This window comes from Anas acuta, chromosome 2 (genome assembly GCF_963932015.1).
Source record: "Anas acuta chromosome 2, bAnaAcu1.1, whole genome shotgun sequence".
NCBI classification, from domain to species: domain Eukaryota; kingdom Metazoa; phylum Chordata; class Aves; order Anseriformes; family Anatidae; genus Anas; species Anas acuta.
In genome coordinates, this window is record NC_088980.1 from 119,377,677 (window position 1) to 119,521,855 (window position 144,179).

At 39.5% G+C, this 144,179-nt stretch overlaps 4 protein-coding genes and 2 long non-coding RNA genes across 16 annotated transcripts in view; 2 read left to right on the forward strand and 4 right to left on the reverse strand.

Moving 5' to 3' along the window:
* Positions 1 to 7,113: 7,113 nt before the first annotated feature.
* On the reverse strand, positions 7,114 to 14,520 carry CYP7A1 (cytochrome P450 family 7 subfamily A member 1). Its single transcript, XM_068671923.1, has 6 exons — positions 14,340 to 14,520; positions 12,869 to 13,109; positions 11,598 to 12,208; positions 9,823 to 9,953; positions 8,741 to 8,916; positions 7,114 to 8,071 (listed from the first exon to the last, which is right to left on the reverse strand). Exons 1-6 carry the CDS (start codon positions 14,417 to 14,419, stop codon positions 7,772 to 7,774), a joined length of 1,539 nt encoding a protein of 512 aa, XP_068528024.1. The 5' UTR covers positions 14,420 to 14,520; the 3' UTR covers positions 7,114 to 7,771.
* Positions 14,521 to 28,123: 13,603 nt separating this feature from the next.
* SDCBP (syndecan binding protein) lies at positions 28,124 to 41,790 on the forward strand. The gene is made up of 9 exons (XM_068671928.1): positions 28,124 to 28,275; positions 32,081 to 32,146; positions 33,664 to 33,742; positions 36,232 to 36,341; positions 36,658 to 36,816; positions 38,161 to 38,336; positions 39,547 to 39,718; positions 40,114 to 40,205; positions 41,075 to 41,790. Exons 2-9 carry the CDS (start codon positions 32,096 to 32,098, stop codon positions 41,127 to 41,129), a joined length of 894 nt encoding a protein of 297 aa, XP_068528029.1. The 5' UTR covers positions 28,124 to 28,275; positions 32,081 to 32,095; the 3' UTR covers positions 41,130 to 41,790.
* Positions 41,791 to 44,453: 2,663 nt separating this feature from the next.
* NSMAF (neutral sphingomyelinase activation associated factor) lies at positions 44,454 to 81,776 on the reverse strand. 4 transcript variants are annotated; one of them, XM_068671924.1, is made up of 31 exons: positions 81,331 to 81,776; positions 71,873 to 71,962; positions 71,698 to 71,776; positions 71,538 to 71,605; positions 71,415 to 71,451; positions 68,557 to 68,607; positions 66,121 to 66,192; positions 65,685 to 65,732; positions 65,534 to 65,586; positions 64,913 to 65,042; positions 63,884 to 63,955; positions 62,905 to 63,013; positions 60,873 to 61,049; positions 59,953 to 60,032; positions 58,673 to 58,763; positions 58,516 to 58,579; positions 58,335 to 58,386; positions 57,272 to 57,392; positions 56,847 to 56,978; positions 55,322 to 55,364; positions 54,768 to 54,925; positions 53,170 to 53,278; positions 51,786 to 51,844; positions 51,065 to 51,132; positions 49,315 to 49,382; positions 48,960 to 49,083; positions 48,143 to 48,226; positions 47,178 to 47,328; positions 46,628 to 46,730; positions 45,904 to 46,013; positions 44,454 to 44,913 (listed from the first exon to the last, which is right to left on the reverse strand). In XM_068671924.1, the coding sequence occupies exons 1-31, from the start codon at positions 81,381 to 81,383 to the stop codon at positions 44,819 to 44,821; spliced, it is 2,751 nt and encodes a 916-aa protein (XP_068528025.1). In that variant the 5' UTR covers positions 81,384 to 81,776; the 3' UTR covers positions 44,454 to 44,818. The 4 variants fall into 4 exon arrangements, with proteins under 4 accessions (XP_068528025.1, XP_068528026.1, XP_068528027.1 ...); XM_068671925.1 differs by lacking the exon at positions 81,331 to 81,776 and adding an exon at positions 78,355 to 78,479; XM_068671926.1 differs by lacking the exons at positions 62,905 to 63,013; positions 65,534 to 65,586; positions 65,685 to 65,732; ... (5 more) ...; positions 71,873 to 71,962; positions 81,331 to 81,776 and having other exon boundaries at positions 64,913 to 64,961.
* Positions 81,777 to 96,386: 14,610 nt separating this feature from the next.
* On the forward strand, positions 96,387 to 110,684 carry LOC137851122 (uncharacterized). The gene is made up of 5 exons (XR_011093017.1): positions 96,387 to 97,904; positions 102,856 to 103,002; positions 103,541 to 103,678; positions 109,439 to 109,693; positions 110,557 to 110,684. It is a non-coding gene; the product is annotated as an uncharacterized lncRNA (long non-coding RNA).
* Positions 109,691 to 117,015, reverse strand: LOC137851121 (uncharacterized). Its single transcript, XR_011093016.1, has 3 exons — positions 116,066 to 117,015; positions 114,996 to 115,084; positions 109,691 to 112,105 (listed from the first exon to the last, which is right to left on the reverse strand). It is a non-coding gene; the product is annotated as an uncharacterized lncRNA (long non-coding RNA).
* A 17,990-nt stretch (positions 117,016 to 135,005) lies between these two features.
* The window catches only part of TOX (thymocyte selection associated high mobility group box), a 221,069-nt gene continuing 211,895 nt past the window's right edge, over positions 135,006 to 144,179 (reverse strand). For all 8 annotated transcript variants that reach the window (XM_068671932.1, XM_068671933.1, XM_068671934.1 and 5 more), the window contains 2 exons: positions 139,529 to 139,680; positions 135,006 to 137,350 (listed from right to left, as the gene is read on the reverse strand). In XM_068671932.1, coding sequence (XP_068528033.1) covers positions 137,314 to 137,350; positions 139,529 to 139,680 — 189 coding nt within the window. In that variant the 3' untranslated portion in view covers positions 135,006 to 137,313. The remainder of the gene's footprint in view (positions 137,351 to 139,528; positions 139,681 to 144,179) is intronic.

The following is a 144,179-nucleotide window of genomic DNA, read 5'->3' on the forward strand; positions in this document are numbered from 1 at the left end:
GAGGAAGTTCCACTGATGTTTGCCATAATCCCATATACTTCTGTTGGCATTGTGGGGTATTTAATCATGACAGAAATCTAAAATTGGCAGTCTTTTTGTCTGACCTTTGCCAGCCTATGATTTACTGATGTTCTTGTGGATGTCTGTAAGTCTTGAGTCTGCAGTTATTGCAGCCTGTGAGACATCTAATCCCCTTCCAATCAACTACTACATGAATGCTTCTGAAAAATAATTACTTGGTTCTTCACACTGAATTGTTCCCAAAACCAGAGTGATTCAATCAGCTAAAGTGCTTTAGTCTTTCAAAACCTCTGTGGGATCCATCTGTCTGAATTTCAGAAGTGGCTGTTATCTTTAAAAGATAAGTAGAGACTGATGAATTATGTAAAATGGACTTTTAATTTTAAAAATTGGTGGCTCTTCAATAATTGCTCTGAAGTGACCTCTCTCTCTTTTCATGACATGTGAACCACTGAAGATTATTTGATTTTGATCATTTGATTTTAAGTGTGTCTCATAGAGTTGTCTGTTTTGGCAGAAAACAAAGTAAAGTCAACAACAGTTAGCAAGACAGGTATTTACTTTGACAGTAGTCCATTTAATAATATGTAACCTCTTTATTGTTTAATTCTGAGGTTACTGTGAGGCAATGACTGCTTTTACCACCAAACCTCCTTGTACAGCTGGCTAAAGAGGGACAGGCCATAGCCATAATTATGCTCAAGCCCCCTCTGCGAGCTGTTTAAATGTGTTGACATAACTGTGGTTATTGTGGTGTGAATGAGGGCAGATCTTGGTGCAATTTTCAGGCTGCCGATTACCCTACTTCAGCACTCTGTGCAGATCATAAACAGTGGATGCCTATTTATCCTGCTTCAGCTATCTGATTACACCAAGACCATGGACAGTATCTTCTAAAGCATGCTACTGACAACTGAGCTGTAATTATCAGGAAAGCATATTTCATGCTTTCAGACAAAATTATCCCATGATTTCTCCTCTTTGTGCTTCCTCTTCTTTTTATCTTTGGAAAATTGCTTGAAAGGTCTTGCAACACAAAGACTAGCTTATCATGTTACTTCTACATTAAGATCAAAGAACAGTTTAAGAACTTCATCCATGATTTGTGAAATCTTAGCTCAAAACTGCAGTCATTGAAAACACTTTTTATGTTGAGGACTGGCTGGCTGAACCTAGAAGCAGCACTGTTAATAGGCACCTACCGTTCCTCTTTTATTTGAGCCTAGGAGTGATTTTTTTTATTATGTTTTTAATTGAAAAGAGCACCTTGCACACAGCTTTGACCCTCAGCCCATCAGGACCCATATACCATGAGGACCTCCTCCCCTTCTGTCACTGGGGAGTTCCTCAAAGCAGGTCTCAGAGATTGGGTCCACACACAGTACGGTAGCAGCTTTTTCCATTTAAAATTTGGCTAAGATGGCCTTAGATCCATCCTGTCAGGCAGTTCCAGGCTGAACCTGAACCTTGACAAAATCACCAGGGTGCTGCAGCTCCCAAGAGCCAGGTCCCAGCTACCAAGAGCCAAAACTACCAAGACCCCTCCATGCTGCATCTTCCACATCCCAGGCCTGCCCCTAATGCCTCTGAGTGTGGCTGCTGCTGCTTCATGCTCATGCTCCTGGAAAGGAGCTGGTTCAGCCTGCCAGAGATGGTTGACTGACCAAGCTAGTTTTACATGACCTTTAGCATCCAGCAAAGGGTTATCAGGTGTAGTTTCTCTGCAGACAACTCCCAGCTGGTGAATAGCAGTGATGGCCAGCATGGTTTCAGAAATGTGAAACTGTCTTTTTCTGATAAGGTGCCTTGTTACTTTAGTAAGGTCATTGTGTCACTTCCAGGAACTCCAGCATGAGGAAAGATTTCTTTCAGCAGAAAAACTGTAAAGCATTTTCTTTGTCTCACTTCTACCTCTTCAGCCAAAGTGCCTCTCTGCCGGGTTATACACCACCTGCTCCCACTCAGCTGCCCGTGTCCTGCTTCTTATCCCAGGACTGCCGTGCAAAGGCACCTACCAAGCCCTTTGCAAAGCTCATCTGGGTCCAACAAAGGCTTGTGCCCTTAAACCCCTTGGTGTGCCTAATCTACCGAGTGCTTGTGCCTCCCTCAGGAGGTACCCTCACTTTTACTCACCATGGTTAGAGTCTGCCCTCAACATGTGGATTTGATTCCCTCATCCACCTCCGGGACTTCAATCCCATGTCAAAACTGAATAGTTTCTCAGCTAAGAGAGGACTTTAATTAAAAGAGTACAGGTTGGGAGACATGCAAATCATTCTACTAAATTTGTTCAGTTTTTCAGAGAAAAGCTACCACTGGAAAAAGCAGTGAATACTTGAGCTAGCCTAATGGTTAGGATTCTCACCTGGGAGGTGGGGTCTCTGCCTCCTTTCTGCCCATATCTCCTTCTGCGTAGTAGATAGGTAATGTGAAAGACTCACACAACCCATGGCATAGGCTGCCTCCTTCATACCAACCTGAGTCTGCACAGTATTTTTCTAATTGCTTGTACGGCCTTTCATCTTACCTTGTTTTGGTCTCATATCTTGAGAAAAGTACAGTTATTTGGAGACTCAGCACAGAGAATTGCCCTGGTATAACTTTGTGGTGTCCGTGACCCTGGCAAGGCAGATGAGTATTGATTGTTAAGTATTTGATTACATTAGCTGAGGCATAGCAGCCACAGACTTTGTACCATTTTCTTCCCTCACTTGCATCTGGGTGACCCTGGTTACAGAGGTTTAACTGAGGTTACAAAAGTAGCGGTCATGGAATGAAACCAAAATACTTCCATATTAACCAATATTAAAATTAAAAAAAAAAAAAAAAAGGAGAACTGTTCAAACTTTTCATTTGCATTTCTTTTGTCACAAAGTGTGGAAAGTGCTCAAGAGTTTATTCTGGATCTTTTCAGCTTCGTAACTCTAGGTCAACATTAAAGATTGACATTGCTCTGCAGAGTCCTCTGAAGATATGCTGATATGCTCCTTCTGTTACAGGAGTTCAGAACTGGACAAGAAGAACTGATCACCTCTCTTGTTTTATATTTCTCACCCAATGAGTACCAGTTCACAGCTTGTGGGTCCAGGTGTCCATTGAGAATTCCTACCCCAGCAAAAGAGCAGTGATGGGAAGTTGAATGGCAATGACCATGCTCCTATGGGAATTTTGGTAGGAGCACTTGAGCCATCCCTGTAGGACCCTGTGTATAGTCTGATTTCTACCAGTTTGTAATGAGTCTGCAGTTAAGGCATTGCACTTGGGTGGGATGGGTATATGGATTCTCCTGCCTGCTGTGATTTGTTAAATGTTCTCATTGCCTCTCATGGTAAATCTTTGAATTAGCTCTGTGGGAGAGGTGTACAAAATCTGTCCTTTATTATCTGTGTTACTATTATTACAAGATAGTTGTGTTGCATGAACTAGTGCCAAGATTTGTCTTTCGGAAGTAGTCTCCCCACATTCCTAATGGAATGAACCTTCATCTGGCTCAGGTACCTCAAAGCAGTAGATGGTCGTGAGTCGGATTTATTGTAAATTCTTTGTAGAAAGGCTTTAGTGCAGGATAGATCATTAGCCTGCACTTGGAGCTATGTCTATGAATGGTCTTGCTCTTGATAGGTTTAAATCAAGTAAATAACATGACTGAAAGGATGTGATAGGAGAAAAAAGTGGAGTGTTGGAATTTTCTTCTAAAAAAAAAACTCTCTCCCTTTTTCTTTCCCTTTTTTCTTCCTTTTTTTTTTTTTTTAATTATTTATTTATAAAAGCATAGACCAGTAACAAAGGTAAAATACAAAACATTTGCATAATATGGCATATTTGCTTTAAATCCCATAATGAATGTGGATGGAAGTCTAAAATAAAATAAATATAAAATAAAATATATAAAATAAAATCCTAGTATATACATATGTAATTTGTGGTTACAGCCTGTAAAAATATTTCTGATAAAACTTAAAGTTATAATCCTCTGATTTAGATTAAAGAGGATATATTTATGCATCTTTATAAATAGTTTATAGAAAGGTGGGGTGGCTGGTTAAAAAGAATTTGGCTAGAACTTGGTGGTGTCTTTACAACATAGCCAGACCCTAAGCAGTGTGTGGACATTGCCAGCCCAACTCTAAACAACTCGTATGGTCATAGACCTTATTCACATGACCCTTATTCACATGTTTGCTTGTTTGTTTTTTAACATGGTACTACTTTGCTCAGTTACACTAGCATGACCAAGCCAGTTGGAGGACCCATGTCTCACTGTTCACTTTATTTGACGTTAATTGATTTCCAATTCTCGATGGGGATAAAAGTTACAATATAGATTGGTATTGGCTTTTGGCCCAGAATGACTATGCAGTCCTGGAAGGCCTAAAGAGCTAGTCTCAGCTTGTCTCAGCCTGGACCTTTATCCATATGCAAATGGAAGCTAGACATTCATTCACATCTACCTCACATTTCTGGCCAGTGTATCCAGACAGACAGATGCTGGAGAAGTTAAATCCAGATACATTACCCTCTTGTGAATCCTGAAGCACATTTGCAGGTAGCCCTTCCTACTAGAGACATCATTTCACGAGTTCTCCCATTCTTAAAGGTATTGCATTTTGATAAGGAATGCATTTTCCCTCTTTAACACAAGGCTTGGAATCATCCATCCACTGTTAGGTAAGTTTCCTGGACACAGTTATAAGATGGACCATAATACCTCAGACACAAAATGTCTTGGGAGTTCTCCTGGCCGTTCCTTAGTCATATCTGCCTTGGCAGGGGTATCTCTCTTTTGTATTAAGCTTGGGTTTATAAAAGTTTCTTTGAAAAAGAAAGCTTTTACTTTCCATATTGCAGTAAATAATTTTTAAAGGAAAGTTTTTCATCATGTGCATCAACACGTATTGCAAATAAAACAGTGTAGTTATTTTAATTGCAAATAGAGTTTTAAGAGTAGCAGTTTACATTATTTCCATTGGAAATTCATAGGGATTTATGCAGGTTGCAATGAAGCACTTTTTGTTCTAAAATGTCAGCAACAATTTAGCACTGGCTTCAAAAACAAACATAAATTTGTAAATAGCTGTCTAGTCACAGAACCTTACAACTTTTTTTTTTTTTTAATTTATTTGGTCTTCACCTTCTTGGTGCAAAAGTATCTGAAGGCTATAGACAAACCCTAACTTATTTGTAGCATTTATCTTGTACATTAAAGACTGATCTAATCCTCACTAAAACAAACAAAAAGAAATAAACATAAAAAACAAAGCTCAAACAGAAACTGAGTTTCTTCTTACATGTCTGCTGCAATAAAAAATGTGGATGGTTGCCTCTAACTGAACTTGTAGGCAAGATCCAATGGATCAGGGTTATCATACATCAGGGGATGGAAGAAAAAGTGCCAAGTGTCAATGCAACCATGGAGATGCTGGCTTTAATAACTCCTGTGCTGTCTTCCATTATCTACTGTTGCAATTCTGTTTTGAATTCATTTTCATCAAGGAAGTTTTTTTTGCTTAAAACATTGCACAGACTTGCTACTCTCAAAACCTGTAGTTTTAGGAAAGATTTGTTTAAGAAAGGAGGAGTAGATCCTCTAATAGTAATAATATGTGCCAGTGCATATGTAATTATGATAATGTCAGGCTTTCATGTGTTCTCTGAGTCAATACTAACTTACAATGAATGTGCTGTAATTTATATAAATCATACAAAAACATAATTGGCAGAACTATGAAAAGAGGCTGTACCTACGACTGGGCACTTCCCTTACCAAGAGAACCAAACTAATAATTCAAAGCCACTTTCATTATATCTAATTTTTTAAATATTATAGATATTATAAATGGCAACAATGTGGTGTTCTTTGTTCTCTTTTGAAAATGAAAAAGTTTAAATAAATTTACAAAGGTAACACACAGGTGATAATCACACACTACAGAATCTTTTTCTTTGCCTTTGAATATTTAGCACAGTGGATAGTGAGAATAGAAACAGATGCATAATTTAAAGCAGTTCAAGGCCTGTGTCCTGGTAAAATTCCATGTTTAGGAAGAGCTTTATCAGCTAGATTGGATGTCTTGCCAGAACGGGAAATCTGAAAATATCTAATAGCTCTGTATCTCATCTTCTGTGATGAGGCTAACATTTGATTCAAGGACAAAAGGTCAGATCATAAATCCTTAGAAGCATAAAAAAAAATAGGATAACAACAATATTTTAAGTCCATTTGTTGTTTTCACTGGCAGATGATAAGAAAACTCTTTCTTTCAGCCTAAAGATGCTTCATTAAAAACTGGACTTTTGTGACACCCATCCATCATTTGCAGCAGAAAGGAACAGGATGTTACAGAGAACCAAATGATATGCCTGAAATGATTTTTCTTACAGACATGACACCACTGAAAATGAAATGTGTGGGCATATCCATAGTAGCTTTAATGGAATTAGACTAGGAAGATCTATGGAGTATGACCAATGGAGGCCTATGGATATATGGAATTTAGAGAAGGGTGCAAAATCCAACTACAAGCACTGGTGGCTATTTACTTATCTCCGTATTGACAACACAGATGGTGAAGGGTCTAGAGGGGAAGATGTATGAGGAGCAGCTGAGGCCCCTTGGTTTGTTCAGCCCAGAGCAGAGCAGGCTGAGGGGAGGCCTCATGGCGGCCTGCAGCTCCCTCAGAGGGGAGCAGAGGGGCAGGCACTGAGCTCTGCTCTCTGGGGACAGTGACAGGACCCGAGGGAACAGCATGGAGCTGGGACAGGGGAGGGTCAGGCTGGGGGTTAGGGAAAGGTTCTGCACCCAGAGGGTGGTCGGGCACTGGGACAGGTTCCTCAGAGTAGTGGTGATGGCACTAAGCCTGCCAGAATTCAAGAAGCGTTTGGGCAGTGCTCTCAGACACATGGTCTGATTTTTTGGGTGGTCCTGTGTGGAGCCAGGAGTCGGACTTCATGATCCTTCTGTGGCTCTTCCAAGCCAGGATATTCTACGATGTTTGAGCTGGCTAGTTTAAAGGTGGCTCAGGTGGCTAGGGATGAGTGCATAAATCTTTGAGAATGTTAAGACATTGAAACAACCAACAGTCTAGAGAAGCATTTAGTGCAGATAATATCATTTATTGTAATACAGTTAAAAACTTTCTGAACAGAAATGTATATTACAATGAATATGATACAGATTCTGCAGTTTCACTAGAACGTGAAAGATTTTGTAGATTTTATTCAAGTCTTTTCTAGTTTTTAATAAAAACATAAAAGTACTTCCCCAGGAAATTCTCCCCTCCCCCAGTCTGCCTTTATACTATAAAAATCTTATTTCACCCATGGTGAGAACCCTCCACCTCCAACATTTCAGTTATAAAAAAAGAGTATGGTTTAACTCTTGTTGAATTTTTATAATTATTTTGAACTACCTGATGAAATTTTAACTATATTACTCTGGGAAGGTATTTGCTGGCAGAAAAAAAATGAACTATTGTACACACACAACTCAAAGTCACAACTTGCATTTTAGAATGGTTGGTAAAAGGAGTAACTTTTGTATCAACAACATGCATTAAACCCATTTTCTGCTGGTACCATAATAGTATTATGTATTCTCTATTAGGTTGATGAAGTAGCATCTTCCTATGGATTTTCCCCTGAGACTTACAATGTTTCACTTGCATACATACGTAATGTATATACAAAATATATGTTATATAGTGTATTTATACTGTACACAGTTTATAGATATAATAAAACATATATATATTCATAGACATTTCAGTCTATACCTGAAATCAATGTCATTGGATGGTTGCAAAATCCCCAGTCCTGCACGGGATTGATCTAATGAAGGACACTGCACGTTGTTGTCCACAAGCTCTATCTCAAAGTATGAAAATATCAAAACCAAAAATTGTTTAATTTCATGGACAGCAAATAATCTGCCAGGGCATTTTGCTATTCCTGTCCCAAATGGCATATAATAATACTTCAACTTGCGACCGTTGCGGTAGAAGTCAGTCTTTTCTTCTCCGTTCTCATTGAGATAGCGATCATATTTGAATGTCTGCAATAAAACCCACAAAAGAGTTAGTTGATATCTGAATAACTCCAAGGACTGGATAATGCTATTAAGACACAAAATGCAGGCTGGGAGGGAAAAGCCTCAGGCAGTAAACACTGTACAGGACAGTTTTTGTGCTTCATGGTGGTACCAGGCCCTAAGGTGCTTTCTGCAAAGGGTAGTCCTTGAAAAGGTCTGGCATGTGGGACAATATCATCTCAGGATCTTTGCTAGAGTCAAGCTAGGGAATCCTTTTGATAACTTCTTAAAAGTTTTGATAACTTATAACCTCTTAAAATAAGCAGTACAGCTTGCATCCGTGTTCATGCATCTGAACTGGAAGGTTTCTCATCCTGTGTTGTTGAGAAAATATTATCCTTATCCTTGCCCTCTCTCAATCTCCTCCTCTTCTTCCTCCCCAAGTGGTAATCTGTCATTATTGAGGAAGACAAAAGCTAAAAGGCTCTCCTGGGCTTCCACTACACTTTTTGTTTATACCCAAACATGTTTTGCAGGTAGTTCTTGCCTATCCTTGAGACTCCAGGCGTAAGAACAGACTGTCTGGAGCACAACAGAGTAACAGCTGTAGAGCGTTCTTGGTAAGTGCTCTATTAAAAAACATGCTGGCTTCTGCTAGAGCTCAGAATTTAATGCACTGTGATAAATACTTACCAAAGGATCAGCATAGATTTCTGGATCAAAATGCAAAAGTTGAGGATAAAGAGCTACAATATCATCCTTGCGAATGTTGTAAAAATCATTCTCTAAGTGCAAAGTGAAATCCTCTTTAGCAACTCGGAAAGTCATGGATGCACTCGATAGCCTCATTGCCTCCTTGATGATGCTATCTACAGAGAGAGGAAAAGGAATGATTACCACAGAAATAGTATGTATATGTCCTTGGGGGAGGACATATTTTGAGCTATTTCAAACCCACTATTAAAGCCTATTAAAAAAATAATTTAACAGTAACTTCATAAATGCCTAAGAAAGTATCTTTCTCATTTCTTGTTAGCATTATTATCCCTTCTGCAGATAACACTGAGAACATAATCCGCTTTCCCCTAGAAAATTACTCATAGCTGATGCAACAGAATATTTGAAAGTGAGACACACTTTTAAGCTGAAGTAAAGAAAACCATGAAAACATAACACGAAAAGGAAACAGTGCAGTGATCAGGCTTTTCTGAAACTTTTAGTGCTGGTGCACAGGAGCACCTTGTTTTTTGTTTGATTTCAATATAAACTGATTAAAGAAATCAGCAGTAGTCAAACAGTGACATTTTCAAAACTCTTCCCTGTAATTTGGACACTTGAAATATGTGCCTGTAATTTGAAAAACATTAAGAAGAAATTCCAGTAATGGTACTAGAAGATCTTGCTTGATATAATAACAGCTGCCATATACAATTTGGCAACACCCTTTATTTGATCTAAAGCCATTACCAAACAAAATATTGTTCTGAATTATCCACGGGTGTCCAACACTGAATAGTTGTGCTGACACACACTGTATTCCGGCATGCCATTACCCATGCTAAAAAAAAATGCTATTTATGTGAATTGGTACACTCAGGACCACCTCTGATACTGGGAAGACTGATTGTGTTGGCCATTGCCAGGGAACATACAGGTTTTTGTTCTGGTGTGTGCTGGTTAATAGTAATTCCGTAGAAAGTGCTTATATGGTGACAAATAGAAGATTGTGAAAATTGTGGGGTGATTTCTGGTACTCCTGCATAAAACAGTCATACCTAGTACTGGCATATTATCCAGCTGTTTTCGGTTCAAGGAAATATGTTTGCCATCTAAGCTGATCTTCTCTCCAGCACTTTCCAAAATGCTTTGCAATTCTTTGATAGCAGCTCTCATTGCTTCTGGATTCCTGAAATCAAAAGTGCAGAAGTATGACATAATGTTATGCTTAAGAATGGTTTAAAAAGAGTTTGTGCCATTCGTTTTATTCCCAAATAAAATTTAGTTTGTTAGCTGACAAGTACAACCTTCCAAAATGAAAATGTTGAAGCAAAATCTACTTATGCAATTAGACTTTTTCACCTTTTGGCAAAGATACAATAGGTTCTATAAAGGAAAAGAACCCCAAGTATTTGATCTGTCTCCAATGACAGGTGGGACAGAACTAATGTGCGTAACAGAGGTAGTAAATAGTGATGTCACTAAAAAGCAATGCCAAGGATAAGAAATGAAACAATCAGTTGCATATTAGGAAAGAGCTCCATTGCAGGTAGAAGATTTGGGAAGGGGATCATAAATCAGTTTTATAACATCACTTATCCTGGATGATGTCCTATTGTGTGATGTCCTATTCTGTTTATCTGAAAAGAATCTTCCAAATGCTAAAAGTCCACATAGTACCCTTTACTATTTAGACTTTCTTCAGACATGGAATATATGAACAATATATGGTGCAATATGCATGATAACAATGCAGGATTCAATAGTGTTGTCATTATGAAGGCATGATCAGCCAGGACACTTTAAGCCAATGCCTTCTTAGAATAAAAAGTACCAAATAACCCCAGTTATTGGCACTGGCTGGTAGGTATGAGATTACAAGCCACTAGCTAAATAAAAACATTAGAAATTTAGATACATACTTAAGAGCTGGGGTAGTTTATATTCCATGGAGTATACTCACTCTAAAATGGACAATTAATAGTTTTATCTGAACTGTGCTCTCCTCTCATAAGTAACAAACTCAGTAGCTCCAGTTTATACTGCAGATATCTAAAGTTAGGAAAATACTATATAGGAAAGTCTATTCTGGAAATTTAGGAAATTATGTACAGGAATCTTAACCCACTTAAGGCTTTGAATGCCCTTCCTTCTCTTGAGGAATTTGGACATACACCCCAAGTGAATCTCAAATCACTGTCCTAAAACATGTATGAATAGTTGAGGATTTTGTGTCTCACTCTTCATGCTGCCACGACAGCTTTATCCAAGTGGAAGAGCTCTGCTGCAGTCTGGGTGAAGAAAGCAGCAGGGAGCTGCTGTGTTGGTATTGCTGCATAACTACTACAACCTCAGTAGGATCTATTGACATATAAACTATTGTCTATTAAATATCTGTTAAATCAACCATGAAGTTAAAGCTTGTTTTGCCTGCTCTAGTGAGATGGTCTAAAAATGTCTGATTATACTGGGAACCTTCAATGTAATTAAAATTCTGACTGCAACCAGCGCTTTTAGTGTCATATATAAACTTACTCCAAATTTGCCTTTACGAAGTACATCACATGCTACTTTTTATGCTAGGATTCAAGGCATTGCCCTGGAGTATTTTTGAAAATCTTCTACAGCATTGCTCTGTGGTACCTCTACTTGGACTGAGACAAGAAAAGTGGGGGTTCTGCAGAAGTCCACAACATGCCACTTGTGTTGTAATCAGTAAGCTTCTTGATACTGAAGTATCAAGCAGTGGAATTTACCCATAGTAGTGAATGGGTTTCTGAAAGACAACAAACACTATTTTTCTCATTTGGAAGCAAGAAATGTAGGGACTTACTTCAGAAGATAGAACAAACTCCAAAATGTGGCAGGAATGGTGTTGGCTTGCGAGGCCCACAGTACTGCCACATGGGTCTTCGCTTTTTCCATGTCATCAAAGGTTGACAGAGTGTCATTCAGGAACATGCGGAGGGTGACAAGCTCAGAGAGGTTGTTCCTTTTCAGGAGGTTCTTGTGGAGCAGTGCTTCCCCCAGCTTCTCACGTGCACTGTGGGCACTCTTGAATAGATGGATAGGCAGCCCCGCCACAAGAGCCGGAAAGATCCTATCAAATTCCTTGAAATTTTCAAGGGCATTTAGAATATGTGCTCTCTCGGTCTCCTGCTTTGATAGATTTTTCTCATGATTTGAATTAAATTCTTTACCAAAAAGTGTTAAAAAGCCGGACTCAAACATCACCTGGCAACAGAACTTATAAAGTCCTTCTGTTGTCCAGGCATTAAACTGAGGTTTAGATGTTCTTGACTGCAGCATGACGTCTTGTAGATTTTCCATCATTGCTTTGATGAGGTCATCTAGGGCGTTACCTTGAAGGGTTCTAATGAAAGTCTGATGAAAATTTTCAGTGGTGTTTCCCTCTGCTGGGTCAATGCTACCATGCCCAAAAGCCTGTCACAAAATAAATTGCATGCATGATAAATAAGACCTGTCATAACCTTGATGATAAAGTCTAACAGAAATTAAAGCCAGAGCATTACTTTATATCTTACTAAAGGAAAGTATAATAAGGACTGTGAATTCTAGAACTGATACTTTCTCATAGAGGTTAAGAATGCAAATGAAAATAAAATCAAGCATGTGTACAATAGACGTGGTTACCTAGAGGTTCGTTCAACTCCCACTGACATCAGAAGGACCCTTTTTGCTCACTTCAATAAGAGTTTGATTGAGCTTCTACTGTGTTGCATCATCTTTTAAGGCATTGGGAGCTAATCTTCCACAGTGCTGAGAACCTCCTGAAGAAGTTTTCAGCTTCAGCAAGCCATGTATCATTTTGTAAAAAAGGTGCTAACTGTGTTTCTACTTTAGCAATTAGGAATACTACCTGACTAAATGTCCTTCTTTTACAATCCAAATTACTGTAAATTTCCTTTCTGTTAAGGAAAGGGGGGTGAAAAAGACTCCAATGTTTTAAACCGATAAAAGTGCAGAAATGTGAAGTCAATTATATTTCAAAGGCATGATTATGCTACAGGGTTTAACTAGGTACTTTCTGTCCTGCCAGAAGATTCTACACATTAGATATTGAAGCCACTTTTAACATGGTACCTTGGCAGAAGTAGCAAAATGGAACTTTTTCCAGTCCAAGTGTTTTCCATGGCGTATCAATGAATGGTATGAAAAAGGGTCAGTGAGGAAATGAATGTATTTCCCCGCTACTCGGCAAGTGAAAATGTGGCCATGCTTCTTTTGCTTTTCTTTGAGGAATTCGAGGGGGTTGGCACCGAACTGCAAGGCACAGCCCAAGTATGGAAGGAACCCGTTTTCAAGTGGTGGCTCTCCTTTTTGCCTACAAAACACAAACAAAAGCTGAGTTTAGAAGTACGTATCAAGATATCTCCTCCAGAAGAGTAAGCAAAGGTAAGTAAAGGTAAGTAAAACAATGATGCAAAGCTTTTTGTAATAGTTTTCTGCTGCTGTTGATTAGTAATTTCTTTGCCTTTAAAGAGTAATCCTATTGTGATGTCTATTGTATACAAAAAAGAATAACTTACTTATGTGTTATGATAAGCATAACAACACAGTTTGACTTTGTCACTTTTATTTTCCCTAGATCAAGAGTTTATTTTTAATCTATTTAAATGCAGTATTGTTGCCACTACCTAACATGCACAGATGCTTAATTGCCCCATAAATAAATAATCTTTCCTGCTAGCATTGTCTGAAACATTTTTGGCAGTGGTATTCGCAAATCAATTTGAACACCAAAGAGAATAGCCTTTTGAGTGTAGAAAGGTTGTTATTATTGGCATATCCCATTTGGACCAGGTCCTGCTGAAAACAGTGGGAATTTGGCCATGATCTGCAGTAAGCATAAGATTTAGTCTTTCAAGGAAAACGTCATTAAGAACATGCTTTATGTTAAGCATATACTTAAATGGTATTTTTTATTCCGACAATCAGAAAACTGCATACAGTCACCGTGGCTGCTAAAATAACTTTCAGGTAATAGTTTAGTTCTTCTACTATGTTGCAGGTGGTTATTATTATATGAACTTAAATACTTTTACCTTTTTATTAAACTTTTTTATAGTAAAACAAGAAAAGGACTGCTGAAAAATATAAAATTACAACAGATAAGCAAATATAAACTTGCTCTGTGTAACTAGTTAGGATAGATTGATAATATGAAAATGTTTCTAAATAGGTATTAAAGTATAATTAGATAGAAGTAAGTATTAGTTGCAATTAAAATGCATGTAAAAATATAACCTAGTACTTTAGGAAATCAGAACAAGTATATTAATGTTTTAATTTCCTCATTTATGCATAGATTAGTATTGGCACATGCCTAGGCATTAACTCACCATTATTAAAAGCATGTATGGACAAGTTCTGTTGTAACACAAATCTCTCAAAAGACCAAAGTACCTTGTTGCCCATGTTATCCTGCATTTATCTACCTGCATTTATTCACATGATAAACTTAAGATTATACTAGTTTTAGGCACATATACAGTATCTTTGTCAGAAGTAAAGACTTGGTATACTGAGATACATTTTCAAACAGATTCCTTACCTCCTCCTCCTCCCTAGAAGAAACCAAAAACTGCAACAGAGTATTATTACTATTCCCCAGATCCATGGTGATATGAACATTTCTGGCTGTACACAAAATCTTCCAGGTGGACAACCTGGTAACTACCAGTATGGCAGAAATGGTGACTGAGAATGATACAGACAACAGGTCACATCTTATATACAGTAGGTGCACCACTGTATTTAATGACACTCAGTCAACCTTGCAAGCTATTGATTAACCTTTTCTGGACATAGCCCCCTTTGCCTCTATTCTGACATCTTTTTGCAGAGCACTTCACTGGATTGATGCAGCCAGTTGCAGACATGGCCTTGAGCTGATATCGGGTATCAGTAGTGGTTCCAAAGTAATCAAACAGCTGTAATAGTTGATAATTTGAAGGTCTCTCAGGTGTGTTTTGATCTATCCTGCAGATTTACCAATTACAGTCTATAGTTCAAGTTTAGCAATAAATCAAATGGCTGCTGACAGGTGTCCAGTGGATTCAGACTGGGCTAAATGGTGGCTGAAGATCGTGTTGTCCTTTGGCTACCAGCCTGCCCATCCCTGCTCTTCTCCTTTGTGTGTGCTGACCTGACTCTACTGTGCAAGAGGGAATGGGAGAGGTCTGGCTATGGGTAAAAGGGTGGACTCGCTCCCTCTAACAAAGTTTCCCTAGCAGAAAGAGAGGTATGGGTTTTCTATAATGCAGAGAAAGAGAAAAGAAAACAGATTTGTATGATCATACAATGTCTTTTGTTTTGTCTTCCCTCAATGCCCTTGGATCTCCAATACACCCTTTACTTTTCAATTTAATTCTTCTGTTTTCTGTCTTTGACCCATGCTGTACAGCACAGCACCAATTCAGCTAATTTTATGGCCTACGGTCTCTGGTCCTGTTTCCCAGAAGCTCTGAAAAATGTATTGAATTTTCAACACCCAGAGGACAAATCCTCCACCCCACCCCACCCTCCCTTTTTTTTTTTTTGTTTTGTTTTCTTTCTGATTGATTCCTTTCTGCTTAAATACATTCCTATGCACTCGTTTTCTTGAGTTCTGCCATAGATCAAGACACTCAAGCACCTCTCCTATGAGGAGAGGCTGAGAGAGCCAGGACTGCTCAGCCAAAGGAGGCTCAGGGGTAATCTGAGTAATGATGTCTATACACACCTGAAGGGAGGGTGCAAAGAGGATGGAGCCAGGCTCTGTTCAGTGGTGTCCAGTGCCAGGACAAGAGGCCATGGGCACAAACTGGCACTCAGGAGTCTCCCTCTGAACATCAAGAAGCAATTCCGTGTTGTGCTGTGACTAAGCACAGGTTGCCCAGAGAAGTTGTGGAGTCTCCTCCTTGGAGATATTCAGAAGCTGCCAGGGCATGGTTCTGGGCAGCCTGCTCTGGGTGGCCCTGCAGGAGCTGGAGCAGATGGCCTCCAGAGGTCCCTTTAAGCCTCAACCACTCTGTGATTCTGTGATACCCTGTCCACACATTGCTAAGTCCTTTCTAATTCTCCATCCAACCAGCCACTTTCACTCTGACATTTGCTTTAATCAGATATCACAAATCCTGGCATTGTCTCGCTACTGTATGAATAGAAATCACCCACAAATTTCCTCTACTTATCTCATGCACTGCTCTGAATTCTAATTGCACTTTCCTCACTCTCTGATTCCACACCTCTCTGTTCTAAAACACCTCTCTGTTCAAAATCCTTTCAATTTCTTAACTCCCAAGCCTTTTCCTTACCTTCCTCTACCACTATGAACTCAAGAGATTACAAACCAAGATGCTTCTCTATGTCTGAGCAGTAACCATCCCAGTTTCTGACACCTTGCCAACAGGCCCTTCCCAAGTGACAGGAATTTCCATGGAAGAACTGACTAAATTCTCCATGAGGTATGACAGACTTTTTAGTGGGGGAAGTGGAGTCAAAGGCTTGGAACAGAGAGATCTGGGAGAAGATCCTGACAAACTGATTTGCTTGGAGAACTGGGTTAAATCAGGGACCTACTGCAAAGGGCCAAGTGTGAGATTGGAGCAAAAAGTCTGCTAGCTCTGGGCTGGAGATAATCCAGGTGTGAAGTAACTGCTGGAGACACACCAGCTGCCCAAAGGTCAGCGCTTGGAGTGATCCTGGACATGTTCATATTTGGTAGCGAATATGTGGCTTCTCCCTGCTTTTCCCTCATGGCTAAGCTGCAGGGAGTAGGACAGCACTTTTGTGCTCAAAAGGGGTAAAAGGATCGTATGAGATGAATTTAGTAATCACTAAACAGACATGTTCTCCTGTATTTTGACTAAAATCTTCAAGAAAACGTAAGGAAAAAGTCATGAGAGCTATGCTGCTTCTTATTTGAAATCAACAAGTACAATAACTAATGTGCATACCAGGGGTTGTTGGGTCACCCAACACTGGAAAGGACAGAGTGGTTATTTCTATCATGATGCTATTTTAATCATTTAAGATTAAACTTTCTTTCTTTTCTGTTGATAGTCAGTGGGAGTTCAAACTTTGGCTTGCCCCTAGCACCTGGCATCAAGCCATCTAGGAGGTGACTCAGGAAGCATATAGCAATGTCTCATTAATCACTCAGGGCCTCATGTATTTCTAAGAGAGAAACTGCTGGGGGTTAGTCATTTTGGGGGCTCACTTTTGTACCAGTTTTGCTGAGGTCACTACAGCTGTGTGATAAAACAGAAAGGATTTGGACCTTTTGCCAAGGCACTGAGCTGCAGGTCTGGTAGGTGCAAGTATTGCCCTGGCTTCAAACTGAGGCAGGCAGTGAAGCATGGGGTAATTCTATGCAAATGCAATTACATTGGAGGCAATTTTGAATTTTCTAAACAAAAGAGAAAAAGCAACATTTTTATATCATTGAGGTTTGCCCTCATTTAATCTAAAAGCCACTCTCTTTGCATGTCACCTAAGGATTTGGTATCCCACCCCATTTCCATTTAAGCACGGATGTTCTTATATTTTGCTACAAAAACTGCTTTTTCCATCAGCTGAAAATAGCCTGTTATAACAGTACTACTTTATAAAATTCATGTTTTCCCACTTGCTGCTTGTTTCCATTATGGAAAAATCTTTGACTACATACTGTCATTTCCTCATCCTAAACAAGTATTAACCATTTTATGTTTGTATCTAAGTTTTATTGCATGCATAGGCCTCAGCCTTTTTACATCCAAACAGCACAAGAAAGTTGGAAGTTTCTGTCCGTTTTGTGTCTAACACCCACAATACTGTTTGTCCAGCAACTGATACTTGTGGCTCCTCTTACCTTATATGTAGCACCAGGTAGAGCTGCCAGTCACCCTTGTCTTTTCCCTACATGATTTGCATAGCTGTGCTGTAGTGTGATGGTAAAGTCATTTACAAATAGCATCAGGCTACCACATGAGTAATTTCTCTAAAACTGCCCACATTTCTCATTTTCATTTGCACACATATAACAGTATCAAAATGTTTTTCTGATAAATCTAAGCAGGAGCATTGCCTGCCATAGATACTCCCCACAATTCAGCAGATGAGAAATTTGATTCTCCTTTCACTTATACCAGCGGACACGAGGCTTTCTTGATTTTTTTCACCAGCACCAGTAGGGTGCCCTGAAGTTCTGGATATGGTATTTTGGTGCTTTTCAGTTTCAGGCATAGACATGTCGTCTGGCTAGACACTGGGTCCCTCTTCCCACTGCCAAAGCCCAGTCAGTTGCCCTCCAATCTGCACAGCGGGGCTTGAAAACACTGTGGTGTCCCACTCTCATTAACAGATACTTTATTTTCTGCAGCACATTGTGTGTTCGGTACAAGGCTGGCTATCTCTTGTCCCAGCCTGAAAGGGAAACCCATGCCCATGCAGTCAGAAAAAGAGTTTGCCCACGACTGGTCCATCCTGACTGCTTTTGCCCTGGCTTCGTGAAACAGGCTCCTGGCATAAATGGTAAGAAGATTAGTAAAAAGGACTGATGTGACTTGGGCTCAACACTCCCCCCAGGCCAACGATACCAGCAGCAGTGAAGCAGCACTTATACCTGTTTTGGGCATTCTTCTCTTATGGATAGTGGAGAAACTCAGCGGTGCATTTGGTGGTGGTCAAAGATAAATGGGACACATTTTAACAACTGCCAAGTGCCTGTGCACAGAGGCCGCCAGGAGTACTCACCTCTGCTCCCGTCCATGAACTATTTTTGGTCGTGGCCTCCACGGAGCCAGTGTTGTTCCCATGAAGCAAACAGCCCCAGCTTCACTTCTGGAGAGGGACAGCTGTGACTCCTGAAGCCTGAGGGAGCCTCCTGGCTTACTACGTGCAGCTGCTTGGGAAAAACTTGCTGCCCACCTAAACCCCAGCTCCATCTCTTATGTTGCAGCTCCACATCTCTCTTAGTCATCACCCACCCATGGTGTTTAAGCAGCCAATAATTAATGGAACAAGCTGAGGTGAATTGTTTTTCTCCAGGGTTACTGATAGCCTCAGAACTTGAGAGCATTTTCCTGTAAATATCAATTTTGCATGCAGCTAACTAGAAAACCTGTTTATTCAGTAGACGTCAGTAAGAGAGACACCCTAGAAAAAAAAAAAAAATTGACTTTTTTTTTTTTTTCCCTTTATTGTGTTGTGAGAACTGGACTAATGTTTTTCATCAGCAGATAAAAAATACAAAACCTTTACAAAATACAACACTGCAGCATGAAGGAAACTGCAGTTTGCAGAGTGGTGCAGGCTGACACGCTACAGCCTGGAGATGCCATCATAGCTATGAAACATTTCTGCAGCTGTGAAACATATAAAGGGTATCTCAGAAAGCTGCAGAAATATGAAAGGAACATGTTAGAAGTTCTGCAGATAACTGGTTGTAGCTCAGAACTTTTTGCAGGCAGAAAAATACTAATAAATAATTGTATATCACCACCTACTGGTAATCATTTTCAACTAAAATTCTCCAGCAGTCACTGAACTTTGCTAGCAAGTATTCTTTCCTATTTCTACAAAACAAAAATGGTATTTGTTCCACGTGCCTATGTATTTGTCTTTACATTTACATATAATTACAGACTGTATGAAGGCTGTTTTGTGAGGAAGAGAGATTTTGATTTGTTCAGAGCATGGATGTTCAGTAGGCGGTGGACTGCTGCCTGTGCTGACATGACTAGTAATATCGTTGAGGTTCCCAAGGTGCTGAGGTGAAAACTTGTCTTTTCTGGGATCACTGGGAATTTTGTCATTGACTTCAGCAGAATCAGAATATTATTGTTCTCCAGCCATGAGAAGCAGCTATTTTAAGAGAGGAAAAACAGCTGTCATCACATGAATCCTATGTTGAGGGGTGAATCTAGGAATTGAAGGTCCAGCATCAGTGTTGACTTGACACAGCCACCATATATCTAGAAACTAATTCAACTTACCAGCACCTCCTCCGCAGAGCTCTGGCTCACACTTTGGAAAGCATCAGTGATGCTCCAGGCACAGAAGGGACAACTTTGGCTGCCATGTCCACAACCAACAGTTAGACCTGACCTCCCACTGCAGCACGCCATCACCCAGTCACTTCACTGCAGTTTCACAGAGGTCAGCACTTGTTCCTGTACATGCTTTGGCAAAGAACTGCCCCGTTGGGCAGCAGTTAATGGCAGACAAGCCATTAAGTCTTAAGCCTCACCTCCATTGCACTCCAGCTTTTCTGTGTTTCCCCTTGAGGAAAAATTATTACTGGGAAACGGAATTACGGTGCTTCTTGATCCCATCTTATTTTCTCCACCATTTTAGAGCTCTGTTGTAGGAGCATAAGCTAGCTGCTGTTATCAATAGGTCATACCAGAAATGTGGTTTCTTCTGCAAGAGACTGTAATCCCAGAAGTAAATCCAGCAGAGCCCAAGCTGAATTCACCTTTCCATGGTTTTCTTAGATCAGTGGAAATGGTGGAAGTCTTGCTTACCTAAACGAGAATACATTGTCTAAAAGAATTGGAGTAAAATGATATTAAATATGCTGCTGGGGAATAACGCCAAACTGTTTAAGTACTTAATGATCTGCATAATCTGTCATGATTTCATGCTACTACAGTATAACACTACAGCTCTATTTTAGCACATGTCACGGTTGTTCAAGGGGCAGATGTTGTCTTCATGGTAATCTGCCTGCTGCAAAATTTTTGAGTTATCTGGCTCCAGGACAGTACTGTGCTCAGATTTCCTTTAATCTCCCTCCCCCTCCCCCATGATTGTTTAAATGTACATACAACCCTTTAGTAATGATACCTTTATGATATCTTTGAACCTGTCATTTTTTCATCATGAAGCTCTCTGTGTATACAATGCATTGTATTTGCATTAAGTTAATCAACATTGGCAGATTATAAAGATGGACTGGCATGGAAACTGGGCTTATTTACATCCTGTTTAAGGACAATTGCCCCTGAATATTTGAATAGCGACATGGACAGGTGTTTCATTGAATGAACAAGTTAATGTTTACATATTTATCTCAGAGCATCCTCTGAATGTGCTCGTATATCAAATAATGACCTTTGCTTGCTTACACCATATCAGGTCATTTTTTCTCTGGAATTTTCTTTGTTCTTTGGGAATGTCAGTTCATAGTTTTGTAACCTTTCCATCAAAAACTGGATCTTGCTATGTCACTACCGCTCCATGAATATCAGCCATCTTAAACTAAATCTTATTAATAAATGTAATAATTTATTTAATTTGAATTATAGTATTTTAATAATATTCAGCAATTTGGCTCAGCAGTTTTCCTTAAAAATGCAGAAAAACTACTGCTAGTACTTTTAAGCATCTCTTGGTAAAAACTGAGAATATTAAGATTTAAGTAAATTACTTTTTTTTTTTTTCTATGTATCACAGAGAAGAAACTGAAAAGAAAGAGGGCAGTTATGAAAGTAGGGCAAGCAGGGAAAGGGCATGGATACTGGATGCAAAATAACCATGAGGATCTTACTACTAATTACTGCTACTACAGGGCATACTACTACTCATTCAGTGTAGCAAACTGCACCTTCCTAAAGCAATTTTTTTTCAAACTCTTCAGTTGATTGGTATTATTTGATAACAGAACAGCAGCTTCTATATTATCCAGTTGCACTTAAAAGCCTAATTGCATGCACTCGAACACTGAACGGGGAGAAATCAAAGCTCAGATGTAATTACAAAAATGATACAGCTTCCTAACATGAAAGAAATATTTGGAGAAAGGTAAACAGGTAACAAGCCAATAGAAAATGATGACAGTGCAAACTCTGGAAGAATATGCCAAGCTATTCTGGGCTGCCCCAGCAGATGGAGCAGGGAATGCAACAGCACCTCTTCTCCTGCTTCCCTTTTCCCTTGGTTACAGTAGCCTATTATTTTTTTTTTTTTCCCCTAAAACAAATACACAGAAATACACAGTCTTCCTGTATCTCAGGTTTTATCATGGCTCAGTAGTTGCTCTAGTTGCTCATCTCCCTAAATTAGCCACCTGCAAAGCATAGCTCTTAATTCGTGTTTCCTACTCCGTCATACTCACAACTCATTTTTATGTCCCCATTTAGAAGTCACAGAGATTGGGTTTCTGGAAGATCTCCAGCCATCCAGGATTATGTCAGTTAACGCAAGTGGATCTTCCACCTTACTGAAACACCATTTCAGAGCTGGGAGCCAGCCTGGGTCAAAGTGGGGTATCTTCCATAGGGCTGATCGGAGGGAAGATGGGCCAGCAGGGAATTGATAGTTGGAAGCCATCAGTGAGTTCCCCTTGATGTGGGCTCACATGGCCACTTTGGGACTGAAATTTTCCAACAGTACAGGGAATGGAGAAGCTGCATTTATAACACCAACTGGAAAGGCTTCACAGCCTGGAAAGGCTGAGGGCTGCCTGATGGGCAGAGACAAGTTATCACTTCTTTGGACAGCTGCTCTTTTGTTTCAGGAGCCTCTATCATTTTTCCTATAGATCTATATACAAGCACAGGGCTTATTTTCTGAGAGCATCCTTTGTGGGTTGCTGCTAGCCTGTTGCCTAGGTATGAGAAATTTTGCCTAGAGTAACTGTACATAAATCTGACCTTTAATGTGGATTCAGGCTTCACTGGACTGTGCAAAACGTGAGGAGCTAGATGAAGTGTGGGGCACACAGCTCTGTGATTGATCCACATTTTGCTCTTCCAATGGAAAATGCATGTTCTTCTCATACTAGAACTGCTTGAATATTATATTTTCCCCATCTCTATGTGCTACTCTTTATTTTACAGTATTTGTTGGAGGATATGAGAGAAGAACTGAACAGTGAGTTCCTTTGTATATTGCAGCAGAAATCTGCCAGCCATGGCAGATCCTTTTTTGTGATATATTTCTCTTTGTGATCATATTTATATGTGGGCAACGTTTTTTTTTTTCTTTTTTGTCCTCTATTTTTTTTTTTTTTTTTGGCTAAAGGAAGCTGTGGAAGTGAACAATGTCTTCACTGTGCAGCAGAAAGGAAAAGTACGGCATGTTGTAATAGACATAATATGAAAGCATCTTGAAAGTGTGAGGCTGCCCAACCATCCAGATCAGATTAAAAAGAGATGAACACAGGACTACATAAACAAGCTGTCTAAAGCACATCCCACTAGCTTTACATGTGAATCAGCCTTCTGGCCTGAGAAAATTGAATTGCAACTGAATACAGATGGCTAATTTGAAAAACTATTTATCTGTGCACAAGTTTAACAAGTAATTCTGATTTTCCACTACCAGAATTGCTGTAATACTGTATTTTACCCATCTCTGTTTATATGTTTTTTATATGTATTTTAACTTAAATAGTCAAAACCCAGAAATTGATCTATTATGGCTTCGCTTTGTTAATGAAAAAAATAAAGCATAAATAGAAAAGCAAAAATGAAAAAGAAAGACATAAATACATGAAATGACATGGTAATATAGGAAGAAAAAAGTGATGGATGAGGGATGACAGGTAGGTGTAACAGAGAACAGGAGGTCAGGACAATAAAGACAAAACACAAGGTAAAAAACAGAAGCACTGAGACATCTGTAAAGATTACAAGTTGGAACAGATTTTTGCTTTTCTTAACAAATTAACAAACATGGATGCTCCAGCAGCCATATGGCTCAAAACTCTGATCTTGTAAGTTAAGCAGGTTTTGTGTAGTGTGACATGTGGTGGCAAACTTCCAAAAAGCACTCGTGCTACAGAAAGCATTTGACTCACTGAGTCAGCGTGGAGACAGCTCCCCAGAAAAGCAAGGGCACTGTGCCACCAGCACAGCATCCCTTCGGATGAGACCCATGCAGCAAGTGTCTGGTTGCTTCGGGCAATTGCACTTCCCAGGGCAGTTTTCTCCAAATCTGTCAGGTTAGCTCAGGAGGGGCGAAGACTTCCCGTTGTGACGGGTGAACCTTGCTGAAGGAGTTGGTGTCGCTGATGGCTTCATCTCTTCTTCGCCTCTTCTGCCTGCGGTCACCGTTCCTGTAATGAAAGGAGAGCGCTCAACTCCATCTCAGCCACCCCAGCTCAGAAGCCAGTGTCTGGTCAAATTTATTCTCAGATGTGTGTTAAGACAAAACACCAGCCTCCCATCCAGGCACCAATACTCCTGTTTCTTCAGGCCCTTCTTGCTGCAAGCACTCGTGCCATGTTAGCAGAGTGTGAAGGAGAGCAGCCATGGTGTTGTCCCCATGGCGAGGTTTGCCTAACCATCATAGTGTTACTTCTTGGGTAGCTGCATTCAAACCCATCTAAATTCCTGCTGTGTTTTCCTTTTCAGCAGGCTCGAGTATTGCTGTGACCCAGTAAAGGCAGCACACAGAGGTATATGGTCGGCCAGGGCAGAGAGATGTGTTTGTAGACCTCTAGTCTGGTGTCACGCTTCATCGAGACCACAGAATTTCTCCAGTGGTGCCTAACTCAGAGACCAGGGCCTCTGCCTGAGCTAGACCGTATCTAATGCGAATGTATAAATGTTCACTTAGAGACATTGAGTGAAAGGAAAAACAACAAAAACCCCCACTGCATTCCTGAGGAAGCAGTGCTTACAGTTAAGTTGCTGTTACTGTGAACTACATGCCTGACTTCAGCTATGCCAGGCTTCTGTTCTGTCTTTAAAACACTAAAACAAAAGACATAGAAATGTAGATGCCTTTATTTCAGTTCCTTCCAGCAAAGTCCTGTCTGTGTCCTGGGCAGAGGAAAAGCACAGGCCCCCCTCCTGTGTGCTGCCTGCAGCTCGTGTCCACCCACTTCCTCAGGGCGCCCTCCGGCCTTCCCCTTCTGGCCTCCCCACTTCATGAAGGAGCCCAAAGCCTGCGGGACCATGGCCACAGGGGCCGAGAGGGGTCTGAGGAGTAGGGAGGAGGACCACGGAGAGAGAGAGTGATGTTTTGGGGGTGCCACCCCGGGGTGGGTGCTGCTCCCTGCTCACACAGAGGTGATAAACAAACGCTCTCGCCAGGCTCTCCACAAGCAGCTGCTGTGTTTCCCTCGCTCTCCGGTTGCCCCACAGGAGGCCCTGGGGGCTTGTTTGGAGAAGTGTTGGGCACACGCGGCCCAGAGCGAGCTCAGGAAGGTGGTCATTTAACAAACAATCCTCTGTATCCACACCAAAGCAAGGTAAAATGTCATAGAACAGAAAGCTCAAAATAATGCACTGTGAGCACACTCCAGTGAAGTGCCTCGACTCCCTGCCTGTACCTTGGGAGTTAGGACAGAAAATAAATTAGCAAGTGTTTGCACAGCACTCAGACACTAGAGTGTTACTTGGAAAAGACTGTGACAACATTAGCATTTCCATCTTCACAGTTTGAATAGCAGGCAGGAAATTGGGCATGAAACTGCAGCTGAACAGTGGAAAATCATAAATTCCCCAAGCACTATCCATTCTGCAGGCTGGCAGGGGACAATGGGAATAATATGTTAGATAGGCAGGATGAAATGTATGTGAACAGGGAGTCAGAAATAATGTTACCTAGGCTATTTTCATTCCTGTAATTTCTAACGTTACATACTTTAACTTGGTGAAGCTCCCATGATGTAATTTCTTCTACAAAGCAGGTTTTTACACTGAAATTCTTGTTTCTATATGCCAACTGCAACAATTCTTGTTTAAGAAGTCTAGAGGTGAGTGGGTACAACTCAGTGCAATGCAGCAGTTCCGCGTATTGGTTTGGGGCTGGTTTGTTCCAGAAACACAAACAACACGTCAGGATCTCCTTGCACCTGGCTTGGAGCAGGGCCAGGTTAACTCATTCACAACTGCCCCAGGTTCAGAACTGCTCCGCTGCAGTTACTCTGCTTCCCGTACTGACAGGGTGCTGTCTTGCACAATTTGTACATGCTTTCTGTGACTATTTGTAACGTCTCATTGTTGAATGGGTGGAGAGTTTCCTAGCAAACAAAAGCACAGTTTATTCCCAGGTTCAAAGGAGAAATGCAACTTTTAAAGTAACTACCATGTATTATTTTATTATGATTTTTGCAGCTGCTGTGACTGATACCAATCAGTAGGTGGCCTCTATTATTCTTTGAAAGTTGGCACAAGACCGGGGAGGTGGAGAGAGAGTATATTGACAATGGAAAATTACCATGAGATTGCCCATGGGTGTTCTAATTTTGGTAACTTTTGCCATTTGTTCCGCTGCTCTCAAGCAATAGATAATCTTGGAATCCTTTTTGCAAATAGCTCGGGAACTAATCAAGAGCCATTTATTTGGGTGTTTCACATCCGATTCCTTCAAGCTCTCCAGTCTCAGAGGTGTTCTTGGACAGGTAGAGGAGCCAGGCCCTTCTGCTGCCCACCTCTGAACTCTGGGATGCAGAAGTATCTCCCTAGTCCCAGATTCTCCCTTCACATTGCAGAGACTGAGGCACGTGCCATCCCCTTCCATGCTTTGGTTTCTCTGGGAAGGAAACTAAGAGATATGGCTTTGGCTACCAATGTAGTTGGAATTGCCTTTGGTCTACAGGTTCAAAGCATAAAGACCCTGAGACGTGTTAAACTGCACTGGTTGCACAGATTAGAAATAGATATTTTCAAATTGTTATCTTTCTATTTTACTACATTTTGTTCCTACATTTAAATGAGCAATAATTTTGAGGAGGTTAATCTTCCTCTGTCCAAACACCTGTTCTTAAGCAAGAACATCTAAAGCATCTTCATACAGTTCTTCAAAATCTTTAATGAAGTTGTGTTTCGTGATGCATTTGGAGATGAAGATGAGATTAATTTTTGTTAATAGGGCTTTTCATTCCCCCAGGTGGATGTGGTACTGAAGCTATTACCTGTAACTTGGATTTGGACATAACGTGCATCAAACAAATAATAGACTATACAGAGATGAGTGTTTTGGTTAGGACATCATCATAAAGAATGAATGTCCTTTGTAGCCTCTAGGGTAAATGTGCATTTTCACTGTAGGTCTGACATCCACAGACAAGAGCTGCTACCTTGATAGTAGAATGTCTCAAAAGGTAACAACAAGGGATAAAGTAATGCAGAAAACAGCAAGTAACAAGGTAAGAATGGTGTCTCTGCAATGAGAGAGACCAAAACCAAATATTGCCCTTCCATGGTCAGAACCAGTAACCAGAAGAATTGTATCACCTGGACGGTAACCCGTTGTATATCTGCCATCTCCGTGCTATAAGGGCACTACCATGGTATGGATTCTCCAGGGTAGGTACAGGGCTTCACTGCATGGGGCTCACTGCAGGATGAAGAGTTAAACCCCTTTTTGAGGTATAAATCTTGTAAACTTTTCACTTCACTCATGAGGACTGGAAAATGCACATTGCAACAAAAATCTCCGTTTAGCATTAATTAAGGTTTTAATTGCACAGGTAGGTCAAATGATGAAATAGCCTGTTAGTGCCAGAAGGAAGGGAATCCCTTCCCTCCCAATCCCATTTCCTCCTCCTCCTCCTTCCCCGTTTCCAGCCGCACCCTCCCTTCCTTTGCTCTGGCTGGCGCTGGTGCTCATGAAATCCTGTTGTTGCTAGTTTAGCACACCAGCCCAGCAGAAAAATATTCATATTTTTGGGTGGATTAGCGCGGTGCTGGAGCAGAGTTTAAGCTGTCCCACAGAAGAGCCTGACAGTTGCTGGGACTGGCTGAGGACCAGCCACCAGCTACAGGGCAGGAGAAAGGGACTGGAGATGGGAGCAGATCTCCCTTTGGGGCTGGTGAGCTGTTAAACACCATTGTTGAATGCTCAAGTTTATTTAGTTTATTTATTAAGTGAAGCTTTAGGGCACTCAGCATATTTCCATGTCTACATGATGAACAAGCTGTGCCATCAGGCAGTCTGGTGAAGATTTTGAAGACAGAGAATTGATGGTAGCCAAGAAGTGTGGTAAATGTGTTAAGAATTATGGTAATGAAGTATAAAATTCCTCTGTTTTGGGTGTTCTTTATGTGATGGTTTATGCGATAGGGGAGTTTCTGCAGATGAGCTGTGGGCAGGCCAGGTGATGTGGTCATGGCAGGGCCCTGCGACGTCAGGACTTACGAATGCATGACGAGGGAAGGGAAAGCGAGACGAGATTAAAAATAAATAAACCAGTCACCGAACCAACGCGGAAAGAAAAGAATTTATTTTCAATAAGAACAAAGGAAAGCGAGCCTTTCCTCAGGCAACCAGGCGGTGAGAAGGCAGTAAGCTGCGCGACACGCCGCGGGCACAGCCCCGCATCTAACCAGGGACACGGGCGAGGCACCGAGGGCCGGGACCCCCTTCCCCTTGGAGCAGAGCCGCCCCCAGCCCCGGGCTCCCCCTCTCCAGCCACCTCCGGGGCCCGGCCCCCTTCTCTCGGCCGCCGCCGCCGCCAGAGCATGCGCGGGGCCGGGCCAGCCCCGCCGCCGCCCCCGCTCCCCTCATAGCGGCGCCGCCGGGAGCTGCTGGAGCCGCTGGTGCCGTCGCTCGCCCCTGGGCTGGAGGTGAGGGGCTGGGGGGGGGGCGCTTCGTTCCCCTTTGTGCTTGGGCACGGGGCGGTGTGTGGGGAGGGTGAGGGGTGAGGAAGAGGAGGAGGGGGACTGGTGGTGTTGGAGGAAGGAAGAAGGCAGGCAGGGAGGGAGGGAAGGAGGAAGGGAAGGGTGCCCGGCGCGGAGGAGCCGCCGAGCAGCCATTTCGTGGGGCTGGGGGGCGGCCGGCGCCTTCCCTGCCGGGGCTGCCTCCCGCACCGGGCTCCGGTGGAAGGAAAAGAGCGATTAAATAAAGTCTGTCTGCGCTGGCGTCCTCTTCATGCGTTGGGGTTTTGGGGAGAGGGGCTTGGTCGGGGTCTGTACTGCTTTCTCTGTAGGGCTGGGTAACGCTGCGGGGCTGCTGTGGGTGTGTTGCGCCTTTTGGGGCGAGGGAGCCTTCCTTCGGGTCTGAAATGGAGGCGGCGGATTCCTGAGCAAAGTGCGCAGCGAGAGCAAAAGCTCAGAGGCCGATTAGATGGTATCAGAAGAAAAGCACTTCTCTTTTTTTTTTTTTTTTTTTTTTTTTCCTCTTTTATTGGAGGACGCCTCTTGCAAAACAGTTCCTGTCTTCCTGCTGTCTCAGCTCGACCTTCGGGAGGTTTTGTCCTTTAAAGATAAAACTTCGTCTCATGGCTTGTAGCTGCTCGGGAAGCCGAAACCAATACGTTGCTATAGGTGCTGGTTTTGTGGCCTGCTGTAATCTCTCCACAGGACAAAACACTGTTATTCCTTCCCTTTGCCCCCATCCAAATACCGTCTGCTGCCCCTTTCAGAGACGGCAGTCGCCACGGACAGGTCATACTTCAGCTGGCTCTCAGCCTGCATTCAGCTCTGGTGTTTCCGACCCAAGAAATGTCGGGAAGCCCGTCATCTTCCAGTTGAGCCACTGTGTGTAGTAAGAGCCAGCTCCTACATACAAAACTTCCTGCTAATAGCCCGAGAGTGTCACGAGTGCAGCCTGTCCGCAGTCTCTGCCCAGTGGTCAGGCACTTCCCTTGGTAAATAGGATCCTCTTGGTGAGACAGCCTGCCCACGGGGCTGGCGGCTGGGTTTCTGAGCTTGAGGGTACTTGGAAACTGGCATTTTCTCCTTTTGCTTTCATTTTTGCTTTCCTGAAAGCTTCAGGTTACTATAGGTGTTCTCCACAGGATGTAGGAGCCTGCAAACAATCAGGGCGAGTAGCTCCGTGTTGGTGTAGGCTTGGGAGTCGCCCACCTCCCTTCCTCTCCGCTCTGTGGTTACCACTCCCCTGCTCCTGCAGAAAGCCGTGGCTGTCCAAACTTCATGTTCAAATCTGTTTGTGTTGTGAGTCATGGACGGATTCTTCCTGAGATTACTGGCAGTCCCCGACAGTGACGATTGCTGCTGAACGGTCATGTTTTAAACTAAGCAGGGTATTTTGGGGCATTTCACGTTACCTAATGAGTGGTTAGATGTGTACCTCAGTGTTACAACTGCCTGCAAGGAAATCAAAAATGCTCCTTGCTGGTGTAAAAGCAACAAAGCTGGTATGCAGGGAGCCAGGCTCGCTGGATGCAGTGACGGGTGGCCGTTATTCTGGCTATTTATTGAAAAACCAGGAATAGCAACCAGTGAGATTGTAAGGAGGGAGCTGGCAGGGCAGCTCCCTGGTGGCCCTGACGGAGGGTTGGAGTTGGAAGCCTCCAGCTGGGGAAGGGAGGTGGCCTGGGCGGTGGCAGAGCGGTGGGGTAAGCTGCTGGAGTGCTTCCTAAAGTGTTTGGGGAGCTAATATATGTTGAGTTTTGCTAGTACTCTTTGACAGAAAGCTCCTTGTTCCTCGTATTAAAGTAGAAGAAGTTTCAGATGGCATCCTGGCAAGTGTGACCAGGGATTGCAGGGCAGGATGAGGGTGGTCTGTGGAGGAAAACCAAAGCTGGTCCAGGTGGAAGTTTGCTGGTGTTTAGCTTAGTGATATGGTTTAGCGGAGGACTTGTTAGTTTTAGGTTAGAGGTTGGACTCGGTGATCTTGAGGTCTCTTCTAACCTTGAAATTCTGTGTGGAAATGGTCACTGGGACCAGAGACACCGCAGACCCTGGGTGCTGTCTGTGCTACCCTGCAGATGTTGGAGCTCATGGTGGGCTTCTGCTCCCTTTGTTGCCCTATGATGGGACCACTCTGTCCCATGGCATGCTGACTGCTGACTTTGAACGTGTGCTGCAGCTGAAATCACCGTGACCGATGTAGCTTGGAAGGAGATACCCAGCCTGATGTGTGTGCCTCTTCACCGGTATTGGCAGCAGAATGCAGTGCCCAGGGACTGCATACCCGAGCTGGGCTTGGGTTTGCATTAGCCATTAACCCTTTGAGTTGAGCAAAAGCATTTAATTGCTTTCAGGTCAATGCTGCCTTAAAATGGAATTTTAATCTTGCTTTAAATGTGTTTAGTTTTTAAGGCTTCCCGGTCTTGTCTATACTTGGTTTAGCTGCATCAACTTCACAAAATTATCAGTTGCACATAATTGCAAACGTGTGGCCTGTTACGTTAGGACAGTTCAGATCCCTGCCACGTTTTGGGCTCTTTTAAAGTTTTTAATTGCAGTTTGACATGATACTTGAGCTCCTGGGCACTCTGCTGAACAAGTAGAAAAGCTGTTAGTGACCTTGATGTAATGCAAGGAGACATCTATTGTGTTCCTGCAGTGTCATGTTAGGCAGCGGATTTTTTTAATCAATTCGGTATCTGCATGTGAAGAAGCAGTAGCTCAAGGATTTATACAGTGGTTGCTTTTAGTGTGGACTTATAGTTAATTCGTTACGCAAATGAGGACCTCTGAAGTGTTTGGATGAGAAAACTAATCCCCAAACCAGAAGCTATTAGTAGTGCCGCCCCGTTAGCTGTGTTCTCCGTGCCATATGTAACTTGCAAGACTTTGTCATGTTTTGATGTCTTCTCCTTCTGTTCCTCTTCTAGCCTTCCTCCTCTGAGTTAACACATTCACGTAATTTGGGGTGAAATGTCTCATTACTCTTTTGCAAAGCTCTGTTGACCTTGGTGAGAACTTGAGTGAAGGATCTCTTGAAAATGGCATTTCCTAAAGCCTCTGGTGCCCAGCTGTAGCAGAGCTGAGGGTCGGTATGGTGCATTACAGGATCATGTGAAGTGTTTTTTTTTTTTTTTTATTATTACTTCCTGTTAATGTTGTCACAGGGCTTTCACAACATCACATGAGAGGCAGGCTGAAGTCCCTGTGGATTTTGAAACTCACCACTGACCGAATCTGGCTGGCTCATAATGTGGTACAAGTGGACATGGGAAGCCAGCTCTGTTGAGTGACTCCTTTTGTAGGAACATCAGAATTATCAGAGTGTTTAGATACTTGGGGTAATAGTGTGAAAGCTTACAGAGTTGTATATAAATTACTGTTGAGTTTGTGTGGAGGAATATGATTAGGTTTTGCTTTCAAACCTCCTCACTGTTGCATCACTGCTTCCTACGTTCTTTATGATACTTACTGTGAAACAATTTTCTCTGTGTGGGATTTCTCATAGCTGAGACCTAAACTTTGGCACCACTAAGTATAGTAAATAAAGCCTATTACACAAAGACTATTATTGATAATAGATTAAATAGATAGCCTTAATGGAATTTGTCTCTAGTGCTGCGTATCTGTCATGCTGAGACTTGCGGGTCACAGCTGAACTTATTTAATGCTTTGTCTGTTTTCTCTTTTCTTTTTTAAGTTGTAACATTAGGTAAATACCTGATGTCTAACCCTGTTTTGTTTGCTTTTCTCCTTTCCGTGTCTTCCTGTAATTCAGTGAGACTGCATCAAAATGTCTCTCTATCCTTCCCTGGAAGATCTGAAGGTGGACAAAGTTATTCAGGTATGGGAGGCTTTTGTAAAAATGGTGACAATAATAGATGTGTTGATATTTAGTAAGGGGAGGGGGGGATTTTTATTGAAGTTGTGATGTGGTGTTTTACCATTGCTCTTCTAAGGATCATTGGACCCTTGAAGTTGTAGGTAAGGATTGTAGTTGGGATTTCTTTGTTCTGTCTGCCATGTCCTGTGTGCTTCTTATGTGAAGATGCAGTTGGGTAACACGAAATTTACCCCCCTGAACAAACAAACAAACCCACCCTGCCTGGAGCTAAAGTTTAAACTCTAGCTAAACTGCTAGAGTTTGTGATCTAAATGCTAAATGTGATCTATTTACTACTTTTATCTTTTGTGACCACTGAATGAAGCAGTGAGGAAATGGAAGTAGGGTATCTCTGTGTTGAAAGACAAAATCTGTGTCTACAGCAAATCAGTGAGATTAAAATGGCTGCTGGTTTAAACATAAACTTCTTGCACTAAATATTCTAACCCGTTCTTTTTGCCCAGCATTTAAGTTGGAGACATTTCTTCTAAATATGTTTGGTAAATAATGAGTCACTCTTGCTCTGAAACTTCTCTCTAAACAAAACTTCCTGAAGAGGACTACAGAATCTTCTATTTTTAAACATTATTTCCGTGAGGGAGGGAAAAAAAATTAAAAATTAAGTAATTCAATTGTCTTGTTGAAGTAAGTGATTCATGTATCCTGTACAGCATAGTTTTCGTTGTGCTGAAACTTTTCCCCACCTTTAACCTGTGTCTTAGAGAGAGATACTGGGATAGCTGTTCCTGTCATACTTAGCAGGCCTCTGTATGCTAATTTATTTTGGCCTCATGTATTCATGATCAGTGAAAAACAGGTAGCTGAGATACCATGAGGAGGAAGGGAATTAGCTTACTTTAATGCTATCTCTTCTATTTGCAAGTCAGCAACAGACAGTGAAAACACTAAGTTTAGTTTCTAAACTCAGTTGTGCATTTGGGACCTCCTGTAGAAAACTCTTAGCAGGTCCATTTCTTTCAGAAGGTGTTAAATTAGTAGCATTAAATTGTGTGGAACGTGAATTGCAACCTGCAGGTGACTGTGGCAGAACTCATGGCTAATACCTGTAAGCAGTCAAAATGTAGAACTGCCATTCAACTGAAAACAAACCTACAAAACACTCTGCAAAGGCCATACTTCCATAGTTTAAAATTTTAAAGTTTGTCGGCCAAGTTGAATGTGTCTTTCAGGGAGATCTTAGGCTCTTTAACTTGCTTAATAACAAAACTGGAACTGAGGTTGATGGTCAAGCCTTTGTGTAATTTGCGTAGCTGTCTCTGAGGAAGGTATGAGTTTCTGTTGACATAATAACGCAGCATATTGTATTAAATCATTTGTTTCAAAGAAAACAGCTGACTTCAGAGCTTCAAGATAATGGCAACAATGCGTAAAATAATACATAGTCTCCTGGCTGCATAGTAAAGATTTTTGTAATTCCTCTTTTACAAGATAACACATATGAGTTTCCTTGCTCTTAGGCTCAGACCGCCTTTTCTTCAAATCCAGCTAATCCAGCAATCTTGTCTGAAGCTTCTGCTCCTATTCCTCAAGATGGAGGTAAGGTCATATACTGTGTGGTATCCTAATGTTTCATAACTGCTTTCCAAAACTCTATAGTTAAAGTGCAGTCAAATACCTATAAAGATGAAACTGTTTACTGAGGGTGAGGCTGTGCCTTTTTGGAAATGCTTCCCCAAGTGCAAACAAAAAAAAAGTGGCAAATAATGTTTTTGTAGCTTTAAGAAGCCTTTTTTTTTTTTTTTTAAGTGAGCCTAACATAACAAGATCTGTTGCTGGTACTGTTTGATCTCTCCTTAATGCTTACCTCAAATGCTTACGTACTTATCACGTGTTTGTAAACTTCAGAGAGCAGCCTGAGTCTTTCCCCTACCCCACCCCCAGCATATGAGCTTGCTGGGGAACAAACAAGCACAGATCTCTGTCAGTAGAGAAGAGGAACTTCACTACTGTCATGCAAGCAACATAAAGCTTCCTGCAGATTTTGGGCTCAAAGGTCTGTTGGGAAATCCACCAGACCTAAAGTTGTATTGACTGATATCTCCTCCTGTTTACTCCATGCTCACATACACCCACAAGTACACACGGGTATGTTTGATTTCTGGGCTATTAAGTTATGTTTGGTCTAAAGGACCTAAAGTCTCTAATGAGCTTGACCAGCTGCAGTGCTGGAATAGCCATCAGGAATGTTGGTGGATCTGGTATTAAAGCATGGGAGGTGTACCTTTGTCTCCAGTTCTGCTCTTGGAGTTGGTGCATCTAAGATCACTTTAAGGGTGGATTTTATACAGCTCACCTTAAATCCAGGAAGGATCTAAGCTCTTACCTGACCTAACCTCATTACAGTAAGTTTGCTTCAGCAGTTCTTCTCCCTAGCAGCATTTTTTTCGACTGTCTGGAGTCTGAATTCTCCTGCAACTTTTGTGTCTACTGTACTGCTGACCAAATGACATTTTGACATCAGCTTGTCTGCAATTTGCTCAGGAGTTGTGTGTGGCTGAAGACTGCTTATCACTTAAATCACCTTTCCTTTGGGATATGTTGTTAACAATCTCTAGGACTTGCCAAGCCCATGGGATCTCTGTCTTGGTAAAGGCAGGAGAAGATGCATCTGACAGCTCTTGATGTTTTCTGCTGTTTTGGAGACTCTTTGAGAATGTAATAGCAAGATTCATTCTATGTTGTCTTTTATGAAGAATGAAGGAGAAAAATCAATTCACTGCAGAAGTCTTGGGAAGCTTTAATTGCCTATAATCACAGGGGCTTGAAAGGCAAGCAGAAGACAGCCACAGAGCTACTCATTAGAGGTTTACTAATCTGTATCAGTGAAACCAGTTTGGAAATAAGATTGGGCAGTTCCCACATGAAACAGAATGCTCACGTGACAGCTGAAAGTATTAAGGGACAAAAAAAGTTTTTCTTGATGGGATTAGAATTCCTTGTAATGGCCTTTGAGTTCCTTCCTGGAAAAGTAGCTTTCAGTTTCTGGTCAAATGTGGATTCTTATAATAGCTGTTCTTAAACATATACCCATAAATGAACACTAAAAACATCATCTGTGTGGATCAGGGAGCCTATGTGCTTTCAAGACTGCCCCTTGTACCACTTGGCTCTCTGAGCAGCCTTTTCTGTCTCTGCTGATTTGGTCAAAAGGGCGTGTGTTCTTGTAACTGCTTCTTGTTAAATAGCATCACTTAGTTATCTCTGGAATGTCAAGAGCAGCATCAAGCTTCTTTCCAGAGTGGTTTGACTCAAGGTCTGACAAATCTGACTTTTCTCCCATTCTCAGCCACCTGCTCCTCTCAGAGTAGAGGAATGTCCTGCTGGATATTTTAAGGACTGCAGTTCTTTTTTTTTCTGTTGGTATGAGGACTGTATCTAAACAAGACTTCAATTTGAGGCTATGGGAAAATGACAGCCACTTCCTCATGAAGAATATTATAGTCAATTTTCCTCTGTGTGTCGCTTCTTTGTAGGGGCTTCTGGGGTGGTTTTTTTTTTTTTTTTTTTTTAGTTCTATCAGATCCTACACATTCAGTAGCTGCTGGTTCCATGAATTCCTCATGCACTGCACACTTATTTCTGTCAATGCCATTCCGTCACACACTTTTTTAATTTATCCTGTGTTTTCTAGCTATCCTGCTGTGGGGGTGGGAGGGAGAGTAAGTAGTTCCCCACCAATTGCCTGTAAACTTTGGTGGAAAGAAGGGCTTGTCATCATGGACTGAAGCAAAACATTGGTTTTGGAACTCATCACCACATATCTAATGTTGCTTGTGCCATAAAAGAAAGGAATGAATGGAATTACTTAACGTAGATAACTTTTAGTTTTCTCAAAAGCACTGCTCCTGTAGTTGCTTTTCTCAGCTGGGCTAGAATAACAGTCCTGATTCAGGTGGATCTCACACTGTAATTTTCAAGTTACGTACATTACAATACTGCAAGGTTTAAGTTGTTGTCTGTGTGATAGCAGCATACTGGTCTGTTAAACAAACACATTAACGGTTTTGTTTTTCTTGTTCATGTAGGCTTATACCCCAGACTATATCCAGAACTTTCTCAGTACATGGGCCTGAGCCTCAATGAAGAAGAGGTGCAGAGAAACCTACCAGTGGCAGCAGCTGGTCAGCCACAAGGGGTAGGTATCAGTCAAGCATACCTTAGAAACTGAAAGTATAAAGACTAAATGTGTACCTACCATTCTAGATGTTGGACTTATTTGTAGTATGCACCCCACCTGACTGGTAAATGATTTTTTTCAGTAGCAGAGGCTATTTTTCTACAGCTTTAAACTGAGCAGTATACTTCCAGTTTGGGAGGGAGGAGGGGAAGAACTGGTGTTGTGACTTGCATTTTATTTTTGCTTTTCTTTTTTTTAATCACTTGATATAAACTGACATACAAGTATTGTAAAAAGTTGAAATTAAGTTGTCTGGCTATTTTGTCTTAATCAGCAACTGGTAACACGACCTTCTACTAATTACATGGTAGCTCCAGTGACTGGAAATGATATTGGAATTCGCAGAGCAGAAATTAAGCAAGGCATCCGTGAAGCAATTTTGTGTAAAGATCAAGATGGAAAAATAGGACTTCGCCTGAAGTCTGTTGACAATGTAAGTACAGAAGCTTGCTTTTGCCTATACAGATCCTACTGCTGAATTAAGTTAGTAGTTGAATTAGTGTATGGTCAGAGAACTGTCTATTGTATAATACTTGCTTGTCTGTTACTAGAATTTGAAAACCCTCTGTTAGATCTGAAACTAGGGCATAGGCTAAGATCTAATTTTATAGCAGTAATTTATTTTCATATAACACCTGGAGAATACCTGTAGTATTTCTTCAGAGTATAAAATGTCCTTGCAGAGCTGCTGTGACTCTAGTTAGCAGTTTAAGTACTTCCCAGAGTTTCCACTAAGATAGAGATAGAAGTCTTGAAGTACAACAGTAGGCAGAGAAATGAATGTGATATAAAAGGAGAGGTATTTTTACAAACTTTTGCAATAAGCTACTCATGAGAAAATTTAGGATAGCGAGGGTGTCAGCTATATACAAGGAGTAATTTAAAATCTCTCTTCTAGTTTCCTTTAACATGACTGTAGCTGCCAAAAGGTCCAGGAGGTTGTCTGCTTCAGAGCTTCCCTGTTTAGTTATTTTCAGATTCTCAGTATGAGAAATGCTACTTCTTTGTCTCTTTTTTGGGTGTGTTTTGGCTGGGTCATTTATTTACTCAAGGTTTCACATAGAACTACAGAATCATTTTAATCCTAACCCAGGAAATACTGGAGTTTTCCTAGAAAGTAGTATAAATTCTGTGTTGCCTGCCCTCACCACATGGGAGGGTTTATTTATCTTCTGTGTTGACATCCTTTACTTAGTTTTGCGGTTACTTTGACTGGAAACAGTGTGGTTTTTTTAACACTTTTTTTTTTTTTTACTTGAGGTGCTAACAGTCAGTAAAAAAAAAAGTTGAAAACTTGAAAACTAATGGGTTGAGAAAGAAGGAAAAATCTGCTATAGAGTTCTTAGTATTGCTGATCTATTTCTCAAGCTATATGTAGACTGTCTTACACAGGAATTTGTAGTCAAATTCCCAGGCAGACTTGCAAATTTAGTACCAGTCTATATGACCTAGTTTTTCAGAATTCTTGTTAAAACAGTATTTACTCCTTCAAGGAAGGTGTTACTGTGAAGCATGTCTCTCAATTTCTAGAAATCTAAACAGAACAGACTTGCTTATTTCCTAACTTTATTCTAACATTAATATCTGTCAGTCTCTTAAAGACATCTATAAACTTACTGAAATTTCAAAAATGTGTCTTAAAGACTTGATGAATTCCTCTCCTTTTGTCCATTTGGTTGGTATTACACAAGAATAGAAAATTAAAGGGCTGCGTATTCAGTGATTGGCCTTCACATTTAAGAACATCCTGTTTCTACCATGCCCCCTTCTTTTGCAGGGTATATTTGTCCAGTTAGTCCAAGCAAACTCTCCAGCATCTCTAGCTGGTCTGCGGTTTGGGGACCAAGTTCTGCAGATCAATGGTGAAAACTGTGCTGGATGGAGTTCTGATAAAGCACACAAAGTTCTGAAACAGGCTTCTGGAGAGAGGATTTCAATGATCATTCGGGACAGGTAAGACTGACTGCAGATTGTTGTTATCCATCTTGGAATAACTGTGAAGTTCAGGTCTCCCTCACCTGAGAAGCATGGCAGGCATACAAAATATGTTTGTCTACTTTACTATTAAAGATCATTAGAAATGTTCCTTTTTATGGGGAACAGTCAAAATAATATTTCAAAATAGTCACTAACTCGTGAAGTGCCATTGCACACCTCTTGCTTGGGCGTGATGAGGCCTAACATCTTCAAGATTAAACTAATGAGTGATAGCGTAACTTAAATTCTGAGTTTGAGTTCTGTGCTTTTTCTGACACAACTTGACTTTTGCTTGTACTTACTGAAATACCGATGAAGACAGTATCAAAATAGTCACTGCATTAATGAGCTTAAATTTTTCACTTCCATCTTTATTTAGCATGGTAGTTTTCTTGTGGACTTTACTGCTCATATACCAGTTCATGCCAGGCTCACTAAAAGTATGCTCGATAAACTAGTATGTTTTTAATCAATATAAGGTATTTAATGTATGTAGTAATAATGGGACAGATGCAACATGGTCTCTAGGCTGAGATGACAGAGGATGCGTGACGTGACTAAGTACATGTCTTCAGAAACTCTCAATGTTCTTTTGTGTTTGAGTCAAGTTTGACCCCAATGGGGGGCATATGACTTCTACTGTATTAAATCATAAGTTTCCCTACTGTCTACCACTTCTGTGCCCAACTTCTGCTCTGTTGCTGGATTTCTTAACTTCTTAAGACAACTTAAAGGTTCATTGTTTATAACACAGTGGAAAGTTTGTTGGAGAAGCCTTTAATCTCCAGAATCATGCAGTCACCTACAGTTGTCAAAATGGCCTGCAGTATTTTAGCTACCTGCTAACATTTGTTAGGCAAAACTTCAGTTTGAATGGCCACTTGTGTGGTTGACTGTTGGGTGGTTTAGTAATCCAGAGAGTGGAATACCTTAGAAAAAAACACAAAAACTAAAAGCTAATTTCCATATGGAAAGTGACTTCAGCCTAGAAAGAAGAGATTACAATAGCAAGTAGTCCCAAAATGAAGTTAAACCCCTACCACTTTTGATTGTACTCTTTAGAGACTCATACATCAACTACATTAAATTTTTGCAAATCAAAGGCACTGAAATAGTGTGTGGTTTTCTCTGGTTTGGTAGACTGAAAGCATATTTTTGCATTTTAAGATTCTTCTGTTTCTTACAGGCCTTTTGAACGAATTATTACCATGCACAAAGACAGCACAGGGCATGTTGGCTTCATATTCAAGAATGGAAAAATAACCTCAATAGTGAAAGACAGTTCTGCTGCGAGAAATGGACTTCTTACGGAGCACAACATCTGTGAAATCAATGGCCAGAACGTCATTGGACTGAAAGTACGTTTTGAGGCTTCTGCGGTTCCTTTCTATAGGCAGGGCAACTCATTCTCTTCTTCTCTACATCTACATTTTATAGTTGGTTCTCGGTTTTTATCTTTAAGGCATGCTTTGCCAACAAAGGAATAAGTTTCCTCCTGCCAGCCAGTGTAAAATCATAGTAGGACGTCTGTATCCCTATTCCAATGAGTTCCTGTAAGGGAACTGTAAGGGGTGACTCCATAGGAAGTTCATTAGCACTGCAGCTTAGTGATTTGCCCTGAAGGTTAAATACTGTAAGCAAGGAGTTGTGTGGCTGTTAAGCTGCGTGAATGTGTCTCGATTGGGTTCCTGAACTGCTGCTTTATTAGTCATCTCAAGTGATGTTGCTGATATGATTTCTTGTTCAATAACAGGACCCCCAGATAGCAGACATCTTGGCAACAGCTGGAAATGTAGTGACAATTACCATCATGCCTTCCAGTATTTATGAGTATATAATAAAGAGGTAGGTAACAACCAACTAAAGCAGCCATGGTGTTAATTATATCAAAGCTGACAATTATTTTGCAGGTTAAATGAAATGTAATTGTCTTGCCATGAGAACAAACCTGATAGAAGGACTAGTTAAGGTGGTGAAGTCTGAAAGTGTACTTAATCCAGTGATTTTAATCAGACTAATGTGATGTGGTTCTGTTTTTAAACTGTTGATATGTTAGTGATGCTCCTTTGACTTTTATTCTTTTGAAAAACCCTCTTCTAAACATGACTCAACTAAATTTGAATCTCTGAGCGCTTTGAAGTACATGGATAATACCAGTCTTTGTTACCTTGCAACTAAACTGCTTCTAGTGCAGCTAGTTCTGGTGATGTAAACACGATTCTTGGCAGGATGTAGTTGGGTTTCTCTAATCCCTTGGCAGCACTAGCTTTCTACAGCTAAATCTCTCCTGGAAAAAAGAAGTTTTAAAGCTGCTAGAAATTAATTGTAACACTTTGAATGCTTAGAGCATAATTAAGTGTTCCTCCCCACCCCCATTCTATGTTCTTCCTACAAAGCTGTTTCCAGGACAGCCATCTTCCCCCCAGCCCTTTTCCTCCCTCCTACTTGTGATACTGCTCTGAACAAATGACTGCATCTTGAAAGATGTTTGTATCACAACCCAGCTGCTAGCAAAATGTTGGGTATTGGGGCATCTCTTATTTATGCAGTGTAGTGCAGCTTTTCTATAGCAATGTATTTGTTAAAACAGTGCAGCGAGACTAATTTTTAATTCAAATTAAAGGGCTAGCAAGGACAAAGATACAGTGAACAGAAGCTTTTAGCCGGCTTCCATGTCTGTCTTAAAAACCTGAATGACTTTTCCTTTTCTATAGGATGGCAACTAGCATTATGAAAAGCCTGATGGATCACTCTATTCCTGAAGTCTAAACATGCATCATGTACATGTGTCTGTACATACATCTGAGAATTCCACTAAACTCGGGCTATTATACTCAGTGATTTCTTTCTTCTGCACATGAGCCTTTCTGGAGGCCAAGAGAAGATATGCTGCATCAAGCATTTGCATCTATAATGGCTGGGAATGTTACAGTTCAACATATCTTGTTTATTCACAAACTGTAAAACTTGTAGCCTTATATGCTTGACGAATGTGAAATTCCAATTGTGTTATGACTTTTCGTAGATCTCTTCCTTAGTTCACTACTCCTATAAGCCATTGCAACTAAAGGAACCAGATATCACTTGCAAAATTATGTGTTGTTACCTAGGGCAATGCTGTGCTTTGTATGTTTAAGAGAAACAAGTATTTTTACTGCTTTCTGTCTGCAAGGGTAGATATGAAATAGCCTATTTAGAAGTATGGCTAGTACTAGTTTATTTCTTGTTCTAGTAAATTCTGTTTACACAAGTATGCCAGCTAAGCTGAATATAGCTGAAGGCATCATTCAGTAAGTATATTAAATAAGGTAGTGTACAGATAATCAAATCTTTTTATTACTTGTTATACAAATTGTAACTGATGCTTATCTCTCGCCTTAACCAAGTTCTTAAAGATTCAGAAGTAACCAAATAAATGACTGAAACTTTAGATGGTGTGTGCATGTTCTTGAGGTGAGCTGAGACAGGTTTCTTTCTTAAGGTCATTTTCAGCTGGCAAGAAAGACAAGGTAGGAAATAAAGTTTTAAATAGCTTCATAACAAAGGTCATAGGCATGTTCAACTTTAGGTTTTTAAGTGATCTGAAGCTAAATGCCAGGTGGTGAGCAGTTTCTTTTTTCATGTTCTATTCTAGCTTCTAGCTGTGCAGTTCTCCTCAGATGTTGCAGTAGCCCAACGCAAGCAATTTTAGTTTAGTATAGGTATGGGAAATCAATTCAGGTTTCCTTTCCTAAATGAACCAGGACCCAAAGTTGGTTGGAGAAGATGGTACCGGATTGACTTGCTAGTCCATCTAACTGGAGAAATATTTCAAAAGGTGAGTGCAAGTGCAATAAATAAAAGAGTTCAAAGCTCAACCCTGCAATAAGGATAGTCCCAGGCTGCCAATCCCTTAATAGCCTGTGTAGCTAGCTGTAGCTTTTCCAGCTTGTAGGAAATGCACTGTGGGGGTAAAGTTGGGAACTCACAGACATACTTTTCTTCCTGGGAACACTGCCAAATTTAGCACTTCGAGTTCAGCCATTTCTGGCTTCTCAAATGAAGTTCTGTTACTGCAAGAGAAAACCAGTATCTTACTTCAGATTGCAGTGGTGATCAAATTCTTCCTGAGAGCCAATTTAATTGGATTGTCTCTAAAACTAGTGGGGTAAGCACTTACTGGCAGGAACTGATGACTTCATGCAGCCTTGGTATGCTCAGAAGCGCATGGGTGTTGAGCCTGTGACCTGAAGCAATAACCTTAAGGAACTCTAGCACAGTAGCTTACTTAACTATGAAACCCCTGTAACCCACAGAATATGTGGTCTCTGTATCTAATTAACTTCTCCTTAGGAGCATACTATTTAGTAGGGGACAATTCTATACCCCTTCAAGCTTTAAAACCCCTTATTTAAGCAAGGCTTTTCAAATATGTAAACAGCAGCTTGACCAGCTTTTCACTAATTAAATCCCTTCAATTCCCTACCGGGTGTAAGTGGATAAGTTGTTGTGCTTATTTTATATATGTAATTTAAATAGTCTTAAAGTTAAAGAAACAAACAAAAAAACCAACAAATATGCTGCACAGAAGGCCCTCCAATGTGAAAGGAATGTGCCTGTCTGAAACTTGAATAAGACAACATGAGAAAGAGGTGTGTGAAAAGGGAAGGGTAGCTCTTTGTGGTTTTTCAAGCACATGATAGTTCAAACTGAGAAACTGCAGGTTAGTACCTTTTATGCAGGTCCTGCTAAAAGGGAAAATGAATTGCAGTGCAAATTTTAAACTCACAGTAGTATTGTATGCAGGAAGCCTAATGCTTGGGGCCAGTAGGGTAGAGGTAAATGAACAATGACCGTCACAATTAAAACTTTTAACATGCTGCAAAATGCAATTGAGACTTCTCCAGGCACTTGTAGAATTTGATTTCCATCTTTTTTGGCTATGCACAACTCTATGTGGGAAATAAGTAAAGTGAAAAGCAAAGAGTAAACACCAACCATGCTCCTGCAAGATCATGTCTGGTAACATAAAGTGCATGTGATGTGGCTTAATTTTTTTGTTACATATGCCTTTACTACACAATAATTAATTGAATTTTATGTAATCAATCTAAGTGAGCAATGTAGATGATATAAGTTTGCTTTAACTCTATACCATTACAACACTGAGAAGGTTTAAGTCCCATCATAAAAAAAGGTTAAATAATGCCACTGACCATAAAACAATTATTTTACAATGCTAACTAATGAAACAGCTACCTTGTGACATAGCTGTTATAATGCCTTGGTTTTGAAACATGTCCTGAACCTCAAAGGAGTGACAGTGTAATTTAGAGGAATGTTTGTCCTGGACACATTATGGCTAACGCTAAGAAGGTTTGCTAGAGAATACTGTCAGAGAAATAATAATCATGGGTCACAGTGATGAAATACCACACCTGTAGGTGACTATTTCTTAAATATGGCACTTAAAGTCTATTACTTGAAGTCTTTATCCTCAGAATAGTTCCTTGCAGAGAAACATATTCTTAAGTCCTACAGGGAAAATAAGCTTGATACAACACCACTTTGACCTTGGGTTAAGACTAAAAGGATCACATAAACCCAGAAGTTGTAGCTCTATTTGAAAGTTGTATCGAAATTCCATCCCAAAGCCTATTTGAGTTGAAAGAAGCATACAGAAAAGGTGAAGATGAATAAGAAAAGGATAGTAACAGAAGTGATGAAAGGCAGCAGTAATAAAACCCAATTATTAGGGAAGATTTCTATTAACATACATGTATGTATCACTTCTCTGTTAGGGGACCAGTTTTATACTTGGCTTCCTTTCAGGCTATAACAATAGGGTATGGTTTTAGGTTTATCCTTCCACCATCTTCTTTTTAATAATAGGAAAAAGAAGATAGGTGTTCTTATTGTTCTTTATGCCTTTGCAGATAATGACAGTTGGAAACCAGGTGGCACTAGACTGACCACTGCTCAGCCCAACAGCTGCCTTAGCAGTAAGTGTTGAAAGTAGTATTTACCTTTGTATGCATCTTCACTAGGAAGAGGTTTCCTACACAAGAGGTACATACGTTATGTAATGAGACACAACACAGAGGTGCAAGCATCTTAAAAGACTTGAGAATGCAAAAGATTCTTCTTTTAAACCAGTTCAGACAACGTGCCATGATGCAGTCTATGTAAATCAAACAATGACTGCCAGTTAAGAGATCTTTAATTACAGAAAAATAGGTCTTTAATGTCATCTCATATCACTTTAGACAAGCATTTTCAATGATAGTCCATGAAAAATAAATGCATACACTGTGGAAGTTAAGAGCTCTCAGTGAAGTCACCATAATCCAGAAAGCTGTAGTTGAACAGAGCTTCCTATCTGGTTGAACTTCAGCAGCCATCATTGCACACAGTTAAATTCCTTTAAAAAGTTTGGTTTAAAATAAAGAGTTCGTTTAAGTGTCTGGAGGGAAAGGCACTTAGTATTGCAGTTTCCAGAAAATGATTTGTTTGTCTTCCCCTCCTGTAATAACACTGTTGCATTGTTCATTCATCCACATGGACGTTACACCACCTGGGGGAAAAAAATAATTTAGAATACAAGTAGTACTCATGAGAACGGAACATAACTTTTAAATAGTTCAGGGTCATCAATATATTTTAGTACCTCATTATATACTTAACGTCTATATACTGTAAACCTATATAGTGTGAATGTAATGCAAAGAAGATGAGACTGCAAGGTGGCTGTTCTTATTCACAGGAGTAATCTTATGCTATACTGCCTCAGCTGAATTTTGGAATTGGAAGTGGAACATAAGTTCCAGCGTATGATGCAGACAACACAGTAGCAAAAGGATGTATTGGGATAAGGGGAGAAGCTTCTCCAGAAAGAATTTTTTTCCTACATCATCTAGACTTATATTAAAAGTATATAGCACCTTATAGAATATGCTTAGAGGCCCACTTCTAAAGATTCTCTAGCTGCAGCTTGATGTTAATACAGCTCAAGTTCCAGAGTACAAGTTTACAGAAGGGAAGTTTGAAATAACTTCATGAAAGCAGCCTGAAAAGCAAACTGAATAAAACTGAGATAGATAGTTATTCCTTCTTTGTACATTTTGGTTTCTCTTGTCTTGAAGACTATGCACATACATGTAAGATGTTTGTAAATCTCTAACCAAAATACATTCCTTTAGCAAACTTTACTTAATTGTTGTTAGATTTACAGTCTCGACAGACTTTGATATAAAGTAGTCTACACTACACTTTATTAAGACTGTGAAATACAAGAAAATACGGTATTTTTGATGCTACATGAATTAGAAAAGCCCAAGTCATCTGCCTCCGTTCAGTCTTGTAAAAAGCAGTACTGCTTCACTACTGTCACATTTCCTAGGAGGCTCATGTGTACCTCCTTGGGGTGTTCTGGTGTTCCAGGTAACACTTAACATCAAGAACAACTCACAAGCAGAGCAGATGATGCTAGAACTTGTCAATACCAACACAGACAGAAAATTGGAAACTTCCATTCAATTTGAGAACAAGAATAGTTCAGGCATACCTGTATGTCCCCTAATTCTTTCAGTAACTTTTCCACCAAGAAGGTCCCAGATCAATAATTCACCAGACTGACTTCCTGATAAGATGGTATTTCCATCCCACTTGAAACACCTGCAAAAGTAACTCTGTAATCAGTTCACTTTAACCTAAACAATTCCAAACAAAGCCAAAGATAACTGAAAACTGAAGTATGAAACTGAAGGAAATTTACCACTTAAGAGTCTTTCTGGAAAGGTTATTCCACATCCATTTTAAAGGGTCATGACCCAAACTTTCTTTTCTGACTGCCCTAAACCCCCCTGCCAGAGGGATAAAGTATATTCCCACAGCACAAGAGGACCCAGCCAGTTGTACATGTGTATGGTACGTACACCCAAGTGTTCTCATCTCATGAACTTTCACTTCCATCACGTCATGTTTCTGAAAGAATCACTTGAAGTGCAAAGACAACTTTCAGGGTAATGAAAGAAGTTGGTGCTGAAAAAGCAGGAGTTATTTGCTTAGATACCTGTTTGTTTTCATTCCGGTTTGGAAAGCTTGACCATAATGCACACAACTTACTAGGATGTCAGCCTTTGCACTTAGGTGCAAATTAAGTAATTAATTTAATTCAGTAAAACAATCTTCAGTATTACTACCCTTTCCATTCTATTGCCAACCATTAAGCATCTCCACAGTTAACTAAGCTGGCCATGCAGCTTCATAGTCTGTGTTCTCAGGATTACCTCTGTGGCTCATCAGCAGTTACAGAAGATATGAGCATTCCAGTCTGCACATCAATCACTTTAAAACAGCAGTCTTCTCCTGCACTGAGTAGATGTCTGCTGTCTGTGCAAAAGGGCAAACAAAACAAAACAAAAAACACAAAAAAGAGCATGTTTAAACATGCAGCTCTAGTTATCAAAGCAGTCTACAGTACAGCATGCTTGCTGTGACAGGCCTGACCTGCTTATTTATACAAAATTTACTGTAAATTGTCTTCAAGCATGCAATGATAAACATTGGTCTAGAGTCTAGACTGCTGGTCTACAGTCTAGTATGGCCTTACGTAGAATTAGTACATTTTTTTTTATTGTGGAGAATCAGAATCATAGAATGGTTTGGGTTGGAAAGGAAAGGTCATTTAGTTCCAACCCCACTTCCATGTGCAGGGACACATCCACCATTCCCAGTAGACCAGTAATTTCAATAACAAGACTGTATTACATGAAATCAGGAATAAGATTCCCTTTGAAACTCCCAACAGTGCATATTAAAAACCAAAATCCAACATACCGGGACTAAAAGCAGCATCAAACACAGTCCCAGAATGACATGACAACTGGTGCAACATTGTTGCTGTAGTAACATCCCAAATACTAATGGTACCCTCTTTGGTTCCAGATGCCAGTACAGTATTTGCAGCATTAAGGTCGATTGTATTTACCTAGGAAGTTAAACATCCCATGATTTTCCTGTTCTTTCATGTAAGCCATCTTGAGACAAGTTTTAAACACACCCAAAAAAGTCTCATCCATTAAGATACCATTTTATTTACAAAGGTTTTACGTTTAATTCTGCAACATCCTTAATTAAGTACAATTATTACCTAGAAAAAGCAAAAGATAGGTCCCTTTGATTATATTTTTAAATATTTTTTCTTCACAGAGTACGGAATGCAAATTGACATTTCAGACTATTTGTACCCCTACCCTCCACCTAAATGCAAGACATTACCCTTATGGGTAATATTCTCCTTTATTCCTAAAGAACTTCAGTTGTTTCCAATACTCTTGGGTACTATTCTTAAACGTTATCAACACTGTTTCAATACTTGCTTATTTTGTGCCCTGTTAAAAAACAAAACACTAAACTACCAATCAAGTAGGTTTACAATACTTAAATATCCTACAGTGATACCAGATGCTGTAAGTAAAAGTGCACATTACACAAAACCAAAAACTCTTCTCACTGTTGCTTCAGTCCACAAGAGTGCACCTTCCACCCAAGAAAGTAGGGGACATTGTAGAGCAGGACATTCATCTCAGATTAAAACAAAGAAACAAAAACAATAAACAAAAAACCCCAAAGCAGTAAACCAAACTAACAAAAACAACAACAACAAAAAGCTAAAACCACACAGCTAAATGAAACAATCCCCCAAGACAATCCTCGTACCTTAACACATTATCTTGACTTTTGTTTTACTTAGCAACTAGTCTTCAAATTCTCAGATACTGTATCTCTCTCTGCATACTTACACTAACATCATGTTCTAACTCTGCAAGGAGTTCAAAGTGGTGTTTTTTATTGCTCAAGGTCTCTCCAGGAACACAGTGCCACACCTGTAACACAGACATTTCAGTTTGCTCAAGATAGCATTAGTAAAACTCTGAATGAATTTCTCCATGACTGAATTCTCATATTAAAAGGGCTGGTTGTGTAACTGTGGGCCTTGTCTGTGTGGCACAATACAGCAAGAACAAATTGCACCATAAATCATTTACACCAAGCAGAGCAACATATTAAACATGATCATTACAACTCCAAGTAGGTTACAGAAGCCTACCAAAGTGATTGTAAATCACTGCACTGAATGTATACTTATCAAAAGCCATTTACAGAAGGCTTTGGGAATTTTTTTCATGTTTGTAACTTTTAATTTTAAATTATCTTTCAATCTAACTGTAAGCATGCTCTTTTGATTAGCAAGTTCCTGGTCCACTTGACTGAAGAAATAAACTACAGAATTATCAAACACTTTAGGAGCCTATTCCAGTCAGCAAACAATTTTCAGTCAAGGTCACAAAACATTCACATTCCTTCAACAAAAGCAGTTTACCCCCAAAAGAGCAAATTTGTAGTAAATTAGAATGAATTAGATTCCTTTAAAGTAGCACTTCAGCGTTGAAACACAGCTGAGGTAAAGCTAATGAGCTTGTACTACAGTAAGATTATTTCTAGAATAAGTATTTATTCTACTACAACAGGTGCATCCACTCCAATGCATTTGTCTGGCTAAATAATAAAGTGTCAGCAATAAACAGTTATTGAAATATTAGAAATTTGTATACAAACCTTCACAGTGGAATCCCAAGACGCAGAATATAAACGCCCATCACGCCAACAGATCTTACTGACAGCATCATCATGTCCCATTAAGATGTCTTGACGTCTTCCAAATGCAATTGAATAAAAATATCTAGTAGGAAGGGGTTATAAAAGCATTATCTCTTCAGAAAATGTAAACAGGTTTCTCTGTATTGATTAAAATAACTTTTCTTCTACAGTTTCTAACACAAATCAATTGAAAAAAAAACATAGAAATATAGATACTGCATATTAACAGTGAACTTCTGTATCTATAACCATAAATATAATTACCAAGGTACTCAATGTAATTCAATAGAGTCACTAGGAAGTAAATACACACATATGATTGTCCCATGAAGAACTTATGACAGTGGTATCTCCTGGTAAGATTAGACAAGATGACAAGGCCTGTAGGAAAAAGGAAAAAGAAAATATGTTTTTTACCGTGAGTCAAAGTGAAGTACATTAACATGCTTCTGGAGAACAAGAAGCATTGTAACTTCTTAAAAACAACATACAGGTGTTACATGAATATTACTTAAGAAAAACCTTTTAAGTTGGACGCTGGCCATCCTTTAAAGCAAAAACACTGAATGTCAGGTAAATAGAAAATTAACCCTAAAGTTCAGAAACACATGTAGAACTGATGGATCTCTTTTTTCAAAATGCTGTTTTTCCAAGTAAATTGGATGTGATTCCACTCAGGAGAAACTGGGTCAGCTTTTCATCTTGCAAGCTACTGTCAATTCTAGATGCAAGAACAAACCAAAAAACATAGGTTTCTTTTGATGTTTGTTCTCCATGTCAGCATCTTATCTGCTCAGCTCTTTTAAACAACAGATGTAAATACCTTATTTTCTATTATTCTCAACACAAAACATTCTTTACATACAGGTGCTCAGTTACATTGCCATTAATGGAAGCAGAAAAATAAATAAATAAATAAATCAGCCCACTGTTTCTACTAGTATCATCTAAAACACGAACAGTATACTGTTCTAAAAAACAGGTAGGCAGCTGGAGTGTTAAAAGACTATTGTTTCTGGCCTTTCTCCAGCAGATCTGCACTGAAACTACATAAGGGGTGGCAGAGAGGGAAGAGTACAAGAATGTACACGGCCTCCTCATGATAAATTAACTTCTGGACTAGGATTCAGCAAAGAGCTCCCTTTCTATAGTGTCAAGAGTGGAATTTCTAAGTTTGCCTTTGTTAAAGCATTAAGAATTCTTGTATATAAGTTCACCCGCTAGTGTGTGCCACAGAAGGCACCAACCAGGGTCTTGATGCTAAAATTTGTTTTGGGACCTGTTAGAGCATAACTACAGCTTGTATCTAGGCAACATATTTGGCTTTTCTCCCCCTCCATAGAGATGAGGGTACAGAGGAGGGCTAATGCACGCTAGTATCTTGTCTTGGTAAATTTCTCAGAACGTGACAGAGAGGGAATCTCAATGACCCAGCTCTGACCACAGTGCTCAAGCACAGAAAATCAAGTAGGGAATTCCTTTCCAACTTCTGATTTAGAAGCATGGGAAAAATGTTCAGAGGCTGCTGAGATCACTGCTCATGAAGAAAGGATACCTCGGGTTCACACAGCATGGATTCCACTTCCTGTCCTTGGCTTTCCTCTGCTGACTGACTCACAGACTCCAAACACTTTGCAGCAGTACGGCAATAGTGGGTATGAGAACACGGGTGGCATTTAAGCTTTGTGAATCTGTTCTTGTACTGAATGGCAGCTCAAGGTTGTACAGAAAGTCAACCTCTGTTCATGCAGAGGTATTTTTGTCTGCCACAATCCCTTCCCTGGACAGCAGAGCAACTCAGAACAGCACTAACACAGATGTAAAGTGCAAGCCTTTAAATGCACCCTTCCTGTGTTCACATAATGTGCCCTCTTCTCTCCCTGGAGGCCTGACAGGGAATCTCAATTCACTCTACTAAATTATTCACACACAGTAAAACTGAGGAGGCAGGCAGGGAGGAAAAAAAAAAAAGAAAAAAGCACTGAGGTATGCTAAGAGGTGTTTCTGTGAGTAGCTTTCAGAAGATTCTTAATGATGTCCTTTTTGTTTTGACAGTAACTTACCATGTTTGAAAAGGACACACTTCTTTGGAGCGTTTTTGATTCTTTGGAAAACATCTTCAAAGTTGAATCTAAGGATAATGGACAAAACAGACAAAAGACAAAAAGGACTGTTTTATATTACAGAAGCTAGTAATTTTTCTCCTGTTTGAATATTCAAATAGTTTATTATAAAAAGGAGGTATAAATTTCTCAGTCTTTGAACTGAGAATCTAAAGTGAGAAATTACCAACTTCTCAAGCCTAGGTATAGACAATACTGAAATCTTTGAATTAAAGATCTAAAACTTTAAAAATACATGTACTTAAGCTTTTTAATTACATGAAATATATATATATTTCACTTCATTAATTTCTGTAATAAGTTACTTGCAAATCTGACAGTCCAGAAGCAAACAGAAGAAGCCTTTACATATTGCTTGATATGGTTCAGTATTCATAAGAAGTAATTGAGCATGAATCGAAAAAACAACAATCTTGCATCTGGCAGATTAGGGCAAAGCTCCTTTAAAGATAGTACAAAAAATTGAACTCAATGATTCTGGAAAAATCCCATATAATGTTGCCTTCATTTTGCTCTCAGAGAAGATATTCAAAGGATTCAATCTTAACTACATTTGAAAGCTTCATGCTGTTTTGTTCACAAAACATTATTTGGTGTTACAACCTATTACTGAAGTATTTACACTGCAGGTTCTAGTAAATACCTCTGCAATAATACTCACCTTGGGATGTAGTGAAGACAGAAGACCCATTGCTTGTGACTGCTATTCCAGTAATTGCCCTGTTTAATACAAGTAAACTTATAGGTGATTTCATAGGTTTTAAAACTTAACCACCAATTGACTATAGTAAAAATTTGTTATTTCATCTCTGTAAGAGTTAAGACTTTTAAGGAGATTTAAAACACTACAGCGGTGTGTTACATGCCTATATACAAAAATATACCTTGATATATGTGAAATACCAGTACAGGTCCCCCATATTGTTCTGCAATAACTTCATCCTCACCAGAAAGGACGTGCCCATGTGAAAGGATTAATGATTTCACATTCCATCTTCCCAATTTGACATTAGCTACAAACTACAAGCAGATACTGAGTACCTCAAGTATTGGTATTTGGAATTCATACATTTTTTCCTCCTTGAATTTGCTAGTGGTAGAGTCATGATAGTCTACATATTTACCCATCAACCAACTTAAGTCAGTGAGTTAGCTGCTAGGAAGCACAGAGCATTCTGTACTGCCAAAAGTCTCTTATACAGTTCTGCTTCTATTTTTTAACTCAGTATTTTCAGAAAAAAAAATGTTTAGAAACTAAAATTAAAATTTGTTTTCAGGATTAGGATTTTCTTAACTCCTAACAACCTGGTAACTGGGAACCTTTCTCACTGCAAATACTGCCTTGTTTTCTGGACAAGGAAATATCCCTTTTCTAGATTAGGTTATAATCACAAAGGAGGTAGTTCCAGTCGGTAAGACATCCTTCTACTGGTCTAGCCACTAGGAAAAGGGATGGGACCAAAGGAAAACTTGTTCTTGAAAATACGTTTGCTCTTGTTCATTGTTAGGTGTTTTCAAAGTTCACCTGAAACTGTACTGTTGGCCTATGGTTCCCTATGAATCCATCAGAACAGCAGTATGGTAGCTGGATTACCTGATAACCTATGGCTGGAGACTTGTCAGACTGCTCGCACAGGAGCAGCTCCAGGTGTGCAGCAACTGAACTTATAATTGACTTACACTTTCAAATCAAATGCTATGAGAAGAAGCTGAGGTGCTCCTCAACTTACAAATAAACAGAAATATTTATCTACCTGCTGCTATGACAATTTTGGAGAAAAGTAATCAATACCTGCTTCAAATACTAAAACGATAATGAACTTGGCTGTAGATCTGTATAAGGAATAAAATTAAGCTGACAAATACCTTTTCTAGATTGATAGCCCATTATATACACAAACTCATCTTTTGTAGCCAAATCAATCAGCTGTCTCAAAAAAAAAAGTCATCATAAGCCCTAACCCATCATTCAGATTGATACACAAATACCCTTCATCCCCCAGTTAAATAGAACAATTGTGACTGAAAGGCAGAGTAGTACCTACTCTTTGTGAATTTTATATTGCTCATCTAATTTTAGTTTGGCAATATTATTCCAAGCAAGCGTTATACTTTCTTCTGTCAAATCTTCAAACGATTCTTCATGTAGAGAAACTGCAATAAAATGCCACAGTAAGTTTCATCACAAACAGAAGTCAAAAAGATGAATTTCAAAGAGCTAGGTAGTTCAAGTTGCAAATATAAATATGAAAGTACAGAAATCATGCAGAGTTTCAGGAATACAAATTTCTGGCTACTGTAGACAGAGACCAGATAACTTTTTTTCTCAAATATTTTCCTGAATGCATAGGGCTACAGTAAAAAAATACCTTGTTGTCTTCCTCCTCTCCCCCCCAAAAAAAAATTATGGCTTTTAAGCCAGAGACTTTATGTAACACATTTCCAAAACAGAGGAGGCAGGAGGGGAGGAAAACAAAACACACACACACACAAAAAAAAAAAAGAACCCTTAACACTTTCTGCAGAGATGTTGTGGTGTTCCTTTGAGATGCCAAGAGCTTTCCAAATGGAAAAGTACCAGGAAAGCCACCTACTGCTTTTTATCTTACTTCATTCTGTTAGGAATGTAGGAATTTTACAGCTTTATTTCACTGCAGTGTTCTCAAAGCTAAGGGATAAAAAATGCAAAGAAAACGAGACAAAGTAAAAATATCTATTACTGTAAAGAGGCCAAATCTAGCAATTTAACACACATGACCATTATTACAACCATACACAACTTCCAAAGCCAGTCATGCCATTTCAATGCTTCTGTTTGCCATGCTAAGTAGTAACCAACTTTACTTCTCTGCTTAAAAATGAAAGCCATCAAAAGGTAAGAGAATCAAGGACAACCACCTTGAGAGAAGTCTTTCCATGTTATAGCTGGGCTGAAGATCCAGTCCAGTTTATAGTAGACCACTATTCATATGATGAGGGCCATAACATCTTAATTTCAGAAATATGGGCAGAGTCTCACATGAACAGAAGCCTGTGTTGGCCTTTTCTCGAAGTTATTCAACCAACATTTTCTTCCATACTTACTGTAGGAACAAAGCTATTTCTTTACAAATTTTCATTCAAATCATGGTAGAGTGGGGAAAAAACAAACAAACAAACAAACAAACAAAAACACTACACATTCATATCCAGACGCTCAAATTAAGTTCTTAGGGTTCACTTAGACCAAGCCAACCAAACACTCCACAGACATCCCTGTTCAAAAACTGAACAAATCTTTATGTCAGTTAGAGTGCCTGCAGAGATAGTCAAAGAAGTTGCTGTCATGTCAGTTTGATTCTGAAGTGCCACGAAAGGCCAGGGAAGATAGCCCTCCCACAGCTTCAAAAGCAAAGATTGAACAGTCCCAGAGGAGACCACAGGAACATAAGGCAAACTGCAGGACCAGAGCTCCAGGACAATGCATGTATTTTCAAATTTGAAACTGATCTTGTCAGTTTTTCCTCTAACAGTTAGTTCATGTATTTATTTTGAGTTTGCTTAAAGGGCAAGTGGCCAGGAGAGTTATATAATGAGGTCCTGTGGGAAAAAGATACAGAACTCCAAATCAGTTACATCGTCAGTTTATCTGTTACACACTTACCTGGAGACTCAGTTATGGAAACACTGTGAAAAGATGTTCGAGAGGAGCTTTTCGATAATATCCGTTGGGGATGAGGAACTGTAAACAACTGTTTTGGCGTCTGTCCAAACTCCAAGATTTGTGTCAGCAGAGCTACTTTTTCATTAGGGTCCATAATACTTCAGAGGAACAAGATATTTAATTAGGGCAAGTTGTTTGTTTCCTCCCTGGAAGCATGGATCTGCACATACAGTTACTATGGCACTATCAGCAATCACAAATTCTTACAGAACAGATTTACTACAGATGCAACACACAGCCATACGACAGCTCCACTATTTTAATAATAATAAAATTTCACAGAAGTCAGACTGAAGAATCATTCAAGTTACAATCTTTCAGCATTTTTTAAAACTGACAACTCTGTATCAGTTCACTGTGTATTTGGGAGTCTAAAATGGAAGAGCTACACAGTTCACATACAGAGCTTTCTTGCAGACAGCAGAGAAGCTGAAGGGATACTGGCATATGTAGCTAACAACTTTAACAAATGTATTCAGATTTTTGTTAATTACCTGTTTAAATCCACTCCTCCTTCATAAGTTAATGGGTGAAACACTGGAAAAAAATAAATTCATATAATACAAGGTTCATTATCTTTAGGTATCTACTATGAACAACTTGTATTTTTACTCAACTAAGTTATATTTTAGTAACCAAGCTATTTCATCGAGCTAGAGAGTTTGAGATCATGTGTTTTAATCCTGGGTTTCTTACTTGAAATAAAATCCAGGATTTCTAAGACACTCAGAAAAAGTTTCAGAAGTCAGTCCTTTCATAATGGTAGCAGCTGCAAATACAGTGAATTAATTTGGGACCTCTGTATCAGAACACTTACTTTGTCTTTTGACGTAAGGTCATTCTTACACAAAACCCTTCTGTCTCTCGCCTACTCAAGACTGTCTTGCAAACTCATCCACATTGCAACGAGAGAAGCACACTGTGTTTTACAAGTTTATTTGTGAGATAACATACAGATGCCATAACTTAAATGCCAGTTTTCCTCATTCAAAGCCTCTGGTATATTTTACTTGGCACTTACGGCATCCAACCATATTGTAACCAGACCCTGCAAGCCTAACATACAGCCAATCATGATTTAAAAGCATGTGAAAAAGCATATTAATATATATTTTTAAAATCACATCATCTGACTCTTAAAGTAGCATTGACAACCAAAATTAAGAGGTATTTATTCCTTCCCTCCCAGTAGTTGAAAAGAACAAAATTTATCTATCTCACGTTGTCTCTTACTTGTAATCCTTCAAAAGGATCAGGGCTTCTGAAATAGACAGAGTATCTTCACCCTATAATACAAATCTGCTAATGTTCTTTTACCAAGAAGACATTTCCTTACCAAACAGTAACATACTTAAGCTACGTTATCAGACCACTGAATAGACTGATTGTTGGTATTCCTATTAGGTCTAGAGAAATTAAACATGCCAACATAGCTATCCCAGAATAACATCCTCTTTTATAAGCATTTACAATGGCTCTATACACGTTCAGCATATATACAGAACAATTAAACTTTCCACACACAAAGTACACACACTACACAAGGACAAACTCAGTCACCACGTACGTTTTCCTCCATTCTCATTCCTAAACAGCTGTAGCCCATTAGATGCTTCTTTCCCTTGACAATTCACAGAAGAGGAGGGGGGTAATTTTAGAACTGAAAATCTTATGCTGTAGGAATGTTAAATACACATTTGTGTGGTGGCTCCTACGAATTTCCATTCTTAACTGGGAAACACTACAACGTCAACACCACATTGCCACACTGCACTGTGTGAACAAATAACCGCAATGCTGCAGGATCTTCTTGCCCACCATTTAAAATACATCTTCAAAGATGCCAATAGATTTTACTGGATAAGGCACCATTTCCATTAAAGAACTGTATTTCCTTAAAGGATCAAGACTTCCAAGCATAATTATGAAAGTTCAAAGCAAATCAAGCATTACAGATGGCTGTTCATTTACCTTTTTTGTTTTGTTTTGTTTTGCTATTTCAATAAAATGTATACTTACCATTGTGAGCTGCAACTGCTTCAGTTCCCTTCTGCTTGTAGCCAAATACAATGTCAATCCATTCATGAAGATGTTCTGATACATATTGACTCTCTAAAGCCTCTCGGCTCTTCTGAAGAAAATCGTCAGGACCTGGCAAGAAAAAGGTTAATTAAAGACGACATCCCTCTCAGTATTGGTATCCATTTATGTTGTTCTTCACATAAAAACCTGAGCCCTAAACAAGTAAAACAACACCAACAAAAAAACACACCAAACTCAAATTTGCTATGAAAATTAAATGTAACTATTATACCAGTGTTTAAGAGCAAAAAATACTTCAGAAGGAAACAGAGTAAGAGCTTTTGAGAGAAGAATAATCCCAGGACCCTAATAACAATGATAATTTAATTCATTCACAAAACAAGAAGCTTGACTATTACTACCTGATGCCCAAGGCGGAAGCTCTACATCTTCAACTGTCTTTCCACCTTGTCTTTTTCCCAAGTCCAACTTCAAACTGTTTACTAGAAAACTAGAATCATTTTCATAAAATTCTGGAATCAACTGGTAGAAAAGGAAAAGAAAAAGGAAAGTTCTGAGATCAGCTTAGCTTTGATCATTTTAAGTAGAATACAGTTAATAAAAAATTAAGGTTATTGAAATTCATACATTAAGCTCTAAAGGTGGATAGACATTTCTCCAGGCTTTCCTCTCTGTCAGAGAACATTGGAAACTTCCTTCTGTTACCCTTCCAACTAGGCTTCCTGGCTACCAACATGGTAATTCTCAAAGTTAAATTCAGAGTAGCATAAATATTTTTAACATTATATGTATGGCATATGAATCCATAATATCTAAGAGTATCTTCAGAACTCTAATCACAGAGCTGCCTTCTTACTTTTAAGACATGATTCAAGACAAAAAAATTGAATAAAAATAGACTTACAAGAACAATTTGAGAGGTTAAGTCAGATATTTTAAAGACCACCACAGCTAACCATTCTTAATTCCACTATTAACTATTAAAATAAAAGTAGTATTTAAGTATCACTAACCCTGTCATCAAAGAAATGTTATTTAACAGTACCCACAATCTGGCAATCATTCAACATACTCCACAAGTTTTTGTCTCTAAAAAGCTCAAAAACCTAAGATAAAATTTCTGTAGTTTAATCTCTCCGGATGTACTGTTATAATGCAGCCAAATCCTAATGAGATTCCAGCAGGTGTATCCAGCACATAAAATTGCCTGTCTCACCCTAAATACACTTTGATTATTCCCCCTTATTCAAATATCATTCATACAGACATTTGTCTTAAAAAGAATGTAAAGACAAGCATGGAATAACACAATTATAGAGAAGAAAAGTTCAAAACTTTAAAGGATTCATAAAATGCATTAAATAGACTTAATAACATATAAATTCAAATCAACAGAAGATATCTGAGAAGAGGAAGCTCAGCGTAAGCACTAAGAAGGACTTGAAACATTTTCTGGCCACTTACCTCTTTGAAATCTGTCGCACCATCCAAACAATTTTTCCAGGTTTCTGCAAGACTAGACAACATGTATCAATCACACAATTGTTAAACAAAACGAAACAAAAGCCATGTTAAAAGCTCTGTGCTCCCTTGATACCTATTTTAAAATGAAAACAACTTTGCTATAAACAAAACATAAACAAACCTGTTAAATGTTCTGTCAGCATGATCAAACTTTCCGTTCTGCAGACAGAGCATATATTCTGGAGCTAGGGAGAAAAAAAAAGTCATCAGATGACTTCAAACTTTGTCCCCTTCTGAGGCAACAGTCTGCATAGAGAACACCTACAAAGCTATCTTACCAACTCTAACAAGATAAAATAAAACATAACCCGGAGATGAATAGTGGCTCCCATACATGAACTTAGGTTCTGGCATTTCCTGATAACGTGTCTGCAACACAAGAAGAAAAGAGTTCTGTTTAATATCAGCACTCGTGCCTTCTTTCAAAATTGTACACCCATATACTGTCCCTTTATCTATTTATTAAAAAAAGAGGGAGTTGAGGGTCACCTCCCAATTTTTTTTTCCTAAAGACAAAACATACTCTACGTACTAATAACTATGCTGCTTTAATCAGATCAGTAAATCAATAAGAAGGCACAAAGGTTTTTTGTAATTCATCTTCCAGAATTATCAGGACTTCTGCTTTTTTCTTCTTTCACTTTCCACACACCATGGCAGTGACTTAACTTCAAAGTACTTGATATTTTTGCTTTTCACCTGAAGTTTACTAAGATTACGGAAGGCACATATTGATTGAACTCAGCCTGGCAGATTCCCTCCTGTCTTAAGCTCCTATGTGTTACCCCCAAACCCAATTGTACTCTAAATAAAAAGCCCATTAAGTATTTGCTGTTATTGAAGAAGTGGAGAGTACAAGCATCATCAGTATTACAACCTTAAGAACCATTTATGATTTTAAAGTACTTAATATTTTTATCAACAAAATGCAGCAATTCTGGCAGTATTTTCTTCTCTAATACTTCATTAAGGACTAATGAAGACTCCAAAACATGAAACATTTTCCACAAACTATTTTGGAATAGTCAATCTACCACAGTAGAATATAATTTCATACAAAGAATTAAGAGCAAAAAAAACTCGGGACCTTCTAACTGTAATTCTGTATTTGACTGTTTATGAAAAGAAAGCATGCCTATTTTGAGAAATTGAAAAAATTTGTGCACTGCTATATGCATGTGGAAATTTCAACGAACTCTGATCTGCATGGATCTGTGTTTCCTCCCCTTAACAAATTCTCACTCAAATTCAGCATTTTTCTAACATGGAAATACTTAAGATTTCTGTTAGTTTGCCTTGTGTAAGGCACATATGCATTTTACATTATGTATTTTAATCCTTTGCTCTTGAAGTTTTATATTTCTGTGTATGTTAACAGTACCTGCCATACAAATGCAGTTACAATAATGACAACTTGGTGATCTTACTATAAAAAACAAAAACACCAAACACATAGAATATTTGAAAGTACAATACATACAGTATTGAATGTACTCTTTTTATTTCCAATATTTACAAGGCCTAAAAAGTTCAGTTTAAAAAGCCAAGATATACATACCAATAATCTATCCAGCCTTTCCTTATTCAGGGCACCAATTGGTTTACTAAGATCACGGAATGTTTCAGGCTTTGTTAGATCTAAAAAAAACATAGTTAGACTATGAATTGCTAGGAATTCTGATCAATATTCTGATCAATAGTAAAAACCACAACTACTACAACAATCACCACAGAAACACCCCAGTAATTTTTCCTTCTCCCCAGGTGTAAAAGAATAATATTCTTGCTCTAAATAGCTACTCAACTCCTTCCTTCCCAGTAGAATTGCTCTTAATCCACTTGCATAAGAGCTAGTGGTTATACATGCTTGACAGTTACTGCAACTAACATCGTCTTCTACATGAGACACAAAAGCAGCTGGTATTGCCTTATTTCTGCTCAGCTATTCTGCATGCTACAGTTAAAACCACCAAACAATCACATTGCACTACCTGAGCCGGTGCTCAACACCACAACATTCCTCTATTCTACTGGTTTTAGAGGGACAAGCTTCCAAAACAAATTATACAAATACCCTTAACCAATGAGCCTGTTTAGGCCTATTTCTTTCAACTTGAAATATTCAGAACTGTGAAAGAACACCTGGATCCTGTACGTTTCAATACATACAGATTGTTCCACGAAAGGCCATTTTATCCATTCTTACACACTGAATGTTCAATACCACTGATTTTCAAAGTGACTAAGCAGATGCTAAAGAGCCTTTATGTGAAAAGTGAAATATTTAACAGAGAAAGTGAAAGTTCAGTTGTCCGCTGAACTCTGGAGCAAGGGCAAATACAAATGAAAACATCCAAGGCCACTAACACCAAGTGCATTTTGATGTACTTGGAACTTTTGGCAGTGTAACACCCATCCCCCCACCTGCCCAGAGATGTTGGGCATGATGCACTAACATGCCTTCTTGTATACACATACCTAATACTGAACTAGAGTAGTCCGCTATGATCCAGGGAAATACAGGATACTGGGAGAGATCATTGCAGCTCCTATCAGCCAGATTGTTGAGATGAAGAAGATATTCGTAGTTTGATAAATGTCCTCGTTGCCATTGTAACATGTAACTTTCAGCTGTATGCTCTGTAATATGATTTTCTAAAATGAAACATAACATTAAGGGGTTTTGAGGTTTGGAGTTCCACCCACAAAATTATACTGTAATTAATATTAATCAATGTAAATTAATTAAGGGCACAGTTGTTTAAAAGAACCAATCAGAATTAAGTGGAAGTTTTGTGTTTCAGTTGCTACTATTCTTTATATATTTTGTAATACCTGTTCAGATGGGCCTGAAGTGCAATTCTACGTGTACATCCCTGCCCCCCTGCCTTTCCCCCCCCCCCCCCCAAAAAAAAAAAAAAATCACCCAGAAGGAGTTTTGAAGCTGAATATGGACACAATAGGTGGAAAAGATCCTGAAAGTTTATGAAGGTATAGAACAATATTTGCAGACCATGAACAGTAAAACAGATTTTAAGTTTCAAGAAACAGCTCTGCTGGGAAGCAAGGAAAAAAATGTTTCCTACTGGGCAACTAAAGATGCCCACTGACAATAATTTATTGCAAGGAGTCACACACAAATGTAAAAGGAGTTCAGTATCAAGACAACTGAAACAGAGAAACTAGTGGAAGATAAAACTTTACCACAACTAAAGTAGGAACTATGTAAGTGAAGCATCCAGCCACTGAGATGTTACAAGCACATTTAGAAATTATAAAAGGGTGAGCCCTATCCCTAGTGTCCAACATCAACAAAATCTTCAAGACAGAACAAAGAACTTCACTGGAAGTGGAATAAAAGAGAGAAGACTGATTTTTCCACTCCACCCCCTTGTACATCTTTTCACCTCTTTGGAAAGTAGAGTTGTACTCAAATAATTTATTTCCATGGAACTGGAAGCTTTGACTTCATCAGTCCCTGCACCTGGAAACTTTGTCTTTGGAAAAAAAAAAGTACAGGAGAAAGTTATCCAGCAAAGTCTGAAGTGGGGTAACAGCATGCAATTAATTTAATAATAGAGGAAATCATATCAAACTCTACTTCCTTTCCAAAAAGGAAATGTAAAAGACAAAAAGGATTCTCAAGTTAAGTGATTATTTCACTGTGGATTTTCCAGTTTCCTTTGTGAATATTCCAAGATTTGAGGAAGTGGGGAAAATGTTAATTGGTATTTAGGCAAATTCATTAAAACAGAACTACAGTTCAGGTACAATAACGAGTTAGTACAAAATTTACATGAACACTTCCAATATTGGCAGTAAACATGGAGTTCCAGTGTTTCAGTTGTAGTAGTATTCTAAAAAAAATAACTATTAGCTTTTTCTTTCATTTTCTCAGTGCACATACTAGCATTTTAGAAAGTTTGTGTTCATGATCTGCAAAAGATATGCACCACTTTCTAGGAATTAATGAATAAAAGACTTAACAGAAATGATAATTTAATTGTTTTTGAAAGGTGATTTTCATCAGCTGTTGCTGCTGAGTTTGAGGAAAGTTCACGTATTTGCCTGCACTAAAGATCCATTCACTACAGGAGCCTTCTCAACATGATTTATACCCAGACTTCACAGGGGGTAGGAGTGGAATCCACTCACCATCCTGTCTATATTCTTCCAGCAAAGCATAATTTAGCTGAGTGGATCTTTCTTACTCCTTGCTTTGATGAAACTCTATTTTATTATTTTGGGTTTTGGGTACTACATATCAAGTTGCAGATTAAAGGAATCAGTTTCACTTTAATAATGTGAATGTGTCTCAGCTTTCATACTCAGTTCTTCAAATACAAACAAAAATCATGCCACTTTGCAAGATTCACTTTCAACTTTGCTTGCTTCTACCAAAAATTTTTAGGGCCTATTCTTCCAATTCTCCCTACAAATCAAGAAAGCAAAACCCAAATTTCCCCTCACAAGAGACTACAAACTACATTAATAAATAAATACTGCAAACCTAGATATGTTGCAATAAGGAAATAGAGCTCATCTCGATCTTGACAGCTGTAGAATTTCAAGTAGATATCAGAACAAAGATCATTTTCTGTGCAAAATACTTCAAGTCCCTTAGAAGTTAAAGGGGAAGAAAAAAAACAAATTGAAAGCAGTTACTGACAAGGTATAACATTCATGTTTTTACAAAATATTCCAGTTACTAATATCTAAAGCTTTAGACTAATAAGCTGGGCAGTAGTTTTGCCTACATACAGTCTAAAATCTTGATCTTTTCTGTTTCCAACCCTAAAAGTATTCAATTTACACCCCACTAAGCAAACACATTTACAGCTGTCCATAGACTGGCTCCATCTAACTTGTTTGAGGACAGGTAATATATTTTTTGTCCTAAGTGAATGAAGTGAGGCAAAGAGTTAAAGGTCCATTTAGTTTAAAGGTGTTTTGACATGCGAATTTTGTTCAATACTGAAATTTCAGTGTTAACACTGAGAACACACAACTGAGGTTCTACCACAGCACGTCAGTATTCCTCAGTCACGTACAGCAGAGCTCATCACTCCACATTAGTCTCAAACTAAACTAGTGATCAGGCTCCCTCCATGAATCAATCCAGAGAGAAAATACACCATGAGAGGGCAATTCATTCTATCATAAGATAGGTGTTTGAGATAAACGGGATGAATTGCTCCCTGGAGGTACTCCCTTCTCCCTTCCCTTACACCAACTGCTTATGAAGGAAATTTTTCATCCTTGACAGAGTTCAATTTTCCTGTTTCCATCTTTCTGACAACATGGGGAACTAAAACACCTTCTAGTGTTTTAGGTTTAGTTTTTGAGTGCTGTTCACTAAATATTCCACCGTTTTTAAAAACATATATGTTTTACCTGATGATGCACAGAACTTCAGCTGGTCAGTTTAACAAAACAGATACACAGCATGCTGTTAAGATATATGTATATATATATATATTTGAGCTTACCAGTGGCATTAGACCATGTCTTCTTTTATAGATGCGACGTACATTTTGCAGTGTTATTTGTACTACTGGTTTCTGTAGGGGGAATGGGTAGGGTGGTAAGGAAGAAGACTGAGATATTCCAGAAGATGTATATTTTTTTACATTAACCTTTCCAATCAATGTGAAGTTTCTCTGAACTAGAGATACTAGCAATATCAAAGCAATATCCACCCATGTCACTTTAGAAATGAAACTGGGTTTAAGCAGTTACTTTAAAAAAAGGAAGTTTGTCTTTGCTGTTGGTTCTTGTCTGAGTAGCAAAGCAGCTTAAGAATAAAAGATGAACAATGCATGATCACCTAAATCTGTTGCCAGTAAGAATTATCAAGCAAAAGATGTGCAGAACACAAAGATCTGTATTAAAAAATAAGGAAGCCATTGGGTTGCTGGGCAAAATGTTTGCCAATGGTGCCATCTAATGGATGAAAATTGAATGGCATTTTGTCATAAAAATGTGAAACACTTTACTTGTCTGGACACATTTTCAGTATATTAGTAGCCTGCTAGGACTATTGCTGCTACTTCTGTGACAAAGTTCCAAAGCAGTGAGATGCTCTCAATTTTCCTCTAGAGAAAGCAATGCTCAGTTTAAAACCTAGATACATCTTCCAATATGAAGTAAATGTATATAAAGCTCTCACCAGGTAGGGACTGCATCAAAGAGTAAGATTAGAACTTTATCTTAAATGAAATTTTATGAGAAGTTATTGTTAAATATTAATGGAGAATGAGCAAAGGACATTTTGTGCTTAGGCAGTAAGAGGTAAGTTTTAAGCAAGTTAGCGCAGAGTCAGAGTACTGAGATATACCAAATGAAATCAGAGCAGCATAAATTAAAGGAATGCTATGGAACTTTTTATGAGAACTGAAAATACAGTTTTTTGGAGATGTGCTGCATGTGCATTTAAGGGAATAATATTAAAAAAAAACCTCTCCACTAGAGGAGCAGCGTGCTTACACCATATTCAAGACCATCTATGAGGCACTTACAGGATATCCATTAAGAGGCTGGAAGTACAAGTTAGCATCAGTAACACACACATGCCCTGGATTAGTCACCAGTGGTGTCACCATTTCTGCTTTACATTCCATATTCAGCGTTTCAGAAATGCTTTGAAATCTACAAGTGAAGAAAGGGAGTAAGTTTACCTCTGGTTCTTACATACGCAGAGCTACCCTTAAATTCTTCAGATTAGTTTATAACCATGGGATGTCACAATGGGGACTTCACTATTTTAGGAAAGAAGAGAGCTCTTTGTTGAGACCTCTACTTTACTATGTCGTGTTCTGCACCATCCTCAGAGCAGTATACTATTTCTATGTTCATTTTTCTATACAGAGCTTTATTCTGCATATACCAATGCCCAGTTTGCAAAAAATTAATAGGTAAACTGAACAGTTTGAAGAGGAAAGAAATGGGGGGAAATAACACATTCATCTTTACAACACAGAATTTGTCATTCTCCATTCCAGGTGGTTCAGAACGTAAAGAAGATAATTCTGAATTAGAGAACTTGTGCTTCCCCAAGGAAGCACTTAAGTACTAAAGCAGGAGACTAATTGACCAGAATTCAAATATATTTTCCCAGTAGGAAGTTATTAGAAAAATACCTGTTTTTATCAAATGAAGTTCTAGCCAAACGGGATTGCAGTATAGCAGTTATCTAATGTGAAGAAAAAAGAAAATACAGTCTATGATCCAAATACAATTAGAGTTTCATTAGTAACATTGATATTCTGATAGAAATAATGAGATACTTACCATGGCAGCTTGATCTCCCATCTTATCTAGACAAGAAGCCCTGTAGAGCTAAAGGATGTTGAACATTAAGTGAAATAGCACAGAACTCCCACACAAGTCACAAGTCAATAGCAACTGGGAGTGTTCTTAGTGCTGGAGTACTACAAGAGCTATTATTCTTTCTTTTTAAAGTAGAACATGTTTGTTAATTATTACTATTATTACTTTGTCTATACACTACCAGCCAGCATAGTAAAAAACTAACAAGAGTAGCTTGCAACAGTTTTCAGAACTAGATGCTATGTTTAACTGCTGCATTTAAAAAAAAAAAAAAAAAAAGATACTCCCATCATTTCACTTTGAGAATAAGTTACTCAAAATATTTAAAGAATGCTCCCCATCAAATACCAAAAAGACACTCTGACAAAGTGTGTAGCGATACCAAATAACCACATACCTGATGTAGAGTTTGCACAACATCTCCTACTTTCCCAGCCACATCCAGTTGGAATAAGTGTTCTGTAGTACCCTAAAACCAAAAGGATATTTACTACAAGTAAGTTTAAAATAAAGAGCAATAAAAAAAAAAAAGAAAAAAAAACACCTAAAATTAAAATACACTAAAACCTTGTCAAATTCTTTCCATAGGTTGCAGTATATATTTGAAAGACCTATGTTAAACCCAAACTTTTTTTTTTTCTTTACAAACCTATCTTCCTCGTGGTAAGCCCTTTGCATAATAATTGGTCAGTCATTTAATATAATGCAACATAATAACTTTGAAGTGATCCATTTAATATAGTGAAAACATCTGTAAGTGTAGAACTAGTACATGCTCTAACTAGTTTAGTATCAAAACATGTAAATATAGAATTAGTAAATGCTCTGACTAGTAAATGGCAATACATTTGGACAGCTACTATATATAGTTTTTTAGACAAAATATTCCAGGCCATTCAATCTTGAAAGGCCTGGCTTTAAAAGTCATCATTCTTCTCTACATAAATAGTTTTAAACTGGAATGATTCCAAATGTAATCACATGTTTGGACTACTCATTAATAAAAACTCTAGGAAACCTGCTTTGGCAGGGGGGCTGGACTCGATGATCTCGAGGTCCCTTCCAACCCCTACAATTCTGTGAAAACCTCATGAGTATACCACACAAGTTGGGTGATGTTCATTTCTTTCCTTTACAAAGTCTTCCCAGCTGTCAAGTGTCATTTCATTTCTCATTTTGACTTAACTATATTAAAAGTATGTGTGCAGATCAGCTGACAGCAACTCTTACACATAAGTCATCTTCAGCAAAGGTGGTTAGAATCCCTTGAAAGACCCAGAATGTAGTACAAAACTGTATTAACACATTTCTGTAGGGTTTTGTTTTATCTTTGGTTAGACTTTTAAAATAGTTATCAGTAAAACTACTTCAAGACATTGATCGGTGGATACAATTGGATTAATTTAAAACTTAAGGAAACAAAACAATCTAGAATTTCAGTAGCAATTTGGTTAAAAACTTTGTAACATTTTACAAGCACACAATTTTCCTTCAACAGGGAAAGCATAGCTCTCATATTCTAGCGGATGGTCTACAAGGGCTGCTTACAGCCTACAACGCAGAAGCTTTCATGAGCAGTTCTCTGTCTAGCTCTCCAGCTGCATGCAAAGACAGCAATGCAGTGTTTTGTAATTGATCTCAAACAATCAATGGAAGACATGGAAGCTAAAATGTACTACCAGATTCCAGCACTCAGTGAAGCATCCAGAACTGGCAATGATCTAAGTGTGAGATATCTAGCAGCAATTAAAAAATATATATTCTGAAGTGACTTAAGGCACACTGGACTTCTGTTTTAATTCACAGAAACATACCTGCACTTTTGTGAAGGAAATTATAATGGTTAACTCTCAGGAATGGTTCAGGTATGAATGACTCTTGATTTGGGACAAATTAAAATGAAAAACCTTACAAAAAAACACTAATTCTTTTATCTTTTCACTGTTTTGACAATGTGATAGTTATAAGATATTTAATAAATTGTGCACTTGGAGGCAAAATGGAAAATACAAGGACCAAAAAAGAAATCAGGTTTAACACAAAGAAGTAATGGCATAAGGCAAATGAAAAAAAGTAAATCAAGAAATAAAATAAAATAGTTTAAGAGATACCAACAAAATAACCCAAACCAGTTGTTGAGAGAACAATTCCTACAATTTCTTGTCTCTTATAGCAGCAATACGTATTTATGGACTCCTTGACTCCTGACTTGAACGAATATGGCAAGAAATATAATACAATAGACTGTTTCAATTCTTGCCTTTGGAAAGACTTTTTGGGCAGAAATAGTGTTTCAATGACTCTGCGTTTTCATTTTGTATTTGTATCTTAAACCATCTCCGATTCCATCTGAAAAATCCTTACTTGTGCACTTCAAAGCCCTCAGGCTCAAGAATCGGAGCAGACTCACCCCATCAGCAGAAAGGAACCAGAAGCAAGCTCTGGTTTCTGCTGTAAGCAGACTTATCTGCCATTCATTTGAACCGCAACGCATTCAGCTGGGAAATCTCAGTTAGGAATCTCTCATCTGGGTGTGCTTAGAACTGAGGAGAAGTGACCACTAAATACCAGTGGCCAGCTGACAGCTCTGTCTGATTGTTCAGCCCACAGAGCTGCACAGCAAGGGCAGCAAGGTCTGCAGTATGTCCTCCAACAAATAATACAAATGCATTGTAGAAGAATTCAAGCACTGTTTTTTTATTCAATGTGTACAATTTTTTAAGCTTTCTTGTCATATTCCTCAACTTATTATCACCTTACTCTTTCCGAAATGAGAGCATAGGTCTTTGCAGAACATGAGTTCACTAAAAACAGTGAAAAAATGCATACTTACTCTGACTGTTTTATAGGGTGCAATGATGTTTCTTTCTTTAATGAGAAAAGCCTGAAAAAAGCAAGAATGTTAGTTTTAGCCTGAAAAAAAACACACCACCGCAAACAAAAAAAGAACACATCCGAAAAAAGCAAAATAAACCCAAACCCACATCAATAATAAACATACATCCTGATAAAGGCAGAACTAAAAACACTGTTTAAGCAGTCAAAATACTGGGTTGCAATATCCTGCTTTAACAACCCTACATGAACTGCAGAAAAACAATGACCTTTTGTAGCTGCTAACCACAAAAGGGACAAGTGTCCAACGCATTTCAGAGGCTTACTCACTTATACAATCAATTAGCGAGCTTTTATTCCCATCATATGACCTTCAAGGAGTTGCGAGATTAAAGGCAGTAAACATAGCCACCAGTCTGGCCCCATTCAACAGAATACTCCTCCCCACCTTTTGTCTGGCAGCTCATGTCCCTCCAGTTCTGCCCTGAAGGGAATGCCCCTTCCCACAGAGGCAACTCATGAAATACCGCGAGCCCTCTCAAATGAGCTCTTTCCACTGCCGAACATTTTGCTTCCTGTTCCAACAGCCACAAATGTCAGATTTCCTCTCTCATTCAATAGCTTGCTTTTGAACAGTTTTGTATTTCTGATGCTACTCAGATCTGGAGAGGACCTTCCCCTCCTCCCCCCTCCAAAAAAAAAAAAACAAAACAAAAAACCACACGTGAAACCTTTAGATTTTTCTCTTCACAGCTCCTACACAAAGGTTTAACTGTTGGCACACTGGTTCATCACCTTATCATCTGCTGTCTGAAAGGTGTCAAAAGCCAGAAAAGTCTTGTTTTGCCCTGTTCATGGGAAAGGCTCAAACTTGTTAAAATCTCATGCCTGATTAAGACTAACTCAGTCCTAAACTCCACGAAAGGCACCAGACTGCACTACCAACTGCATTATTCTACACCACAGCCGGAGAGCCTTTCAACACACCAGGCATCCACATGGCTCCACCAGACCCAGTGCCTTGGTTTGCTTCCTACAGAGAGCATCACGCCTGTGGGTCTGCATTCAAAGGCAAATAAAGAAAACCAAAACCAAGAGAAATACTGTTATCAGCCTGGCAGATGAGGGTATAGCAGTGGACACTGTCTACCTGGACTTCAGTAGGGCTCAGAAGCTAACATCACAGCTGACCTTTGCCACGTAACAACTCACAGTACGGGCAAGCCAGCAGAAATTGAGCAGCATTCTTAGAAGCTTGAAGGCTCAGCATGCCTCTTGAAGTGCTACATCAAATAATAATGGCAATTAGTTCCTTTCATCTGACATCAGCTTTTACAGACCTGGACCAGGCTACAGGAGAATAAAAATCAGAGTAAGAGGCACCTACTTTATACTCAGCACTTACTTCTGTACGATAACTAAATATTATTCTACACTGGAAGTCCCAAATTCCAAACTATGAGGGAAAAGCCAACAGCACACATCAAAAAACATATGGAAGCAGAACAAAAAAATGTAGCATACTACATTAATTTTATATTTTGGAGGACCTTTCTCCAATTATTATTTATATTTGAAATTTTAGTCATTATTTTTTAGTTTTCTTGTTACGTAAAGCAAAGCTTCTTATCCAGCTATGCATTAACAGCTTTGAGCCCAAAGAAAAGGTGAACATGTTGAAGATGATCCAATTATTCACTATGTACAGTTTCCTACAAGACAGAAATTCTACTAAAAAAATATTCAGAACTAGATCATGATTTATCATCAATACAACCACTGAGCAAGTACTTTACACTTGAAAGTCCCTATGCCTTTTATATAAAATACCAGCATGTATCATCACAGCAAAATGTTTCAGAGCACTTCCCCAGTGACAGAAGGATGACTGGCATGCTACACGTAGTGGGACAAACAACATTTGCCACTTAAAAAGTTAATTCTCTTTTCTTCATGAATGTTTTTATACTCATCTGTTCTTCAGAACATCAGTGTACGGTAGATGGGATGAATAAAAGGTGTAATGAAATAAAAGACAACACTTTTTTTTGACCACCTGCAAGTTTGCATGGAACAATTAGAAATACCTATAAACAACAACTGTAAAACACTCAATATAAAAAATAGCATAGACAAAATTAAATGCTTGGGTACCTCATTGACTGCCAGAGTACATTATGCAAGGCCTTCAATCTTTGGTAACGACATTTTACCTTCTCAAACATTCTAGCATATTTGTATTTCCCATCTCATTTCTGCTCTTTCCAGAAATGACAACATGAGGGGTTTCTTTGTTTGTTTTAAGCTCTGGAACACTTATCAGCCCCAATTTTGCAAAGCTTGAAGTATATTCTGTTAGTTAACATTAAGTACAAACATGTTCAAGTTAATCACACCTCATGACTGAAACTTGAGCCCACATTTCAGGATAGCTACTGAAAATGACTTGGTGGACATACAGTAGAGTCCAATGTTTTTATAAAGCTGAATTGAAAGGACAAAGATGGCTTTGCCATTGCAGATATATGCTGCAGAAAGAAAAAAAAAAAAATCTATATATATCTGTATCAAGATGAAAACAAGGATGATTTATAACCACTTTGAGATCAGTCTATTTGCCTTTTTCATTCAATTCTAACATTGCCCTAAGCTCCATTATAAAATGTAGTGTAAAAAAATCTTCTATAGTTTGAGATTTCCAACAACAGTCTCACATTAATGCTAAGGTTTTTCACACCAATTAGTTGTGTTTCCAATCAACTTCTCACCCTAAAATTCCAGCTCTGAGAAAGACAACATTAAAGAATGTAACCTTTCATGTTTATACATCAAGAATCTGTTATATGCAGCTCTTACCTGATTACATACAACAGAAATCCCTCCAGATGTTTCCCTAAAATGTAAATAAGATATTTAAAGTGATGGGCATTTCAGCTTTTAGAGTTAAACACATATATACAGTAACTCAAATTCACATACCGAGTGAAAGGATTATTTGCTTCATTGTCTTCTGGGGCTTTTATACTAATGCAGTCTCTCAGTGGTATCTGCAACAAGTAAGAAAAACACATACCTCTTCTTAAAAGGTTTTTAAAAGGAACCTTAATTTATCAAGAATTTGCAAGGTTGCACCGCTTACCTTGATAATGGGTTGGATATTTTCATCAGGTTCAAAAATTATTGATTTTGAGCAGATTTTTAAAGAACCTCTGATTTTTCTAAAGGAACAAAAAACAAGTAGTAGTTGTGTGTGTTTTACAGATACGTGAGACTACAACGACTAGAGCAAACAAATGTATGTAAACTTTTCGTACCTTTCATCCCTGCAACCTTTATTTATGATATGATTAGCTGTGTGCTGTTCAAAGTAATATTCTTCCAGATTAAGAAGCAGCAGTGAAAACCTGCAAATAAATAAACAAAAAATATTTAATTAGAAAGAAAACACCATAAAACAGTTAATGTTCTTAATAAAAATATATCAAGTGTTTGGGAAATCTTCGCTAATATGTATAGAAACATAGAATCATTCAGGTTGGAAGAGATCTTCAAGATCATCTGGTCCAACCATCCCCCTACCACCAATGCCACCCGCAAACCACGTCCCTAAGCAGCACGTCCAACCTTTTCTTGAACACCCCCAGGGATGGTGATGCCACCACCTCCCTGGGCAACCTGTCCCGATGCCTGACTGCTCTTTCTGAGAAGAAATGTCTCCTCATTTCTAACATAAACCTCCCCTGATGTAACCATTCTCTCTAGTCCTATCCCTAGTTACCTGCAACCTGAACCTATCCCGGCACAACTTGAGGCCATTCCCTCTGGTCCCATCACTAGTTACCTGTGAGAAGAGGCCAACTCCCAGCTCCCCACACCTTCCTTTCAGGTAGCTGCAGAGAGCAATGAAGTCTCCCCTGAGCCTGCTCTTCTCCAGACTAAACAACCCCAGTTCCCTCAACTGCTCCCCACAGGACTTGTGCTCCAGGCCCTTCGCCAGCTTCGTAGCCCTTCTCTGGACACGCTCCAGGGCCTCGATGTCCTTCTTGTAGTGAGGGGCCCAAAGCTGAACACAATACTCAAGGTGTGGCTCCACCAGAGCAGAGTACAGGGGGATGATCACTTCCCTGGTCCTGCTGGCTACACAATTCCTGATACAAACCAGGATGCCATTGGCCTTCTTGGCCACCTGGGCACACTGCCGGCTCATGTTCAGGTGAACATCAGTCAGTACCCCCAAATCCTTTTCCTCTACACAGCTTTCCAGCCACTCTCCCCAAGCCTGTAGTGCTGCATCGGGTTGTTGTGGCCAAAGTGCAGGACCCGGCACTTAGCCATGGTGAACCTCATCCCACCGGCCTCTGCCCATCCTGTCGAGGTCCCTCTGCAGGGCCTTCCTACCCTGTATGTGCCCTGTCACCCTCCCAACACCTGAGAATTAATTAATTTAAAATAACTTTTTAAAAGAACAAGGCTGTATGGAAACTTTGTACACACATAAAGATGATTGACTGATGCTCTTCCAAAACAGTGAAGGTTAGATATTTCAGTCTGTTCATATGTCTGAGGTGAGAACCATCCTAGCATAGACAGTCTTTAAGTAATAATGATAATAACAACACAATAACAACACTACATTTAACTCGGATCAGTGTAAGCCAGTCAAAATATGCAATGACACAAAAGGTGGAGCAGGAACTAACACGGTGGAATGGAGAAGATAAGATCTTACCAGGGCAAAGCCAAGTGACACTGGTTTCAAGTGTTAAGTGCAAACCACAGGCATGGTTTTTACAACATGGCTGAGCCACGCTATGGATACCCTCTAAAATAGCATTCTCCAACAACTTTTTGGCATTTTGTACCAGTGCCAGTGTTTGTTCAAGCCCACAGGAAACCTGTTTATGGGCTAATCCAATAGAAAACAAACCACAACAACAACAAAAATTGAAGAAGTCTTCTAAAGCATTTCATCACAGGATCACGGTAATGCCAACACTCACACGAGGCAAATGCAAATAGGTTAGGTTTGATATAACATGAAACTACATCCTCTAACAAATTAACTGCTGCAAGTAATGAAAGCTCATCAGCTCTACTAACAGGGTGAGCACGGGGTCACCTATGCATTTCAGCAGCAGGGAATGACAGCAAGTATCAGTACAGCAGGCAGAGCAGCAATATCTTATTTCCCTTCCACATACAACAGCTTGTTTGTCTGTGGAGCCGGCCTGATCTGCAGAAGTACTTAACATTTATGCACATCCACGCTTTGAGCTAAGTTCTGCATTGTGTTCATGAGGTGCTTTACGAGGAATGCTTGTGACAATGCTAATAAGCACCAAGAGTCCCCAGAGCAGTATGGCACATTTAAAAAGCAAGCAGTAAACATGTCGAGAGTTCAAGAAATGAACTACATATTAAACAGTCTGCTTGTTAGGGCAGCATATTTCATACTAGAAAAAAAACACAGCATTACTGGAAAATATATCCTGTTTATGTAAATTTTGTGTTGTGTCTGTGTTGCACTAAATGCACCAAGGCAAAGGTTTGCTGTACTTACAAGTGGGTCCACATGCTCAACACCTCCTCCTGACACCCCACATCCAAGACTCTCTGCCCTAATGCTCTCCTGCTTCTGCAAGAAGTCCAGTGCATTATCTTTGCGCCTGCATTCTTGACTACAGGTGTTTTGTGATGCCATTAACAAACAGTTAAAGTTAAAATGTTAGAAAAAAATACCAGTTACAACAGTATAAGCCATATAAATCTCCCTAAGAAAATTCAATGCGAATCCACAAAGGTCACTTCAGTCTTTCCCCCAGTTACCATTACCGCGTGTTTCTTGAATATCTTAGGTTTCCAATGGAGTTTCAGGGTCTTTGCTTTCACATATCATTTCTCAGAAGGCACAGTACCAATTGTCTTCTGTTTCTCATAGAAGTTTATCTTTCAAACTCACTGTAACCTATGAAAGCACATCCTATCAACAGGTGTAAACTGAATTCCCAACTTTCAGAGGCTTTGGTGCCATCACCCACCTTCAAGAAGCTAAAATAGAAGCTCCATCTCTGCATTTTGAAGAAAAAAGCTTCAGTAGGAATGTTCTACATCCTAGTGGGGTAGAGAAGTATGAAACCATAACAGCTTCCACATAGCTACCATTAAATCCCATTTTTCAACACATCACCTAATTGAAGTCACACGGGACAAACTTAAGTTTTCTAAGTTCCACTAGCCAAAATATTTAAAGTCAGGAACAAAGGTAACACCCAGATTTGTTTGAAAAATCTTCCACTTTTTTTGTCAGGGAACAGACACTATGGACACGAGGGACAATCAGCTTCACAGAAATGATGTTAGAGGTCCCGTAAATCTTCTTTTGTGACAAGTGGTAAATCACGTTCGATAGAACTCATTTCTGAAATACCGTAAATAAGTAGAGCCACTAACTGTAATTGTATCAACGGGGTCCCTCGTGACAGCCTTCACCACACACAACGATACTTCAGGCTTGCCAGGAGTTTTAACAAGTATTTACAGGTACCAGGGGAACAGCTCACTCTCTGGTACATGGCATCAGCAGGCAAACACGGTGTTGTGAAGGTCTGAAAAAATAGGAGATCAATAGCTATACAATTATAGCAGTGGGGATCTTCAACATGCAACTAAGTAGATGGACTGCAGAGGAACCAGCAGGGTGAATGTCTTCCGATGAACTACAGAAGGTATTTGAAAGACACCTGTGGTACCAAGATGACTGACACACGAAATTTATGTTATCAGCTGCTACATAGTCCTATGGCAGGAATTTGTACATATGTTTGGTACAGAGCTAGAATAGTAATTTGATTCTTCTGGGCATGACAAGAGAAAACAAACACACACACAGAGGAAAGGAATGATACCCAAGATACGAAGCAGATTAAATGCATAGCAGTGGAGAACTGTATCTTGGTCTCAAGCCACTGAGCAGCTGGGCTATTCCCTGTGCTGCATAAGCCTATGACTTACCATGCTGCCCTGGAGAACAGCCTGGCTCACAAACCCAGTGTCAAGTCACGTAAGACTAGGACTAGGTAAGCCTGTTCCTTTTTCCTCACGTCTGACCCTAAGACATCAATAAAATTCAACCTCAGCCATTAGTCAGGCAAACATCTAACCAAGGCCTTCCAGTGAGAAGAGCCAGACTGCGTCAATAATACAAGTGGTTTCATACCCCTCCCCTCCAACAGAAAAACAACAACAGAATCTATTTGTATCTATTTTTTCCCCAAAAAGCAAACCATAAATATCAACTGAAAAATGTACAACACCACCGCCAAATCTAAAATAAAAAAGATTTTTTTTTTCCTTTTTAAATTATCACTAAGAACTAGTACCTGGAAAAAGAGGTTTTGTTCTAATGCAAACACTTGTGTTTTTTAATAAAAAAGCAAAGAGATCTTCTACGTGTGGCTGCTGCTCTCAAACCCCATATTCCTCTCAAACCCTGTATTCCTATAGCACAGTAACAATGAATACTGGCAGCTATTGTTTCGGGCAAACACAAGAGGATCAAGTTTGCGGTATTTTTCTTAAGCATCAGTAAGTGGCTCATTTTAATCCACTTTTGAAATGTATAACCTCGTTGTTACTTGAAACTTCCCTGAAGTTGAATCACTTGAAGCAAGTGATTTCATTAGCATTTATTAAAAATAGCATTACCTTTTTCTAAGTAGCTATCTTCTCTTGGAAAGCTCATGGAAACCAACTCAAATATCCTTTGAAATCAAGCAATGAAACTCATACCCTAGCATATTGTATGACGTGTTTATGCTAGCTTCCTAATAAATATACATTTCACAGGCTTAACATTCACAATTTTTGTGGTCACCAGGCTATTTAGTTACTTACAACAGATTGATAAGGTCAGTAAGCCACATTTCTTCAGAAATTTCTTCAGGCATTTCTTCAGATACAATTTACAATTTTTTCCTCATACATTGACCTCGACACATTAAACTATTTTTAAAAAGCGATATATTGATTTGAAAGTGACAGAGAGGAACAAAACAGACAAGATTTTCAAAGAAAGCTCAGATGCTGTTAAAATATCTGTATGGGGGAATGCTCAATGCCTTATGTTTTAGCTTCTTAGCAGTCTGGTCTTTATCCTTGAATAAAGTCTTGCCAACAGTAAGTAAGCTTTCAAGAAAGCTTCTCAGAAAATGATATGTGCCTAATGCATTTGATCATTTCAAAATCTGAAGGAAAAAGGCTTTAACAGCTTCTCTTGTCCAACCCAGCCTACCAGCTTCCTCAGAGACCACTTATAGTTCAGGAGACAACTCACTTCAAACTGCAGAAGCCATCAAATTAGCAGACAGAGAGGAACACCAGCTTCCACTCAGAGCTGTGGAGTTCCCTCAGGATAGTTTTGCACAGGTTTAATAACCTGAATGAGTTCATGGAGGGGAACAACAAGTAACACAGACTGTACAGCATGAAGGGGTCAGGGGCAAGAACACCGTGGCCACAAACGAGATCTTTCTGCTCAGAGGGCAGCAGCCCTGCTGTCAGAGTGAGAAGGCAGCAGTGCCCCTTCCAGGATGAAATGAATCGGCAGCCTCCACGGCCAGCAGGGCAAAGCCTCGAGCTTTAACACGGGTGGAAGGGCATTTGAGCTGTTACAGGGTTTGCATTAAACCTGAGCTGTATCTGAGACCAACAGCAGAAGCAGCTTGGAGGGAGAAAAAGAAGAAACTTCAATGAAGGCCCTAATAGCGTTTCTGTCGAAACATCTTTGATACCCACTCGCATCCACTGGTGTTTGTCCATTAACTCTTTACTCACGAGGATCAATCTTTTAATAGCTGTTGCTTAAAATCTAAGTACCTACACTGAAGTGTAAATTAAAGCATACTAATACAAATTTGCTTGAAGGCTTTTTCATATTCCTGTTTATGTGTTGTCCCAGAAGAGTGGCATTAAGAAAATCGAAAAAAAAATCAAATGGAAGTGATGTGGAAGGTGTTCCCTTGTGATGAGAATCAGTATTGGTTCCAAAAGTAACTTCAGGGGAAAAAAAAGGAGGAAGGGAAAAGGAGAAGGCAAGCACCTTGCCAAGACAAACAGAACTTAATCTGTAGCAGGAAGAAGAAAGAGTACCGCAGGTAAGGCTGGTACACAAACAAAGAAGTGAAAGACTCTGATTGCTCTTTTATTTTTTATTTTTTTTTGAAGAGTATTGTCTTGCTCATTTTTGCCTTTTTCAAAAAGCTCCAACATAATTGCCACTCAGAAAAGGGCTGAGGAATATGAGTCAATAACACACCCTAGACGCATACAAAAACTAAGCAGTAGGAGAACACTTGCAAAACCTAACCTCATGTGAGGTCATCTCCTATAAACAAGGTTTGGGAACCCAAATTGCACCCAAACATTCCTAGCATTGTTCCAAGTAAAATACAAAGCCATGCACTGAACTCTTCATTTACCAACTACAACTTGAGGTTTGTAAGTCCTGCCAAGATGCTGTAAAATATCCCCCAAGTAGAAAGTGTGTTACATCGGGCTCAGTTCTCAAAGACCAAGTGAGATTCAGCAGGGAGAGAACCAAAACCAACCCGACCCGAGAGAACCGAGAGAACCAAAACCAACCCAACAGCAACAACATAAAAAAAAACAAAACCACAATTTATTTTATGCACCAATGTCATCTATCACCTGAAGCACCAAATCAGGTACAGGAACAAGCATGCAGGGACCAGCATCTCAGAAAAAAAAAAAAAAAAAAAAAAAACAAACACACATTTACATTATCCAGAAGAAACAGCAGCCAATTGATCCTGCTTTAGATTCTTCATCTGTGATTGAATTGTTTCCATTTCCATCACTTCATTGCACACGCTGGGAAACTACTGGGGCAGAACAGTTTCAGGTGGTTGACTGGACACACCTTGGACAATCACTTGACCCAATACTGAAGTACAGTCCTCAGAAGAACACTGCCAGGGACAAACAAGCAGGCCACCCAGCTCAGCAGCAGCCTGCAGGTACACAAAACCAGCTCTAAGTAAACCTCCTCCTAAGAGCAAAGTATCTATTGGCCAGCTGATGCATGAATAAAAATCTTCCATATTTGTATTTTGTCCTCAGAGGCTAAGATAAGGCTACATACTTAAACATGAAACAAAAAGCCAAGGGGACATCGATCTGCAGGACATACATGCTACCGTTGTCTTACTTGAGTGATGTGAACAGCAAAACTGATGAACTCCTCGAACAGGAAGCCGAGCAGGCAAACCAGCAGAACTATTTATAAAAAGCCTCTGTATCAAGTGTTAGATATGCCTACATTTGGGCACACAGCCAGCAGAACCCGGAACTCTATTTATAAAGAGAGCAACAACCTCACCAAAACGACACATCATTTAATTTGAAGTTTTGTAACTAAAACTATTAAAAAAATAAATCAAATATCATACTAATGAATGCTGAGTACTTTTACAGATTAAATTGGGTAATCATGTACACAACGCTGCATTAATTAGAAGGGAACATAATATCTTTCTTCTCTCTGAACACCTAAGAAAAGTGAAAATAGATGTCTAGCAATACAGGTACATTTGAAGTTAAAAATCCTGCCAAAATTAACCCAACCTCATTAGGTAGATTGATTTGTTTAATAAAAAATAAAGTAAAGCTCGTTCTTTGTTCCCAGTGTACGAACACAGGACATTTTAGAATGATGTTCTTTTCTTCTAGAAAATGACATAGTAAGAAAAGTAGACTTACATAATCAGATATTAAAATCAGTCCAAGTAATTAGTTTAGGATTTTTTCCTGATCTCTTAGAACTGATCTTCCTTCCTCCCCCCAGAGAGCAACTATATAAGAAGATTAACTTTTTACCTACTGTTTCACTGTGCTCTCAACCAGAACTTCCATAGCTTGCACATTTGCTCATTGCTTTATAAAAAAACAAACAAACAAAAACAAACAAACAGCAAACTAACAAAGCCACACATGAAACACCATTATCACAAAGTTTCAGAAAGGCCTGGTCATCTCACTCGGAAATAACTACAGCAAGATTACTGAAGATAAGAGAAGTGTGAGCTATTGTCCCTGTACCAATTACCCAGCAAGAAGGCTAAAAGAAAAGCTCCCAGAGGATGTCATTTCTATTAGGCAAAATAAACAGCTTTTTTGTGCTGTTTTAAGGCAGGACTGCCTATTAGGAAAACAAAAGACAGGATTTGATATTTCACAGCCAAAAACATTTTAAATTGCTTAATAAATATTTTACGATTTCCTTTTTTTTTTTTCTTCTTCAGAAAGGCACAGGAAGAGAGAGAGGGGAAGAGACACAATACATATGTATATATATATATATATATATACATACACACACACCTGATTTCATATATACACATTTACTCTTATTTTACACATATGGCAAATTAGGCAAGGGGAAGAAATAGAGAAATGAGTTTGCAGATACTTAGATGGGAAAAGCTACAAGTGAAAATGACGACAGAATTAATCTTTCATGATGTTCTCAAACTACAAACAAGAAGATACAAGATCCTAAAACGCTTCCAAGGAACCCTCATTAACTGCAGATCAGTAATGCTGACAGACATTGATAAGTTGGTTTTGCTGTCAGGGCTTTTAGGAGAGACTTTTATACCACTTGGATCTTTAGAGCAAATCTGATGAGTCGTGGCCTCTTCCTCAGTTTCTCAAAGAAGCAGAGACAAGTTATGTTAAAACCTGAACAGAGCTATTATAGTCATACTTCTGGCTTTTCCTACAGTGAAGATGTTTCACTTCACAATTAAAAATCCTTCTCCTCCTCCGAAGGAGCTTGTCCATCCATTCTCCCTCCAGGACCCCCACAGTTAACTGAAAACACAGCAGTCCCCAAAAGCAGCAAGGAAAAAGATACTCAAGAAAGCAAAGAAGGGATCCAGAATACGTTCGGCCTTTGGAAGCGTTTCAAAAGCTGTAGTAGCTTCATCGGCTGAATACGTATGAATCAGAATTTATACGGGCAAAGTGAGCCAAACCCTTCGTCACATGTTTTTCTCCCCAACAATAAACAGCACTGTGCAGCCAGGGGCAGGGATTTGCACAGGGCTCACGCGGGCCCTGCTCGGTGTCCACGCAGACCCCCCAAATCCTACAAGGGGAGGCACCTGGGGGGCACCAGGGTGCCGTGCCCTTACCTTGCAGAGATCTCCTACACGGTGATACGAAGCTTTATGAAGGGCTTTGAAACTTTCTGACGAGCCCGGGGTGGATAAGCCACATAAAAGAAAGTGTGACACAAGCTAAAAATAAGAGAGCGAATTCCGGCCAGGCGCAAGGTACAGGCTGTTAGTCACGGGCACATGAAATGCAGTCGGGGAGCAGGAAGGGGAAAATTGCGTTTGGCGCTGTAAGGAGCTGTCAGTCTGTAATTGAGGGGCTGACGAAACCCGGATCGTAATGCTCGGAAAAATAACAAACAGTGAAGCAGCGCTGTGCCGCGACACCAACACAACCCAAAACAGCCGAAACGCAGCTTCCAGGCAGTTGAATTCAGCCGAGCGAGCTCGTTTTATCCCCATTTCCCCAGCTTTGCCCAGCACCCTTCCAGCCCCGGCTGCGGGGACCCAGCACCCACCCCCCTGCAGCGAGGGCGCAGCGGGCACGGCGCCTGCCGCCCCTCCGCCCCCCGGCACCCCGGGACCCTCTCGCCTGAGGCGTCCGTGCCCGGGTCCGGGTCCGTGGCTGTGGCTCTCACCTCTCCTTGGAGTACAGCTCCTGCTCCAGCCGCCTCCTGCGGATGAAAGCCATGGAGCCGCCCGGCCTCCCCGCCGCCGCCGCCGCTGTCGCAGCAGGCCGGGCCAGGCCGCGCCTCAGGGAGGCGGGGAGAGCAGGGCCGGCCCGGCGGGTCGGCAGGGTGCCTGCCCTCAGCTTCCTTCCTCTTCCCCTTCCCCTTCTCTTTCCTTCCTTAAAACTCGAGCTGTGCTGGTTTTTATCGCCGCAGGTCCCGAGGAGCAACCCGCGTCGCCAGCTCGCAGCAGGGCCTGTGCCCGAAGTGGTGTCGGGGGGAATGTTTTGGGGTTGGGGTTGGGGTTGTCCCTCTCCATGGGGCTTATTCAGAGCAGGAATGCAAGCCTCGTCCTCCTCCCAGGGGTTTAAAACCTAAAAAACCTCCGTGGCAGGAAGAGGGAAATAAAACCCCACACGCTTTTAGTCCGTGTCACTGCAGGGGTATCTGAGCAACCCGTAACGTGTGCGCTGACACGGTTTCACGTGAGGTAGGAAAACACTGTTGTTTGCATTTTTATAAGTAAAAAACATAAAATAAATTAAAATTGAGTCACGCAGGGAATGTGATTTTTCACGTAGGAATAAAAAGAATTACAGGCTTGTAGGCCTCGAGTCTGTCTGATCTAATCTCTGCGCTGAGGCTGATTCAGATACATGTTGATCAGTGTTATTCAGACAGTTTCAATTTGTGGACCCGTAAACATGAATACGAGAAGTGCTGTATATGCTAAGAATTGATCTGCGTTTGCCATTTGTCTTTCAGGGACGTTTTAGGAGTAGTTCACAGACTCTAAGGAGGCTGTGCGACATGGTTTGAAAAGTGATATCATCCATAAAAAGTATTTCTGTAATTGATTTATAAAAACACCTATTTGAAGGAAATCTACAACACTGGTATGCAGATCGCAACAATGTTTAACTGCACTTGTAAAAATGTATTTGGCTTGTATCCCACTTTATTCTTTTACTGCATTCCTTGCTACCATCTCAAAATGGAAAATGACAATATTTTTATATTGTTCAGGTATGTTTTTATAAATCTGTGTGTAAATATATATATGTATTTATACAAGTGTTTGTATGTGTAGATATGTATATCATCTTCACACAGACTACACAATTTTGTTCATTTTCCTCCCAGACTGCATTCATTAAATGATTTATTCTTACTAATTTTCTCTAGGTTCTTTCGAGTATGTTGTTTGCCTTTATCTTAAGGTGTGAGACCCCTTAGAGCAGTTCAGCTGAGGACTAACACCAACTAGAGTCTAGAGTGTAAGAATTACACCTTATGTATTAGACAAAAGAGGAACTTCTATAAATACATCCCAGAAATAAATCGCTTTTCTTCTGACAGCGTTAGTTCTGCTGAGAACCTTTTCTAATGTACTGCCACCTACTTCTCCCCATTTTAGACTGTGCATTTGAGTTTTTCTCAGTTGTAATGTTTTGCCTTAGCCCTCCTTCTAACTATAAATACTTAACCAGGTAATAGAAATAGTTTTGAACTCTGACTCTACCTTGTAGCTCCCACGTTGGTGAAAAACATTTACTTTTTTTTTTTTTTTAAAGTATATATCTATATTCTGTTACATCTTGCAGATCATTAAAGGAAATATTGAATAGAACAGAAATGACAACATACCCTGACAGGATGTTCCTGAATATGCTCTTCAGGTTTGTTTTTTGCAAGCAGCATGCCAGTTGGTTGTGATTTCATGAAAACTGTATTTCCTTTACCTTTTGTTTTAATAAAACTCTCATGGGACAGTTTCCAAACTACAGTAAACTCAAGGTCTATGATACCTGTTTTTCTACTGAATCAGTGAAATTGATTGTAAAAAAGGACATTAGATTAGTGTGAGATTATTTGTTCTTGACAAACCCATGTTGACCTCTTAACAAAACAATTTTTCTAGAATATCAGGATTAAAATTAGCATGTATAGTTGTGGACCTACTTACCTTAGATAGACACATTTTATCCTCTTCTTGTCTTCTGGAACCTGCCTAGTCTTAGCAGTTCAGAGATTACTTTTGCCGTATTATTAAACCAAATTCTTCAGGCTCTATTAATTCAAACCTATATCATCTAAATAGTTTTTAACCCATTCCTTCTCTAAATTCTTTGTAAGAAAAATTTAACTAAGTATCTGGGTACATTTCCTTGTTGCATTATCTATCACTTTTTACCTGTCACTCATTTTGTACTGTAGGCTTTGTGATGTTATTCTTTTATTCTAATCTTTTAGATTACTCTTCAGTTATGTTCCCTTATTGTGGCCTTTTTTTTTTTTTTTTTTCAAATCCTTGAAGGACTCCTAATGTAACTTTAACACAGTATACCTAAGCTTTCTACAGTTTCTTTTGTTCACATCAAGATAGCTTGCTATTGTATGTTTAATTAAAAATGAGTCTATTGTTCTCTGTAGAAAATCTAGGTTAGCTTTAAATGACCGAGCACAGGCTAGACCATACAGAAGGGAGGTTAAATAACTCATATAGGATGTCATGCTGTTATGATGAACCTGCTTTTAGTACCCAGATTAGCTTGATTAAAGCTAGTTTAACTGTTTCTACATAACAATGTAATCTGTAGTTGGCAGTGGCAGTGTGCTTTTTCTTCCTCTTCTTAGAATAGAGAAGCCTATTTTGCTAAAAATATGCCATGATTGCTTTCACCCGGTTTACCTTCTCCTTTTAAAGTCAAAATGAATTCTACCCTACTTGTCATGAAATTCAGGTTAGTAATGCCTCTTTAATTTCCGTCCCTTGAAGCAAAAGATCATCCCTAAAATGTAACAAGAACTTCATGGACCTTTTTTGCCCTGGTTACATCATTTTTCTCATTTTCAAGTAGTTGAAATCCACTGTTATCTCAAGGGCAAGTTTTTTTTGTATACCTCTATTGCTCAGAATAAGTCAGAAAAAAAGCATGAACTTCCTCCTTTTTAAGAGAGCTATAGTCAGTTATGAAAAGTAGACCCCAGTGGTGACATACTGCTACTTCTGCCTTTTCATTTTCACAAAGATACAATCTCTCCCTTCCTGACTTGATACAAAATGAAGCACCTTCTCTTGCTTTCCTCTGCCCATTTTCCTTAGCAAGCTGCATTCTTATACAGCTATTGTTGAAGTGTGCCACCGTATCTCTGATGATACTAAAACCATATTATTTCCATAGGTTCGTTAGATCCCTGACATTTGACTTCAAATATCCCTACATGTCTTTCATGATTTTCTTTTCTCTCTTAATGCTTAATCATTTCTTTCTTCTGTCTTCCTCTCTAAGATTTCTTATTCCTGGCTCTTTGTGGCAGGTCTCTTTTTCAAAGTCTCTCTCTCAAGTTGTTAAAAGATCACCTCCCTGCATATGTTAGTGAACTCAGATGCTATTTCCTGTCTTTGTGGAATTCACACCTCTCTTCTCAGTATCGAAGAAATATATTTAAGGAACAATACCCCACAGTCATGTCATTCAGACCTCCTGTCAAACCATCCACAATTCTGTGCAGTTAACCCTTGTATTTATTACAGAATAGCCAATGCCCAGTCCTCCGTCATAGAGGTGTTAGTCTTCCTTCTGTCAGTGTGCTGCTATAATCCTGTTATTCTGGCTAGCTTCCTCTATTCTAGATTTGTGTCATGTCAGCATCATGCTAATGATGTCCTTGTCACCCCTTGTATTTCCCAGGTAAAAACCCCTGCTCATTTTCCTTGTCCTGAAGGTGGAGGGCAAATAATGGAAAGCAGCAGAATGACAAGGCCTACTACTATTATGTTTTCACATTACTGCCATCTTAAAGAAATAAAGGGCTCAGTTAAGTCAAAGTCCATGCATCAGCACAAACTTTAAGGCATACATGATTTTTTCTTTCAGGACTGGAGAGAACATATGAATGTATATCAGTCAGTATCACTGTGAATACAAGAGTCATATATTAGGTGTAGGATCATATGTACTCTGCCAGCAGTTTTATTAGGGAAGGTTTCTACAATAGTAGGCCTCTGGAAGGTATTCTTCAGTAAAGCTTTGTCCTTCAAGTACCTAAAAAGCTTCATGAAATATAATGTTCAAGTATTCCATGTCAATCCATTCTGTTCTATGGAGAGTTTTTAGACATGTTCAGGAGAGGCTTAACCTCATCTGTTGAAGTCAGTGAAATTCCCACTGAACTACTGGGATCGTAAAAGGCTTCCTGAGTGCATTTCAAGGATCCATCCAGTACTATATTTATGCTGTAGTGTATGGTAATGGCCAATCCTTGACATGTTAATGAAAAGCAGAACTTGTAAAGAATGCTCTAGCTATTATTGTTAGAACTGGTGAGAAAACACAAGCACATTTTTCATGCAAAAAAAAACATAGTCACCTCTCACTGTTTTTCAATGACATTTAAACTATTTTAAATAAGTTTGCCATTTTGTAAAGTTAGCTTTTCTTTTTTCTTTTTAAAAGGTGAAAACAAATACTTGTACTTTCAGCAAGAGCTTAGTGCAGGTTAAGTCCTGTAAAGCAGATGCTAGCTCAAAGTTCTTTGTGGTATATGCTATCTTTTCATTGTATGTGTACTCACAGCCTAGACTAATATGTCTTTAACTGGTATATCTTGCTTCTACCACAGTAACAATAATAGAATCAACAACATCGGCAGCAACAATAATTAGATGTGCCATGGCTTAACTGTTTTTCCTGATCTGAATGATGACTTCAAGGTACATGCAGAAATTACACTAATTTGAAAAGAATCATATAAAATTTACCCTCATATCATTGCAAACTCCAGTGTGAACACTTTTAAACTAGTTTTTAATCAGTTTATTTGTACTAAATTCTGCAAAGTTTTTTTTGAGCTAGTTGTGTGTACGCAAAGTGTTTAACTGATTTAAAATCAATTTTAATTAAACTGATTTTGTCAATCAACAAATGCATAATTTACCATTTTACTTGTAGCAAAACAATCCTATAGGCAGATCTTTAGAGTCAGCATTTAAAGCTGTTCTATTAGAAAAAAAAGTGAAGACAAGGAAGAGAGAATTTTGTACAAGTATTTACACAACAATTTAAATTGATGATTTCATACAAAGGTAACGTTTCTTGTGAAATCCCCCTGAATGACACCAATGATTAAAGGGAGTACTTGACTAAATGGTTTTGATTTTACTGACATCCTCTACCCAGCCTTCTGCAAAGCATTTGACACTGTCCCCCATGATATCCTTGTCTCTAAATTGGAGAGACATGGAAGTAAGGAATTGGATGGATGGTCTCACTCAAAGAATTACAGTCAATGGATCAACACTGAGGTAGAGACCAATAATGAGTGGTGTTCCTCAGGGGTCAGTATTGGGACCAGTGCTGTTTCACATCTTTGCAGTGACATGGATAGTGGGATTGAGTGCACCCTCAGCAAGTTTGCCGGTGACACCAAGCTGAGTGGTGCAGTCGACGTGCTGGAGGGAAGGGATGCCATCCAGAAGGACCTCGATGAGATGGGCCTGTGTAAACCTCAAGAAGTTCAACAAGGCCAAGTGCAAGGTCCTGCATCTGTGTCAGGGCAATCCCAAGAACAAATACAGGCTGTAAGAAGAATGGAGTGAGAACAGGGTGTTTGTTAATGAGAAGCTCAACATGAGTCAGCAATGTGTGCTTGCAGAAAGCCAGCCATATCCTGGGCTGCATCAAAAGAAGCATGGTCAGCAGGGAGAGGGAGGTGATTGTCCCCTCTACTCTGCTCTTGTGATACCCCACCTTGAGTTTCAGCTCATTTAGTTCTGGGGCCCCCAGCACAAGAAGGATATAAACCTATTGGAGCGAGTCCAGAGGAGGGCCACTAAGATGATCATAGGGCTGGAGCGCCTCTCCTATGCAGAAAGGCTGAGAGAGCCGGGGATGCTCAGCCTAGAGAAGGCTCCAGGGAGACCTTAGAGCTGCCTTCCAGTACCTACAGAGTGCCTACAGGAAAGCTGGCGGATGACTCTTTGTCAGGGGGTGTAGTGACAGGAGAAGGGTGAATGGTTTTAAACTAAAAATGAGGGTAGGTTTAGATTGGATATAAGGAAGAAAGTATTCAGAGGGTAGTGAGGCACTGGGAAAGGTTGCCCAGAGAAACAACTGTTGGAACTAGATGTCCTTTAAGGTCCCTTCCAACCCAAGCCATTCTATGATTCTATGATTTTAGTGCTCACTGAAAGGTAGTCTCCTTTAGGTTTCTGTATGCTTTCACTAACATTGCTAGGAGCTCTTTATCACAGTTTCAGCCATGGAGAATTCCAGGGCTGCATTCTCAGCCCCTGGTTTGGTCAGTTCAGCCTGTTTATGGGCCATAAAGGAGCTGATGTAGTCAAACATGAAATGGCACCTCTATAGGAAAATGCATATCATTAGAGGATAGTTGTCAGAGAGTGCAGGCATCTCTTGAAACAACTGCAGAGGCATTTTAGGTAATGCAAGAGGTGTGTTGTCACTGAAGTCTTCAACTGCTTTGATGTCTGCTATGGTCAGAGGTCAGACTACGGTCAGACTCATGAAATAGTGCAGGATGTATGCTTATCCCAAAATAATCCAGTACACATTTATATATCCACACTGGTGGGATATACAGAACTAAATGCTAATTAAGTTTCTTTACAGGCATTTAAGTTTTAAAGATCAAAGGCAAAACTTTAACATGAGTGTATTTACTCTATTAAAATAGGTTTAGGACACATGATAACTATACCAGGAAAAAATGTAGATTATGTTCATCAAGTAAGATCCCTCCTCACTACCTCAGTGCCCGCACACTTCATGAAGTGATGACTTTGCTCCCCTCCAACATCCATAAATCACATCATTAGATTTGTAGAAGTCACTCTGATCTGCTGTAGAAATACTAAATATCTTACCGCAGATATTAGTTTGAAAAATAGATGAGTGGTTGAGTCATTTCCCTGTGTAACCTCTGTTTTAAACCTTTCAGTAACCTTATTACATATAGATATAGACTCGCAGTCCTCAGGACAATGGAGCTGTATTTGAAATAGCAGCAATGAAAATGAATATGGATAGTGATGGTGAGACAACCAGAAAAGTCTAGGAGAGTGGGGAGCATCTATTCAGCACAGACACATTATGCAAAAGTAGTATTTAGAAATACCACCTTTCAGATTAAAGTCTGATTTTCACTGTATCCGCCACCATAATATGTCACTTAAATGTACTTACAGTTTAGAAATTTATGATATTGTTGGGTTTTCCCATTTTTTATGTGGGAAAATTGTTTTGTTGGCGGAACATCAGTTTGCAAATGAATACAATGGTTTTTATTCCTGTTGTGAGCAAGTGCATGTGACAGGACGTTTAAGAACGTGTATGTAGTATGTATGAAATCCTGTGGCAAGGGGAAGTTCAAATTCCACTCTGTGAATGCTAAAGTCTCCCTTTTTTGGTCAACAGCTTGAGCATTCTGCACGGAAGCACTTTCCCAGGCAAGGGTGGTTTGCTCAGATGTAGGGGATGGAAAAGAAAGCAAAAGAAGAATGGAGATGCAGGGCAAAGCTGTGTAATTGGATTAGTTAGGCTGTAGCTGAAAACTTTCCAAAATCTTGGCCAAGGATATTTTAAGTGCCTATATGTATATGTATATATATATATATTTTCTTTTTTTTTCTTTTTTTTTCCCCTAGGTAATAGTCCTAGGTATGTTAGTCCTTTTATTAATCGATGACTACTACTCTGTATCCAACAAGTAAAATGGATCCATAATTTAGATTAATTTTCAGAAATACATGCACACATGTAATATTTCTTTGATATATTTTAAATTATTGGTTGACTGTCTCCTGCTTTCCATATATCAGAACCCACTTCAGTAAAGATAAAGAGCAAGCCTATGGTAACGTAAGTTCTGTCTAAAACCTAAAGCTGTGTGATGAACTGGGGAGGTATAAGATCAGCTCAACCAAAGCCTAAATAAGCAATTGGACTGCTTACCTCTTAAAGACCACACGACAAAGATTTAAGGGCCCTTCCTTCAACAGCATTGCCATCCAGAAAACATGACACATTTTATATGATGTGTAATGCTCATGTGCTGTGGATGTATTTCTGAATGCAAGACCAGATTTTTTCTTGACTGGAAACTTCTGTCTCCTCTGTCACCAGTCAACAGAGTTATATTTTATTTCAGAGCAGCTGGAGAAGTGACTAAAGGATACAGCACTTCTATTCGGAGGGATTGTTCAGAACAGAATTTCTTCAGGAACTAATTGTAGTGCAGGCGCTAAGGGTGGATTTTTCTCCCCTAAATATAGCCATAAATACAAGTTAAGCTTGTAATCTGAGATGGTCTTCCATATTTCTACTGTAGATCATAGAGGGAGAGGTGATTCACCACTCTGAGCTCAGACACCACCGCTTTGCTTCCTCTGGGATCTGCATTCACCGTGACCTCCTGAATTTTGATGGCCAGATGTGCCTGGGCAGGCTGTCCACCGGGCAGCACTGTGAAGGGATGGTTCACCAGCCATAAAGCGCACCGTTCTTACAGCTTCTTTGCAAGCTGTGCAAAGTTCATTCGTTGTACTGGAAACAGGGCTGCCAGCAGCTGACCGGTTAGAAGGAGAGGAGAAGCAGTCATTTATATTTCAGAGGGACGGCTTTTAATTCAAGAGCAGAGGTGAAATTGTAGGTTCTTGTGTGCTCTGAAAAAAAATCCAAAACCAAACTAGGGCTTCTGCTCGGTACTCATAAGCATATGGTAATTTTTACAGTACCACATTTAGAGTTCCCACTTGGTATGATTTGAAAGAGAAAAATTCAGTATTTGATACTGCTGCCTCATTATAATAGCCTGACTTCAATGGCCTTCTGTTCACAGAATTGGAACAGAATAGGTGTGAGAAACTACTTAGGACTACATCACTCAGCAATATGCAGGAAATAAATTGAACAGCTCTTCATGCTGTATGCCTTCCAAAAATTATTATGATTGTTATTATTGTTAATTCCTAAAGGGGGAGACCATTGATGAAGAAGCTGTTTAACTTCAAGCTATCTGAGCCCTTCTTTCAAAAGCATGTTTGAAAGATGGTTTAGACATTGAAACAAACAGTGTTTGGCTTTTCATTTTGGGGAGATTAAAGGTTTCATCTGTTGCAATGGCATACTTTAAGTAACTAAGAAGAATTTTTAAAAGTGTAAAGCAAAAGATACCTACTCCTTTTCTGAGGTTGTGAGCCTGAAATCCACTGCTTCAAAGGAGCTTGTGTGCTCAGCATTACTACTGATCAGGCATAAAAGAATCCAGCACTCTGGTTTACAACTTAAGCAGTGGTGGCGTTGATTTGGGAAGAGGAGAAAAGAAGAAAAAATAAAGCCAAGAGTACGGTTTATCACCACAGGTGTCCAACAAGTGGGATGCATTTCTCCAGCCAGTTGTACACGTGAGCCGGATATTTTTGACTGATTATTTTCCTTCCTCAGACTGTAAACATTTTTTATGTCTTTATGTTAAGTAAACAGTATTTTTTTTGGAAAACGGAGCATCTTTTGGTTGTGTTTGTGTGGTATGTAGCAGCATATTGTTGCCTATGACATTAAATACATTTCAACAATAGAACTATAGTAGATGATGATGACAACTGGACCATAATAAAGTCCAGAAAAACAGCAAAGCATACAAAGTATAAATTGTTATGAGGCCATAAGCAGATGTCGTTAGCAGAAGGAAGATGTTATTATTAAAAAGTAAAATTCTGCCTGGTTATTACTGGTAGCATTTGATTGGCATTCAGCATTTCCTCTACGCTGACCACTGCATCTCAGTCAACCATCTGTATCTGAACCCCTCCAGAATCTGAAATCTGGTGATATAGGGATGATGATTAACTTAATTTCCCTTTTCATTTTATTTTTATTTTTATTAATTTCTTCTTGCATATGAGTATCTCTGGCTGATCTCAGCTTCTGGCTGTGCTCTTTGTGGAATCACAGAATGGCTTGGGTTGGTAGGGACCTCAAAGTCCATATGGTTCCAACCTCCCTGCCTTGGGCAGGGAGGGCACCCACTAGATCAGGTTGCTCAAAACCCCATCCAGCCTGGTCTTGAACACCTCCAGGGACTGGGCACCCACAGCTTCTCCAGGCAACTTGTGTAAGTGCCTCACCACCCTCACAATGAAGATTTCCTCCTTATATCTTATCTAAATCAACCCTCTTTTAGTTTAAAACCTCTCCGCCATGTCCTATCGTTATCTGTCTGAGTCAAAAGTCTCTCTCCCTCTTTTTTATAAGCCCCCCTTAAGCATTGTAAGGCAGCAATGAGGTCTCCCTGGAGCCTTTTATTTGGGATGAATATCCCCAGCTCTCTCAGCCTTTCTTCACAGGAGAGGTGCTCCAGCCTTCTGATCATCTTTGTGGCCCTCCTCTGGACCTGCTCTAACAGCCCCGCGTCCTTCTTGTGCTGGGGGCCCCAGACCTGGATGCAGCACTCCAGGTGGGGCCTCACAAGGGCAGAGCAGAGGGGCACAATCACCTCCCTCACCCTGCTGGCCACTCCTCTGTCAATGCAGCCCTGGATGCAGTTGGCCTTCTGGGCTGCAGGCACTGCTGGCTCGTGTCGAGCTTTTCATCCACCAGAACCCCCAAGTCCTTCTCTGCCGGGCTGCTCTCAGTGAGTTCTTCTCCCAGTCTGTGCTCATGTCTGGGATTACCCCAACCCAGGTGCAGCACCTTGCACTTGGCCTTGTTGAACCTCATTATGTTCACATGGACCCACTTCTCAAACAAAAAGTCCAGGTCCTTTTGTTTGGCATCCCCTCCTTCTGTTTTATCAACTGTGCCACTCAGATTGGTGTTGTCTGCACAGGCCTCTAGACATGTAACTTTAAAACTTTGTTTTCCACAACTTTTTTTTTTTTTTTTTTTAATAGAGAATTAAAAGCAAACAGTTGTTAGTTTAATAGAAGCAAATAGAAGAAGCAATTACAATGAAGAAGCAAGCAGTTTTTGAATGATATTTTTTATAACTTCATAGGAAAGTGAGAAACAAAGCAGGAAGAAGTTAAAAAAAAAAGTTATACATTTTAGTATGTATTTAGAATGTAAATAGCTTGTAAATATTTCAGTACTGATTATACAGTGCACTCAGGACATTCCCAGAAAACATGAAACCGCTGTGAAAGCTAGGGAGTATGTGCTGAGTTTTTAATTCTTGCAGGCTTTTCACAAAAGAGATCCAACTGTAAACCACAGGCTCTTGTGAAATAGCACCATCACAAAGGTTTGATCTTCCTTATATTTCACTGGTAGCTATAACCACAAGTGCTAACTGTCTGCACATGATATAGGAATTTGTAAAGGCAGAGGTGCTGTGAACTGTCAAGGAAAGTGTTTTACAGAATCATCTATGGTGTTATTTCTGGCCAGGGGACTATTGATCAGGTAACAAGCATGGTTTGTAGTCACACTCCGTGCTGCTCTTGACCACAGCCAAGCTCTGGCAGAACAGTATTCTCAGCCTATTTCTCACTAGGGCATTACCTGGGATTTTTAAAATGCTTGTTTTTAGTGTCCTGTCTGCAGATCCTCAGCTCTCCCAACCTCTCTCAAGCATGTTTTGTAGTTTTGGCACATCCATGGTGCTTCGTCCACTCAGTAAGCCTCATGTTTACCTGACTGACTGAGAGTTTTGTCTGCTGGTGAAAACTTAGTGTGGTGTCCTCAAGAGGCAGTGCCTGCACCTCAGAGAAAACGGCTCCAGAACAAGGTTGTGTTTGGGTACTACATTAATGATCACTAAGAAGTTGATTTACATGTATATTTATATAAATAAAATCTGGAAAAATAAGTTGCAGAAATGTTTTCTTGGAAATTTACATTACATATGCTTGTTTATGCAATGGTCATTCATATAATAAGTGGACATACTAAAACCCAACCATTTTCCTTGCTGTATCCACTTCAATCCACTTAGGGTTCTTGTTTCTGACAGAGCTAGCTACTGCATTTCAGAATAAGGAGTTATACACTGAGTTTATGATATTCTTAATTAAAAAAAAAAACAGTATCAGAGCCTCAGATTATCACCATGGGATAAAAAATTATCATGATTTTTCAAATAGCTGAGACCTCCTACTGAATTATATACAGCAAAGATTTCAGCCAGAAGTTCTTCAAACCTTATAAACTGAGAAAACAGAGGAAGCCTTGATTTGTCAATGTATGGAAGGAATTTTGAAGCTAACTTTTAGATTCTTATGAGAAAAGCCCTAGAAGTAACACCTTGTGAAGCTATTCCCAGTAGCTATATTGAAAGGAGAACAGGTCAGTTTTCCATATATAAAAAAAAAAAAAAAAAGAACCAGAAAAAAAAACAAACCAAACCAAAACAACAACAAAAAAAACAAACCACCATGAAACAGAAGTGCTGTTTCACATTTTTGGTCACTTGATGGCACTAAACGAACACGGTATACATATTAATCGCCAACAGCATAAGAATATTTCTGTGCCAGTGTATTTTTTTAAGGCTTGGCCTGATGAAAGTGCTTTGTTTTGTTCCGAACAGATTTCAGACATAAAAGAGATTAAAAATAAACAAACATAAAACCAAGAAACAGTTGTGAAATCTGGCTTACTGTGTTCCTTCTGTCTTGCTAAAGTTCATGACATACTACAAATATCAGAAAGTAATGGAATACATAGCATTTCTGAGCAGAACAAAAGTCACTTTTCCAATATAATGCACTGAAGACCAAACCAAGCCTTCCAGCATCAAATCTGATGGACATATCTGCAGACCTTGAGCAGTAGTTTCCACCACAGTGTACTGCCAGCAAGTTGTTTATGGCCACCTGCATTAGGCAGAGCACACGGACATCCTGGCCCTTTACATATCTCAGTGTCTACAGGGAAATGGATAATATTTCAGGGCTAAATGTCAGGGTTAACTGCATGAATGCAGAGGTGAAGGGGGGAGAGCTTGGCATGGATGATCTCAGTCCTCCTACAGGGAGCTGCTGGTGTGATTGATGGCTAAAGATGGGACTGCAGCCTGCTGTGCCTCCCAGTAAAGACAGCTCCTCATGGACTGTCCAGCACAATGGCTGTATTCTCTTTATTTGTACTTAGAAATCTGAGAGAAATCTCAACTAAATGGAGCCTTTTTCAGGACTTTTCAGGATGTGACTGCAGTAGCAAGGGAACATTTTTATTTGATTGATAGAAATTTTGAGCTTTAAAAGTATTTTCTTCTCCTACAAAGGTTGAAAAAATACATTTTTGGAAAATTTTTAAGAGACCTGGAATCAAAAATGCTTTGGCTGGATCAAAGAGAGTATTTTGTTATGATAATGCTCTCTCTCTGGATGTTTTTTACTTAAACAGGAAGTCACTTAGATTTCAAAACCTCCAAAGGTTTTGAAAGACTTTTTACAACCTCCAAAGGCAACCTTTTATTTTGGAAATCTAAAGCAGGATATTACAGCAAGTTAAAATAAATAGTGGGGGGGGAGAGGGGAAGGGGGATTTTTTTCTTTTTCAAATGGAGATTACATTCAGTCCTTTCCCATAAATAGGCCTTAATGAAAGACAACAAGCCGTGGCACAAAATTCCCAGGCAGCTCTAGAAATGATGCTGCTGATTGCAACCACTCTCCCTCCGCCTTTTCAACAACCCTTCTGAAAGAGCAGCAGTGACTGGCTGAGCAGCACTTGCACAGAGGGGCTTTCATAGAGCTGAATTTGGGAAGTCCCATGACGTCACATGCATCTAACTGAAGGGGAAGGAAATGTGGTCATTGTATTTATTTAAAGGCCATTTTTTTCTTCTTTTGATCATTTTTGGACTTACAGCATTTTGTACTTGTTTCCATTCTTGTTTTATTACCTGTTGTGTCTACTTGCAATATGGGAGACTTGGATGGTACTCATCCCAAAGGGAGAAAAACCTCCATGACTTCACCGCCACTTTTGGAGCACCGAGCATCAATCTGCAGGGTTTTCATGTTGTCACTGTTGAACTGCTGCAGAGAGAGGGCTCTGAGGGACTTCACTTTGTCATATCCTCTCGCTTTCCTTTTCCCAGTGATTCTGCAACGATCAAGAAGCATGGTGCTTTCCGGGGGGTTGTGAACTTTACCATGGCTTCTGTTAAGTGGTAATTTGCGAGGTGCCAGCCAGTGAATCCATTGCCAGAATTTTGGTTGAATTTGTAATCTCATGCGTCTTTAACCATGTTAAGCTGGAAGAAAGGGATTGGCCAAAGCAGCGCAGTGATTTCCACAATATGCAAAGCCAATTTCTGCTCTCTCTTCTATTCATGAAAGCACCTAGATTTCCACAGGAGGTAAATGAGCACAAATTTGGATTTCTTGGCTTAAAATACCTTGTTTCATGGCTATCTGATTATGCACTCACTAAATTTAATCCAGCTACAACAAACTGAATCTCTTCATGAAGTTGGATAAATGTGAGCTAAGCTAATATAAACCATGTGAAAAATGACACTGTTCGATATAGTACCAGTCAAACTGTGTTTGGAAATATATTTGGAAATATGGAAATATGTATGATAATCTTTTCAAAAATAATAGATGCAGTTCTAGTTTTTAGATGCAGGTCTAGGTTTTATATGATAAATATAAGACTAGAATGCTAAGACTAAATTCAAACTCACAACCCCCCTGACAGAGAAACAAAGGAGAGAAATGAGGAGAACTCAAGAAATCCGCTTTTCAATACCACACATTGTCATATAGGTTTTCCACTGTTACACATCTTTATCTCATGCTTCCCGTAAGCGTGCTGGAATCACATAACACAAAACCTAATTTTTTACAGCCACGGTAAAAAATGATCACCATTTTAATTACATGTCGAGTTTTGATTATGGTTGTACCCAGAATGAATAACTTCTCATGGCAACTCAGAAACCACCCGCTCCTTTATATTTCTGTACAGTGATCACTTTCTAAAACTGCTTGATTGTACAGCATAAATTTATTCATTTCTTTATTTCTACGTTTCTAAAGGGTTTTCAAAACAATTACAAAATCAATAAATCCATTAACATTTGAATCAAAAACCTAACATTCACTGAGCTATTGGAGGGACTTCCAGGAGGATGGACACAGAGAGACTCAGTGGATATGCTGCCCAGATGGCACAGGCACCCCTGCCCTTCCTGCTCCTCTTTGTCTTCATGGAACCTCGTGATCCTTACTCAAACAAATCTGCATTACATTTCTACCTGAGTAGAGATGAAATGCATAAATGAATAAAATGCTGAGATGATGGCAGCTCAACTAGAAACACTCCTGAAGACTCCTAGGGAGACCCCTCATGTCCACTCCACTACTTGTCGGCCCTCATCAGCCGTTAGCCACTGAACAGGATAGATGATACATTTCTGCTGGCTTAGGTTCTTGCTCCCATAATTATGTGCACTCAAATATGCTAAGATTTATGCATCTGGCAGATGTTTAGCCTAACACTTCATTGTGAACAGAATTCTTCCTTACAGAGACCAAAGTGAATATGTCCATATGCTTTTGTTCACTCTCTACTCTGTCAACATTTCCACTGACTTCAGTAGAAGTCCAAATGAGGAAAGTCCAGCTTTAATATTCCTTTATGCCCACAACCTTCCCCTCATAGAGCCTACTCATTTTGACAAATTCTTGAATTATAGTTTTACTTACAATAAAAGAAAAAAAGTGCTTAGTCTTAGACTTCAAGTTATTAGTGGGTAAGTACTGGAGACTAAGTACGGTACAAAGAGAAAAAAAAGCTGTGAAGCCAGATACTAACTTGGCATAGGTCCCTTAGCATCAGTGGAATTCTGCTGATTTACATAAACTGAGAATCAGGCATGTTTAAAAAAAAAAAAAAGCCAACAAAACCTACAAGCATCTACAAAACTTGAACACTGTGCTTTGAAATATAAGGCAGACACTTTATCCATGGGTCTGTGTAGTCTTTCGTTGAAATCCACTGGAATTTAGACATATTATTTTTGGCCACTGGAAAGTGCTCACATTGTTCCATGAAAGAAACAGAAGCGTGTTGTGAATTCAGGAGAAAAATTAATAGAAATGTAAAAAAAAAAAAGGAAAAAAAAATAATAATTATAATAAAGAAGGCTATGGAGTTCACACAAAGTGCATTCCTTCATCCCAAATTAAGAGCTGCATGCATGAAGAGCTGCTCAAGAAGTCAGACTTAATTTAGCTGTCTTTCTACAGAAATTAAGTGTGGTAACAGTAGTGATGACTTTTTTCCCATTTGCTAACTGTTCATTTTTCTTTTAGTCTCTTAATTCCAGTCCTGAATAGTGTATGCAATTTGGGAAAGACTTAGTCTTTTCCAAAGAAGTACAAATAGTGTTGTGTGTGTTTACTGCAGTACCTCAGCGATGCCAATCCTCTCTGACTTGATGTTTTCTCTGTCTGCCAAGGGAGCCCCGTCCTCTTCAGCCTCACAGGAGAGGCCATTGGGTCTGGCCAAGGCAAATAGGTGTGGTGGTTCTGTAACAAGTATATTTCTGGAAATATTACACAGGTAAGAAAAACTGACCTGCCAGGCCATGGATCACAGACTGGACATGTCTATGATACCACACACAACTCCTTAACTCAACGCAAAAAAAAAAAAAAGAAAAAAAAAAAAAGAGGTGTTTTTTCAGTTATCTGGGCTAAACATGACAAAATGGGAGCTTTGACTATTCAATCATCAGTGGAAATTAGGAGTAGTTAAATCAAAGTTCATGGTGTCAGATAGAAAACCAAACAGGGTATACATACTTATATAAATATACACCTGAATCTTGCTCTCTTTAACCACTGGAAGCCATGGAAGTATTCAGCATGCATCTACACTGCTAAATAGCAGGAGTCGTGGAGCAAACTCATACTCTGGTCATCCATGCTGCTCAATTAGTAAGCAGCCTGATGGCATGATTTTGTCCTGTGCCAACTAGCATGCTCTGCCACAAGTGTTGGATTCAGATTTGAGGTTTGGAGGCATTAACAACCATTCCCAAAAAGGCAGTATGAATAAGAATGACAAGGCTTGGCTCCCTCCACCCTTTGCAGCTCTCCAAAACTGTACTAGCAACCTTTGTACCCTCAAGCATGTCAGCATATCAAACCCACGGCATACAATCATAGTTTTTATTTCAAGCTGCAAAAACACTGTTTTGGTAAGCTGGAATGCACTTTTTATTATTATGAACATTTTGAGCACACATGCATGCAGCAACTATCATATCTGAGAGCCTCAGGGGTACCTAAAGGAGATCTGAAGGACAAGTGGTTGTAGTAGTGTAGACAGGACCAAGCCAGGACACTTTGCTTCAGGGCCAGATAATGGTCCCTGAACAGGTGTTATTTAGCAGAATAGTCATATTCACCAGCAGCTACACTAGCAGGATCAAATAATAAATGTTTTTCTGCAGAGTAACTTGTTCCTGTGAACTGAAATACCATCTCTTGCAATGTAGCCAGTACGAGTATAAAAGAGGTCTTTATCTTTCCAATGTGTGCTTTAGATAAGCACATTAATGTAGGGATGTAAAAACTAAACTAAATATCCAAATACAAATCAGTCTGGCAAGTGTTTTTGATCAAGGAGGTTTTTTCAATAAAGTCCTTAAAAAAAAAAAAAAGTCTTCCATTTTTAGATAGGTACAAATCATCAATATGCTATACTACATCTAACAAACCATGACACGGCAATAAGAAAGTCCCATCTTTTATTGGACAGAATGTGTAATGCAACCTTTTTGATCTAGAGAAGATTCTCTTTTCTCTCTGGTTTGAAGTAGAATATGAATAATAAACTAAGTGGTAGCTCTAAGAGACTGGTGCTTTTTCTCTCTTGTAGAAGACAGAAAAATAGGAAAAACATCTTGCAAGTGGGAGTTTTTGAAACTCCCAATGGAGTTTCAGTGGCTGTTTTTGAAAACATTAGTTACAAGGATGTTTAAGTCCAGGTATCTTTTACTTAGCTACACTCACACAATTCCCGTTGCCTTAAATGTGTATTTAGTGCTGATCTGTGCGCTACAACAACACATTCATGTACAGTTACTGAGAGTAAAAGTTCTTGAGACAAACAGCTCAAGACACACAACAAAAGCAAAACCAAACAAAATAAAAAGAAACAAAAAACAATATACATGAATACTTCAAGGATAGCTGGAAAATACAACCCTTGGCCAGGAAAAACCCAAAACATCCCAGCACTGAGAAACATATATCCATATGTTATCCTTCATAACATAAAGAGGCCCAGTTTTCTTAAGAATTGGAAATCTAGAGGGCATGGTACTTGTCCCACAATGCAAATCTGGGAAATGGTGTTGGTATCAGCACAGAGCCAGTCACATTCTGGCAATGTAAACACTAAGGCAAAAGCTCACTATTTATACTAGGTTTGAGTGGTAATTTGGCTAATTGATGCCCGTATATGTGGAAATGTACACAGAAAAGTACAAAATCTTTTCTGGCATTTTGTCAAATATTACCTGCCAACATGGCGAGAAAGCCATTCTTAGGACTGCTGTCTGCTCTCTCCATCTGCAACACACATACGGCGTGGGATGTACATGGGAAAGTACACCTTGTTAAAACACTGGCCTTTTAGGGAAGGACAAAGAGGACAATGCTTTCATATATTGGTTCCTAAGGCTAGACAACTGAGTCCACATTTCAGCTTCTAATTTTAAGATTCTTACTCCTGATTCCCCTGATGAATCTGAGAAGAATCAATGACACTGTCTATGGACCGTTCCTTTATTCACTCCCTTCTTAAGAATGCAGACACGCTTCTCCACTGGAAGGTGGCTCTCTGTTCTGCAGGTTATGCATTTGTAGCAGGTTGCACTTGGCCTTCAGTTATTGATTACAAAATGTTGAAAGCATATGAGTTTACATATATAGGTTTAGCTAAAATAACAAAAAATCTTTCATGATATTGTACAAGGCAGTAAATGGTAACTTTAAAAATTTCCATTTGCCATATGGTCTTCAGGTAATTTGATATAATTCAAAACAGGCATTCGGTAGCCTAATAGTTTTACTGTGCCACAGATGTGTGCATTCCCTTGAAATATATTTTTAGTTTGCTTCTCAGGCCTTGATTCTTCTGCTGGCATTAGAAGCCCAATTACAGAAGCAAAGCAAATTCCAAATTCAGTTCACAAGTCTACATTATCAAAACCCTCTATACTGGAAAAATATTCATGTCAGGCTTGAAATACCTTAATCACATTTCTCTTCTTCATCCACCAACACAGTATATGAGGATATGATGTAGAAAAACTAGAAGTAGCTAGAAGCTACTCAGGAAAAGCTCTTCCCTGTGTTGTCAGAGTCATTTCAGAGAACTGTGATTTGAGTCTGAGCTTAGGCTTATGGGTTTGCAGTTTTAACATGATTATGCACATGCATGACTACCACCCATACTTGAGTGCACATACTGAAGATTTTAATGCAGTGGTTCTAAACACATCTTTGTTTGTTTTGTTGCTGTGTCTGAAATAGCAACGATAGCTCTGAGAGCAAGCCAGGGAAAAGTTTTTGTTTGTTTGTTTGTTTTTCTTCTTTTTTACTTTGCTGCTTTGATTTTTTACAATAACTGAAGTATTAATGTGAAACCTTTGCACTCAGATCGGAAAATTTTCAAACCAAATGAGTGCATGTTCATAGACTGATAAAGTTTAGATATCAACAAAATGTGTGTCTGAAACCTTTGATGAGCAAGTCCACTTCTCTTTGCACAGCCATTTGTTTGGGCAGTTGTCTAGTGGTTGATTCATGATCTGTGCCTCTCCAATCTACCTCATGTAGATCTGACAGATTAAATCAGGGAGGTGGCAATTTCACAGCACAAAGTTCTACCCTAAGTGCAGCCAATGTGAGCTAAGCAGTCTGTAGTGTGTAGATAGAAACTTCTTGTTCTGCTTTAGCTGTACGGATTAAAGATTAGCATAACAGCATCATAGCTGGCAATCCCCTATTAAACCATATCTTTTCTATCAGTTGTTCACTACTTTTTGCAGCACTATGTCCATTTACATACAGTATATTCTTCTGATGTTTTTGGTTTCAACAATTAGGCTTTAAATGGTATTACTTCAAATGATTAGAAAGGTGATGGAGCCAGTGGCTCTTTAAAAGATTTTCAGACTCCCTCAGAAATGCTTACAGAATCACCATTGGTAAAGTGGGGCTTCATAACCACTAGCTCATCGGGAGCATTAATATATACTAAAAATGCTTACGTTGTTAGCATGGTAAAAGTATAAGCATGCTTTATGAGAACTAAATATTGGCAGAAGGCTGAGCAGACACAGATGTAGTTGAATGTAGTGCAGGACATGTTAGCAGAACAAGAGAGATCGCACTTCATGAGATATGACAGCTATACTCCTGTCTGAAATGAGCTCTTGCTCTGTGGGGTTGCCCACATTGCCGTGCTGTCACACCACAAGAGCCAGCAGATTTTAGACATGCAAGGTGGGCACAACAGTTTTTTGGCATGGTTGCCATTCTCTTGGAGGAGCTGGCCAGGAAGAGGCCAGTCATACCAACTTCTGCAGCTCTAACTCCCATGGCAGGTACAACCAGGAGCATCTCAACTGCTCACAGGTGTAAACATGGCAACTGTGTCCCCTAAAGACCAGAGTTCAGAAAAGCAAGAGCTCCTTTACTCTTTCTCACTCCAGTATTTGTACAGGTGCTTATAAAGCTCTTGACATGGAAGGGGCATGAGTTGTGAATCATGATGAACACCGCTGCTAGGTTATCACACACCCATTTTTCAGCACCTACACAGAGATACTTACGGGAACTGTGATGAAACTAGACACAGTTTCTAACCGCTTATTAATGAGGCCAAAGTTTCTAGTTCAAAACAGGTGAAACAATAAATACTCAGTTTGAACAGAGAAAGTTAATTGTATATGTAACTTCTTATTAAATCAAAAGTAAAAAATTATATATATTGCAGACATGTTGTTTCTTGCCAAAGTCTTGTTGTTGTTCCAAGAAAAATTAATAACTGACCTACTGTAAAACTATATTTTTTTATTACTTTCTTGAGGATTTCATCAAAAATAGATATCTTGAATGTGCTGGATATTTCTGGTTCTTTTGATGCTCTGCTGTAACTTTAATCTCCACAATGCAGTTGTGTTAACACTTTCCCACTGCTAAACAAAATTTCACCTTCAGACACAGGAGGCTGAATTTTTAGACAGGGATAATCCAGGACTCAGCAGCAGTGGATTTTGGAAAAGTGACTGAAATATAACCCAAGCTGGGCTGACTTGGTTGGCAGGCTGAAGCTGAGGCAGCTTAACAAGAAATGAGTCTTGAAAGATCCCGTGTGCTGATACTTCAGTTATATGCTACATTTATGAAACTTCCAAGGGAAGTTAGGGGGACCAGAAAGCACTGATTTATGGCTGCAGAATAACAGATTCTTTTTTTTTTTTTTTTTTCCTTAGGAATAAGGGTAGTTCATCTCAACCAGTTCTCATCCAGCGGCTGCACCATTGATCTATTGAAACCTACTGAAATGGCTGCACATTCTTTTTTCTTCAATAGCACTTAGAAATTACAGCTAAGTGTTTTCTCAGGATACCAAGATACAGGTACGATAGCAATATGAATTGTGTATGTGTGACAGATGGGCAGGCAGGCAAATAAAGACAGGAATGTTCTCAGAGCCTAAACAAGACCCTCAAAAGTTGATGCCATCATTACGCATATGACAGCAATTTGATTTCAGTGAACCTCTCCTCAGGCTGCAGTCTGGGCAAGGGATCACTTGCTTGAGACTCTAACAGAACTGCAGGTTGTTCACTGGATACCAGCAACTCCTGAAGAGCATGTGGAAAGTGAAATCTGAGCCATGGTTTTCTACTGTTGGTGCAAGGGAAATGGGTAGTCTGTTCAGTTACTGGTACCTTAGATCCAATTCGTGGAATAAACTACTGTGAATGTCCATATCAGGGACTTTTGACATCATAATGTAATTTTTCCTTTTGTCTCTTAGAACTGTGTGTTATGCTCATACATATATATACATGTATATGCAATGTATAACAATGTGTTCCATGTCAGTCTCTGATTGAAAGAAAACTAAGCAGAAACTTCAACTAGTGAATTTTATAATGATGTGTTATACAGAACATTCAGCAAAGAATCTGACCTCCCTTTCTGCATGGTGCGTCTTCCATTGCAATGGATGGAGATATTTGGGTCATTGGCAGAAACTGTCACCAGAATATATGGAAGGCTGGTGGAGACAGAGCATTATCAGTACAGGTACATACATCTTGAGAACTGCCAGTATTTTATTTCCTATAGAATTTAGATCATTTCCAAAACCTTACCTGCTTACACATCTTAACTTCACCATAACTTCAATTTTTGATTTCATATAGGAAAGGTTTATTTATTCTAATTATTGTTGAATAAATATTTATAATTCTATAGCTTCTTGTACTTGGCTGCAGGTGCAGACAGCACTTGCATTCAGCTTGTATGATAAAGAAGAAAAAAAAAAAAAACAACAATTAGAACCGTCTACACTATATCACATCTCAGGGCATACTTCTAAACTAAAATACAGAAGGAATGTGTTACCTCTTTGAATGAAGGTTGTGAGGTTTTCTTCTTTTTTTTCATGTCCCAAAAAAAGGATCATAGAATCATAGAATCATAGAATATCCTGAGTTGGAAGGGACCCTTAAGGATCATCAAGTCCAACTCTTGACACCGCACAGGTCTACCCAAAAGTTCAGACCATGTGACTAAGTGCACAGTCCAATCTCTTCTTAAACTCAGTCAGGCTCGGTGCAGTGACCACTTCCCTGGGGAGCCTGTTCCAGTGTGCAATCACTCTCTCTGTGAAGAACCCCCTCCTGATGTCAAGCCTAAACTTCCCCTGCCTCAGCTTAACCCCGTTCCCGCGGGTCCTGTCGCTGGTGTTAATGGAGAAAAGGTCTCCTGCCTCTCGACACCCCCTTACGAGGAAGTTGTAGACTGGATGCTTGTTTCATTCTGACAGAAGATGCTAATATTACCTCTCTTCCTTCCTGAAGGTAGATCCTACACTGGTGTCCAAAAGATTGCAGTTAACAAAACACTTATTTTCTACTTACAATCTTCATTTTTCCTATGTTGTGTTTTAACCCGCCAGGCAGCTAATTACCACACAGCCGCTGGCTTACTTTCCTCAGGTGGGATGGGGGAGAGAATCAGAAGGTAAAAGTGTGAGAATTTATGAATTGAGATAAAGGCAGTTTGTGAAGTAAAGCAAAAGCTGCCCTCACAAGAAAAGCAAAACAAGGAATTAATTTGCTACTTACCAGTGGCACTCAGGTTTTCAGCCACTTCTGGGAAAGAATCACGGAATCATAGAATACCCCAAGTTGAAAGGAACCCGCAAGGATCATCAAGTCCAACTCTGCAGAACCACCCCAAAATCACACCATGTGTCTGAGAGCGTTGTCCAAACACTTCTTGAACTCCAGCAGCTCAGTGCTGTGACCCCTGCCCTGGGCAGCCTGTCCCAGTGCCCAACGACCCTCTGGGTGCAGAACCTTTCCCTAACACCCAGCCTGACCCTCCCCTGTCCCAGCTTCATGCCGTTCCCTCGGGTCCTGTCGCTGTCCCCAGAGAGCAGAGCTCAGCGCCTACCCCTCTGCTCCCCTCATGAGGGAGCTGCAGGCTGCCATGAGGCCTCCCCTCAGCCTGCTCTGCTCTGGGATGAGCAAACCAAGGGACCTCAGCCACTCCTCACATCTTGCCCTCTAGACACTTCACCATCTCCAAAGCCCTCTTTTGGATGCTCTCTAAATAATTTTATGTTCTTCTTACACTGTGGTGCCCCAAACTGCACATGCTACTCAGGATGAGGCTGCACCAGTGCAGAGCAGAGCGGGACAATCTGTTCCCTTGACTGGCAAGCAATGCCATGCATAATACACCCCAGAGTACAGATGGCCCTTTTGGTTGCCAGGGCACACTGCTGGCTTGAATTTATTCAACTCACCATTGACCAGACCCCCCAGATCCCTTTCCACAGGGCTGTTCTCCAGCCTCTTGTCTCCCAGTCTGTATGTATAGCTGGGGTTGTCCTGTCCCAGGTGCAGAATCCAGCACTTGCTCTTGTTGAACTTCATGCAGTTGATGATTACCCAGCTCTCTAATTTGTCACGATTTGTCAAAAGGCTGCAAGGCCTCTCTACCCTCAATGGGGTCAGCAGATCCTCCCAGATTAGTGTCATCTGCAAACTTACTTAGTACACTTTCAAGTCCTGCATCCAAGTCATTTATGAAAATATTAAAAAGAACTGGCCCTAAAATGGTGGCCTACAGAATCCCTCTAGTGACTGGATGCCAGTCTGATGTAAACCCATTTACTAGAACCCTTTGAACCTGGCCCATCAGCCAATTGTTCACCCATTGTATTATGTATTTATCTAGCTGAATGCTAGACATTTTGTCCAGAATGATACTGTAAGAAACAATATTGAAAGATTTTCTGAAATCCAAAAAGATTACATCAACTGGCTTCCCTTGTTCAACTAAGTGAGCAACCTTGTCATAAAATGAAATAAACAGAGAAATAAACACTTCAGCATTTCTACTGTTTCCCAACATTTTTATACGGAGTAAGACAAATTTTGCAGCAAAGTTTATTTGAGATTTGAGTTATATTGTTAGTATGAGTTTTTTTTGTTTTGTTTTGTTTTGTTTTGTTTTGCTTTGTTTTTAACCATTTCTACAAGTGTCCACAGTTGTGAAAGACCAAACTTTACCTTTTAAGCATTTGACAGCCAGGTCTCAAGGAACATTATAAATCTTTGCAGTTCCAGAGCAATTGAAATGAATGCTGCTATCATTATTTTAAAGTTAGGAAAAGCAACATCCTAAAGTATTGCATAACTCGGTAACAAAGATAGTCTCTGTTTGAAACAGCAGTATATGCTTTGTCTATTGACTTCCAGCTAATTTTTAATCTTCTCTTCAATAGTTTAAATACAGACTCTTTCAGAACAAGAGATAGCTATGGATGTGTACCTCAACTTGTGCAAAATAGCATTGCTTATTACCTAATGGACAAAATGGGCAAGAAATATCTTGGCTACACCAAATTTATTCCTTGTGACCTCATGATGTGAAACCAAATGCTAAACACAGGCAGAATAGACTGATATTTCAATCAAACCACATTCACATTGCACTACCGTAAACATCTATGCAGGATGGAGGGTTATATAAATCAGGCATCCAGCTTGTAAGCAGAGATACTCACCACCAAATTGTTGTAACCGTCTTATTTAAAATGAATGAATAAATAAGAACCAGACTTCGCAATACATTGAAACAGATGCCTGACTCTGTAAACAACAGTGACATATATCTGATTAACAATTATTTTTAGAAAACAAAACAAAACAAAACAAAATAAAACCCACCTTTTAAATCTTGTCTAGGTTAAAAATATTCATACAACAACTTTTTGTCTTCTGCCAAAAAACCTACCCTCTATTAGACTGATGACATTTCCTTTGAAAAACATATCTGGCTTCTGAGACTACAGTGTCCATCATTGAAAATCATGGTAGTGAAAGAGCAACAAGAAGGTGATATAGCAGATAAGGTTACTGACATATCTCCAAATAGAATTTCCTCTGTGCCAATTTTGAATAGTCAATTTTGAACACTTATGGAGAGTTTCACAAATAGACAGTGAAACTTTGTTATCTTCAACTGGTAAGGAGATAGCATATTGTAGAGCAAAATAGATGGCTACCACACTCAATGTGTCATTCTGCCTACAGATGTGTTTGTTGTCTGATTGGAAAAGTTAAAAAAAAAAAAAAAAAGATTCTGCACAACAAAGCCAAAATACACCTGGCCAGTTGGGAAATGCTGTTTCCTAAAACACATTCCTTCCTGACTTCTATAAGTAATCCATTTATACCAAGAAGCATGAGGTTTCATTATACTTAATTATCTTTGCATAATTATAAATGCTAATGGTCACATAATTATCTAGATCTTTTAAAAATCCAATCACTCAACTCACTATTTCACTCAAAAAGTCTCTTGGGGCTGTAAATCTCATAGTTTGCATGAAATAATATTTCCTTGAATTTGTTCTTCATTTAACTGCCATTAATTACACCATATAACCTCTTCTCATATTTTGGAATAGAGAAACAGTGGGTGCATGTGATAGTTTTATATTAATACCACTGCATTTCAGTGCTCATTTTGTAAGTTAAAACCGTAAAAGAATACATAAAAACCTAATGAATGAGTTGATGACAACCATATAAAATAACAAGCTTTATAAGCACTATCAGAATTACTACCTTAAATTAATGCAAGAGCAGTCCTATTCAAAAATATGTCAGGCCCGTAATCAATCCAAAGTATGTAAATGAATACTGAAGAGATAAGTTCAAACTTTAGGACTGTATGGTAATCCCATTTATCTATAGGGACCATAGGGAAGCCCTGCACAATATGAAACCATCAAACAATATGAAACCTAGATCTGGGCCCAGGATCCAAAGCCAGTTAAAAGGTTTTGTAATCGCTGATGGATAATTGGCACTTTTTTCCCCACAGCCCTCCTCTCACACCGTTGCAGACAATGCTGTTGGCTCTGGTGGGTGGTGGGCTTGAACCAGCCCTTCCTCCTTGCAGGGCTCCCTGCTGCCGTCAGCACCTCCTTCAGGTCCATCCCTGTAGGTCATTAAAATTATTACAGCTTTCATTTCAGAAATTTTACTGTTACCCTGTGTACTGGGTCTGGCTGGGATGGAGTTAACTCTCCCTGCAGCAGCCCATACAGTGCTGTGCTCTGCACTTGGAGCTAGAACAGCATTGGTATCACACCAGTGTTGTGTCTGCTGCTGGGCAATGCTGGCACAGTACCAAGACTCCCTCCAACCCTGCTCAAGAGCCAGCAGCCTGGGGGTGGGAAAGAGGTGGGGAGGGGACATCACCAGGGCAGCTGACCTAAACTGACCAAAGGGATATTCTATACCATGTGGTGTCACACATGTGGGCTCTTGTTATGAAAAAATCTGTCCTGAACAACCCCCACGTGTATTGAGGCCCTGCTTCAGGGACGTGGCCAAACATCGCTCATTGATGGGACGTTGAGAGTAAATTCTTTCTTCTCTCTTTGTGTTTCTGCATGGCCTTTTCCTTTTCCTTTTCCTTTTCCTTTTCCTTTTCCTTTTCCTTTTCCTTTTCCTTTTCCTTTTCCTTTTCCTTTTCCTTTTCCTTTTCCTTTTCCTTTTCCTTTTCCTTTTCCTTTTCCTTTTCCTTTTCCTCTTCCTTTTCCTCTTCCTTTTCCTTTTCCTTTTCCTTTTCCTTTTCCTTTTCCTTTTCCTTTTCCTTTTCCTTCTCCTTCTCCTTCTCCTTTTCCTTCTCCTTCTCCTTCTCCTTCTCCTTCTCCTTCTCCTTCTCCTTCTCCTTCTCCTTCTCCTTCTCCTTCTCCTTCTCCTTCTCCTTCTCCTTCTCCTTCTCCTTCTCCTTCTCCTTCTCCTTCTCCTTCTCCTTCTCCTTCTCCTTCTCCTTCTCCTTCTCCTTCTCCTTCTCCTTCTCCTTTTCCTTTTCTTTTCCTTTCCTTTTTTCTTTTCCCCTCTTCCTTTTCCCTTTAATTATATTTCTTTATCTCAACCCATGAGTTGTTCTTTTTCCTTTCCAGAATACTTTCTTCTTCCCTTCTTCTTCTAAGGAGGGGGAGTGAGAGAGCGGTTGTAGTGGAGTTCAGCTGCCCAGCAAGGTAAAACCACCACACCCCAAGGCCCAGTCAGTGCAGGGGCTCTTTCTTTTCATGAGCAATTAAGGGAGTAATGCACCTGCATCAAGCTGAGAGGGGAATCCTGTTTGTTGTCCTATGATCTTCATTTTTCCAGCCTGATCTGCACTCTGAACGACTCTGAACAGCTACTGAACAGCTACGAGAGCTTCTTTCCTGCATTTGCATGTCTCAGAAAATAGGCTCCTTGTCTCCTCATTCTTCAGTGTGCTCCCCTCTGATTTCTTTTACAGTGTGAACCAAATCTCATTGCCAAAAGATGATCTTCAGTGTCCTTGGGATTGATTGCTTGTACTTCTATTCCACCAACCCTTGAATAAAGTCGATGGAGCTCAAAGGTGCTCTTGCAGAATCTTCAGCCCATTTTTAAAGTTTCTTAGGACCTTTACCACCCTATGCTCTTCATTCGCCTGTCTCATTGGCATCTAGCCCTGAACCACTGTGAAGTTAATGGGAGCATCCATGAATATAAGTTCAAGCTGTACAATGTAAGCCTGGGCCTAAATGTCAGTAAAAAGTGCATGTGACAATACAACTATAGCCTATAGGTCCTATGTCTGAGTAATGACAATACTAGTAAATTAAATTAAATATCCCTAGCTTAGCTGTCCAAATTTAAAGCAAAGACACACCAGTCCCATGCAGAATAAGGAGATGGACTGCTGTGAGTGTGTGGCTCAGATACATCAGCAATCTCTGGCACGATGCAAACAGTCAGCAGTGCTTTGGGTATAAAAGAAAGTATGTTTAGAACTCTGCAGATCTTAGGCACTGAAAAAATTGGCTCTGTTGTGTTGCCCATTTTGATTTTGGGATGGCATAGTGCTGTTGCACATTTTTTTTCTGTTTGCTATACTGCCTGAACAAAACAAAACCAAGTAATAATTTTATCATCAAGTCTAGTCCTTGGAAAGAGGTCAAGGATCTTCAGCTGTTTGGAAAAGTGTATCTTGGAGGATAAATCAAGATTATAAGGCTCAAAACTCCTGCAAACAGCTAGGAGTTATATTTCCTAGCTTTTTGTTGTTGTTGTTGTTGTTATATTTCAAGAATACCTCAAGTTTTTCATATTGTATTTTTTCCTTGTCTGCTCTTTTCATGCTTAGTAATTGGAATCTATGTTAGATTCAAATACATATATATTTAAAAAAAAGGTAATATACTTTTTTTTTCTTTTTTTTTCTTTCTTTTTTTTTCTTTTTTTTTTTTTTTTCTTATTCTCTGACTGTTTTCTAGACCTTCATCCACTCAGAGTTCTATTCTGTCTCATCCCTCGTGGTGGCTGTCTGGAGCCCAACACTGATAGAAATCCCCTAAAACCTGGCTAACGTATATGGTTTTTTCTACTCAGGCAAAAAAAAAGTGATGCTTCATAGAACCACAAGATAGCTGCATTTGGGAGGTGCTGCTGTAAATCATCTAGCCCAAAGCTCAAGCAGAGTCAGCTGGAGCAAGTTGTCCAAAACTGTGCCCAGTTGGATTCTGAATATTTCTCTGCTATGCTCTCCTATCTTGTAGAAAGATCATATTTAAAGTCCATAGGGCAGGGGCCACTGAGATGAAAATTATGACTTCCTCTGGTCCTAAAAAGTATAACAACCTTAAATCCAATGAACAAAATATTTTTATCACAGGTTTCACTTATGGTTATTTATCACTGCTTTTAATATGATACAGTGTTTGCACATGGATATGGAATCCACGGTGCCAACTATAGATTCCAAAGCATGTATATGAAGAAGAACCTGCTTGTTACTTTGCTTGTTGTCATGGAAAGTTTCGACACATTAATAAGGATTATGTGTTTACATATGTACATTTATATATTTACTGAATACATGTATGTTATATATTCACATTCACACACACACATATATTAATGTATGCATATATAATATATATGTATTCACTCTGCAAGTGGTGGAGCACTGGCACAGGTTGCCCGGAGAGGTTGTGGAGTCTCCTCCTTGGAGATCTTCAGAAGCCGCTTGGGCACGATCCTGGGCAACCTGTCCTGGGTGGCCCTGCTTGAGCAGGAGGTTGAAACAGATGGCCTCCAGAGGTCCCTTCCCACTTCAATCCTTCTGTGATTCTCTGCTGTATACATACATGCATATACATAAATATGGTGATAAATATGATGTATACATATTCATGTGTATGCATATGTAAGTACACAGGTATATGCAAATATATGCATATATATGCACATAAGATGTGCTTCCTTTGTGTACATCTGAAAAGCACTGACAATTTTGCTGCTTTCCCTCATAACAAAAATAAAATTAAAATAAAAAAGGAAAATGTGTTTCTCCTCTCTTCACAAAAAAACACAGGAAAAAAAAACAAACATTTGCCCAGCTGCAGATGTTAGACTAAATAAACATTGAAAACAGTAACAAGCAATAGAAATAATTTCATTTCTGAGCTTTGAGTAGCACAAAGGAAAAAAAAATACTCTTTCTTCTTTTGATGTTAAGCAGTTTGCAGAACAGTTATATAACCTAGAAAAAAATCATTTTCCTATAGACATAATTCCACTATGAAAACCACAAGTTAAATGATTAAAATTGAACTAAGCAAAGTCAAATAAACAGCACAAGAAGAGCTATAAAACATATCATTGATGAATAATGTCATTGTTATGCTCATAAATACTTCCATTTGCAGGGACAATGGTTCAGATCCCCAGCTAAGTGAAAGAGTATACATTCAATTGAAATCAATGAACCCATTTTGGCTGCATATAAAATGCTCTTACAATGTTAGTCTAACAATTAGAAAACTGCTGAATTGCCCATACTGATCAATTCTTACTCCAGTTTGGGAAACTCTTCATCCATTCTGCTTATGCAGTGCCTTGATTACCTTGATCTTGAGCCAACCCTTTTTCTTCATGTCTAAAATGCAAAATATATCATTTAAAAAGATCTGTTATCATATATATTGTGTTGCAAAGACATTCTTCTACATTTGGATTCTTGGGCTGTTTATTCCCCTGTTGCTCTACACATTGTGATGTACTTACTAATAAAGCTTAGCAACTAACTGAGTAACTGACTGAGTAAACCAGAGAACGGTAAAATGAAAATGGTAGTATATCTGTAAATCCAAACAAATGCTATGATCAAAAATTGCTGTTCCGAGAGCTTTTTTAAAATAAATAAATAAATAAATAAATAAATAAATAAAAATCTCATAATTGTAGGGGTTGGAAGGGACCTTGAGAGATCATCTGGTCCAACACCCCTGCCAAAGCAGGTTCAGCATATGGCTTCTGGGAACATCTATGAGGAGGCATCAGTCATCAAGCAAAGTTTACAGCACAAAGAAGTTTTAATCCCTTATAGTGTGTGTATCCTACAGTTTATTCACCACAAAAGGTGATGAGATAACCTTATCATCTTCTCTACAGACTCCTACACTAATGGTGTGGTGATGTAATGACAGAGTCAGTGTTTGTGATAGGTTGGAAGTTGTTTGGGAGAATTTTTCCCAAAGCTCATTTTTAGCTCTGAAGAGGCCATCAGCTTCTGTCACTGAAGCTAGTTTGAATCAACTAATAGCTAATTAGACTGTAAAAATTGCTTTCTCGACACACCATTTCAAATATGCACACCTCTTGCAGAGCTGCACTGGCTCCACTGTTTGTTTGTTTTGGTTGGTTGGTTTTGTCACATTGAACATAAGATACTTCTATTTGTCTGCATGACTCCCTCCAAATTCTCTTCATCTTGAGGTCTTCAGTAAACCGATCTCAATCCCTATAGACTCATGGTGCCTGTTCCTTATATTGCCCAATTGTGTAAAGGTGCATTTTTATGAAGCCAGAAATATGAAGCTAAGTAATTTTCAAACATTTGTAAAAACAGTTGTAGTGAATGATTAATGTGAATGATTAATTCCAAATGTTTGTAAACATTGTATGAAGTATACTAAAAGCCACATTTCCCAAGCAAAAAAAAAGGAAAACCTAACTCACTCAAACAAAGCTTGCTTAAAGAGAGTATTAGAAATATCCATTTATTTACTGGAAGAAAGGAGAAATTGCTAGTAATAAATATTAATAATAAAGGAGAATTTTTGAGATGGCAGAAAAACAGAGAATAGTATGATTTTTTGAAATTTATTCATACAAAATTTTATGTGATGTCAGTTCAATAGTATTGTTAAAATATATATATATATATATATATATAAAACATTTCAATTTGTAGGCATGTACAGTATATAACGCAGAATATGTCAATGTCATCTCCCAGCCCGTAGCTCTGCTTGGGGTTGTTGCAATCCAAGTGCAGGACCCGGCACTTGGCCTTGTTGAACTTCATTGGAAAACTGCCTGGCAGAGAAGGACCTGGAAATATTGGTTGATAGTCAGCTGAATATGAGCCAGCAGTGGGCTCAGGTGGCCAAGAAGGCCAACAGCATCCTGGCTTGTATAAGAAGCAGTGTGGCCAGCAGGGCTAGGGAGGTGATTTTCCCCTTGTACTCGGCTCTGGTGAGGCCGCACCTCGAGTACTGTGTTCAGTTTTGGGCCCCTCACTACAAGAAGGACATGGAGGTGCTTGAGTGAGTCCAGAGAAGGGCGACGAAGCTGGTGAGGGGTCTGGAGAACAAGTCCTACGAGGAGCGGCTGGGGGAGCTGGGCTTGTTCAGCCTGGAGAAGAGGAGGCTCAGGGGCGACCTTATCGCTCTGTACAGCTACCTTAAAGGAGGCTCTAGCGAGGTGGGGGTTGGTCTATTCTACCACGTGCCTGGTGACAGGATGAGGTGGAATGGGCTAAAGTTGTGCCAGGGGAAGTTTAGGTTAGATTTTAGGAGAAATTTCTTTACCAAAAGGGTTGTTAGGCATTAGAATGGGCTGCCCAGGGAAGTGGTTGAGTCACCATCCCTGGAGGTCTTTAAAAGTCATTTAGATGTTGAGCTTAGTGATATGGTGTAGTGGAGGACTGGTTAGTGTTAGGTCAGAGGTTGGACTCAGTGATCTTGGAGGTCTCTTCTAACTTAGACAATTCTGTAATTTGGTAAAAAATAAAAATAAAAATAAAACAATAAGAGAAGTGCTAATATAGTTCACTGCTATGGTTCCTTTAAAGTGCTAATATAGTACTAATAAGGTTAAAGGCAATTCACATGCACAAACAGAAAACAGATCCTGTCCAGCCAACCAATGGGATTTTTCAGTAAAGCTGGATGATGAATATAATGGTGCTTTGCTTTTAGAAGTGTTTAGTCGGTTTCTGTACAACAGCTGGGATGACAAAAAGTAACATGGCACACCTAGCTCATAGAAAACTCAATAACCAGTCATTGCAAACATGGGTGTTGGGCACAGTTATTTCGTTTCACTGAGAGTGTATCTAGAACCACTTCATGCTTCTACCATTTCTGATCAGGTTTGCAGATGACAAAAACTGTGGGACAGGTGAGTCGAGGAGGAAGGGACGTGCTGCTCAACATAAGCAAAACGTCTTTTTCAGACAGTCATGTGTAATGTCACTTGAATTAGCCTCTCTATGCAAAGGGAGTCAGTAAATTGTGAAGAAATAGCTCAGCTCAGTACAAGTGCCTAGTGTGTGGCAGTGGGCCCTGTTACTGATGTGATCCTTGGGCTGTAAACAGTGATCTTAAGAGTTGGAAAATTATATTTCCTCTTCATTTGGCATGAATCTGACTGTCACTGCAACACTGTGTTACTGTTTTCTCTGCAGCCTGAGGAAAATGTTTACAATTTGGAGAGGAGTCAGAGAACAGTCATGACAGATACAAAAGGACAAGTAAACATACCTTAGAGAGAGAGGGAATGCAAGAGCTCTGTCTGTTTAGCTCAACCAGGAGAAGATGGAAGGATGCCTTTGGTCACAGTCTGAAGCAAACTGTAGGAGGAAAATAGGTCAGAATAGGTACTTCAGCCTGGATGGAAATGCATAACCAGACCCAGCGCTGAGGACACATACACTCCGTGGTAGTTAAACACTTTAATTGTTTACCAAAATCTGCGGTGAAGTCATCTGGAAATATCTCAATTAAGTTCACATGTCCTTTAAAGTGTTTTTCATTACAAGCAGGAATCAGCTCAGTGAGTCCTATGGCCGATACCTAAATGCTGATCTCTGAGTCAAGTCCTGACCCACAACATGCTTCTTTCCAGTCCAGCATATTTATTTAACTGTCTGGCAGGAGATGAAAACCCACATTTTTGTACCTTCTTCTGCACACAGAGAGGCATGAGCTGTTATATATGCATGGGATAAGCAACCAGTACTGGAGGCATCTCTCCCGTGCTGTCTGCTCGTGGCTCAGCACTTAGAACTGCACACGGGTTGTAATCACTTAGTCTTGTACAACACAGGAAGGAAAGCAGGTAAAGTAATCACAGTGGTATCTTCTGTTAAACAAGGCTGTGTTTATTCATTTAGCATCATTCTTTAGCAGGACTGTGAATAACACACTAAGGTTTGTTTAGTTCGGAGCACCAAGGGCAGCCCTATTTAGACAGCCTATGAATAAAACAGTTAGGAAACACTTCATATTTATCGGAGCACATCCTGAAAGCACCAATGCCCTGACCAGCAGCCTTAGTGCTCCAACGATGTTTTTGCTGATAACTTTTCCTTAACCATAGCTTGGGAGAATCATTTAGATTCAGAAGACAGACTCTTCCTGGGAATAAACTACCTTTAAATCCCCCTCACTTTTATCTTAATACTTGTGCTGTATTTTTATTTATTTACTAGTCTCAGAAATTGTTTTATGAGAACTTATTTTCCTTAGTGTCTGTATCTGGTTATCGCTACATATAATCTTTGTATAGCACCAGCACAATAGCATTTTGGGCACTTATCTTAAGGACTTACTGTTAGTTATCTGGTTCCATCACATACGAATTTCAGCTAAACACTTCGCTGTTGGTGTAAAAGAAGATACTATTTGTAATTTCTCTTCTCTGAATATCATGTTCAAGGTATCATAAAAGCCTGTATTCTATTCAGCTATTTGTCTGTACTGTAGTAAAGCCCAGCTGTCCAAAAGACAGCTGGACAATAACATAGTCTTGCTTCTCTAAATCATTCAGATACAAGCACAAAGAATGGTAAACACACCACATTGCTTTAGTAAATGCTTTAATCTCAGGAGAAGGGTGAGAAAGGATCCCTTGAAAAGCTCTGCTCTTTGGCCAAAATTGCAAAAATTGTTCAGATTGAAAATTGAAAAGGAAGATTGCACTGGATTCTGCACACTTTGGGAAGGAAAGATTACCTGTAGGTAGAAAATTGCATTAAATTCCCACCCAAAGTATTCAAGTCTGGCCTAATTTCTAAGTTAAATGCTGAAGTCAAATATTGTGACAGTGCTTCCTAATCCCAAGGGCACCTGTATATTTCACAAAAAATATTTCTTCAGAGCTAGAGCTTCACTCCAGGGGCAACATCTCCACTACTTTTACTGAGGGAAATCTGCTAGTCTTAATGGTTGGGACATTGTGACATAGGGTGGGATGATGAATATTTATCCTTTCTGTAGACAGCTGAAAATGAACTGAAGTTTTCCACTTTCTAGCCAGAAAACTGCTCTTGCTGAGAAGAGGGATTGTTCCTTCCTGAGTGCTTCTAGAATGTGAATTTGAGAAAATCCAGTAAAGTAGGGAGTGTCTCCTGGCAGCACAGAACCACGTGCCAAGGGCAGGGGGTGGGCAGGATGTCAGACTTACCTCTGTCCCCTCCTGTTCCTCATAACTACCTCAACTCTCTTAGGTTGCTAACTGCTGAGAAAGTAGTTTTGCAAAACCTAACTTGCCCTGCAATCACACAAGTGCTTACCTGTCTGACCCCACACAAAGGCTTTCATTTCAGGCTCCCTGAAACACAAAAAGTAGGAACTGACTTCTGCAAGCTACTTAGCTTCATAGCCTCAGTATCCCTGTATACATTCCTAAAAGCACTGTGGCAAAAATTGTGTTTGGTTGGTCTGTCAGCATGTAGTTTTTATACTGTTCATGTAAGTAAAGTAAAGCCTGTAAAAAGAACATATTTATAAAAAGAGCCTATATAAAGAACATTCGTTAATGTTCAGGGAGAAGATGCCATGCTGGCCATGGCCATGCCATTTCTTCAAATATATCAAAGAATCTGAAATCCTTGGAGCTCTAATAGAAGACAAAGAAGAAAAGCTCACTCATCACATGGAAAAAACAAATCAGGCCTATCCTTTCACCACAGATTATATCCTTTGCTCCAATTTTATTTTATTTTATTTTATTTTATTTTATTTTATTTTATTTTATTTTATTTTATTTTATTTTATTTTATTTTATTTTATTTTATTTTATTTTATTTTATTTTATTTTATTTTATTTTAATTTTTGTTCCAGCATTTTTAGATGCTCCCTGAGATCCCTGAGCTCTGTAAGCTCTGTACAGTCTTTTTTTTTTTTTTTTAATGGAAAAAACATGGGTGTCCGTATGATGTCTCACCTACTAGTCATGTTGCTTCTTTTGTGCTTGCTATCAGATTGCCACACTATCGTATAAATATGTAATTAAATCTGTTTAGTACTTTTTTTTTTTTTTGTCTACACTGTGCATGCTCAACACGAGGAACTTCCTCACCTGAACCTGTCTGAGATATATGGATGTCTTTCAAGAGTTAGAGAATGACCACCTTCATCAACCTTTATAGGCTACTGTCTATATCTTGGTACTAGGCTTTATGTCCTAGGATGACTAACACTTTACAAATACACAAATTTTGGCATCAATTCATTGCCCTTGCTGCAACGCTGAACAAGTCCCCACGTGCCATTTGATAGACCTTTGAGCACAGACATGGTCTAGCACTGTCTCTCAGTATGCTATTAGTGCATGCAGTGACGTCCCTGCTTCCCAGTCAAGGGAGTTAATTTTTCATTGAAAACTACAAATCTCTTTATTTGGATAAGGCTTGGATTAATTTGTCAAACCTGACTCACAGGGCTGTCTATTATCCCTTCCAGGGAATGGTGATTAGATCTGTACATAGGTTGGGGGTCTAATCACTGCCTTATACAGTTATAATAAATATTATAACCTTCTTTGTTTTATGTTTTTCTAGCTGTGCAGTCTGTCAACTGGTTTATCTTCCTCACTAATTAGGCTCAGGGCTTTGGGGGAATTATATGGTAACTCCTAAATCTCCTTCGTGATTAGCTTCATGTTTACCTTCATCATTTGATCTGATAGTTTTTGTTGTTATTTTAATACACAAGAATACAGTCATTAATACCCTTGGTGGGGGTATGGGTACCTTGACTCTATAAAAATGGTGTCAACTGCTACCTCCCCACTGTGCTTTCCCAGTGCTGAAAGTGGTTAAAATGTCACTGAGAGAACTGCTTCTCTGTGCTTATAAGTAGCTGTCAGGGGGACTGCTTTCTCACTTGTATTACATTTTGGGAAAGCATGAAGAAACAGATTTGCATGGTAGATGTGGGGATTTATCCAGTGTAGAAGCACTAGCAATGTGGAGTGAAAGGATTCCTTATTCTGCCAGGACAGAAATTTTCAGAAGGGGCAGAGACACTGCTCACTGGACAGCACCCTTTTTGAAGTAAACAACATCTCACCAGTGTTGGTGGCCATTGGATTTTGCCCTTTGATGGGAAGTAGAAGAAAATCTCCCTGAGCAAAATATTTTCTTTGTTTCTTTAGGAACTAAGAATTGTCAGCAAGGAGACACATAAATACTCACTTTGGGAAGAATTGTAGAACATGAAAAAAGCACAGAAACCTTAGAAAAGTTCTCTAAGTTTGAATTCTGACGCTATGAAGGACAGTGGCAGAATACAAATAAAAAAAAATTACAAGAAAATATTTTCTATTTTGCTGGCAATATCTAAAGGAAGCATCTAGAAGAGGTAAGTAAGGAAGGGGTGCTTTGGAAAATAGTCATTATAAAAATACCACTTAACTAAGCAGTTAATGTCCAAAGAATCAATAACTTACTCAAATCAAATTACTCCATATTTATAAATATGGAGTGTATATATATATATGTATATGTATATGGAGTAATTTGATTTGAGGATTTGAATTTTATATATATATAAAGAGAGAGGGAGATAGAGAGACAAATAACAGGAAATTAAATGCAAAACCACAAAATCTGCATAGGAAATAATTAAAGATTCAAAGGGTGCAAAAATTAAAATTCCTTTAGAAACAGTGTCTTGGCTGCAGAAAACATATACAAAGTTTTCTGTGTTCTCTTTTTCTTGTAAAATGAATATGTTGATATATTGTATTGTTTTTACATGGTCAACAGTTATTGGAAAACATACTTCAACTGCAGCCAACTAAAATATACTATTTAAAGCTTCATTTTTATATTTCGCCAACTTTTTTTTTTCCTAAATTTGAGCAGTGGAATTATAGCATAATATGAATATAGCTGCTGGGATTTAATAAATATCTGAAATGACAGAATAAAATGAGTTCTAGCAAAGCCCTGTAGGTGGTTCTGGTTCAGTTTGCAGACAAAGGAAATGTGGAGAAATAGGGAACATGGGAGCACAACATCTCAGTTTGGGGAACATAGTTTTATTTTGAGCTTAAAAGTGCAGAGCCAGGAAGGACCAGCAGGCAAATGAAGGGTTTGCTTTACCTGAAAGGATGTTAATCTCATATATATACAATAGCAAGAATTTATGGTTGGTGGTAGCAGGGAGTGGGAGATGAGGGTGAACCACTGGGGTCATGGGGCTCTGTGTTAAAGCCTGTGTCAGGACACCATGTCCTGTTATACTCAGAGGATGGAAGAAAGATGAAAATGAAGGTAGTATCTCAGCAAAAAGTTATTGAATACAGTGGATACTGCAGTAGATTTTACAGACTTTTTTTCCTTTGGTCCAAAATCTAACGGCTTTGTTGTAACTTCTGTCAAGAAAGCTGAAAAGTTGATCAGAAAGGCCAGCTTAGGGTCGGTCTAGTCCTGGAAAGGAAAGAGAAGGAGGTTCTCCAAACTGGTTTGCATGTCTTCTGCTCAGCTGGCTACGGGCAGCAGGGCCAATGCTCTGGGCTGTGAGGGAGACAGGAGAGACCCAAATAGTGCCTTCATGCAGGGAAGCAAAAAAGTGTCTCTGAAACCAGGATGGAGTGGCATGGCTGGGTGTACAGGAGAGGTGTCAGAGGGGAGCAAGTTAAAAAGAGCTGAACTTTCAAAACTACCCATTGAACTACTTTGAGCATACCTAGTCAAAGCTGGGGGTTTCTGATTAAAAACAGAAAGATGGAAAAAGAGAGAAAAGAGAGAAAAAAAGAGAAAAAAGAGAAGAAAGGAGAAGAGAAGAGAAGAGAAGAGAAGAGAAGAGAAGAGAAGAGAAGAGAAGAGAAGAGAAGAGAAGAGAAGAGAAGAGAAGAGAAGAGAAGAGAAGAGAAGAGAAGAGAAGAGAAGAGAAGAGAAGAGAAGAGAAGAGAAGAGAAGAGAAGAGAAGAGAAAAAAGAAAAAGAATGAAGAAAAAGGAAGGAAGGAAGGAAGGAAGGAAGGAAGGAAGGAAGGAAGGAAGGAAGGAAGGAAGGAAGGAAGGAAGGAAGGAAGGAAGGAAGGAAGGAAGGAAGGGAAAGAAAGAAAGAGAGAAAGAAGGAAAGAAAGAGAAAGAAGGAAAGAGAGAGAAAGAAGAAAAGAAGGAAAGAAGGAAGGAAGGAAAGAAGGAAGGAAGGAAGAAAGAAAAGAAGGAAGGAAGGAAGAAAGAAAAGAAGGAAGGAAGGAGGGAAGGAAGGAAGGAAGGAAGGAAGGAAGGAAGGAAGGAAGGAAGGAAGGAAGGAAGGAAGGAAGGAAGGAAGGAAGGAAGGGAAAGAAAGAAAGAGAGAAAGAAGGAAAGAAAGAGAAAGAAGGAAAGAAGGAAAGAAGGAAGGAAGGAAAGAAGGAAGGAAGGAAGAAAGAAAAGAAGGAAGGAAGGAAGGAAGGAAGGAAGGAAGGAAGGAAGGAAGGAAGGAAGGAAGGAAGGAAGGAAGGGAAAGAAAGAAAGAGAGAAAGAAGGAAAGAAAGAGAAAGAAGGAAAGAAGGAAAGAAGGAAGGAAGGAAAGAAGGAAGGAAGGAAGAAAGAAAAGAAGGAAGGAAGGAAGAAAGAAAAGAAGGAAGGAAGGAAGGAAGGAAGGAAGGAAGGAAGGAAGGAAGGAAGGAAGGAAGGAAGGAAGGAAAGAAAGAAAGAAAGAAAGAAAGAAAGAAAGAAAGAAAGAAAGAAAGAAAGAAAGAAAGAAAGAAAGAAAGAAAGAAAGATTTAACTGCCTAATTCTCAGTGTCTGCGATAATGAGGTTTTGGATAAATAAACAGTTTTTGGAAGTTAAGCTTCTTAGAGCACTGGGGAGAAGAAATCCTCAGATGTCACTGTAATGTGTCCACTTAGTTTTTTAATGCAACGTGACATGGAAGTGCAGCGGATGGCTACTCTTGTGAGTGTAGTTCAATAGCCATGGCCATATGTGGGGAAATACATCTTAGCAAACTCCCTGGCATGTGACCAATATTGAGTATAAATCTACAGAACAAGAAAAAGGAGCCTTTTGTTCCACAAGATTATTTTTAACTTGAGCTTTCAAGTTGCTATCAGAGATTACCTCTCATCTTTCACAGCATGAATTTCATGTATGTATTGTTAGAAAATCCAGAACAATATGGAGAGCATGAAGGAAGAAAAGGGGAATTAAAGTACCTAAATCAGCTGAGTCATGACTGAAATATAAAAAGGATTTCTGAAGGGTTGAGATTGAAACAGTAATGAAAAAAATCCCTCATCTATAGCTATGGGGTTACTTACTACAGTGTTTTTGATGGGAATTATGACAGGGTTCCTGGGGACTTTCTTGCTTCAATTAATTAAACTCACACCAAGAGAACTACTTCAGCCCTGAAATGATTATTCCTTTTTTTTTTTTTCTCTTTTTTTTTTTTTTTTTTCCATGGGAAAGTAGGAAAAGTGATTTGAAAAGAATTTGGTGAGCTTTTTTTTTTTTTTTTTCATTTTCTGCTGTTGAAGACTTTGCATAGAAACCAGAGACAAGGTGAGAGGTGGCAGGCATGGAACAGAGGGCAGCACTGCAAGAAGGAATGGTCAGACTCTCATGAGTATCATCAGCCCTCATATCAGTTCATTCTCCTTTCCTTTTTTTTTTTTTTTTCTATTACTTTTTGCCTCTTCCTCTTAACTTATGATTCTGAGCTGCAATATGCTTTTCCAGGAGAAACAGGGATTATTTTACTTTGTTTTGGTTTATTTATTTTATTTTTAAGTGAGGCAAAAGGGTAAGTTCTCCTCTCTCGGGAAAAATGAATCACATGAGCTCCTGCAATCACTAGGCAGAGTGATAACTAGCTCGTTGGAGCCGTATGTTCTTTCCAAACAGTCTGCTATTCTCACATTAGCAGTTCAGCTCCTATAGGAGACACCACTCCCCAGATTTTGCCCCCTTCCTTTTTCTCAGAAGGAAACCAGGTTATTTGAAGCTATCTTCCTTTGTGAAACAAGTCCCTCCATAGTCTTTTCTCTCTTTGAAGTTGGACATACGGTAGTGCATGTGGTAAGTATGAAAACACCACTGGGTGATAACAAACATACAATTAAGCCCATGAGTGATAATGAACAGATGCTTCCCTCCCACAAATGCTTTTTCATATCAAATGAAATCTGGCTGCAAGATTTTATCAATTCTAAGAGTTTACTCAACTTTAGAGAAAAATGTGACCTACCTTGATAAAATCCCATATGGTTATCTCTTGCCCCAGGGCTTTTACCTTTGTGGGTAAGTTCTTGTTTTTTTTTTTTTTTCTGTTAAACTGATTTTTCCGATCTCAGCAAATTAAAAACAAAATGGCATGAGACTCCTTGTGGTTTTACAATAAACAAAGCAAGTGTTTGCATGCTATCTGATGGTGGATCTTTCTCTACACTCTTACTAACTACTCAGATATTTCCCCCCCTAATGAGAGAGGGCAAAGATAAAACAAACTAGTCTGTATTAGTAACATAAAAAGGGAGATGTTAGCAGAATTAGTTTGTTGTCATATTTTATGCAGGGATGGCCAGGATGGTTTCTAACAACAAATGGTCTTTCACATGGTGAAACTTCCCTTTGTCCTCTGGTATTGCCATTATTATTATTGCACCACTTGGAACCTTTTCTACAGGGACCTGTGCAAGTCTTAGGCAGGTGGGATGGTTTCGAGGCAGAGGCTGTGGAGCTGTGGGGTTGGTCTGAGAGGCTGGTCCTGCTGCACTGGCACCAACCTGCCTGTGGTGCTCTACAACAGCTGGTGAGCCTCTTGACTTCTCTCTGTACTCCTTTCTTCCTCCTCTTACCTGTCCTGATGTTTTAGACTGGAACCTCTCTAGGGCAAAGGCTGTGTTTTATCACGTGGCTGTCAAGTGCCAATCTCTGCTGGTGAATCTCAGCACTCCTGTGGTAGGAATGATAATTCCAATAATAAAGGCAAAGCCTGGCCATCTGGCTGCTATTATGGTAATGTCTTGCTCTGTGACAGTAGGTCACTCTGTGCAGCTGCTTCTCTGGCTCATTCTGTATTGGAAAAGGCCACTCTTCAGCTTTAGGCTATGTCTCTGTGGCTTGAAAATAGAAAAAGCCTGTAGTAGTGCCACCTGTCCTAGGTACAGAGGCTGAAAAGAAGCCCACAATCCACAGAGTATCATTCATGGTGGCATGATTTGATACTCAGCAACTGTTAAGTCACCGGTTCCCCCCCAAAGCAAGTGATGATCACTTCTCCCAAGCAATCGTCTTCTGAGATGGCTCCATCCATCCCTGCCTGGTGCCCAGATAACATGTTCTGTCCCCAGAGGGTGTGAACACTCCTGCTTTCATTCAAACATAATGGCAGGATTATGACTTGATAGCAAACCCCTTCACCTCCCAGTTGCCTCCTGCTCTGGCTACTGCAATGTGAGCCAGCATGGCAGAGCACTGGGATGCTCTCCCTGCCCATCTCACTGCTGCTGGTGAATTGCTGCCTTGCTGGTTTGCCTATATACAGCAGACTCTCCAGTGCTTTGGGACTGAGATATCACTAGAGCCGAGAGTCACAAAGTAAAACAAAACATAAATTAGAAATTACTTATGAGCTGCATAATTTATGTTGATCAGAGTTTTCAAACAATGGCCTTTTTCCTATTATAAAATGAAGCATAGCTCACAACGATAATTCACATGGCTGAATATAGTGTTGCTGATAATAATACTCAGCAGTGGGAAACTGTTAAATGTGTAACCTTACTGTTTATCTATTATATTCTCTCATTAGCTGTTTTATTTGATTCCATCCAGAGTTTGCTTTAACTGGTACAATATGTTTGGCACAAGTGACATTAAAAAAGCACTACTGTATTTGCAAAATGGTTCTCACAGTCTTGGTAAGAGCTTGCAAACTCTCAATTGAAACTAAAACTCCTTTTCCTCCACATATATATATACAAATCCAGAATAAACAGGAACCTAAACACAGCTGGATGAGCAAGAATAATTTCAGTAGCTTTTCCTGTGTGGTATGTAAAGCCCAGGGCCACTGTATGGCTGATGCCTTGCTCACAGCTCTGTCCAGGGTGTCATTTAGTCCCAACAATTCCCAGTGTGAGGCACAGTAAAGGTCCAAGGGAGCTGAATTCACACCAACCACTTTAGCATGGTCCAGCCACTCTGCACAGGGCCAGCCTCCCCTCGGCCAGGCTGGCTGCTTCCATACCCCCACAGCCCTTGGCTCAGCACCCTCTGTGCTCCCACGGTACCCTGGAATCACAGCACATAGATCAGGTTGTGTGAGGCTTTGTGTTTTTTTGGCTCATAACCCTTGATGGAGCCCACTGACAGGAAAGGGAAGCTCTGTGGGAGTGGGATGGTTGGGGGTGATGGGCATTCAGGGATAATGCTGGAGTTCCATGTAAGGGCTGGTGCCACCTTGTTCATCAAGGACAAAACTAAGCAATTTCCATAGGGAAATATACTTGAAACCACATACAGGTCTTGTTTCAGAGGAACTTCACAACAAAAGAGAGCCAGGGAGTGAACTGACACATAACATAGATATCAGGGCCCAAGAGTGAATTAATTGGTGAGCTAAGTTATTTGGCAGTGTTGGTAAACCCTATAAATCCTGAAGATGTGCTGAAGGGGAATACAGCTTATTTACCTATTTATTTTTTTATTTTTTTTCCCCACTGCTCAGGCTGAACTTACTCATATCCAGCAGCCATCTGAGGCTGTAATTTTTCAAATCCCCATGGAGATCTTGCTGCAGCAGTGTCCTCAGGAGAAAGGCTGGTTCTCTGCTTGGCCCAAAGCAGGTGGAGCACTCACATGTCATATTGCAAATTGGATGCTTATTCCTTTGGGAGCACTTCCTTTGTTTGAGGTAAATGAAATCTCTGCCTTGTCTAAGGACAAAGAAAAAAAGAATCAGTTTTGAGGACAAAGGGGAATTTCAACTCTCTCTTGAAACACAGCTTAATTCATTTTAAGTGCTTGCTTATGTGCTTTTACCTAGTTTATCTGTTTTCGCTTTTGAAAGAAAACATAGCATGACATCAACGCATCCATTCAACACCATTCTGCCCTTCACTTCACTCTTATTTCTACAGTCTACATTTTTTTCCCTACTTTTAAATTTACTTGTATTCAAAACAATGGCAAAAGTCCCTTTAGTCTTAATGGTAGAAGATCAGGCCTTACTGGAAAAGCACCTTCGTAGGCTTCTTGACTTGGATGTGTCTCTCAAGAGGAATTCTGATCAATTTTGGGAAAGGCATGACAATCTTGAGATAAATTTATTCTCCCTGAAGAAAAGACAAAAAATAAACTATTTGGAAAGTAACTAATGCAGGCAAATTGTTTGCAACAAATTATTCATATGATGAATTCATTTTTTTTTCTGTTTGGAAATATTCTCCATAAGTGTGATGCTTAAAAAGATGAACTAGCTGTTTCTTGATATGCAGTTTATTCATGAACAGTTCATTGTAATTCAAGTCATAGCTCCTTTGAGGGCATGCAGGTCATAGTTTGGGTCCATTTTCCCTGACTGGATGCACATTATTCTTTTAGAATCTGTTTCCCTGGTACAAATATTCATTATGACAAAATCATAATCATATGTATTTGCTGCTATGATAAGAATTCCTTTCCTTAGAGCAGGGGGATGGGGGGGGAGGGGGGGAAGTGTGCTTACCTGAAGCAATATAATGAAAATTTTCCATACAGTTGATCTAATTCTTCTGCTGTTTCCGCCTAGCTGTGGGAATGGTTCCTACACCCTCTCAGTTATTTCACATATCATACAATAGTCAGTGTGAAAGAAAGAGTGAGAAGTGGCTGGTGACCCACCTGCAACTGTCTTCAAAGTATAGGTAGGAGAGTGGAGGTAAATGCCAGGGGAGGTGGATAAATGACGAGGTAGCTTGGTAGCTTTGTTTGTCCAACAGCTCCTGTGTTGGCATGTTGACATGGCACTTCTGTGTGCGGGTTAGAAGGGACAGAGTAGTGACTGCAGAACAGCACCAGGGTGGAGAAAGAGGCCCAGAGAAGCATGTTTGTAGTGGTCCCTTCACAGGGGTTCTGCTTCTCCTTGCTGCCCCCAGAAGCCCTCCTGCCTTGATGCATTCAGCTGCAGAGAAGCAGGCAGTAGACAAGCTGGTCTGTCCCAATGCCATAAGAGAGATGGCAGGCTTGAGGCCAAAGAGTCTCAGACTGTCCTGAAGGATGGATCAGGATTTGAAAGCAATCCCCCCAAAGGTAATTATTAGATTCCTCACTAGCTTGTCTGAGGTGTCTCTCATGGTTTAGGTGTCTGGTGTGCTTCAGGGGCCGATCTCTGGGAGGGCAGGGTCAAGGCAAGGCAAAAGAAATGAAAATAAAATAAAGTGCAGCATTTAGCTTCTGTCAGATGGAAAGACAAGGGTGTCATCAGTGGCAAAAGCCATTTACTAACTTCTGATCTCTGCAAATGGATTCATGTCTCTCAGTCCATTGAGGACCACTGAAGAGCTACCCACTCTCCTGATGGAGAGTTGCCCACTTCAGGTATAACCACTGCCAAGGGTGGAGAGCTCTCATCCAGCCCTAGGTGCCCACAGATGCCAGTGCTTGTGTCCCAGTTACTGCCCACAGCTGTAAGTGAAATGCTGATATCTGTTTGCATTATTTGGGGAGAAAAAAACAACAACACTCCCATTTGCCATTTTGATATGTAAATCTTTCTCTTGATGCGGGAGGTGCACCACAAAAATAAGCCTTGGATCAGCAGTTATTTCTGAGCCACGGATTATGCCTGCCTTTGTTTCATACCACAGGGCCTTGTGGATGTCTTGGCCTGGCTTAGATTTTCCTGTTGCTGTTCACTGAAATGTTTTATTTTCCACCGTTGCCTGTAGGCACTGACATGGATTAGCCTTGGCAGCACCACGCAGGGGGCTTACACACCCTGATGCTCACTAATTACAACCTCCTGAACATCCTAACAGCTATAATAATACAATGATGTATATATGAAGTCACGGTCTGTCAATGTATTGCCCCTGTGGTGTAAATCCTGCAACCAATATACTCATGACTGGAAATCCCCTTATTGCATGGAGAGTTTTGTTCTTCGGAATGGTTTCTATTTACATACACTCAGGTTCTCTGAATGCCCAACAGGATGAGATACTACACAAGCCCACATCCTGAAGACACACAGGAATGTTATTTCCTTTCTTTTCCCTTTCCTTTTCTTGCTTTTGACTCCCTTACATCTTTTCTTCCCACAGCTACTTGCCAACATTGCTTCTGCCAAAGAAGCTGGAGTACCCGATGTAGGAAAATTCATGTAGTGTTAATTTGTTATTAAATCTCTGTGCTAACTGCTATTACATTTAATTTGATGAATACCTGTCAAGATCTAAATCTGATCTGTAAAGTGTGCTGTGTGTTTCAGAGGTACTGGTGACGAGGTGCAATGCAGGGGAAGACAGCAAGGTCAGCCCTGAGTGAACACCTTGAACCTCGTCCAGTGCAGCTGTGGGAGCTTCGGTCCCCTGCACATCTCCAGTCAACTGATCAGCTGCTGGTGGGAAAAATTAATTCCCGTTGTTGCGCAGTCATGGGTTTTGGGGCTCGCCAAGTACTGTAGACAGGTAGGCAAAGGGGAGGAGAGTTTTGTCTCACACTAATATGCGCCTTGGAGGTGCTGATCTTTCTCCTCTGACCACAGAGGAAGATGAGAGATCCAGTTCCTAACAGTGTGCCTCCATCAGATGCTGGTTAGGTCCTCTGAGGACCGACAGGCTGGGTGCTGGGCACCCCAGAGCTCCCAGAGAACTCTGCTGAAATGAGAGAAAACAGCTGATAGTGTCTGTTCTGAATCAAGTAGGGTGACGGTGTTAATGAATTGATTCTGGCGTGTCCCGTGTCCGCTTCTGCTTGGTTCCAAATGAGCTCCTTGAATGATAAAGACTCCACAGAATTAAAATTACTCATGTATGTCTTCCTAACATCCCTTCAGCATATGCATATCAGAGCCACATTAATTTCATTGCTAAGGGGAATTCCCTACCTCCAGAAATGGGAGTGGATTTAGTTAGGGTTTCCAGTAGTGAACCTTCTCCAATTTTCACACACTGAATGTATTCTGCAAAGTAATGACATCAAGACAAAAATGAAGATAAAGGGTCTGCATCATTATGTTTGACAGAGCATGTACACTACTTATGCAGAGATTGAAATGATCATAACTAAGCTTATGGAAAATTGCAAACATGCAAAGGTTGTATGAAAAGATGCATAAATCAAATTTACAAAGTAATTTTAATGCACTTTTTTGACATAAATTCTTTTAGAGGACTCATCAACCATATTCTGGTGTGCATCTTCTTTGATGGTAAGAATGATGATGATTAAAATATTAGACACCAGCAAAAACTTCTCCACTTCTAAAAAAAAATAAAAAAAATCCAAGCCTTGAGGCAAAAATGCTAAAAATGGACATTTTTTGTATGAAACCATTTGCACGAATGAAACTAATAGGTTTTATCTAAACCATCTGGTGGAGGAAAAGCATTAAAATGGAAAGTCACGTACTGAAGCCCCAGAGATTTCTTTTGAGTGCTATACATTAAAAAAATAAAAAAGGAAAACTCTGTAACTTTTCCCTCATTTATCTGAGGCCTTTCTCCCCTGAGTCCAAGCTTTAACTGATCAGCTTTACTTTGGCAACCAATACATTCCAGCTTGTCTTTGCGTGAAAGTTGCACTCCCAAAAATGTAGACGAAATTCATTTCAGTAAAGGGATTGGTGGGTTAGAGTTTATGTCTTGCTTGGGAGTATTTTTTTCCCTTAAATAAACCTCTACAGGAAACTCAGATATAAATGACATTCACTTTTGCTTTTTCTGTAGATGTAAAACCAGAGTGTGAAACCTGAGTTCAAAATAGTACAATTTAATGTAGCACATGAGGTGTATAACAGGAAGTAACCAACAGAAACTTTCTTACTGCCTTTCCCAAACTGGGGCCAAATAACCACGATCTGCTGGCTTTCTTTCTATCCCGTGTGTAGGGATATTGTGTAAAACACAGCCACAGACTAGCATAGGTCAGAAGGGATCCCTGGAGGTTTTCTGGTCTACCCCATCCCCACAGTAAACGCCCATGAAACTTAAACAGGGCTGTTTAGGGCTGTCCAGTTGAGTTTTGAATATTTCCAAGGATGGAGATCCCACAGCCTCTCTGGGCTCCTATTTCAGCTTTTGACCTCCCTCCTGGTGATTTTTTTCTTTTCTTAATATGCAATCAGGATTGTCTCATTGCAACTTGTGTCTGTTTTTTCTTGTCCTTTGCTGAAAGATTTGGGCCCTGTCTTTGCTCTAACACCTGCTGTGAAGTGGCAGACTGCAGCAAGAGCTCCCCTTGGCTTGCTCTCCTTGAGACTCTCCTGATCCAGTGCTCTTTGTCTCTCCTTCTGAGCTCTCTTCTCCAGTTTTGTGACCATTGTGGTGGCCTCCCTTGGATTCACTCCAGTCAGTGCTCTTGTGCTGGGGTCACCTTTGGAAAGGCTGGGCTTAGGTTCCTCCCAGTCCAAAGGTGACACAGTACAAGAAGATAGGATACCTGTTTCTGATTTTGACCTCTCCTGAGAATTTAGAAATAGCCTTGAAAATCTATCACCCATTAAGCACAGAAGCATGACCTTGCTGCTAGGACCATATTGTGTCACTGCCTCCAGCCTGTTTGCAGAGGGCAACTTCTGCTGGGGACAGAGCAGCAGGACAGCCCCATTTTTCAGCTGTCACAACTCTCGCCTTGTGAGTCCGATGAGTCTCCTTGGTGTGCACATATGTAAATATATATATATGTATCATGCTTTGATAAATCTGATGCATAAAGTCAGGATTTTGCCAGGGTCTAGGGCAAAATTCTGCAAAGAGAGAGAGAGGGAGAAATAAAGACATTTAAGAACAGCCTAGTCAAAACGACAGTCTCATGAGATCTGAAATTTTAATGTAAAATTCCAGCAGGGTGAGATCACAGATTAATCCCTCTTTTATTATTTTGTTCTTTTAAAAGTTACTTTACAGATAAGTTTGAAAATAGCACTCAGTTGTGCACTTAGGGGTGACAAGTAGAAAAACACAGAAGACCAGTAAAACCTGGAAAAATCTCCCTATTTATTATATATATTAGTAAAATCTCACCTGATTAAAGCTGTCCTCATGGGTCTGGGCACTGCTTCACAGTTGTTGAACTTAAATTATGGTTAAAGCAGGAGATTATTATTTTTTTATTTTTTTTTAAGCTCTCAGCTACTCTTCCACTAAATTACTCCCTGTTCCTGGAGACATCACTTATTATTTTCTATATTTATCTATTTAACACACAAAAAACTAACATATATGTGCATGCCAGAGGAGTTGAGAGGCTCAGCTTATTACTTCAGAATCCTGAGCAGAAGTAGATATCAAAACATGAAGTCTTCTACTAATTAGGAAAACAGATAGCCTTATTTACTGAAGTGATAGCATGCTTTTCAATGAACTTTGGAACTTCATGTTTGTATTTAATCAGTGCAGTGCTATATTGACAACAGGAAAAATCTCACATCTTTAGTACTTAAGAACTCAGTACTCTACACTGTTGGCATAAACACTGGGCCAAGTGTTTTGGTGTGCAGAAAGCAATCTGTGGGCCATGTGAGCTGTGCTAAGATGTTCAGGTGAATAGTCCCTATGCCCCCTACCCAACTTGGAAAGATCTGGGGCTTCTTTACTTCCACTGAAACTCTAGATTGACTCTAGATTCCAAAGTGTGAAAAGTCTGAATATTTTTTTGTTGTTGTTCTCAAATATTGGACCTATACATATTGTAAGGCAAAACTTCTTAGAAAGCCACTTTAGAGCAAGCTCTGAAATGTGTGATTCTTGGAGCCTTCAGAGACTTCTGTATTACAAAATGTGTGCCCAGCCTGCTGTGAAGCAGTGGCACAGAGGCACATGGAATATCCCCCACTCCCCTATTTGGTCTAGCCCAAAAAACATATTTTACAAAGGTATCCATCCTTGATCTAATGTCTTTTTCCTTTTTTTAATTTATTTTTATTTATTTTTATTATTATTTTTTTTCTGACCTAAACTCCAGCCTCTGGACATTGCCATGAATACTCTGGTCCTGCCTGCTGTGTGCATTCAGCATCTCCCATCCATATCCTCACAATTCAGCTGGCCGGTAGTCTGGAAAACAATGATGTTCTAAGGGTTACTGGATTACGACTGCTCTCCGCAAACAAAATTCACATCTGTTCTGACAACTTATTTCAGCCTGATGCGACTTGAAAAGGTCGAGATTAATCCCAGAAAATCAGCCTTCTATTGGAAAGGCCAAATCAACTTTAATTGTAACACATGGCTATTTGTATTGGCGTTTAGCTGCAGCCGTTTATCCTTCTTTCCACTGGTATTATTTGTTTCTGAACCAGCTACTAAAGCCTACAGTAAAAGCCGAACTGTTTTAAGTAACATAACAAAAACAACAGCTGACATCTTTCCTTTTACAGGTTCCCATTGACCCTGGGTATTTTGGGTGTATGGCTTTTATGACTTTTGTTTATCAGTGGGGGGAACAAAAAAAAATTCACAGAAGAAAACGTTGGATCATTTTAGGATGATTAATGGTGCCTACTGTATTTGCACACATCCTCCTCATGCGTTGTCTTGATGCATTACAGCCCGTTGAGCGAGCGCGTGCGGCGCCCGGGGGGATGAACCACTCCTTCTGCAGCCCTGCCCCTTTCGAAACTTTGTCGGCAGGTGCTCAGGGGTTTAAATCCCCTCTGCCACACCGCAGTCACAAGCTGTGGTTTTGTGACTTGCTGCAGCCCCCTCCCAACGCACGTGGGGCCGGCCGGCGCAGCACCCCTCTAACCAGCCTGCCGCCTTCCGCTGGCTGCTATCAGCCCAGCCATCAAGCCATAAACTGACATTTGAGCTTTCAGGGCCCCTGAAAAGTGACAGGATGAGAGAGACTCATTTGGCAATACTTTGCTCTTGCTGTTTGGCCTGGAGAAAGATACTCAAAGTGGTAAGATTGTTTAGCAACAGCTGGCAAGCACCCGGGTGTGAGCCTGATTTTCAGACATGACAGGCACTTACAGGAATGTTGCCAGATACAGCTGTTTAAAAGCCTTAATAAACAGCAAGTCAATACTAATCTTTGCCAAATTAATCTTTTCCTTGACAGCCCATCAGAGCAATTATGCTCAGACTCGTTGTAAACACGCAATTGTCAGAGGGTAAGGATCTTCTCTGCAGCACACTGTGTTTTATTTTTTTTTTTTTTTTTTGCACAGAGCTTGTTTTCAAAATAGGAAGGTTTCTTTTTCTTCTCCCCTTCCTCTCTTTCCTTTTCTCTCCTGTTTTATTTTCTAGCCAATTACATGTTTGCCAGCTTGGTATTAGCCTGAATGAAATTTCTTTGTAAAGTGTCTATCGCAGCAAGCCCTTAATAGAATGTGAAATGATGACAGTCGCAGGATCCATGCAGATGCACGTTTGCTAGTAGGTTTCTCTAATTAGGCAGTAACTGTGACAGACTCTGAAATGTTACAAGTCATTGTTCTCACTTGTCCCCTTGTCAGTGGAATAAGAAGTACATTTGAGTTGTGATTTAATATGGTGCTGGGTAATAATAAAATACATGACTTTGCAAAGGAAAGCAAATGCTGTCTGAAAGACCTGACTCGAAGCAAGAGCTCATGCTCTCTGAGGTGCTGAGCACCTTCTGCAGCATTGCCAGCACTCTCAAACTCTTATGCACCCAAAATAATACTCAATTTAAATGTTAAAAGACTCGAGGACGCCAAATAAATAATTAAACAGGTAATGGCTCTATATCTATCTTTATCAATACCTCTTTATCGAGGGGAGCTCTGGGGAGTGACTCCCTGTATGGTTACATACAGCTCTTTAGCTATTTCTCGGACTGTGTGTAGAGTAAGGGTTTTAGATACTCCATGTCTCCAGAGCATGGAAAGAGATCTCCATGGATCTGCCATGTTTACAGAATCATGTAAGAAATAGGCAGATGCAGCCTTGGAGATGGTAGCTGAGGTTGGGATGAAGTCTCAGAAGGTTGAGGAAGGTGATAAGCCTGTCTCTTACCTTCCAGTAATGAGCTCTTTTATTGCAAGATTTCCTGTTTACAGAGGAGCCTCACAGGGAATATTTGGCAGATTTGCCACTGGAATCAGGAAATGGTATTTGGTGAGGGAGAGAGAGGCAGGCATGAATACATTAAGTTTCATTGTGAATGGCTGAGGCCCTCCATGAATACATTAATTGCTTACTGCCTGTGGATGAATGTAGGGGGGAAAATGCTACAGCAAGTCCTTTTAAAGAGCCTCTTCAGGTCAGAGGCAGCAGCTGGGTGCGATGCTTGAACCTCTGTGAGTTGGGTGAGAGACTGGGTCTCACATCACCAGAACAGAGCACTCTGAGATCAGCAGCAAACTCAAAGAGCTCTTTTCTTTTTCAAAACTTCTGCTTACCTTGGTGCAAGCAGACAGCATTTAAATCCTCTGGAGTGATTATGTTCCTAACCTTGCATTTCACCTACCAGTTTATAAAAATCATCAGGAAAAACAAACAAACAAACAGCGACAGCGCAAAAAACAACAACCAACCAAGCAAACTAGTTCCAATTAATGGAAGACATTATTTCTCTTGGTTTCTATCATTTTGATGGATGTCTTTATTGTATTTTTTGTTGTTACTATGTTGCTTCAGTGTGTAGGTTGTTTTATTCCTGTGTGCTGTCTCATTATCATCTTTATGACAGATGGTGACTTACAACCAGTAACTTGGATATATGTATTACTGTGGTGCCTAAGCCAAAGCGCTATAGTAAAGGATGGTGCCTATCTTCATCAGCTCCAGTGAAGTTTCGCCTGCTTGCAGAAGAACCTCAACTTTTTAGGCTCCACTTATCAATAATTTGTACCTGTTGATATGCAGCTGAAAACAAAGAGCAGATTTGCCCTTGCCCAGCAACCATTGCTTTTTCCTAAGGTCAGACATGAAGAACTGACATTTATTCATCAGAATCAGACCTCTCTTTTGGAACGAAGTGGCTTCAGTATAACCCAGAGCAAAGGTGCTGCTCTTCCAGCACAGCTGACTCACATGAACAGAGCCCAGGCACAGAACCACACTCAAATCCCATGACCGGTAAAAGTGTTGTGTGGTAAACACAAGGCAGGTTTCCGTTCTTACAGACTGAGAGACATCAACTAGCAAGAGATTCATACAGAATAAGTATTTTATTCATGATGTATTTTTTTTATTATTTACATTAAAGTTTTCTTGTATTTTGAACTCTGCTTGGATATTGAAATTAACAACTTTATGTGACTGCGCACCTGCTCTAAAAGAAATGGAGATAACACAGTTCTTTTCTGTAAAAGAAAAAAGAAAACTGCCTGTCAAAATCAAAGCTGATTTTTCTCATCCCAATAATTATCTTCTCACTTTGGAATTAATATGAGTGGAAAATGTAGTTTACTATAATATAATAAATAGAAGACATTGGGTAATTAGTAGTGCTGGTATATTTCTAAAGTACTAAACAGACAAACAATAAACTGTGAATTTAATCACGAGTTCTCATACAGTTTCAAGACAGAAAAATTAGAGCTCTCAGCTACAGTCATCCGAGTAATCACATCTGATCTGCATTATTTATTAGTTATTACATGCCAAGTGATTTCAACTGTACATTGCCTGAAATCATTCCAAAGCAAGCATACCTTTGTTTCTGTTTTGTTTTCTATAAAAATCAGTGGCATTGCATAATTTGTATTTATTCTGAGTTGCATTCTTTATTTCACACAGACACTACAAATCAGTGGTACTCTCTATTACTTTGACAGGCATCTGGGATGAAATCCTCCAGAAAAACATTTTCAGATCTATCCCTGAAGAAACACATTGACAAAATGCCTTTTTCTTTTTCTTTCTTCTTTATTTTGGATTTTTTAAATCCTTCTGTATGGCTATTGAACTTACCTTTCACTTTAGTATGTATTTGTAATACACTCCCTAAGACTCTGTAGGAACTTTTGAATATACAATAAAATGTTTGAAGCATATTTGGTAATATTTCTGTTGGTAATATTTCTATTCCACTTGACTAATTAACAAAAACTGATGAATTTTCAAGAAGCATCATTGTGTAGTTTTATTTAGTTACTTTTGTTGGTTCAAGTCTTGGTTTTGGGCAACTTCTTACCACAATACTTTAAAAAGGGAATTACTTAAAAGTACCTTTTTTTTTTTTCCCCTTAGCAACCAAAGAAATACAGAAATAAGTATTGGTTACCTTCATTTTCTGCCAGAAAAGCAGGTTTGGTGTTATATATGTCACTGTAAAAACTAAATAAAGTATTCACATCAGTTGTGAACAATTTGTGCCAGCAAAAGTTAAAGCGTCAAAGAAACCTCTTTAAAATGCTAACAAATTTACTTACAAACACCTATATTTATTATTTCATAAATAGGCGCAACAAGTTCCATAAAAAAAGATTAAATACAGACACAGTATGAAGAAACAATAATACATAGCCATATGTAAAGGTTATAATTTAGCTGTCTCCAATCTGTTTCTGCATCTAATAAAATAACAGGTAAGCATTTGGCAGTTTTATACATAAAAGGACTTAAATGACATTTACTAACCAGTACACATAAAGTGATTTTTTTTTCTTTTTTAAAAAAAAGAAGCATTTTTAGGCAGTACAAAATAAATGTGTTTGCTCTTTATCAACACTGTTTTTTTTTTTTTTTTTTTCTCCCTAGTTTTTATGTTTATTTCATGAGAAGAGGCCAATATTTTTAATTAATATCTTTTGGGAATATTTTACTTTTTTTTTCTCCAAATACTTTGAAAATATAGAACTATTAGTCAGTTGTTTAAAAATGAAGTAAAAATATGAATGTTTGCCAATTTAACCCATTTTTTGAAATCAATAAACTGGAATGAGCCAGTTTCAATTACAATTAGCTACAAAAACATTCACATTTTATACTCTAGGAGAGTGTAACATAGATGCTATTTACAAACTTGCTATGACTGCTACATCAAGCCATTTAAAAAGTCTTTAGTAGTTTCATATAAACACCCATTATGAAAAACCAATGGAAAATCCAGGACTTTTATCCGAGACATCTACAGTTGCTAAGGCAGTTACTATCGCAGCACTTCACAGCAAAAAAACAACATAAAATCTGAATGGTCCAAGTTTCCTTCAGGGAAGAAGAAAAGCAATGTCCGTTAAAGGATCTCAGGGTGGGGATGGAAAGGGGAAAGAAAGAATGAAACAAAAACGAGGGGAGATAAAAAATAAAAAAAAAAAAAAGAAAGAAAGAAAAAGAAAGAAGCAAGACTATTTTTTCCAGAGTGGGTGACCCACGAGCTCAAATAGTCCTAAGTGCTTAGCAACTTGTACATGTATTTTCTAATAAAATGCAGAACTGCCTTGACTGCATAAAGCAATCCATGATGAAAAGACTTCCCTGCATTCCTCAGTGGAAAGGAGAGATGTTTCAGATTTTCAGGTAAGGTAGAGTGCTTTGTCCCTCTGCATGCCCCTGTTCAAAGGGAAAAAGAACAAATATGATTTTTAAATTTGTTAAATTCTTAGTCCTTTTCTTCCCTCTATAAACCCCACAACCCTACTGTGTCATTAATTCTAAGCATATCACTGAAGTACAGCTGTATTGCCAAGGTAATAATATAAAAAATAAGAAAAACCCTATTGCCATAGTGGCATATAGAAACCCAGAGGCCACATCTGGGTCTAAACTGAATAGGAGGGGTCATGGGTGTTTAAGCGCTATTTTGGGATCACCTGTGCTAGTGGGTTGGTAGTATTGATGGTCCCTCACTCACGAACTGCATAGCTGTGTACATGAGAATTTATCACAGCTCTAGAGACCTTACCCCATAAACACCCTTTCTGTAGAGAAAAGGGAGCAGGAGAGGTTAGTTCCATGAGCATAGGTGCCAACCAGCTCTCTCTGGCGTCTTTTATTTATTAGTACAGGCATAGCCAAAATGCACTGTGTTGGCAGTTTCAGGTAAGCGTGAGCAAAGGAGCACCAGATGGTTCTAACAGAGCCCAACTCAACTAACTTTTCCAGGCTCTGTGGGAGACCTTCCACCAACCATCATCCAGCACACTTGTTCTTGCCACAGTTCATCTTCGGATGAAACATACCAACTCAGAGCAAAAAGGAATCATTTACCAGTTTATAACCTGGAACAGTCTGTACAAGTCAGAAAAAAGTACATCATTTAAAGTAGAAGTATCACTGACAGGGCTTGGTTCACAGTGCAGAGATTTTCTGGGGGAGAGGCTTTGCTCTTCATCTCCTGTTTCCTTGCCAAAACCCAGGCACGAGTTCTGTTCTTCCACAGCTCTACAGCTTACTTGGTTTGGAGTCCAGGATTAGCATAGAGCATAAATTGCACTGGCAAAGCAAGAACACGCTAAGTCCTTGCACACAGATTCACAGACGCACATCTACACAGCACACGTATACAGAGTCTGTTCAGAGAAAGGTTCTGCCGATGGGAGTTACACCCACTGGGCACCTAGAGGACACTGCTGGCAATGATCTCACATTGCTTTTTTGAGGAGACCAGAAATCAAAACAGGAGGTGGTTATGGCCTGTTGGTAGGGCTCCTGCAAGGGTCTTCAGCACAGATCAATGCATTTGGGTGGTACAGCACAGAAGTGAGACTGTTTTGCTGAACAAGTGGGCATGTCTCGGGGCAAAAGCACTAGTTATGGAGGAAGAGGGAGGCCATTGAGCGAACCAGTTAAAGTCTGCCTCAGTGTCAGTAGGTTTTGGTGTGGATATTTTTCTGAACTTGTAACCAGAAAAAGATTTTTCTTCAGTTTAGTTCATGTTGCAGAAATGCTTTAAAATAGTAACACAAGCACAATTCTGAGTTTGAGTAAATGCAATGGTTGAAACTGGTCTTTAGTTACACTTGGGGTTCAATTACTTTGGCAGTAACCAAGAGCTTTTATCTGCCTGTGTCTTTGGTATTCATGCCAAGGTCAAGAGGAGGTCAGGCTGGTGGTCGTGTTCACAAGGCACATCTATCATCTAAAGCTCAGAAGATACCTTCTGTTCAGTGTCTAAAAAGTTTCCAGGAAGCTCCTGATAGAGCACTATGACTCCACAAAAACCAGGCTGCTGAGGAGTTGAGGATTTGAAGGAGCTACTGGTAGGGGCACAGAACTCCTACACATATGGTGTTTTGTTTCTGGTAACAGTCACGTAATCTTCACATCGTTCCCTTCCATGTAACTTGTATCCCATGCATCACCTCTGGGTCTCACTGACAGGGGTTCCCATGACCCAAACCAGATGTTTTCACTGGCAGCAAGCTCTCCTCATCAATGGAATATTTGGAGAAAACTGTTCATGCCATTTACCTCTTAAGTAGGGGGTAGTGATCTTACTAGTTCTTTCCTATGCCTTTTCCCTAAGATTTCGCTTCTGCTTTTCTAATGAATGGTAGCTCTCAAAGTCCAAAATGTATGTGCTGCAATAAGGTGACAAAAATCTCTGATAAATGTATGTATTGAAAACTTATTATCCCACAGTAGTCTAACTGCTCGACAAATACAGTGTCATCACAGGTGCACTTCTGAAGTGAAGTGTAGGGAAATAGGCAACAAAGATGTTTTCACTGTCAGATACTTGTGTCATGAATGTTGCTCGACACAAGGTGGCATTCACTGGCTGCTTACCCATTACTGCAGTAGTCATTATTCCAGTCCACAGTCTGTGCCGGAGGATTTCTGCACCCTGAACGAACATACTCCATTGCTTGGGTAACAACTTGTGCAGCTGTTGATGTTGGATTGATGATATTCTGATAATCAGGCTGAAGAGTAAATCCCTAGAAGAAATAGCAAGTGCATTATGATGCATGGAAACCAAGCAACAGGTTGTGTACATAAAATAAAAATAAAAACAAGGTGTGTACTGCAAAACAGTAAAGCCCCCTTTTTTAGCTTAAAAAGGGAGAAAAAGTGTACATGCTTTCTATGTTTTAAAATATTTGGTTTGAGAAATAAAATGGCATGAAATTGGTGTTAGCAATCACAGGTTAACAATCACAGGATAGAACTGAAAGGGAAAACAACTCAAAACCAAGAAAACAACTTAATCAACACTGGGGCAAAAAGGTCTGCTTGCTCCTTAGAGGTTCCATTTAGATTGGACGTAAGGACACAAACTAGTCGTTAATTCCTAGAATATGCAACAGAATCTTTTTGAAGGATGTAGGCAGCAGGTGGCTGACTGTTTTATTAGACTACACCTATTCACATATTGTTCTCAAAACCCTCTTTCTTCATTCAGTCACAAAGAGACCATCTGCTGCTTCTTTTATTTGTACTTCTCTCTCAACTAAACAGAAATTCAACCAAAGCTTTTTAACAGTTGTTGGACTAATGTAGTGAAAGTAGCACAGAATAACTTACTTTTTGAAACCAGGAGGACAAGAAAAAAAGTGGAAGTTACAAAGGGACATCTGACCTGCTCCCTAAAATATCTGTCATATCAGAAATTGTAATGATTTTTAGGTCTTTTGATGACATATCAGTTAAAATGCTGTGTTTCAAAACCAGGAGAAATTTTAAGGTTAGTATGCACTGCCGTAGTGTACCTGGCTCAGCCTATATAAGTGTACATTATATTCCTGTAAAGTTACAAGGACTACATTGGGTAAAAGTGTGAATGCTGTACAAAAAATTGTGAATACTGTACAAAAGCAACTGATATATGCTATGCTGGGAAAAAAATAATAATTAAAAAAAGGCATACAATTCTCAATAGGATCTGTAGCTGTTAAACCACAAATGGAACTTGATGCAAAATACCTAGTTTGTAAATCTACTTCTGGTCAAAGGCCACATATAGAATAGATAGGCTTAAAGCTTTACATTTGAAAACTCAGTGGCTTATGTGTGATTACTTCATACACACTGTCATCATGAAGAAGGGAATTTTGGGTAGAGCTGTATTCAGCTGCAAATTTAACAACTCAGCCACACTACCTTTAAATGAGATAAATGAGGACTCTCAGTTTTCACCTGCCATGCTCCCATCTCCAAAAAGAGCTTCCTTCAAATATAAAATGTCACTTCCTTCTTCACATCCTTTCTTCATGTTGCATTCTCCTTGCTCTGCTCATCTTGACCACAGATTTTAGCTTAGGCCATAAATGAATCATAGAGTCGCAGAATATCCCGAGTCAGAAGGAACCCACGAGGATCATTGGGTCCAACCCCTGGCCCCACACGGGACAACCCACAAATCAGACCATGTTTCTAAGAGCATTGTCCAAACACTTCTTGAACTTCAACAAACTCAGTGCAGTGACCACTTCCCTGGGGAGCCTGTTCACTTCCCCTGGGAGCCCGTTTAACTTTGTACACTACTTTCTTCTATAGTCTCTTCCTTATGGAGAAGGGAGTCACACCTCAGTGCCTTAAATGCTCTTGGAAGCCTCACCTTATCCCTGATGATGCCAAGAAATAGATCATTAGTAGTGGGCAAGTTCATGAGCTGAATCTAGCATCTAGTTGTAATGTAGCCTATACGCTGCCCTGCTAATAAGATAAAATAAAATGCACTCATTGTGACTGTAACCACCACGCTCTGTGCACAGCTTTTTCACTAGACTGCAAACCTGCACATCGGGATGAAAAACCCATGCCTGTAACAAATCCAAAGGAAACTGTAATTGAGCAGACTTCTCAATGACTTTAATTGAAGTTTTGTGTAATTAAAAGGCAGAAAAATTGGTTTTGTATATCACCGCCATAATTTTTATACAAAACATTACCCATAAGCCCTTTTAAATTTAGCTGTAAGAAGAACCTAACCACAGAAACACATTCTGCCCTCAGGCATTTGGGTTTACCTTTGGTAGCAGAACCCCTGAGCGATATCTTATTATTCTTCAGGAAAACCAATCATCTATGCAAGAAAAATGCCAAATGTGGCTACTACCTGAGCAGTGCTGTAGAGAAGAATACAAGTGAGCAAGTACAGAGGCTCACATACTCTTGCAGCAAGAATAAACTGTTGTCCAAGTGAGAGGACAAGAACATCGGTGCAATAGCATTCCTGGACAAAGGAATAGCTTACATGTGGGAGGATGGTCCCCTGGTAAATATGTCAGCCTGGTACTGGGTGGGGATTTGTCTTTTTCTTATCCTTTCTTGGGTTGTCTGTGTAACCAGAGCCAACTCTCTTTGACTATCCTCCAGCAAAGGATGCACTTGGACTGGATTGATACCTTTTGTGCTAAGGTTAGGGCCACAAACATGAGCTTTATTCTCCTATCTACAGAACAAGGAGTAACAACATTCGTATCTTGCATCCATTTTAGTTTATGACTGCCTGGGATCAGGCTTGTTCTTCAAGATGCTCATGTGATACATTTTGAAGCAGCACAGAGGTATCTGAGCCACCTCTAGTTTGGGACCAGCACACACCAACCCCATGGACCACACAAGCATACTGGCACCTAGGCCCACTCTGAGCTCTCTGCAGCCATGGTTTTAATGCTGCTGAGAGGCAGCACCCAGCACCATCCTGCACTGAGCCTGGCAGAGGGCTACCAGCAACAGAAGTAATGATGCAGGTGTTTGGGAGTCTGCTTCTTAAGGCAAAGTAATTTAAGAAACCTGAATGCGATACGAAGGACCAGTAATCTATGACCATGTTTAAAATGTAAACAAGAATTACTTCAGCTTTTTCATCCACAGAAAAAAAAAGCTCTGGAAATATAGATTTGTACAACAGAGGGAGACTGCCTTGTACCATGCTTGTAGTAAATATTTGTGTATTATTTATGTAAGCCCTTAACAAACAATGATGAAATAAAAAGTGCTCAGAAAATGAGTGCTTCGAGGTCTAATTAAACAATGGTGAATGTTTTTGCATTGTAATGCTCAAGAGAAAATCACCAACTGTTTTGCAACATGCCTAGAATTTTAAATTTCATTTTCTTGTTCCAGATTGAAATAAAAATAGGGAACTTGATAAAGATTAATTCGATGTCAGGAGGGACATTTGCTCTTTAATTAGATTTCTGTAGCCCTAGCAGTTTCACTGTGCCACTGTAGCAAGTCCTAAAAAGCCTGCAGCAGAACTAAACAGTGATCCTCATCTCCACACTTTACTGGGAACTAATTTCATTTCCTGCCTGTCTGGAGAGGTATTTTCAACAGGCATCAATGTTTTTGTCTTCACAACTGATTTATTCATCAATCTCAATGTGATATTTTAAACCTTTAAATTACATCCAAATCCTAAAGCATCTGTTTATTACACAAGGAAATTGAAAATCTGTCTGTGTGATATCATACAAAGATTTTTCCTTAAGGTTATAAAGGAAGTTGACAGATATTAATGATTTTTTTTTCTCTTGACCTCATTCGAAGACAAAGCATAACAAAAAAGAGGAAGAAATCTGGACAAATACAGCAGGATCCTGAGTTTACTGTATATAATATATACCAGAAAAAATGAGGCTATTATTTTTGGCAGGCTATGCAATCATCTTGCTGTATACATTTATTTTCTAAAGGAAAAGAAACATCTAAAAGTAGACTGAAATAAGTTATTATTTCTAAAAAATAAAAAAATAAAATGTGACATACATTAATCTTCTGCCTTTTTGTTATGCATACACTTGCAGCCATGGTTACTAGATGTTAAGAATACAATTTTGCTTGCTTTTTCTATGAACCAAAGTGGGACAGAGATCATGATGGGACCCACCAGGCCACACTGAAGTATTTTAAGTAAGGAAGGAGATGCTTCCACTAGGGCTACTAAAAAGGGTTTCTTAAGAAGGACTGGGAATATTTAGGAGGGAGTGGATCCTTGGTCTTATCCTTCTCCACACGGAACAGCACAGTGCAACAGGCAGGAGCATGAGGTATGCTCAGAAAGAATCATGTATGTCTGTGTGCATAAAGGAACAACTTTTCAAAAGAAAACAGGTTGCAGCTTCAGATGTTGTTTTAGCCTGAACTTCAAGAGAAATCTGGGTGATTTGAATAACAATGCTGAAGAGTCAGATCACCTAATCCCAACTAAGTAAAAATTAAACATCTTGTCAAAGATGTTGAAGAAACAGACTAGAGAGAAACAATTCAGGATCAGTTAAAAAAAAAAAAAAAAACAACCACAAAACAAACAAACAAAAAAAACTTGTAAGATGCTCAAGATGCTCATATGAGCATTTAATGGAAAAAAGTCCCACTCTTCCAATGTACAATAATTCTTTTGGTGTGTCAAAAGTGGATGAAAGAAAAACTGCTGCACAAGAGATTTGGACTTCAGCAAAGAAAAACTTTGACACAACTCCTGCTAATA

Coding starts and splice junctions, on each gene's coding strand:
- SDCBP (XM_068671928.1), top strand. CDS start 32,096: ATGTCTCTCTATCCTTCCCTGGAAGATCTGAAGGTGGACAAAGTTATT. Junction 33,743..36,231: donor TCCTATTCCTCAAGATGGAG/GTAAGGTCATAT, acceptor TTGTTCATGTAG/GCTTATACCCCAGACTATAT. Junction 38,337..39,546: donor TCAATGATCATTCGGGACAG/GTAAGACTGACT, acceptor TGTTTCTTACAG/GCCTTTTGAACGAATTATTA.
- CYP7A1 (XM_068671923.1), bottom strand. CDS start 14,419: ATGTTCATATCACCATGGATCTGGGGAATAGTAATAATACTCTGTTGC. Junction 13,110..14,339: donor CTTCTAGGGAGGAGGAGGAG/GTAAGGAATCTG, acceptor TGTGTTTTGTAG/GCAAAAAGGAGAGCCACCAC. Junction 8,072..8,740: donor AAATCTATGCTGATCCTTTG/GTAAGTATTTAT, acceptor GTTTTATTGCAG/ACATTCAAATATGATCGCTA.
- NSMAF (XM_068671924.1), bottom strand. CDS start 81,383: ATGGCTTTCATCCGCAGGAGGCGGCTGGAGCAGGAGCTGTACTCCAAG. Junction 71,606..71,697: donor ATATCCAACCCATTATCAAG/GTAAGCGGTGCA, acceptor TACTTGTTGCAG/ATACCACTGAGAGACTGCAT. Junction 65,733..66,120: donor TTGTGCAAACTCTACATCAG/GTATGTGGTTAT, acceptor AACATCCTTTAG/CTCTACAGGGCTTCTTGTCT.